Source organism: Nyctereutes procyonoides, unplaced genomic scaffold, assembly GCF_905146905.1.
Source record: "Nyctereutes procyonoides isolate TBG_1078 unplaced genomic scaffold, NYPRO_anot_genome, whole genome shotgun sequence".
NCBI classification, from domain to species: domain Eukaryota; kingdom Metazoa; phylum Chordata; class Mammalia; order Carnivora; family Canidae; genus Nyctereutes; species Nyctereutes procyonoides.
In genome coordinates this window covers 48,310,915-48,455,093 of record NW_026575042.1, presented here as the reverse complement: position 1 = coordinate 48,455,093, position 144,179 = coordinate 48,310,915, and the positions used below count along the sequence as shown (strand labels likewise).

Sequence of the window (144,179 nt, the reverse complement as noted above, 5' to 3'; positions counted from 1 at the left end):
AGGGGCAGAGGGAGAGGGAGAGCATTTTAAGCAAGGTCCAAGCTGAATGCAGAACCTGTCTCAGGGCTTGATCTCACGACCCTGAGGTCATGACATGAGCCAAAATCAAAGTTGGACACTTAACTGACTGAGCCACCCAGGCACCCCACTCTCTGGGACATTCTATTTTTTATAAAATGATTTTATTTATTTACTTTAAAGAGAGAGAGAGAGAGAGAGAATATGTGAGCAGAAGGGAGGGCAGGGGGAGAGGGAGTGAGAAAATCTAAAGCAGGCTCTGCTGAGTATGGAGCTTGATTGATGTGGGGCTCAATTCCAGGACTCCAAAATCATGACCTGAGATGCAATCAAGAGTCAGCCATTTAACTGAGTGAGCCACCCACCTGCCCCACTCTGGGACGTTTTTAATGTATGTTATGATACCAAGAACCTTTGAGAGATTGTTTAACATTGTTATCCCAGCATTCCTAAACTTATCTGACCATTCTACATTCTCCTTCTTCCTTCCTCTCCTTGCCTACTCTTTCTTCTTTTTCAATAGACCACCTATTATTACCACAACATTTTAGCTTCTGATGCATTCTTTGGGAAAACACTAGAAAAGTTAGAATTTATTTGGAAATAAAGTCATACTAGGAAAAAATATAGCATTGTCTAAATTGTATAGCCCTGATGGTTTGCTCTCTTGGAATTGCTTTTTGATGCTATATTCTCATAGAATTCTTATAAAATCTAACTTTACACTTGCTAAAAAAATATTTTTAGGATATTGTCCATCCCAATGCCTACCACCTTACTTGTGAAGTTCTGTATAAAAATGTTGTTAAGAAAATTTTCAGTTAATAGTTAATTACGAGAGAAATTTCACTTCTCCCGAAGAACTGATATTTTCTCTTCCTAAACAATGAGCATTATCGGCAACACCCTCTCCAATAACTAAAGCATCAATAAATGTATAATCTCAGTTAACAAGACATCAGAAGATAGTTTGGTGTAGAGTATGATTAATTCGACAGCTCAGTGACATTCATGGCATGCATGACTTCTCATTTTTCTCAGCTCTGCCACCATTAGTGTCAAACTTGTTATCAGGCCAACCTCAGTGATGATTGTTAGATGGTTGCAGTAGCATCAGGAGTCCAATCTTGAGGTAGTAACATCCAGAAGAATAAAATATGCCAATCTCTCAGTGTAGTCTTGTTAATTTCAAGGAAACGTCTCCCAGAGGCCTCCCAGGCACCCCCTACCATCTCATTGGCCAGAACCAGGCTAGGTACCCACCTCAAGCAACTACTAGCAGAGGGAGTGAGATTGCATGACTGGCTTAGATTTATCAGAATCTGTTCCTAATCCACATAGTTACCTGAATAAAAGAAAGTTTTGTTAATCAGGAAGAGAGAAGAATAGAATTTGAGTATGAACTGTAGTGTCTAGGGAGTCTCCTTTTCATTCTAAAATAGAAAGCTTATAATTAAACTTGTAAGGCACGCATGTGTCTTCATGGCCTTTCTACATGCATTCTATTTTTTTCTCTTACTCTCGATATCAATTTAAATTTCTTTTCTCCTGCTTATGTCTTTTTGTATACCATTTTTTGGCATTATTTCTGATGTTCACTTTGGATATTTTTCAAAATGATGTATAAAATATGAAAACTACAGCTAACATATCAGGTGCAAATTAAGGAATAGAAAGTGAGTAAGTGATTACTCTGGGTTTGGACATATAGGATTCAGTGACATTCTAGCAGAATAGTTAGAGCTTGTCAGTTCAGAGTGACTTTGGTCCAAGCCTTTAAAAACATGGCTATTGTAACTGACTTCCTAAGCATGGTGTAACACTGAATATTCTCATATAATTAATATTTATAATTTATAGACAAGCAATAGGGGTACTTATTGTCACAGGTAGAATTTAATTAGCCAAGACAAATAAATTAGATTTTATACTTTTATCAGTATAATGGAATTATAGAGGTTGGTTTGGAAATTTCAAGTCATTGAAAATACCATTTGACCTCTCAAGGAAATTAATTTTTCCAACTGTCATTTTGAAAAGTTGTAATTAGATTAAGCCATATCAGTATTATTGATTTATTTACTACAATAGGTGCCATATGGGGTACTTTCTTAGAATTTTGGAAAGTCCTTCAAATGCCTTTTTTCATGATGTACAACTGTATGCCAGGTGAAATGGAAGGTACCTTGGGACTGGGTACATGTTATTTGGACCGTAGGGAGAGAAAATTTACAGGGACTAATCATATAAACTTAATAAATAAAAGCATAAAATATGAAAAACACCTCACTTTATTCTTGTCACATGGGAGTCTAATTTATATTACATTTCTTTTTGTATGAGTCTTCTACAGAATGCACAGTTAAATATATTTTGAAAAAGTAGCCTGTGTGGTAATGGGAAATATTGCCGAGGAAAGACAGATGTTGGAAAGGCAATTTGAGAGGGAAATAAATAAATATTGGGAAGACTTATGCAATGTATAAGAGTGACAGTAGTGATCTGGAGAGAAATGATTCAGTCATATAATATACAGAATAAGTATTTCAAGAGGATTTGTAGGTAAAGAGACATAATTAGTCATAGAGTTATGCAAACCTGGGAACACCTTATAGACTTGGTTGCTTGAACTAAAACATACTGAATTAATACAATTACTCTAACAAAGTAAGAACATGTTGGAATCAACAAGAATCCTAGAGACACAGATGTAATAAAGAGGACGACAAAATTTGGCATTTTACAGCCAAAAAAGAGGGAAAGGAAATGAAAGTATGATTGTTACTAAGTCGCTCCTACGTGATGTGTAATGTCTGTTTTCTTGGTCTCCCAATGACATGATTCATAAAAGCTGAAATTTCTGGCTTGTATGTCAGGAGTGTGACAAAGACTGAATCCTGCTCTCAGATTAGTTTAGTTGAAACTTGGGAAGAGAGCCATGTATGTGTTCCTTTAGTTGGATTTTGTCCTGTAAGTGGGCATATCTCATGTTTGTATTTATTTCACTTTTTTGGAAGAAGATCCTCCTTTTTATCTTTCTCCATTGCAGAGGCCTAAAATTATCTTGGGCTCAGCTCTGTTACTCTTTCTACAGTACTTATATAAGGAGCACATTCCCCACGTCACCACAAAACCAGTGCTCCTTCAGAAAGGCTTGAAATGTTTGCCATTGGGGCAGCCCCTGCTCATGGATGACTTCCTGTGAACTCCTGGAGAACTTCTCTGGAGTTCCTCAGTGGACTTTTGGAATGCATAGCTTTTATCTTTGTAGTCATCTTCTCTGCCTGTTTCAGGTTGTGTGTGTGTGTGTGTGTGTGTGTGTGTTTGTGTGTGTGTGTGTGCATGCATGTGTTTTAAACACTCTCTTACTGATTCCAACTGCCTTCCAGAAAATTCACATCATTTTTGCCTGTCAGGGTAATTTCTACTGTTTTCTAACTAATATCTGTTTATTTTTGTTGAATTTTGAAGGGAAAGAGAAATATAAGCAATTAGTCAAGTCAGCCATTTTAAAATAGCACAGGTGTATATTCTTGACACTTCAAAGTACCATATGTTCAGTGTGTGCGTTGAGTCCATCCAATGAGCTGGTATTGTATATTTCTTAATAGATTATCAAAACTAAAATAAATGTAGTATTTGACACACATTTTTTCGTACTAAGGGGAGAAGATCCATTTAGCTCAGGAAAGCTTTTCCTGGAAATGACCTGAAATATACTAATTTTTGTGTAACCCAACTCATGTAATTCCTATTTTGGTTTTAGACATTAGCTTAAAAGTGGGCTCTGGTTTTATATTTAAATTTTTGTCATTATTGACTCATAGTATTGTGTCTGAATGTAGAAAGTATGATAAGTAAAAGGAAGATTGATGGAATATGAGCTGTACTTCCTGCTTGTTACTTTTTCACTCTCTTTTTAAAGCTGAAATATTAAAGTTTGGCTCATTGATGGCTTTTTATTGAAGTATAATTAATGTACAATGTTATATTAGTTTTGGGTGCACAACATATTGATTCAACAATACTGTACATTACTCAATGCTCACCATGGTAAGTGTAGTCACCATACAAAATTATTACGAATTATTAACTCTATTCCCTCTGTTGTATTTTTCATCTCCATAACTTATGTAATTTGTAATTGGAAATTATGAGTATTTATGAGTATTGCTAAATGCATATTCAAGCTAATAAAGAATTCTCAAATACACTTTGTAAAGAATCAATTTTCAAAGTGTTAGAGCAGACCAAGAATCATGGAGCAGATTTTGAGCATGGAATTAAAAGACCTGGGACAAATCTTGATACTGTCACTCTTCATGCTTTTTTTTTTTTAATTTAAATAACAAGATAGTTCTCTATGCCCTGCCCTCCTCCCAGCTTCCTCCCCTGGGAGGAATAATACCTTTTTCCCATTGTTGTTGAGAATAAAATGAGAAAATCCCTAGTATTTAGTAAGTGCTCAGAAAATACAATTTAAATCTATCAGCAATTGCCTAGCAATAATTACAATTATAGCCTCTGTTGCTGCCATCTATTCCAACATTTCCCCATTCTCTTCCAGCTTTGGTTCTCCCATGCTTTGGGATTACTATGATATGAAGTGCTTCTTCTGTCACTCTGGTTCTTGGATTTTGCCCTATTCATCTTTTTCTTGACTTACTGATAAATATTAGATCAACCTTAAAGCCATAATTTTATTTTTTTGTGTTCTTTTTTCAGCCTTTCCTGCCCAAGTCCCCAAAATTATATTTGTGGTTCTTTCACTTCTCCTCCAATGTCTGCGAAGGCCAAACAGCATATTGGATGACAGCCTTCCTGCATTTATTTCATTCCTTTAGATAGATCATCAAGTAACAGGTCAACTGTAGTCATTTAATTAGTAAAACAAATTTAAAACATAGGAAATGTAGAAATGTTACAACTCCTACTAAAAAAGACAATCATAAAATTGTGTATTTGAAAAGAAATAGATTGTTAGTATTTTCATGTTTTATATTTACTGTACCATGTAAATTTTTAAAATCATTTATGAACCAACTTTTCTTTAACTATTACTCTAAGATCTGTTTTGACTTTAATAATGCCAAATGTGCATAATAATAAGAAATGGGAGTAATAATAACATGGCAAATTTGAAGTTCAAATTCCATACACTGCACTCCTCCCTACAAGATGCACACACTTCCTAAAATCCTGTCTGTGCAAACTCTGTTTCCATCTCAACTCTCCCGTCTTTTGGACATACACATAAATGCATCAGGTGCAAAAATTCATGGTTCTTATATAATACTTAGGTTACACACACAAAAGTTGTGCTCTACTAATGTAAGGGTCAAAAAGTGATATCCAGTGTCAAGTTGGGTTATGAAACTCACACCATCACTCAATAAGGTGAAGAAAAATTTAGGTAAGACATTCTGTACAAGTATTTTTGATTTGATTTAAAATTCTTTCTCTTCCTATATTCCCTCAGTATTTCAGGGGAATGGAAAACAAAGGTTAATTTATTGACCTACTTAGGGGTGCCTGTGTGGTGCAATCAGTTAAGTGCCAACTATCTGTTTCAGCTCAGGCTCCATGCTCAGTGAAGAGTCTGCTTAAGACTTTCTCTCTCTCTCTGTCTCTCCACTTACCTCCCTCTCTCAAAAAAAAAAAAAAAGAAAAAAAGAAAAACAAAACAAAACAAAACAAAACAAAACAAAAAAACAAAAAAAACTCCCAAAAAAAACAAAAAACCCTGCAACTATTTAAAACTCCTAAACAAGAAGTAAAGTTATTACATTTCACCATAGAAGAGATAAAAAATGTTAAAAATGCCCATTCCCATTTGTATTTTACATATCCATTGGGGTAGAGAAACCCAGAATTTAAAGAAGCTTTAGAAGAACACAATTTGAGAGAGGAAAAGGAGGAATAATTTCTGTTTGTCATAGACCTATATGTCAAGTATTGTTCCAACTCCAAAATATCTGCAAGATTTACACATAGAGATATTCTGGTAGATTCCTGGAAAAAACTCTCTGATATTTGTTCTCTATTTAACTTGGATCCCTGTCTTGGATCTAGATAAGTAACTGCTACCAGTAAATTGGCAGTTCAGTGTGAGTTTCTAGAAAGCACTTAAGCTGATTGGTATGTTTACAAACTCTAGAGATTTCTATATGAGCAAAAAATTGCTTAAGCAACACAAACAGGCAAAATTTATCTTTAAAGTTGGTCTAATCATTGTCAGTGATTAAGAAATAGATGGACGAGGCTAAATGCAAGAAAACCAACAGCTGTAGAACATACGTGTTCTACTATGACTATATTCTCTAAGTTGTATTTGCACATAGATATCAAACGTTTTAAAACTAAAAACAATGGGGTGAGTAAAGTAGATATTTTATGTACCTTTTGGGTGGATATCTTTCCTAGGTTTGGTGAATTCCTTACTTTATGCATCCCACTTTCATAAGATAAAAGTCAGAAATTTGCTTTTCCAGATTCCCTTGCATCTAAGGTACAGGTGCATGACCTTGATTTTGCCAGTCACATGTTAACATAGGAGGTCTCTAATTGGTAGAGAGTGATGTGAAGAAGGCTGTACAATGGGAATTTCATTCTGATGACAAGCGTAGTAGAGTGTGGCAAGGAGAAGCCCAATTTCAGAAGTGGCAATGGTGGATGACCCGCTTCTAACAAGATGTTGGAAAAGTGAGGTATGGTGCCTGTGCCCAGACTGCAGGTCATAGTGTTTCCCAGAGGAGTTGTCCTATTTATTCCTGGTTTATAGCTTTTAAGCCTGATTCTTCAGAAGATTGTGAACTGCCTGACTTCCTTTATTTAATTCATTTTCTACTTAAACTGTCAGAATGGATTCTATAGTTTGCAACTTACAATTCTGATGAGTACAGTACATAAAATAATGGTTTTACTATTATTATTGCTTTATATTTGCATAGAAATTTTTGAAATTCTGAAATAGTATCTTTAAAACCTTGTTTTAAAAATGATCTATTTAAGTTCTCTCTCTTTTTTAAACATTTTATTTATTTTAGAGAGAGAGAGATTGACATTGCACACATGAGTTGGGGGATGGACAGGGGCGGGGAGAGAATTCCAAGCAGACACCCAACCCACAAAAAAAAAAAAAAAGACACCCAACCCAATGAGCCACCTAGGTGCTCCTCTTTCAATTCTCATATCAACGTTAATATTTGGGGTATGGAAGTATTCATAATTTTCATGCGACATATATGGAAGCTGTGAATTAGTGAGGCTAAGTGACTTGTCCTGTCACAGAGCTACTTGGTAGGGATAGGAGTAGAAACTAACATCATTTTTGTTTTGACTCTATTGACTTTACCATAATTTAGTTACACAAAGAAATGAGCTTTTCCCCTATGCTTGCTTAAGCACCTTGATTTCTTACATGGTTAATAGAAAATATTCCACCAGAGAGACATTTTGAAAGTAGAATTATTGGATATGTAAACATTATGTGTTATAAGTGGCATTTATCCAGCATCCATTCGCCTTTCTCCAAAGCAAATTTCCTCTAGGGTTTTACCTATTTCTGCCATATGTCTTGATCTGACTCCTTCTGGCTCCAGGGATGGGTGAAAGTTATACCTGCACATCACTTGACGTTAGTGATTAGTTGAGGGAGAAACAGATACATGATCCAATGAGATGCCTTCTGGATATTTCTACCTCCCCTCGGAGAGACATGCTATTTTCTTCTGGTTTTAAACATGCAAAGTTTTAGGCCCAGACTTCTGGAATCTGTGTTATCCTTATGTGGATAAAGCCAGCCCCTAGGAGAGAATTGCTAGGGATGGCTTCTGATGCTATTGTGTGAGCGCTTGAATTCATCTGTGCAGGCTCCCTACCAGGAGACTGATATAGTACTCAATCCCAGACCCCAGGATCATACCCCGAGCCAAGGGAGGAGGCTCAACCATTGAGCCACCCAGGCGTCCCTAATGCCTTTAGTCTCTAGTTATTCTAGAGGTCAAAACTGATAAAGCATGGCTCAAAGTTCCCTTATAAATCACATTTTTAGACTTTCTGGTGGCCAAAGACCCCCAGCTACCAGATATTCCTACCAGGCAGGATAATGCAGGTGCCTAGGTATTGCCTCTCAGGAACCAAAGGCAAAGGACAGACTCTTTGAGTAAGGTTAATTCTTCACCATACAGCCCCAAAGTATGATTTCTTTAGTTCTGATTATCCTAAACATTTGTTAGCTGATTCTAAATCCTCATGAGTTTGAAAGACATTACACATTTTGGAAGGTAATTACTGTCCTAGCAAACTAAGATGATTTTCCCCTTGGCTTTTCACCTGGTTTTCAGTGTGAAGCTGTGGATGTATTAGGCAATTCTTACTGCTCACTAAGACAATTACAGGGGATCCCTGGGTGGCTCAGTGGTTTAGTGCCTGCCTTTGGCCCAGGGCGTGGTCCTGGAGTCCCAGGATTGAGTCCCATGTTGGGCTCCCTGCATGGAGCCTGCTCCTCCCTCTGCCTGTGTCTCTGCCTCTCTCTCTCTCTCATGAATAAATTTTTTAAAAAATCTTTAAATTAAAAAAAAGACAATTACAATTATTGGCTTTGTCTTACAGCATTCTAGATTTGCATCAAATTTAGAGTTGGCTGGATTAATATTTAGAGGAGTACCATGAAATCCACAGGCAAAAGGGTCTCTATGGGTAAACAGTGCTTGGACTCTCCAAAATGGCACATAATGTTGATCTTATATTAGCATGCTCTTTGAAAGAGGAACAGTAAGTTCTCATCCTGCTGCAGTGTGAGTGAATTCTTCGTAAAGCTTACTTAGCAGCCACAGTTTGGACGTAAAGAATATTAATAACGCTTTGAGGTAATTTTGCAGCATAATAGAAAATCAACATTTTGGGATGCTCTGGTTTTTGAAAAAGCTTAGAGATTTATTTCTAAAAAGCGTGATGACAACATGCAGCTGCCATTATGTGCTCAAGACAAAGGGAAATCACTTGATTGGTGAGGACTTTGGAAACAGCACCTAAGCACACGTTTGGACAAATCCTGCCCAGATGGTTGTATGACACAATTCATGGTGTGTGTCTTGTCAGTAATATAGCAGTATGCCTCCAAGAGTGGGAAGCTCAGTTAGCAAACTCTTTGAGCTATGTCTTTGTGCTTAGGGAATATATTATGTACTCAGCCTCTTGTACTCCAGAAACCAATTGCAGCATAGCTGATGATTTCACAGATTTACATACGTCTCTCTTTTTCCTTAGAGAAATCGTTTCCTAAGAGTAGATGGTGAGGTTTTAAGAAATAAATTTATTCATTTATTTACTTATTTATTTATTCATTCATTCCTTGCTTCAGACCCTTTTGTTAAAGAAGAGCTTCATTATCATTGTGACATGTCATAGGCAGTGTCAGTATCAAATATTGCCAGCACGTCAACCTATCATATCCAAATTGAAGTAAACACGGCGTTACAGCCATGTGTGCAATGTGTGTAATGTGGAATTTAAATGGAATAATAACTATCTGATATTTTCTATGCATAGAGCAAATGCATAGAATTACAAAGGAAGCCCACTATATGGGAATACAGGCATCAAAAACCCAAATTTGTAATATAGGATATGCTTTCTATTAAAACAGTGAGTAACAAGACCTACATACGGTAGGTCTAATAGCCACCTTAATTTAAAAGTAACAAGGAGCATTAAACATTATTTGCGACAATTATGAAGTGACAAAGACTCAAATACTGTTATTGCTACTGTGGTAATAAATAAATAAGGAAATGCTAAATTTTTACTTAGAAGTTTGTAAAAATATGAGGTGTCTGGGTGGCTTGGTTGGTTAAGCATGGGACTCTTAGTTTTGGCTTAGGATCTTAGAGTTGTGAGATCAAGCCCCACACTGGGCTCTGCACTCAATGCAGAGTCAGCTTCAGATTCTTACTCCCTCTCCCTCTGCCCCTCCCCACTTGCCTTCTTTTTTTCTCTCTCTCTAAAGTAAATAAAATCTTAAAAAAAAAAAAAAAAAAGAAGTTTGTGAAAATTAGGATGTAGTGTGTGTGTGTGTGTGTGTGTTTTGGGGGTGGATGATGTTGGCCAAAAACTGAATTCTAGGTAAATGGATTTCAGAAATTTTCAGAAACACAAACTACTGTCTTTTAATAGGTGGCTCTCTAAATGGATTTTAAGAGAATGTCTTACACTTTGTAGCTCTTCCCACTTTGTCTCTCTTTGCTATTCTCATCAAAACTATTGAGCAGTAAAGAAAAAGAAAGAAAAAAATACCGAGGGCCCTTGAGGGAACTAAGGGAGATTATTTTGCACCTTACACACAGCCTGGGCGGTGGAGAGAGTCAAGGGATGAATAGGATGATTCCTTCAGAGAGGAAGAGAATAGGATGATGCCTTCAGAGAGGCAAGGCTTTCAGAAAATGATAGTAAAACAAATGGAATGCCTGCAGTCTGCAACAGAAAAGGAAGGAGAATTGGGGAAATTGGTCCCAGAAGATGAGCAGAGGGAAGGCCTACAGCACTTCCTGACAACAACTGAAGATTCTGGGATGATTCCTGGAATGCCAGCAATCATCAAATATATGAATTTTATCTATTATCGAAACATTGTGTATGTTTGTGAATGTGTGTTGTGTCTGTCAGTGTCTCAATATGTGTTTGATCTTCTTAAAAACACTTATTGTGGGTATTGTTACTCCTTGTAGGTATAAGGAGACTGAGGCACAGAAATGTTAAATGCTTGTAACATATATTGTAAATAACAGAGCCAGGCTTAGAATCTAGAGCTTATTTCTCAATACCTTCCCATGTAGATAGTTGAAGGGATTGGGCTGACTGGGCCTAGTTTTGGTATGTGGAGTGTTTCTGAGAAGTTTCCAGAATGTCCCATATTTTTCAGTCTGCTGGGTTTTCCATCCCCCCCCCCCAACTGGCATACAAGTGTCTTATGCTACAACATACTTAAAATCAGATACTTCAAGTATGAACTTTTTCTGAAGTCACTCGAATTTGTGGATTTCTCCCTGAGCTAGTATTTCACATGCTTCCAAAGTCTAAGTCTGTGCAGCATGAAGTGAGAACACTGCTCCAGCTATCCATGGGTTCCTCCAAATTACCTGCTCAGCCCCACTTAGAGTTGGATGTGTGAGCTAGCAGTGCATGAAGAAGTTCATTAGAAAACGGAATTGGATTTGATTAATTTTTTTCTAAACACTGATTGACTAAGACAGTCCATTTTGCTAACATTTACCTTGCAGTAAAGTTTAATTATGGATGATTTTGCCATAAGGCAAACCAGACTGACATAAAACAGAGAGTGAAAATTTACAGTGCTGTATAAATATCTTATTTCTAATTTTCTGCTAATTGCTTTTCTATTTTATTTATGGTTGTAGGGAAACATTTTTATAAATACACACAATTGTATTCCTGAAATGAAAAATTCAGAAAATTAATAAATACAAGAAATGCAGAATCAGTATCCAATATGACAACTTTTATATGTATTCATTAATTTTACTCTATTGGCTTGGCATTAATGGTCAAGTCAGTCAAAAAATTGATAAACCAGTATGCCGTCGGGTGTAGCTGTTTCAGAGTAGTGATTTTGCTTTTGCATGTCATTAGCTGTGTGGATGGTACAAAGCTTCTCCAACTGCAGGACACAAGCCTAATATATTTTGTCGTTAGAACTCGTGTTTTGTCCCCCCAAATGCTTCCATATTGGTTTGCTTCTTAAAGTGATTAAGGTATTATAGATATGCTTATGCTTTGGAATTAATCAGGCTCATTAAAGATTTTTTGCTATTAGTTAGAGAATAGTTTTTAGTGTGAAAAAGAGCTCAAAAATAATTTTTTTAAAAAGGTGATCGGATGGGGAAAGGAGATGTCGAGGAAGATATTTATAGTCCGGGGCAAAAGTCCAAATTTTAATTGTGTATCCAAGTTCATACTTGGTAATTGCTGTTCATGTTGCTTTTTGACACATACGACTTTGGATAGGTGTGTCAGTCAGACAAGCATCAAATGGGAAGTGCAAGCACATTAATCTCAGGTCCTAAAACAATTCTGTTTTACTGACCTACCTCGGGTAATGCAGGATGTAAAATAATGAGTAAGAATATATTAAATTGTAAATCTGCAGTTCTCAAGTTTAACTCAAATCTTGTCCTTACTTGATCACCAAGACCCCCAATAAAAATGATTTCCTGGTTTGTAGCAGCACAATAAGGCATTTGAGGAGAGTCAATAGGTTCAGTTCATCATTATAATTAGCATCTGGGCTTACAGCTGCAGCAATAAAAATTCTAGTTTAACAGAAGAAGGAACTAACTTGCTCAAAGGAGTAGGTGCATGCCTTTCACTTTTCTTTGGAAGATGAGTTTTTGTAGCTGCTAGCATCTTACTAGTACTTCAAGTGGAAACTGATGTTTTCAAACTTTGCTCAACTTTGTTTTATTGTACGCAAATATCAGTTTGCTCTAGAATCAATTTAAATAAATAATTGAGATCAAAATAAAGAGGAAAAAAAATTGCCTGCAAACTTTCTCCTGCCTTTGTTTCATCTGAAATAACTGTTGTACACATTTGGGTCTATATCTTCCCAGACATACACAGGAGTTTAGAATATTTCCGGATTTAAACATATACACCTGATACAAAAACTTCAATATGTACATTTCAGAAACAAATTCAGGAAGTTTCATCTTTTAGATTTTGATTCAACTTCCTGGTTTCCTTCTTATTCTTTCCTAATCTCTCATCATTTAAGCTTGCATCCAACAAAGATACAACTAAGCTAATGCTTATCAACTAGCTAATGGCAAAGGAAACATCTTTTTCTTTTGGAGAGTCAGACATGCTTCAATTTCCTCTTAACTTTCCTGAGTTCAAATCAATATATTTAAATATAGACATTGGATATTTACAGTAAGTCTAGAAATACATTAGAGGCTGGGAGCGATAACAAAGTATGATAATGGATCACTCTCTTTAATAGTGATGCTACTGTGCTAAGAAATACAAAACAAACAGGTTTGAGAAGACAGAAGGAGCAAACACTGGGAGTTAAAGATGCCTCTGAGAAGACGTCACGGCTGGAAGGAGGCTGCCAGCCTGAGAAATAGAAACTGTAGGAAGTAGAGGGAAACTATTCTAGGCAGAGAAAGCAGCACGAGCTAACCCATGGCATCGATAATAAGTTTGACATGATGTGCCTTTCTAAGCTGGAGGATGTCTAGAGGAAAAAGGCAGTTCTGAAGTTTTGATGAGAGAGGTTATAAACACAAAGTAAGTCCTTCTTAGTTTACAACATTTTGACCCAAACCTATGTTTTGCCCAACTGCATGATATCTCGATTGACTGTTTAAATATTTACTTAGTTGAGAGAGAGAGAAGGGAGAGGGGCAGAGGAAGAGGAGGAGAGTCTCAAGCAGATGCCACACTGAGCGTGGAGCCCGGTGTGGGGCTCAATCTCACAACCCTGAGAACATGACCTGAGCCAAAATCAAGAGTCAGATGCTTACCTGATTCAGCCACCCCAGTGTCCCTGATCTTGATTCATTGAAAGCCTTTGAGGGGCACCTGAATGGCTCAATGGTTGAGCGTCTGCCTTTGGCTCAGTGTGTGATTCCGGGTCCTGAGATCAAGTCCTATATCAGGCTCCCTGCAGAGAGCCTGCTTCTCCCTCTGCCTGTGTCTCTGCCTCTCTCTTTGTGTCTCTCATGAATAAATAAATAAAATCTTAACAAAAATTAAAAAAAGAAAGCCTTAGAAAATATCTTTTTCTCTATCATCTTTTTAGCTCTCTGCAAATTCTCAAGTACCTGCTGATAGCCCTCAGGTCTTGCAAATCAAATATGTCCCACCGTGCACTCATGTTCCCTCTTTTGAAGGCCCCACATTATAACCAGGACGTCTATTAATAAGCACAACTTAAGTTTAACTTGTAATAAGGGAGAGTATGGACCTGTCAGAGTCTTAGCATTTCTCAGAAGTTTAGCAGTTTCTCAGATCTTTGCAGAATTATGACATCTAGGCTTATGTAGTTTGAGGCCAGCCTTTAAAGACAGGAACTGAATGGCATTGCATGAAGTCTTGATAAGCAAACGTTTGTTGGAAAGTGGGCTGTTTGCTCAGGTGTACAAGCTCTTATCTTTAATAAATTTATCTGTAGGAATTTCCTAAAACAATTGGTGGAATTAATTTTTTGCTTTACAGTCTTATCTTTTTCTGGAAAAGTTTTCCTGGAACAAAGAACGATGTCATGTTGACATCGGTGGTCTTACAGACGTGTCTAAATCATGTGGACACAGATGGTCTCAGTTCTCACCTCCCTAAACCAGGTCCCACTAAGGTGTTTCCTGCTTGCTTCGCTGGTGACGCCCACCATTCCCCTTCTCTCACAGGGAGAAGGATGTGCTATTATTTCCACCTCCCCGTCCTTTAGATGCGGGCTCTCACCCTCAACTCCCATACTTTGAAATTGCTTCTCAAATACTCTTCCGGTATCTCTTTCATCTACACTCTTTCTTTCACACAAAGGTTAGAGTTTCATTTCTGAAATAAGTAACTTCTTACATTTCTGAAATAGGTAACTTCTCTCCTATAGATTTTAAAATAGTTTCACCATGCCCATGTATACACATCAAGTTGGTTTAATATACGGATACAATACATACAGATGCGATTCCAGCAATTTTCATTTGTCGATTATACTTCAGTAAACCTGGGGGAAGAAATTTCTACTTAAGAATAAGACCTGAACTTAATCACACTGACTTCCAGACCCATCCTGAGCTGATTGCAACCTCTTAATTCACTTCACACTAGTGTGTGTGTGTGTGTGTGTGTGTGTGTGTCATGATTTCCTTAACGCAGCATACAGCTTTCAGAGTTTGCTCCACTTTATATGTTCTTATCTCCTTTCTCTGCCCAGAAGCCAACATTTTGGTCTCCTTTTCCCCCCATATGATATTGTTCTCTCTTTGTTCACTTCCTCTTTCTCTCAGCCTTCCTTCTTGTCTCCTCATTCATCAGTTGTGTTGATTAGTGTCCTGGGATTATGTCCTTGGCTCACCACAGTTTGTACTTTCTTCTTATCAGATGATTTCAGCTGTTTTATTGCATCTGTATCATTGTATTTGGTGGCTCTCCAATTCATGTCTCTCTTCCTTAACTCTGCTCTGAGTTTCTAGATGCAGATTCATGTGTGTTGCACATGTCCGCTGGGATTCCTGCAGGTATCTCAGAATCAGCATGCTCAAACCAAACCTTCTATCCTCCTTATCACAGTATCATTACCCAGGGAACAAATCTGGGTAGTGTTTCTCTCACCTATCATGTCCCATCACCCACCTTGCCTAGCCAATTTTACTTAGAATTTTACTTAGACCTTTCCCATCATCTGCATCCCTCCATGTTTACCCTAAGTTAAGCCTTCCATTGCTTGCTTGAGATTATGTGACAACTTCTTACTTGCCCTCTCTGACATTATACCATTTCCAAATAAAACTGCATTGAGCCACCTGTGTTTCTAAGATGCAAAATTGCTATTTCTTAAAACCCTTCGATGATTCCTAGGAGCCTACAGAACAGAGCCAAAACTTCTGACCATGCAATATAAAATCTTTTTTTTTAATTTTTTAAAATTTATTTATGATAGTCACACAGAATGAGAGAGAGAGAGGCAGAGACATAGGCAGAGGGAGAAGCAGGCTCCATGCACCGGGTGCCCGATGTGGGATTCGATCCCGGGTCTCCAGGATCCGGCCCCGGGCCAAAGACAGGCGCTAAACCGCTGCGCCACCCAGGGATCCCCTAAAATCTTTTTTTTTTAAAGATTTTATTTATTTATTCATGAGAGACAGAGAGAGAGAGAGAGAGAGGCAGAGACACAGGCAGAGGGAGAAGCAGGCTCCCTACAGGGAGCCCAACATGGGACTCGATCCCGGGTCTCCAGGATCACTCCCTGGGCTGAAGGTGGCGCTAAACCACTGAGCCACCGGAGCTGCCCAATATAAAATCTATAAAACTTTAACCCTCAGGATCCCTGGGTGGCTCAGCGGTTTTAGTGCCTGCCTTCTACCTAGGGGGTGATCCTGGAGTCCTGGGATCAAGTCCCACATCAGGCTCCCTGCAGGGAGGCTGTTTTGCTTCTCTCTCTGTGTCTCTCATGAATAAATAAATAAAATTAAAAAACAAAAACAAAAAACTTTAACCCTCTGAATCTGTCCTATCTTATCTGTCTCATGTTTGCTTTTCACCAATTATGACTTTTTAAATTTTTTTGCCTTTGGGGTTGTATTTATGATGTCTCCTTTGCCTGGAATGTATGTATTCCTCACTTCTTCTGAATGATTCTCTTATTCTTCAAGACTCCACGGAGTGTCTTTCTTAGAGAGACTTCTTTTGTGATAAGGTAGCTTAGTTTCTGTATTCTCATAGCACCAGTGTCATATTATTGAACACACTGTAATGAAATTATTGTGTGTTACAGGCTGCCTCTGGGGGACTTTTTTAGAACTTTGGCCATGTCCTGGTTTTGTCTCTTTCAGTTAATCTTCACGAGCATACAACAAAATAGGTTCATTAATTATTATTATCACTTTACATATGAGAATTTGAAGTTTACAGAAATTTAGTAATTTTCCCAAGTTATGTTGCTAGCGAGTGACAGAGCCTGGACTTGAACCCAGATTTCCTTGACTTTTAACTACTGTGCTATACTGAGATGATGTTATAGTGAGATCAGTGTTAGTGCACTGTAAATGCTCAATACATGTTATTTATTATCACTGACAAAGAACATTTTAATTATTTATTTTGTATTTCTAGTACATAACCTATTATAGGGGCTCAGTAAATGTTTGTTTCCTTGAAATAATAGATGACTTTTGTCTTATCCTCTGAGTTGAATGAATAATTTCTTAGCCTGTACTCCAAAAGCACTCTTTTTAATGTCTACTGCACTAATTTGAATTGTAGTAATGTGAATTGTTTAAATATTTATTCCTCATTTGATCAAAAACTTGATGTCAGAGTATGTGCTTCAGATTATTTGTCCATATACATTCTGTGTGCTTTTTTTTTTTTTTTTTTAATTTAACAGAAGGCTTGAGCTCAGGATGATGAAATCAGGACCTGAGCTAAGACACCCAGGCACCCTTCTATGTGCTCTTTGCACAAAAAATCCCAGTAGAATTAGATATCAAAGTATAATTTACATACTTAAGTATGTACGATCCTAAGTGTGTGGTGAGTGATGATAAACACAGACACCCACACCATTTAGTTACAGAACACTTTCATTAATTCAGAGTTGCCTTATGCCCCTTTCTGGTCAATTTAATATACACTGTTCACTGTGGAACACTATTCTGATTTCTTTAATCATGAATTGATTCCTGTGAGTAGAACTTCTTATCAGTAGAACTTCATGTAAATAGAATCAAACAGTATATATTTTTGTGTGTCCTGCTTCTTTTGCTCACCTCAATGATTTTGAGGTTTATCCCTCTTTGTGTACATTCTGTACCTTTTCATTGCCAAATACCATCCCATTTTATAAATATAACACAAATTGTTTATCCATTCTTCTCTTGATGGAATGTTTTGGTTATTTCCGGTGTTGGGCTATTAGAAGTTGGGCTGCTATGAACATTCCAATACAATATTTCTTATGCACATGTGTATTTATTTCTCTTGGGTAAATGTGTAGAATTGAACAGTTGTGTCACTGAGTAGGTATATGTTTGACTTTATGAGAAACTGCCAGCCCAGTTTCCAATTTGATTGTATATTTTATCCTTTCACTACCAACTCTGAGAATTCCAGGACTCCTTATGTGTGCCAACATTTTATCCTTTTTTTTTTTTTTTTTTTTTAAGAAGGAGAGAGAGAAACTTAAGCAGGCTCCATGCTCAGTGCTGAGCTGGACGCTGGGCTTGATCTCATGACATGACCCTGAGATAATGAATGACCTGAGTCAAAATCAAGAGTCTGATGCTTAACCAACTGAATCATCCAAGTACTCTTTTACTCTTCCTCTTTTTAATTTTATTCACTCTGTTTCAGGTATCTCATTAGAGCTTTAATTTGAATTTCCTGATAATTAATGATGGTAAACATACTTTCATTAGCTTATGGTACATGTGGTATATTTAGCTTCATTTAAGTGTCTGCCAAAGTATTTTGTTCACTGTTTATTGAGTTGTTTCTATTATTATTATTATTATTATTATTATTATTAATTTAGTGTAATTGTTTTTTATATATTTTGGGTATATCTTTGGTCAATATATATATTGCAAATGTTTTCTCCCAAGATGTGGCTTTCTTTGTCTTTTTAACTTGTCTTCAGAGGAATAGCTTTTTTAAAAATTTTGATAAAGTCCAATATGTACTTTTTTCTATTATGATTATTGTTTTCTGAAAGCTTTGGAAGAAATCTTTGCTTACCTCAAGTTCACAATATTTTCCCACTTTTGCTTCTAAATGCTTTATACTTTTAGCTATTATGTTTAGATCTATGATCTATATTAAATTCCTATTTGTATATAGATTGAGATAAGTATCAAATATTATTTTTTTCTGTATGAATATCTAGTCTCAATAGCATTGGATAAAAAGACTTCCCTTTACCCACTGAACTACTTTGGCCTCTGTATTGAAGAATTCAATTGATTATATAAGATTGGCTCTATTTTGGACACTCTATTGTCTTCCATCGACATAATTTGTTTAATTTATGCTAATATTACAATGCTTTGATTTCTGTAGCTATACAGTAAATCTTGAAGGAGGTAATGATATTACCCCAATTGGTTATTTTTCAAGTTTCTTTGACTTTTAGGTTCCTCGCATGTCTATAGAAATTTAGAATCAGCTTGGAGCTTTAGAGAGCATTCTGGAATTTTGATTAATATTGCATAAGGGATGCCTGGGTTGCTCAGTGGTTGAGCATCTGCCTTTGGCTCAGGTCGTTATCCCAGAGTCCTGGGACCGAGTCCCACATCAGGTTGTCCTGTTGGGAGCCTACTTCTCCCTCTGCCTATGTCTCTACCTCTCTCTGTGTCTCTCATGAATAAATAAATAAAATCTTTAAAAAATTGCACTGAACCTATTTTTTCTGTTTTTTTTTAAACTATTATTTTTATTCCAGTTATTAACATATGATGTAATACTAATTTCAGGTGTACAATTTGGTGATTCACTTACATACAACATCTGGTGCTCATCCCAACAAGTGCCCTCTTTAATCGTCATCACCTATTTCACCCATCACCCCCCCCACCTCCCCTTTAGTAACATTGGTTTGTTCTCTATAGTTAAGACTATGTTTCTTGGTTTGCCGCCCTATCTTTTATTCCCCTTTGCTCCTTTTTTTTGTTTTTTAAATTCCACATGAGTTAAATCATATGGTGTCTTTCTCTGACTTACTTACTTCACTAAATATTATACTCTTTAGCTTCCTCCATGTCATTGCAAATGGCAAAATTGCATTCTTTTTATGGCTCAGTAATATTCCATTATATATACTTTTTCTTTATTCATCCATCTTTATCCATTAATAGCCAAATTAGGGACTATTTCCATAATTTGACTATTGTAGATAATGCTGTTATAAACATAGAGTGAATGTATCCCTCTGAATTAGTATTTTTGTATTCTTTGGGTAAATTCCTAGGAATGCAGTTGCTGAATTTAGGGTATTGCTGTTTTTAACTTTTTGAGGAAATTCCATACTGTTTTCCAGAGTGACTGCATCAGTTTGCATTCTCACTGACCATACAAGAGGGTTCCCCTTTCTCCACATTCTCACCAACACTTTTTTTTTGTTGTTTTATTGATTTTAGCAATTCTGACAGATGTAAGGTATTATCTCATTGTAGTTTTGATTTCTCTGATGATGATGAGTGATGTTGAGCATCTTTTCATGTGCTTGTTGGCCATCTGTGTGTCTTCTTTGGAAAACATCTATTCATGTCTTCTGCCCATTTTTTAATTGGATCATTTGGTTTTAGGGTATTGAGTTTTATAAGTTTTTTTTTTGAGTTTTATAAGTTTTTAAATATATTTTGGGTACTACCCCTTTATCAGATATGTCATTCAGAACCTGTCTGGCTCAGTAGGTAGAGCATGTGATTCTTGATCTTGCAGTCATGAGTTCAAGCCCCATGTTGGGCACAGAGATTAATTAAAAGAAAAAAAAAAAAAGACACCATGGGATCTCCAGTTAAATGATGTAATTTTAAATTTCATTTTCTAGTTTCTTTTTACACATACACACACACACACACACACACATATGCATAAAAGTAATTTTCTGTGTTGACCATGTACCATATGGCTTTGGTAAATTCACTAATGAGTTCAAGTAAATTGATTTCTTACAAATTCCTTAGAATTATCTGCACAACCTTGTCCTCTGCAAATAAAGATAGTTTTACTTTTTTCTTTCTAATCCATGTGACTATCCCTGCTTTTCCTGCTTTTTTGCATTAGCTAACACCTCTGTTACAATAACGGTGATGGGAGTAAACATTATTCCTAATCTTATGGGGAAAGTATGTCTTTTATCATTAAGTTGATGTTTGCGGCAGGGTTTCATAGACTCCCTTTATTAAATTGACAAAGTTTCCTTTAACTCTTTGTTTATTGACAGTTTTTATATCATAAATGGGAGTTAAATTTGTAAAATGCTTTTTTTGTACTTGTCGAGATGATTATATGATTTTTTGACCTTTATTCTGTTAACGTGGTGAATTGCATTGATTAATCTTTTAATATTACATCAGCATTTTATTCCTGAGGTTCTTTCATCCCAGATATATTTGTTATATTTTGCTGGATTTAAATTATTTAATGCTGTTTTTCAGTGTCCTCATCTATTAATTGAATCACCTTTGTAATTTCTAGTTTGTTTTTGCTTACTGATTTTTCTCCTGATTATGGATTTATTCTGCTTTGTTGCATGTTACAGAATTTCTATTGGATCCAGATATTGTGAATGCTGGATTTTGTTTCCTTCCTTAAAGTGTATTGAGTTTTATGTCACACCCTTAACATATTTGAGATCAGCTTTATTCTATTGAGGCTTTTCCAAGCTTTGTTACTGCAAGTTTAAAGTAGCTTTTGCTGAACTAGCCCTACTCTTCCACAGTTGTCTTTCTGGGGTCTCTTCTGAATGAATGTCCTGGGTGTTTAAGAAGGACTCTCCACACAGTTGGTCAGAACTCAGATGTCTCTCATCCTTATGCCATTCCTGGTGGTTTTTATGGTTACATAACTCTAGGTAGTTGTTTCCTCCCCAGCCTTTTTTTTTTTTTTTTTTGCCTAGTGTCATGTAATCTCACTGCATAGGTTTGTGATTTAGTATTGAACCAAAGACCTAAGGGGACTCTTACATTGATTTCTGGAGACTTTTCCCTGAAATGGATCTCTCCTTGCCTCTCAAATTCTGGGTGCTTTCACCTCTCTCATCTCTGATTTCTGTCTGCTAAACTCAATGGGAACACTGCTCTACTTCATTTTGGCCTAGAACATTTTGGTTCTAAAAATGCATTCAATAAACAATCTTCGTCAAGTATGGGGTTTCTCTCATCTGTTTACCTTCTCTCATTGGCCAAAGTCCTGTGATTCCCGTTGTTTAACACCTGAAAAAAAATATATTTTCACACCCCCTTTATCAGTTTTCTAGTTGTTATAGCAGGAAAGATAATCCAGAATCTATTAACTTCATTATGGCTGAGATAGGGGGTCTCATTAAAATTAGATTAAATCATAAAAAGTGGATGCCAATGGTATGAATTTATGGACTAAATAAAAATTTGCGGTGTGTCAGGGAATCAAAGCATTACTTATTAAATCATGTTTTAAGTATATATTGATTACTTCATTCTTATTATAGGGACTTATACAATAGTTATTTTTTCTCTGCTGTCATTTAATAAACACTTCAACTTCGACAATGTCTTTCTTTTGCTCTATTAAGCAAGTTATTATTTAGCAACAAAGCTGCTGAAGAATACTGCTCATTGATGAGTGGGTGGCTTTCTGCAGTTTTTGTTTGTGCTAAAGCTACTCCTCATTAATCATGAAATAAAAAACATAGCTTGTGCATTAAAAATACTATCAGAGAGAGTAGATTTGGGGGGGTATTGATGGACAGGATGCATCTTGCTAAACTCATCCAGCCCACTGAGCTGTGATGAGCATCTCCCTTCATCTGGATGAGTGAACACATGGTGTGTCTCATTTAAAAACCAAAACAGTTTTCAGAAATGTATGGTAGCATGAAGCCATAGTTTTAATAATGTCCTTTTGATGATAAGCATATCTATAATAAATGGCTTGAGTTGACTAAGGGAGGACCTTTGGGGAAGATTTTAAAATGCTGATGTTGCAATGATATCGGCCCTGGTCAGCAGCAGACGACAGCCAGGAAATCAAATATGTGGCAGAGAAAATGAACAACCTGTGATACCTACTCTGGACCTTGACCTTTATCAAATATTTTATGATTGAGGCCAAAAATCTTTTTGACTTCGGTGAGAAATACCGAACAATCAAAGTTTTGAAAATATAATGTATTAGGGTAGGTTTCATGGCCTGAGGTTGCTCGGAAATTAGAAGCCTTAGAGTGGAAGGTGTTGGTCTTACTCTATCGGCTTTGGAGGTTAAATGGTAGACATTATGGAAAGCCAGTTATGTGCTTTCAAAGCCTTCTGCATACCAGAAAAGAGAAATGGGATGTTAGAATCCCTATCACAGGTAAATCTTTGCTTTTCAGATGTGCCTGTGACCCCTTTCAGGTCTCCATTTTAACAGACTCTTTAGATAGATTATTCTGAACCACTTGAACTAAAGTGAGAGTGGAATAATACTTGAAACCTTTTGCCATATTCAGTGGTTTGGTGATAAACTGGTTCTCTGAGGTGGGGGAGAAGCTCTTATTTGTAGTGCTTATTGAGTTCAGTGGTGTAAATATTCCCACCATGGCCAAGTTGAAATGACCAGATTTTAACAACTGACTTGCAAGATAGCTGGATGTTCACAATTGGCATAGGCCCATATGGGCAGCTCTAGCACACCAATGGCTATATGATATTCTACAGTTCAGAAGAGGAGTTGTGATGGACTTAATTTAGAATTCTGGCCCCATTTTTTTGTGAAGTATGACTGAGAGAATAACCTTTCTGGCTGTATCCAATAATTTGTTATTTATTAATACCACAGAGTGTTTGACCTCTGAAGTAAATACTGATGAAAGTGGCTTATGTAGTAGTTTCTTAGGATGGAAATGTCTTTTTGTCAGAATCCTTGTGGAGTTTTGAAGTTCACTCAATTATTATCATTAAATATTTTGTTCATATCAGGTTCAACCAAAAGAATCTCTAATTTTTTTTAGAATCTCTAAATTTTTAACTCTAACTAATATTTTGTTCTTTTAATAATGAAAATACCATGAAGATTTTATTAAAAATATTTCAAGAGATATCATAAGAATATTTCTAATGCCTTTTTTTTGGTAGAAATAACAAGATCACCCTTTTTAATGTTATTGTGCCAAGCCTATCAAAATACATATACTACATTTTTATTCATACTTAACAAATGACTCTGATTGTATTTGAATTCAGATCTGTTGGTGGTAACAAGACAGCAGCTACAATAATTCAAAATAATACAGACAGCATCCATAGATTTCTTTAGCCTTCCACTTTTGTGTAATCTTAAAGCTTCCCTTCCCAATTACGCTGTTGGAAAATCACTGAAAAATGCAAATGGATAAGAGGTTGTCAAGCAGTTGTGTGAACTGGCAGGAATAATAATGTTGGCAGTTCTGTAATCACTGAGCATACAGAAGCTGACAGGACAAATACTTTCTTTCCACCAATTGACTAAATGCGTATTATTGCTGCATGCTTTGGAAAGCACAGGTGAAAACACACCATTCTCTGAGTTGGCCTTTTAAGCATTTTCAGACTCCTCATGGCTTACTGACTTAAGAAAAGAAAGAATACTCTTTGATATTGAATTAGTTATTCCATAATTAGCAGTGTGAAATGCAATATAAGGGCAGAGTTCTTTTTCAGCTAAGGAACAAACAATGGCCAAAATACCTTGCTGAAAATGGCCTTTTCAGAGTCAGTCTATCCTTATCTATTGATTGCACATCCTCCAAGGAACTGCCAGGACTGCTGCTCTCCCTGGAAAGTCCTCCTTGCCGAGTGAACCATGTGCAGGACCTGGAGGGCTCCATAATTGGCTCATTTATCAGATAGCCTGGGCCACTGGTGCAATGATTCTCAGGTATGATGGGAAAAAGGCAAGAAAGATCACTGAGGACCAGAAGAGATGATTCTGTTGTTTGTCCAGGCTCTCATTTTATCTGCCTCTGATTACTTTTTAAAATATTTGTATTAGTGTCCTAGGGTTTCAATAACAAAGGACTACGAGCTGTGTAGTTTAAAAGAACAGAAATGTCTTCTTTCACAGTTCTGGAGTCCAGAAGTCAAAGTGTTTCTCCCTCTGAAGTCTCTAGGGGAGAATCCTTCCTTGCCTCTTCCAGCTTCGGTTAGCTCCAGGTGTTTTTTGGCTTATGGCAACATAACTCCCAATTTCGGCTAATGCCTTCACATGGCATCTTCTATCTATATCTGTGTCTTCACAAGGTGTTCTTCTGTATGTATATGTCCAATTTTCCCTCTTATAAAGATACTTTTCATATTGGATTAGGGCTCATTCTAATGATCGTTATCTTAAATTTTATTATATCTGCAAAGACCATAGTTCCAAATAAAGTTACTGTCACAGGTACCATGAGTTTAGAACTTTAACATATATTTTTAGGGGTCATAATTCAATCCATTATAGGACTCAAGGAGACAAATTACTTCTTCTGACACTACCCAAGAAGGTTAAGTCAATTTTAGCAATAGCCTATGAGTGTCCCAAGTGTTTGTGACAAAAAATAAATTAACGGGGTGCGATTCAATTATTCATTCATGTAGCTTTATATTATTGTGGACCTACTATGTGCCAAATATGCACTGGACTTACCTAGACAGTGATAAATGAGACAATACGGTACCTGCCTTCATAGAGCTTGCAGTTTTGTGGGAAATTATATAAATACTTGAATAATCATGGTAGAGTTAAATTTCATGAAGGAAGAGCTTGGGGTGTAATGAGAGTATATGGTGAGAGGTTTGATATAGTGTGGGGAATCAGAGAAGGCCTACCTGAAAGGCAAGATAATTATGGCACTGAAGGTAATAATAATATAATGATGCTAGCATCTACTGAGGGCTCAGTATATCCCAGGCCCCATTGTAATTGTAATTGTAAACTCTATTTTCACAGCTACTCCACTTCACAGGTAAGAAAACTGAGGCAAAGAAAGGTTAGGTAAATAATTAAAGGCTGTACAAGATGTAGGATTTTTGCTGAGAGCTGATTAGGAATGAATGAGGTAAAGAGGTGGAAACAGAGCTCTGCATGGAAACAGGAAGGATGCCTGAGGCTCTGAGGCAGGATGATCTCCTCTATGGCTACAATGAGTTCAGCAAGGAGGGGAGAAAAGCAGTTGAGTATTATAGAACAGATGAAGATCTTTGTCTTTATTTTAAAAGCATCGTGAAGCTACTTATAGGTTTATATAGGACAATGTCTTAAAAAAAAAAAAACAACAGTATTTTAAAAGGGAAAAAAGAGTTGAGTTGTAATGTGAAGGATTGGAGGGAGACCAGAGTCTCTAGGAAGACTCTTATTGTTAAAATGTCTGTAGCCCAGCGTAACCTACAGATTTAATGCAATCCCTTTCAAAATATGAATAGAATTTTTCACAGAACCAGAACAAATAATACTAAAATTTGTGTGAACAACCAAAGACCCAAAGAGCCAAAGCTGTCTTGAAAAAGATGAACAAAGCTGTAGTAATCAAAACTGTATGGTATTGGGACAAAAATAGACACACAGATCAATGGAACAAAATACAGACCCCAGAAATAACCCCACAAATATGGTCAGTTAATCTTTGACAAAGCAGAAAGAATATCCAATGGGAAAATGACAGTCTCTTTAACAAATGGTGTTGGGAAAACTGGGAAACCAGATGCAAAAGAATGAAACTTGACCCTGTTCTTACACCAGACACAGAAATAAATTAAAAATGCATTAAGGACCTAAATGTGAGAGCTAAAATCCAAAAAGTCCTAGAAGAGAAAATAGGCAGTAGTTTCTCAGACATTAGCTGTAGCCACATTTTTCTAGATATGTCTCCTAAGGCAAGGCAAACAGAAGAAAAAAATAAACTATTTGGACTACATTGAAATAAAAAGCTTCTACAAAGCAAAGGAAACCACCAAAAAAAAACTAAAAGGCAACCTACTGAATGGGAGAAGATATTTGTAAATGACATATCCCATAAAGGGTTAGTATCCAAAATAAATAAGGAACTTATAAAACTTAATATAAAAACCCAACTGTTTCAGTTAAAAATGGGCAGAAGACATGAATAGACATTTTTCCAAAGAAGATATCCAGATGGCAAACATGTAAAAGATGTTCGACATCACTCATCATCAGGTAAAGGCAAATGAAAGCCTCACCTTACACCTATTAGAATGGCTAGAATAAAAAACACAAGGAACAAGTGTTGGCAGGGATGTGGAGAAAAAGGAACCCTTGTGCACCATTGATGGGATTGCAAACTAGTACAGCCACTGTGGAAAACAGTATGGAGTTTTTTCTCAAAAGATTAAAAATAGAATTACCATATCATCTACTAATTCTACTACTGGGTATTTACCCAAGAAATAAGAAAACACTGATTTGAAAAGATATGTGCACCCCTATGTTTATTGTAGCATTATTTGCAGTAGTCAAATTATGGAAGCAGCTGCAAGCATCTATCAGCAAATAAATGGTTAAAGAATTAGTGTTATATATATACAATGGAATATTACCATGCCATAAGAAAGAATTAAATCTTGCCATTTGCAACAACATGGATGTATCTAGAGAGTATAATGCTAAGTAAAATAAGTCAGTCAGAGAAAGGCAAATGCACAGAATGTGTAGAATTTAAGAATCAAAACAAATGAACAAAGAAAAAAGACAAAAATCAGACTCTTTTCTTTTTTTAAAGATTTTATTTATCTATTCATGAGAGACACAGAGAGAGAGAGAGGCAGAGACACAAGCAGAGGGAGAAGCAGGCTTCATGCAGGGAGCCCAATGTGGGATTTGATCCTGGGTTTCCAGGATCAGGCCCTGGACTGAAAGCAGCGCTAAACTGGTAAGCCACCTGGGCTGCCCCAGACTCTTGAATACAGAGAACAAACTGGTGGTTCCCAGAGGGGAGGTGGGTGGAGGATGGGTGAAATAGGTGAAGGAGGTTAAGAATGCACTTATCTTGATCAGCACGGGGTGATGTATTGAATTGTTGAATCACTATATTATATGACCAAAACTAACAAAACAATGTGTATTAACTATACTGGAATTAAAATGTAAAAAATAAGCTTCAGGAAGAACATAATGGTGACTTGGACTAAACTTGTGACAATGGAGTTGGGCAGATATGGATGCATTTGTGATTATTAGGAGATAGGATTAAGAGGACAAGTCCAACACCTACTGTATTGTCACAATTATCTGGGTAGGTAGTGGTGCCATTTACTACAATAAAGGAGTAGTAGATGAAGAGCAGGGTTTGTTTTTTGTTTTTGTAAGATTTATTTATTTGTTTGAGAGAGAGTGTTTGAGAGAGAGTACAGTGGGGAGGGGCAAATGGGGAGGAAGAGTAAAACCCAAGCAGATTCCAGGCTCAGTATGGAGTCACATGGAGTAAAGTTCCTTTTATTATTTTTTTAAAGATGTATTTATTCATTTTAAAGAGAGAAAGCACAAGCAGAGTGGAAGGAGGAAGGGAAGAGGAAGAGAGAAAGAATCCCAAGCAGACTACCCACTGAATGTGGAGCCCGATGCGGGGCTTGATCCCATGACCCTAAGATCATGACCTGAGCTGAAACCAAGAGTGGGATATTGAACTGGCTCTGTCACCCAGGCACCCCAGATAAAGAGCAGGTTTTATAGGAAAGATTGTGGCTTTGGTTTGGACACATTGAATTTAAGAGTCTATGTGTAGCCAAAAGGCTACACCAAATTAGCAATGGGAAATATAGTTCTGCAGTTGAGAAAGAGTGTCAGGATGGATCTATAATTTCTGAGGCCATTATAAGAGTGATAACATTTGAAACTATGGGAGTGATTTTCACCAGATGGAGTGAGAAGACTTTGAGGAAGATAAAGGTTTTGTACTGGGTTCCCAAAATCTTTAGTATTTGAAGAATAAGTACGAAAAGGGAAGCAAGTTTTGAAGAGAGGCTGAGAGGTAGGAGAAGGTAAATCAGAATAGGTGACATGATGTGACCGAAGCCCAGGGAAGAGAGAATTTCAAGGTGTAAATATATTTACAGAATATAATCCACAAACAAACAACATTCCCAAATAAGGTGGCAAATGAAAAGTGTTGAGTAGACTTAGTCGCATCAAAGTCATTGATGGCCTTATCAAAAATAATTTTTGTGGTGTGGAGAGGGCAATGAGTATATTGGAATGCACAGACTGGTGAAATAAAGAAGCTGAGAAGAAAGGATTTTGTACCATCTTAAAGAAGTTTGGTTGGGGGAGAAGATAGGCCAGTGGCTACAGGCGATGTAGACCTTGGGGTGTGTATGTTTTAAGTAGGGGATTCCAGCTTAGATCAAGCATAAATGCTCATAATAAAGGATTAGGTGGAGAGAGAGGGAGAGGGAGAGACAGAGAGAGAGTGTGTTATTTAGGGCACACAATAAAGAGGGGAAATTGATAGCCTAAGATTCCAGGAAGTTTGAAAGTGGTGAGATTTGTAACAGGCAGAGAGGAAAGGAGGGTCCAGAAGCTGATTTAGCTGCAGGAAGCTGAGGGAGTTTATATTTCATGGTTTCCAATTGTTTTGAGAGATAGGAGGTGAAGTGATTTCCCGCATGAGAGGAAGAGGGGCTTGGCAGTTTGAGGAGATGGAAATAGTCATTGCAGAGAGTGGGAAGACTGCTGTAGAAATCTAAGTGAGAAAGTCTACTGATTCAGAGATCTTCCTCATTTTGTTTTTTGGATGTGTTCCAAATGTCTGGGACAGAACCTAATACATAGTAAACAGTGTATTTGTTGAAAGAATGTTTTATGAATTTGAGGCTGTGAGTTGACTGTTGCCTAAAGGCTGAAGCACCAAGCCAGCATTCCCTCTTTGTCTATATTTGACTTTGAGGTCCCTTACACAAGTTTACACAAGTTGAAGATCGTTCTCGGCCTACTCGGAAGGAACTACTGGCTCTAATGATGTGAAGAAATGTGGCTTCTTCTGTTCTACAATTTATAGACACGAGAAAGCATTTATACATCTGCACCCTAGTTCCTTTAGAAAGTCAGTGCTTTTCTGCAAATGCTTCCTTCGTTCAGACACTTACTTTTTTCCTTTGAGAACCATTTGTCATGGACACTTCCATACTATGGAAGCTTTTGTCAAAGGATTATTATTTCTTTTGAAAAATGTGTCCACGGTAGAAAAAGATTTGTACTGAAATGGGTAGCGATATTTCATGTTTGGAATTATCACTGCCAACAGAAGTATAGGGGTCAAGCACAGGCTGCCCCAGATGGGCCACTTTGGCATGGATGTTATTTTGATTTAAAAGTCATCACAACCTAGCAGATGCAGGGAAAGCTTTCTTCTCAACTGCCTAAATTTACAATGGAGAGAAGAGCTTTTACCAGGAAGAGAGCTTTTAACAAACTCATATTTACCTAAGAACCTTGTCTACAGAATAAGGCAACCTGTGTTTTTCAGAACATCTCCTTTCACCTTCCTGCTAATGGCCTTCCATTGTATCCTCTGTCCTGACTCCTCTCCTTAGCTCCTAGAAGCCTCATTGTCTTTGGAACTTTGTCAGTGTGGATTCCCCTTACGTATGCTATTAAATTTGATTTTTCTCTTGCTAATCTGTCTCATATCAACTTGATTCTAAATCCAGATAGAAGGATCAAAGGGCAGAGGAAGATCCTCCTCCCCCACAGAAGGGATAATGACATGTCCCTTACCTGCTTTCCCTGTGTCAGCTCAGTGTCTATGATGTACCAGTTGGCTTGAGTCGGTTTTCACAACTTTTGCCACTTCTCATGGAAACTTCATAAGTAATTTGATAATATTCATTTTTATCAAGGCAGTTGACTAAGTTAAGTGGTTTCACTTTCAGTTCTGTAATAAATCTCTTGTATCACCACACAGCCTGGTGATATTATTTAGGCTTCTCTCTAAATGCTTATATTTTGTTTGGAGTTGGGGTTAGCACAATCTTTGGTCATTTTCATTCTTAATAACTATTTGATATCTTTGGGTTCAAAGAAAATCTACTCAAAATTACTCCAGGAGCATCTATGTGAATACATATGATGTCTTGATTAATTCCTGCATTCTTCCCATTCCTTTGTCCAGCCTCATTGTCTTCCTTCTTTCTAATAGTCATTGAGAGCCCTCCTTTGACACTATGTTTGTAAATGAAGGCACTTTATTTTCTAGATTGCCTTATTAGAAAAGGCATTTTTAAATATTTCATATTTTAAAAGGTGATGCTGGTTCGTTCCACCACAGAACCAGAAAAATTTCAAAAGTGTGTGACATACCATCAAAAATAAAATACTCTGAGTATGGCTGTCAAACAGATTCAATTATGAGAATCATGCCAGTAGGCTCATAATAGCTTTTATTTGGTAGTTTAGAAAAACACTGTTCATCATCTAGAATTACCAGCTTTTAGAAATTTCAATGCAGTTTGTTTTCCACGAGGAGTGACTTGTACATGAAATGCATTCCAGAATAGAGCCTAATACCCCTTGAATGGCTTGCATATAAGTGACTCATTATGGGCTAAGTGACAATTACTTCATTTTCATCATTGATCAATTCATTTCATCTTTGGTTAGGCAAATGAACCACCTGAGGTGCACCTGTTTGAATGCATGTCTTAGGTCTGCATGTAAAGTAACTACAGGAAAAACACAAACCTGTTTCTACATCCTACAGGGACATGAGCAGAGTGCACTGTACATGGTAAATGCTTGATAAACAGTTACTGAATATGTGGAAATTTGCTCAAATTCTCATCATTACTCATTTTAGGGGAAGTGCATGTCTCTTTTTTTTCTCAGATTTACTTTCATGCTATCAAACTGTCTGTGGGCATTGCAACAACTATTGCTAAAACATTCTTCCACTGAGTGTCTGTTGTGTATTTAGAGTGTATGTAGTATCAGATCAGGTCTTTCCACTAACTGCAAGAGATGTGGATCTTTAACTACAGAGAAAACAATTTTAAAATTCCAATGGCCTTTGTGCTTAAGACTGTATTTGGCATCAAACAATACTGTATTTACCAATAGATACAACAGTGCAGAGGTTTTAGATTGCTTAAAAACATTACCTTTTAAAATATTTTATTTATTTATTTGTGAGAGAGATTGAGAAACAGCACAGGAGCAGGAGGAGGGGCAGAGGAACAAGCAGACTTCCCACTGAGCATGGAGCCCCGCAGGAGGCTGGATCCCAGGACCCTGAGATATTGACCTAAGCCGAAGTCAGACACTTAACTTACTGAGCCACCCAAGTGCTCCTAAAGACATTACCTCTTAAAAGAGAACATCAAAAATAGTTATTGCAGCCACTCCATACAGGATGGGCCCCATCTAAAATTTGGTTCATTATCAAGATTGATGATGACACACACACACACACACACTGACACACAGTGAAAATGTATTCTTAGTAATGTCCCATGCAGGTCCAAAATGACAAGAGAGAGCAGAGAAAGGAGACTGGGCTGGGGTCTTCCTGGCAGTTAGGAGGTGGGGCTCGGCTGCGGCTTCCTGCATGGTTTGAACATACCTGCTGATGCCAAGGCAGGCAGCTGTGGGGCTTGCTTATCAGCTTCCCCAGATGGGGGTCAAGAGGGAAAAAAGAGAGGTGACACTAAAAAATGATGTTTGCTGTCAGGCAACCAAAATAGAATCAGATTCTTTATTGCAGAAGCTGCATAGGGAAGATCAGAATTTTGTGGGGGCAGTGTATGTAAACTCATCTTTGTAATTTTTTTTTTTTAATGATCTATTTCATGGCAGGTGAGGAATTTTTTTTTTTTTTTTTTTTTTAAGGCATCAAAGGTTGTGGTTGGTACTGGGCTATAACTTACTTCTTTAAGCTTTCTTTCCACTATTCTCCTTTTTTATTTTTTAATTTTTCTTATTTATGATAGTCACAGAGAGAGAGAGAGAGAGAGGCAGAGACACAGGCAGAGGGAGAAGCAGGCTCCATGCACCGGGAGCCCGACGTGGGATTCGATCCCGGGTCTCCAGGATCGCGCCCTGGGCCAAAGGCAGGCGCCAAACCACTGCGCCACCCAGGGATCCACACTATTCTCCTTCTTAACTAACCTTTTGCCACATGGAATTATGTGTCCACTCTCCAATCCTACATTTTTGCTCATGCTCTTCTCTTGTCCTGCAGTCCTCTTCCTACTTTATTTGGAGGTGTGAGTCTTACCTGTTCTTCAAGTCAAGTTTAAAGGCTTGATTGAATCTTTTTCCCCCCGGTTCTGCCTCTGGGAAATAATTGCTGCTGCCTCTAAAGTCTTGAAGAATATTTTGTTTCTTCTTTTTTTTTTTTTTTTTTAATTTTTTATTTATTTATGATAGTCACAGAGAGAGAGAGAGAGAGGCAGAGACACAGGCAGAGGGAGAAGCAGGCTCCATGCACCGGGAGCCCGATGTGGGACTCGATCCCGGGTCTCCAGGATCGCGCCCTGGGCCAAAGGCAGGCGCCAAACCGCTGCGCCACCCAGGGATCCCTGTTTCTTCTTATAGCACTTTTCATTGTCTAATTAGTCTCTGAAAGCACCTGGAGACCAGAATCTAAGAGACTGATTTATTTTTATATCTTCCACACTGTCTTTCTTGTAGAATGTCAGCGCCAAGAGGGTGGGAACTTTGTTTTGCATGCTGGTATTCCTTTACCCTTGGAACAGTGCCTGGCACAGGATATATACACACTATACAGTATTTAGTAAATGAAGATGACAAATATTTGTTGAATAAATGAAAGCTAAATTCATAAAGGCTATCTGATTCAAACTTGTATTAGATCCTTAAATTGTCCCTTTATGCGTTGCTTAAAAAAAGAGAAGTATTTTTATTGAGAGTGTAGGTTCAACTGGTTGACTTGGTAGTTGAATTAATTTAGAGGGAAAGTCAATATTGGACCAGGCATTTACAACTGGGCATCTCTGATGTGGTAGTGTAACATTTTCAGAAACTGAGACAGACTTTGATTGAAACAGGGAGTATTAATAAGCTATAGATAATTGTGAAGGCACTTGGCAAGCATAGACATTTTGCTTTTGCCCTCTCCCTGGTTTTCAGAGATCTATGCTAAATCTGTCCTTTTTATCACAGCTGTAGGCAAAATTAGCAGATGCTGAGAGGCTGGCTCTAGCCGATGCACACTTCCCTTGGCTGTACTTGTGGCTTCAGCATTTACGGGAGACCAACTTAGGATAGTCTGGAAGATAAGAAGTCTTATGATTCTCGTGAACATATAACAACATCAGGCAGGTCAATGTGAGTGAGGGAAGTCTAAAAAGGAAAGGGAAATCAGGAGGGTATATACCTCCCAAACAGTTTTTGCCTCTGTGCTTAAGGCCTTACTTTTCCCCAGGGTAGGACAAACCAAACACTGTCTGCAGAAGGTGATAGCATCCTAACTCAGATGTGGACTCCCAAATTAAGGGTGTCAAAATCCAACATGAAAAATCCCTAGCTAAGTCAGATTTCAACTGACAGTTGATTTTTTAAAAAATCCCTTTTCCCTTTCTGCTTCTTTGTGTCTTCACATTCAAGAACTTCCTGCCCTTTATTCTTAAATTACAGATGTCATAGTGGAAAGGGCAAAGAGGAAAAGAGAATACTTGATTCTAGAAGGGGATGATTGATAGAAACAGGATTGGTAAACTGGTTACTAAGGAGTCTGGGATATTTTCCCAGACTCTGCACCCGTCTGTGATTTATTCTGATGGAAGTGACATCGTATGGAATTCAGAACCCAGGCCTCACACAATCTTGCAGCTTCTGCCTTTGTCCTCACGGATGCTTCCCTGGAACTTGTATGTCAGAAGCGGATCTACTTTACCAGAAGGTGAAAGGCTATGAGGCAAAGAACCAGCCAAGACTCAGCATCAAGCACCAGACATGGGAGAGAAGCCATCCTCGACTTTTTATTTTCTGCTGAGCCACCAGCTGAATGTGTGAGTGAGCCCATGTGAAACCAGCAGAGGAGCTACCCAGCCAGCTCACAGATTCATGAAAAATAATAAATTATGCTGTTTTCAGCCACTGAGTTTTGGGGTGACGTGTTACATGGCTAAAGATAACTGATGCCACAGCCTGGTTTTGAATTTCACTTTTATTTAGTCTGACAAGTCTTAATTATTGCTTTCCAACCTCTTAGCTTTTTCAAAATAATGACATTTCATCATCTTTATCTGTTATGTATCACTGAAGTATTCCTTTGTTCACTCATTCACTCAGTATTGTGTCACTTGAGTATCATATATATGTTAGGAAGTAGTGAAATGAGACTTCAGAGGTACGCTGATACAGGACCTGTGCTTTTCAAGTCAATATGGGCTGACAATTAAAAGTGAAATAGAATGGATTTGTTGTCACACATAGTAATGGTAAGCATCAGGTATCTAAATATATGTGTATGAGTCATAAGTGTTTCTGTTTCTGTAGGTCTTTATTATTAAGTTTGAAAACCACTGAACCATATCATGGAGAGCATCATATGTTATCCTAAGAAATTGTTGTTGTTGTTGTTGTTGTTGTTTTTCCTATGCTTTGAAGTGTCATTGCAGAATTTTAGGCATGGTTGGATTTTGTCTTTAGGCCTGCAGTGCTGATGGCTGTGTGATGGATTTATTTGAAGGGGGAATGACATAGGTAGGGAGAGGAATTAGAAGTGTAGACTGAAGTAGAGATAAGCAGAGAGGCTCTTTTTAAAAAAATTTTAAAATAGACACATAATTTTATTTATTTTTTATTTAAATTCAATTTGCTAGCATGTAGTGCATCATTAGTTTCAGATGTAGTTTTCAATAATTCATCAAGGCTTTATGAGTTAGGAGAGAAAGGAGTAGACTTAAGTATTTGGGAATTTGAATCAGAAAAACTCTGGTGGAGGTGAAGGGAAGGAAAGAATCAAGGGAATGATTGATATTAGCATGTTCTGATGGATTTTATGCAGGAAGTAATGTTAAGAAAGGCATCAAGGATGACTCACAGATTTCTGTCTTGTATGCTTGGGGCATGGCACAGGTAGAGAAACAGGGATTCCTGGGTGGCTTAGTCCATTAAGTGTCTGACTCTTGGTTTTGGCTTAGGTCATAATCTCATGGGTTGTAAGATAGAGCTCTGTGTGGAGCTTTTCACTCAGTGGGGAGTCTGCTTGATAATATCTCCCTCTTCCCCTCTTCCCATGCATGTGTGCTCATGTTGTCTGTCTCTCTCAAATGAATGAATGAATGAATGAATGAATCTAAAAAAAAAAAAGGAGGTAGACACAGATGGGGCATTATTATATGTTGATTGAAACCAAGATGGTAGGGACACCTGGGTGGCTCAGTGGTTGAGCATCTGCCTTAGGCTCAGGGCATGATCCTGGGATCCTGGGATCAATTTCTGCATCGGGCTCCCCACGGGGATCCTGTTTCTCTCTCCCTCCACCTGTGTCTTTGCCTCTCTCTGTGTGTCTCTCATAAATAAATAAAATCTTAAAAAAAGAATAATAGTAATAAAAAAAGAAACCAAGATGGTAGGTATGTAAAGAGAACATAAAGAGAGAGAAATGCACCCAAAGAAAGAACTCTTAAATGTTGGGGAAACCCTTAAGTGGTCAAAGTAATAGGAGAACAGAATGATGGTAGAGGAGGAAGGCTAGAAACTACAGTGTGCCCAGTGAGCAAGGGAAAGGATATTTTCAAGGAGACTGAGTTTAATAGTCCAATGAAACAGAGAGATGTAGGAAAAAAAAAAAGATGAAAAGTAGGCTTCAGATTTGACAATTAGGAGATCACTTATAAGCCAGTCAGTGGGGTGGTGGGGCCAGTAGCCAAATGGCAGGGGGGTGAGCATTAGTAGAAAGAGGAAGGCTACTATATTAGGATATTTGAATGAGATTAAAAGGTGAGCTACTCTATGGCTGTGGGGTTCAAGGAGGTTTCTGGATTTTTGATTTGCTTGTGTGTGTGTGTGTGTGTGTGTGTGTGTGTGTAATAAGAGGGAGAGAGTGGGGAGAAGGAGCAGAGGGGGAGAGAGAATCTTCAGCAGGCTCCATCCCCAGCACTGAGCCTGGCATGGGGCTTGATTTCACAGCCCTGAGGTCATGACCTGAGATGAAATCAAGGGTCAGATGCTTAATTGACTGAGCCAATAGGTGCTTCTGATTTTCTTGTTTAAAGCCCTGGAAGAAGGAGGTAGTAGAGGAGGAGGAGAACATGAAAATAGAGGGCAAGAGGGGATGAAGTGGAGTGATAGCTATTACACCCTCCAAAGGCAATGGCCAAATCCTACCGCTTGTTACTTCCCCAACTTCCCTTGCAAGAGTTCCTTCTATCCACTGCTTCTGCTCAATCACTGTTCAGGCCTCCATGGTCTCTTGCCTAGATTAATGCCTCCTCACTGTTGACTGCACAAACCCCTAAGAATTAAAGAATTATAAGAGTTGTAGCAAATAGGGGAAAAATAGTGTATGAATTGTCCTTATAGAACTCTGCCCACTGTCATACAGGCTGAGGGCATCATGATGGCAAAGACCATTTAATTTTCCCTGGGAGGCATGGGAAACTTTACAGTGAATGTGGCATTAGAACGGATTCTTGAAGGATGAGTGGTATGGCTATTGCTGTTGTTGCTTTCCAGGATCAGGACATTTTAAGTAGAGGGATGGCATGTGCAAAAGGAACAGCAGAACCCATGGCTAAAAGGCAGGTGCGTGCTTTCTTGTACTTGGGCTGCCACAAGGAACATCGCAGGCAAAAATGACTGAGACTTCAGGAATCTATTCCTCTCAGGTTCAGAGGCTGGATGTCCAAGACCAGGTTGCCAGCATTGTCAGGTTCTGGTACACTGTCTCCTCCTGGCTTCCAGATGGCTGCTCTCACACGTAGGCTCATTTGGTGGTGAGAGAGAGAGAACCTTCTTTTCCTGTTAGGGCACTGACTCCAGCATGGAGGCACCTCCTTCATGACATTATCCAAATCCAATTATCTCCCAAGAGTTCCATCTCTAAAAGCTATCACATTGAGGGATAGGACTTCAACACATGAATCCTGGAGAGATACAATTTAGTCCACAGCACTCTGCTTCTGGCCTTCCAAAATCCAAGTACTTCCATGTCATTCTTTCATGCAAAATCCATTCATTCCATCCCCAAATCCCCAGAAGTACTAACTTATTCCAGTATCAACTCTAAAGCCTGAGGTTCAAAATCTCATTTAAATATCATCTAAAGCAGGCATGAGCGGAGACCCAAGTCATGGCATGATTCACCCTGAGGCTAAATTTCCCTCCAGTTGTGAACCCATGTAAAAAGTATTCAGAGACCTGTTTACCAATGCAGATGTGTTTGTGTGTGCTACCACCAAACAACTTCGTAGACATCAGCTGGGTGTCCTACAGTTCAATTCAGTTCTGACACTACCTACGCAGAGAGAGATAGCATCAGATCCCACAGGTTAAGGGCTCAGTCCTGCAAGACAGCCACCCCCACCCTTGCCCTTCCGATACCTCTTGTAAGCCCAGATTGTTTTCTGTACTAATGGCCAACTGGCTGTAAATCAGAGGTTCCCATGATTCCCTCCATTGATTTGATTAATTTGCTAGAACAGCTTACAGAATTCAGAAAAACTTTTTGCTTACTAGATTACCTGTTTATTATAAAAGAATGTGACTTCAGAACAGCCAGAGGGAAGAGATGCAGAGGGTAAAATATAGGGAGAGAGTATGGAACTTCTGTGATTTCTCAGGGCATGCTATCTTCCCAAATCTCCACACATTCACCAACCTGGAAGCTCTCCAAACCCTGTCCTTTTGGGTTTTATGGCTTCATTACATAGGCATAATTGATTAAATCATTGGCCTTTGGTGACTGATTCAACCTCCAGCCTGTCTCCCTTTCCTGGAAATCAGGAGGTGGGATTGAGAGTTCTAACCCTCTATTCTTGGTTGGTTCCCCTGGCAACCAGCTCCCCTGCCTAGGCAAGGTCCAAAGGCTCCGTCATTAACATAATAAGAGACACCTTTATCGCTCTCATCACAGATATCTCTAAGGCTTTTAGGAGCTGGGTGCCAGAAACTGGGATGAGAGCCACATGTGCCTTTCTTATTATAAATCACAATATCATACTGTGAAACCAGATAAGTTTTGTGCTTCCAAAATACAGTGGTGGGACAGGTGTAGGGTAAACATTTCCATTACAAAAGGGAGAAATCAGAGGGAAGAAGGGGATGATGGGTCCCAAAGGAGTCCAGTACCCAGCGAGGTAAATCCATCAGATCTCAAGCCTCAAGATTAATTCTGTTTGGTTCAATGCCTCACCTTTTGGATCCACTGCGGTGGCAGATCTGCCCTGTGGCTCTGCTTGGGGGCGGTTGCCACTCTTAAGGCTCCAGGTAGTCTGGCCCCCATGGCTCTGGATGATCCCACTCCTGTAGCTTTGGTTAGAAGTTTTCTCTGTCTCTCTTACTTTTAGTCTAATCTGACAATATCTCTGTGCATACAATCCTATCTCTTTATTGGGTGATAATCCAGCCTTTGGTGTTCTCTTCTGAACATACTTTCTCATTATTTGCAATAGGGGCAGGATGAGAGCTTTCCAAATCCTCAAGTTTTAGCTCCAATTTGTTGAATAATTCCTTCTTTATTTCATGCTTTCTACCTGCATTTTTGTACAAGCAATCAGAAGGGACCAACCTTAAACACTTGTTTAATCTCCTCAGCTAAATACCACTTTCATCACTTGCAAATTCTACCTTCCAAACAGCACTAGACCCTGAACAAAATTCAGCAAGGTCTTTGCCATTTTATGACTAGGATTGCTCTTCTTCTAGTTTCCCATAACATGTTCCTCATTTTTGTCTGGCATCTCAGCAGATATGGCCCCTAATGTACATACTTCTGTAATATTTTGTTAACAACTATAATATGTGTCATATATTATATAAGAGAGAGAGTGTTACAGATTGAGGTTTATTATAAGGAATTGGCTCAAGGTGCAATGGAGGCTAAGAAGTCCCAGGATCTGCAATCAGGAAGCTAGAAACCCAGGAGAGCCAGTGGTGCAGTTCTAGTCTGGGTCCAAAGGCCTGAGAACCAGGAGAGCTGATGATGTAATTTCAAGTCTGAGTCCAAATCTGAGTACAAGAGAAGACCAATGTCCTGACTTGGAGACATTCAGGCAGAGAGAGAGCAAATTCTCTCTTATTCTGCTCTATTGTTCCTTTCAGTCCTTCCATGGATGGGATGCAGCCCACCCACATTGAGAAGATCAATCTGCTTTAGTCCGTCTATTGATTCAAATGTGAATCTAATCCAGAAAACTCTCAGAAACACACCCAAAATAATGTTGGACCAAATGTCTGGGCACTCCATAGCCCAATCAAGCTGACACATAAATTTAACCATCACAGTATATATGGAGGTTTGTGGGGATTGAAGTCAGATGGGCAGGCCTGGAGCCATTTACTAAGAGCACACATGTTAAGCCTCCTCAGAATTGTTGTTCTCTCTTAGCTAATAAGGGAACATTTAAAGGTCTTTAGCAGCAAAGACACAAGATCACAACTGTGCTTTAGTTTGTTTTGTTTTGTTTTAATGAACATTAATGGTGGTGGTTGAAATTTCTTCAGAAATTTACCCTAAAGACCCAGAAGTCTGGTTAAGACAGAACAATAATGGGAGGTTCTCAAATCTAGAGTCGCATCCCAATTTCAGCACTTATTTTTGGTGTGAATTCGACAAGTTACCTAACCTCTTTCTAGGTCTCTGTTTTTGCATCAACAATATAGGAATTTCAGAGTCATTGTGTGGATTAAACGCTTCGATGCCTAAAGTACCTAGAGAAAAAGTATTCTTTCCGCAAATGTTGTGGCCTACCCTCTGGTTGGACACAGTCAGCCTAAGATATGCAGCCTAGATCAGGATATTTTTAGGTTTCCTCGATATAGGAACCATAGTATTAAAGAATACTATTTCTGTATTTGAAATTTCTTACTACTATTCATAAAAAGAGTGTTGATTGATAGAAGCAAGTGGATTGATTTTGTTTTATTATGAAAAATTTCAAACATGCACAAGAGAGAATAGTTAATGAACTTCGGTATACACATCATCCATTATTATCAAGATTTTGCACTTGTGCTTTATTGATGCCTTTCTATAAAGTAATTTAAAGACCTAGAGATTATGCACATCCTAGTGTGCATCCTGAAAAATATTAGGTAAATTGCTATATAACTAAAATGCATCATCCCACCTTATCACAGGTAGTAAATGTCCATGTGTTTCCAACCATAGTGATAGTTCTGTGTGCTTTTAGAACTATTCACATTTTAGGGGCTTCATTAATAAATGCATGAAAACTTGTGATAAAGAGTAGTTAGTTACTCCCAAATATATGTGTGATTTTGTCAGTCAAAAAAAAAAAAAAACAAAAACAAAAAAAAGCATGGTCTAGTGAGTTTGGCTTAGTATTTGAAATATAAAATTTAGTGTGAGTCAATCATCTTTACACAAAGGTTCATGACGTTGGTAACAGTTGAAATGTGGAAAATCAGTAGTAACACAAACATAGATGTTATTTTCACAAGGGATGGTTTCAGAGCATTATCAATAGGCTAGCTTTGCTTGTATTATCTGCACAAACGTTTTTTATCTGAATCAAAAATCCATTGACATTCAATTCAGTGATGTGTGTGCGCGCGCGTGTGAGAGAGAGAGACAGAGACAGAGAGACTGAGAGTGGGTGGGAGGAAAGGAGAGGAAGACAGAGGGAGGGTGTATATATTTTCTCTCTTTTTAAGTGAAGTTACTGGAGGGTGATGACTTTCTTCATGAATTAGATACACAATAACAAAGCCTTATTGTTGAAATTGTTTTCCTGCAAGTGTTACAAACTACTCAATTCAAAAATGTCTTTATCCTTGAAACTGACCTTATCCTAGTCATGGATTGTTGGCATTTAATATTCAAGCTTCCTAATTCTTTTCTGAAAGGCTGTCGCAAGAGAATTGCATGTGGAATATGTAATGATTTATTTCGTCTCACAGTCCCTCATAGCTGAGAACCAAAGAAAAAGGGAAGAAGACAAGCTGACTCTTTCATATTTATGGAAACAATTGCCTATGAATTAATTTAAAGCAATTAATAGGACAAAATTAAAAATAGTAGCTCAGTCCATTGAGCTTCTGACTCTTGGTTTCAGCTCAGGTCATGGTCTTGAGATTGTCAGGCTCCACGCCAGTGAGGAGTCTGCTTGGATTCCCTTTCTCCCTTTCCCTCTGCTCCTCCCCACCCCTCTCTAAGATAAATTAATAAATCTTAAAAAAAAAAAATAGTACTAGAAGTATCCGATTTTTAAAAATGTTTTTGCTATTTGTACTATCCATCCATATTTGAGACATCTGTATTTTTTTTAAGTGCTTCAAGGTAAGATACTTTAGCCTTGCACTGTTGCTGTGAAATTAGATTCACAGAGTGTGGGAACCTTAGAGTTCACTCAGCCTCTGTGGTAAATTTCAGTGAATTCATCTCGAGAAAATAATATTCACAAACACAGAAGTTGTGAGATAAAAGGGTAATGATGAGACAGGGCTTGTGCCACATTCTTTCCCATGTGAGTCTAATAAAGCAAAGCAAAAAGAAAAAAAAAATCAGCTCCATCAACACATTTAAATGTTTGAGTAATTTAGCCAGACAACTGGTTATCTTTAACAGGAAAGAAAAACAAGATTTAATTCAAATACTTTATTATTTAGTTCAAGTAGCCAAATTCCATCTTGTTCTCCCCTCGGTGTTTGTGTTTATGGTTAAAGTACGTGGCATAAAAGTCCAGTGTGCTCTCTGGTATTGGTCATAGGAGCAAGATGACTGAGAAACCAAGGTCAGCTGTATTTTCTTATTTCCGAGTACAAATTTGGTGCCTGGGATGTACTTTTGGAACTTCTGGGGGTTATATGTAAACCAGTTAACTGCAGCAGCAATCCATGGGAAGTTACAGGCTGCAGGAGCCAGGCCTGTCTTTAATATGGGTGCAAGATTTTGGCTTCAAAAAGACAAGAAGCCACCTGACATCACCATTAGGATGTTTAGTGGGTGCCTCAGACTCAACCAGTCCAAACAAAACCCATCTCCTTGGAATCTCCTAATGTCACAGCTTCTCCTACTTCAGTTGCTCGGGCTAACAAGCTTTGCTTTACTTAGAGTCAAGGGTGACTTTCTTCAAGATCAACAGAGAATCCTGTAGGCTCTACCTTGAGAATGTATTCAGAACCCAACCGCTTCATCGTCACCATCTGGGGCCCAGCCATGCAGTCTCTCACCTGCATTACCGTAGGAGCCACCTACCCCTCACCGGTGATCCAGTTTTCACTCTGGTCTCTCCGCAGTCTTATCTTATCACAGCAGCCTGGATGATGTGTTTCCATCTATAGATTTCCTACCTGAAACCCTCCCAAGCCTTCTCCCTCGGAGTAAAATCCCAAGTCTGTATTATGGCCTAAAAGGTTCTATTTGACCTGATTATGATCCTACCCCTCCTTATTTATCTCTACATTGATCACCTTGCTATTCCTGCAGCACACCATGTACTCATGCCCCAGGGCTTTGTGGATGTTAGTTTTGCTGCCTAGGACATTCTTCCCCCAAATATCCACAGAGCTAGCTCTTTCAGCTCCTTCAGATCTTTGCTCACATACCATCTTCTTAGCGACACCTTTCTTGGCCTCCTCATTTAAAGGCGTCATCACCACCACAGTTCATTCTTTTGTTTCCTAGCTCTCTCTCTCTCTCTCTCTCTCTCTCTCTCTTTTGGCCCCTGTAGCATTTATTATCCTAAAGCATGACTTGTTTAACTTATTTACTTTTTATTGTCTGTCTCAACTAGAATATTAGCCCCAGTGGCAGAGGGTAATATTTTTTTTTTTTAATTGCTATACCCTTTGTGTTTTGAAGAGTACCTGACACATGGTAAGTGATAAGTGTGTGTTGATTAAATGAACAAATGTACCCATGGGACTATTTAGTAATGTTTCATGTTATATGTTTCAAAATGCCATACTGTGCTTACAGCTCTTACTTTTCATGTTCAACACTACAGGTGAGGTCTCCTTCTATGTTAGTGCATTTCTCAATCTCATTTTGGAATTGTAGTATGTCTTAGATGCATATAGCTCAGATAGTAAGAGATCTTTAAATTATTGTAATTTTTAAAAATAAATACAATATAACCTTGATATTCTGTCCCTGATTCCTTGGCCATATTCCTTGACCATATTCCTTTAGGGCAGTGCAACAGATTTGCATTTTTTCAACTTTGCTAAGCTGGAGCTGTGTTTCCTGGGTTTCTCTTTCCTACACGGATACTATATACTGCAGCCTCCCAGAGACATTTTTCTTGAGATCTGGAAAGTAGGAGTTAGCAGGAGCCACATGCTTTTTTTAAATTTTTGGACAGTCAGTCCTGGCTCAGGTGATTTCTCAGCTCCCACAGCCTGCAGCCTAACTACTGGCTCCTGTGATTGCCTGTGGCATGAAGTGGGGCCACCTCTAGGCCTGCTCCAGCCTGATGTTCTACTGTAGCTTTTCTTACTCCTGGGTTTAGCTCCATGATGCTAAGTACCTGCTTCTCCTGTAGGACATTCTAATCGTCCACATGAGAGATTTGGTGGTGATGAGAGACTTGTGCAGATTCCCATTTTCCCTTGTGGCTTCAGTTTCACCCTCTGAGGTTCCGGTTCATTCTTCCTTCCCCAACATGACTTCTGTCTTTCCTTCCTGAATGCCTGCCCTGTGGATTTCAGGCTCCAGCACCAGACACAGAAACAGCTACACAAAGACTACACAATCAGGTCCCACAGGTGCATAAGGCCGAACCCCAAATAAATGTATTTATTTCCTACATAAATACCCATAAAATCTTCTAGAGGTTCTGCTTCTCTGATGAGTTGTCGACAGATGAGAGTGGAAATGGAGAAACAATTTTGCCAGGCCATAGGATTTGCACATTTTTTTCCACATTAATAGATTAAAAGTTTGATCTGTCTTGTATGAAAGATTGGAAGCATTTTCCCCCGGGGTCTGTAAATTGTGAATGGATTTCATTTGTTTGCACCTTAATGCTACTGAGCAGATAGTATAATGTGTGTGTGTGTGTGTGTGTGTGTGTGTGTGTGTGTGTGTGTGTTTTCTGCTGGGAGGGAGCCTCTGGAGGGAACTGGGGAAGGGAAGTAAGAGTGCTATGAGAACAAATGATGTCTAGTCCTCATCTGCACAGCTGGCCTCAGTTAACAGGACCACTGTGAATCAATTTACATTTTAAATACTCCTTTTGTAATGCCAGAAATCAAAAACATAATTTCCACAAAATAAAAGCTTAGATTGTTGGGTTTTTTTGACTGTCACTGAAGGTTTGTTGTTCATGAACAAAAGCAATTTTCCTCAATGTGTGCATTCTTACCCTTGGCAGATGTTGGACAGATGTTTTTACTATAGACACATGGGGAATTTCAGGAGAAACACCCTCCTAATTACTCAAAGCAGCCCCAAACTGTGTTTCATAACTTAGTGATAGAATCAAAAAAATGTCTCATGCCTTAAACTACTCATATTAAGATAACAAAAGCTTTGTTTCTTTTATCACATCTGCATTCTCAGTGTAAGTTCCTTAGACCTCTGTCTTGAGAGTGACCTGGTAAGATGTTTCAATCATCTCTTGCCTCTTTATTATTACTGATTGGAGTGGGTTCTGGAAGATACTGTCCTCATTTGATTCCCTACTTTTCCTCTAATATAAGGGGTTTCTTCAAGCAGTAGCTCCTAAAGATATCAATAACAAGGGAACCTGGGCAGCTCAGTGGGTTAAGCATCTGCCTTCTGCTCAGGTTATGATCCCCGGGTCCCAGGATCAAGCCCCATGTGGAATCCTGCATTGGGCTCTCTGCTCAGTGGGGAGTTGGCTTCTTGGCTTCTCCCTCTGCTCTCTCTCTCTCTCTCTCTCTCTCTCTCTCCCCCTCTCCCTCTCTCTCTCTCTTTCTCTCTCTGTCTCAAATAAATAAATAAAATCTTAAAAAGATGTCAGGACACCTGGGTAGCTCAGTGGTTAAGCGTCTGCCTTTGGCCCCCAGAGTCCTGGGATCAAGGCTACATTGGGCTCCCTGCCTGGAGCCTGCTTCTCCCTCTGCCTATGTCTCTACCTCTCTCTCTCTCTCTCTCTCTCTCTGTCTCTCATGAATAAATAAGTAAAGTCTTAAAAAAACCAAAAAGATGTCAATAACAAGAACTTATTTTTACAAAGTGAAGCAGTTTTCTCCTTTGGAAGAATGTGTATGTGTGTGTGTGTGGGGGGGTGTTGTGCTTAACAGAAGCAGGATCTGCTTGCCTTTAGCACCGAGTTACCAAGCTTCCCAACAGAAACGTGACTATGACTGACCCATAGAGCATCCCAGATGTAAGGTCCATCTACCCGGGTCTTTAACAGAATCAACATGGCTTTAAGTTCGGCTACTAAAAAGAGCAACTTCTTGTGTGATTTATATTTTGTTTTGCAAAAACTGGACAAGTTTAAATAACCAACGAAGCCTGGAGTTAATCATGATCTCTTTCCTGAAAGCTGAACGCTCTAGAGCACAGAATGCATCTCTGTCAGTCTCTGAGGAGCCCTGCTTCTTTTCTCGCTGCTGGCAGCTGAGCAAGAGGTGAAGCTGCTCAGCAACGAGATACTTCACTAATACAGTCCTGTTTGTGTTCCAAAGTTGTCAATGGTGACCTCTCAGGCCTCTCTCCAGGTAATCTCTGAATACACGGGAGCTTCCTCAGGTGAGGATTAGGGATGCATTCAAGCCCTGGAACGGCTTTATTGGTAATGTGCAAAATAAAAGTATGAACAGATTTGTTGAAGGCCTGCCCTGCTCTGATCCCTGATCATCAAGTTCTTAGAAAAGGTTTTTTCACATCTTAGAGGGATTGATTGATTGATTGATTTATATCTTTGAAACAGCATTGAAGCTCACTAGAGTTGAGAAATACTCCTTTTCAGAGCACTTTTATTCTAGGGTTCTTCGCTTTATCCTTCTCTTCACCTAAGTGTTCTGTGAGTAGAGGCACATTCAGCATGGTCATTCCTGGTCGGCTCTAGAACACTTTCTGCCTCTGTACCCACCCACCTTAGATTCAGGTTTTCTACTCTTGAGCTGAAAATAAGTCATGTCCCAGCTTTGATTTGATGTCCTTGTTTTTCACCCTTCAAGCCTCACAGGGTCTCCATTCTGGAAGACTGAATCAGGTTTATGACGAGTTATAGTGTAAAGTATGGCATGTGCCTTTCCTATGTAGCTTTGGGGGTCCAGAATAGGCCTTGACACAGTAGGAACCTCAGATGCTAATCTGATGACAACCAGCTCATTCTCAGTGTCCTCCTCCCTCTACCAAACGGCATCTCCCACGCACACAGACATACCCACAAATGCAGAGTTCCACACCTGTCTTCCCCTGCCTAACTGCTCATCAGTGCCTGAGAGACACAGATCCAAGCAGGGGTCTCTGGATCTCCTTCCATGAGTAGTGGTCAAGAGCAGTGATCTCAGAGTCTGGCTGTGTAGGGTTCCAGACCTGGCTCTTCATTCACTAGTTGTAGAGTCTCAAACAACTATTTAATCTCTCCATGTCTCTAGTTCCTCATCTGTAAAACAGGGCATAAGCTTGTATATTTACCTCATACGGTCAGCATTTATTGAATTTGATACATGCTCATTTTCTTGAATAGTGCTTGGCCAATAATAAGTACTATGTAAGTGTTGGCTATTATTTTCCGACATACTTGAAATACAGCAGGTATTTCCAAGGTATTTCTTTTCTTTTAAAAGGACAATTCAGGTTTATTGATCTTTTTTTTTTTTTTAAGTTGAAAGAATGTCCAGACTCTTAAAATCTTTCTTTCTGTTTTCCTTTCCCTGTTCCTTTTCCTTCAGTCTATTCTCTGTGCCCATGTAGGGGAGGTAAAGCACAACAGGGGTCCAGTTGCTGACTCTCAGCATGCAGGGTTCCTTGCGTAGCACTGTGGGATCTTTTACCATTCTAAAGACATGTCTCCTGATCATCTTGATGTTTACAACATGATGTAGATGACTTGCTTCATCTAACCACAATAACGACACAGAAGGACTAACTACTTACCATGGAGTAGAAGGCCCTGTGATAGATGGTTATACCTACCACTGTCTCTTTACAATCTCTTTAATCTTATCTTGTAGAAATATGGTCATAAATACCACATGAAGCCATGAGGACTGAAAGTAGTTTCCTCTGGGAAAGAGAGATTGGAGGTGGGAATGGGTAGAGTGAGGGAATTCATTTGTCTTGTTGATATACACTTCGTAGAAGGATTTGATTTTTAGCTATTTCTTCTGGGATTTATAATCATTATCAAAAACATGCTTATATTTTTATTTGATTATTTTGTAGTTTTCTATATTATCTCATGGTTGCTGTTTCTGGGAGGTGAGGATTGAGCACTCTTACAGCCCTCCTTCCATCATCCCAGTATATTTGGTTAGCCCACTGCTGCATTCAGATGTATACTAACTGTAAATATTATCCACGGCTGAGCCATACAGCTTATTTTTCTTTCATTTTCTTTTGTTGTATGCTGTTGAGTATCCTGAGGTTAATAGCTATAATTTTTATGTACTTTTTTATGAATCAATCATTTATTTATTTATAGCTTCTTGCTATCATTAAACCTGACAGGCAATCTGCCAGATTTTATTTTGTTAGCAATATCTTTTCCTCCATCTTCCTACTCTAACCCAGTTGTTATCCCTGGGCTGTTCTTGCCGTCCCCAGGAGATGGGATGTGATTCCCTCTGTTTCCCTCCTTTGTTAGATTTCTTGTTTCTTAAATCTCATGCCTTCTTTTTTTGGTCAAGTGGAACACATCCTCATGAGAAAGAGGACAGAGAAGATACCTTTTTTTTGAGACTTTCTATGTGTGCATGTCTATTATCATTTAGCCTCACAACAACCTGAAGATAATTTTTATTATACTCATTTTATTGATAAGAAAGCTGAGGTTTAAAGAGGCTTATTTATCTATTTATTTATTTAAAAATATCTGCCCAAGTTTGTGAAGCTGTTATGAAATAGAACTGAAGGAGAAATTGGCATTATATATATATATATATATATATATATATATATATATATATGTATATATATGTATATACATATATATAAATAATGTATGTGTGTATATAAAATACTAAATTGCTTAGAATTTAGAACAGAATAGAATTGATTAAATGATTTTGGTTTTACAGAAATGAACTTTAGGTAATTAATCTGAGACACAGTATAAATTTTTCTTTTCTGCATTTAATCTCTTTTTCTAGTTTTGCCTAGCAAATTAATTTACCACTCCTTTTTAAAAAAGTTTTTATTTTAATCACACAGTATGCATCACGACAAGTGTATACCTTCATCCCCATCACCTATTTCAAACATCCGCCCCCCACTTTCCCTCCAGGAACCATCAATTTGTTCTCTATAGTTAAGAGTCTGTCTCTTCGTTTGACTCCCTCCTTCCCTCCCTCTCTTTTTTTCTTTTTTTCTTTTATTCATTTGTTTTGTTTCTTAATTTCCACATATGAGTGGCATTTGTCTTTCTCTGACTTATTTTGCTTAGCTTTATACTTTCTTTTTTTTTTTAATGATTTTATTTATTCATGAGAGAGAGAGAGGCAGAGACACACAGGCAGAGGGAGAAGCAGGCTCCATGCACGGGAGCCCGACGCGGGTTTCGATCCTAGGTCTCCAGGATCGCGCCCTGGGCCAAAGGCAGGCGCCAAACCGCTGAGCCACCAGGGCTGCCCAGCTTTATACTTTCCAGATGTATCCATGTAGTTGCAAATGACAAGATTTCATCCTTTTTTATGCCTGAATAATATTCCATTATATCTATATACCACATCTTCTTTATCCATTCATCTATTGATGGACACTTAGGCTGCTTGCATAATTTGGCTATGGTAAATAATGCTGCTATAAACATAAGGATGTATGTATCTCTTTGAATTAGCATTTTTGTATTCTTTTTACCACTCCTTTTAAATGATATCCATATGGGATCCCTGGGTGGCGCAGCGGTTTAGCGCCTGCCTTTGGCCCAGGGCGCGATCCTGGAGACCCGGGATCGAATCCCACCTCGGGCTCCCGGTGCATGGAGCCTGCTTCTCCCTCTGCCTATGTCTCTGCCTCTCTCTCTCTCTCTCTCTCTGTGTGACTATCATAAATAAATAAAAATTAAAAAAAATAAAAAGATATCCATAGATAAAAATGTCATTTTCTGTAATTAGGATGTCAGCCTGAATTTTAAAAGATAATAATCAATGGAGACATTTTATGGATATAGCAAACTGAGTTTGACAATAATATACCATATAAATGTTGGTTTAGATACTTAAGATTTTCTTCATGGGCCTAATGCAGATAGTAATAGGACTATTAGTATTTATAAGAGCTGAGTAATTAGACAACATAGAGATACTGACTACAATTCTTATTGGAGAAACAGTTATTCACTCCCAATTCTTTATAGATTTTTTTTTTTTGACTGTTGAAGTTTATGCAATGACCTAAATGACCACTAGTTGACTCCTTTAATCTTAATGTGTTAAAAATCACTTCATATAAAAATAGGGGCCTACTAACAAAATGTTAGACTAGTATCTAATTCTGCATAACCACTATAGACTAAATGTGTCCCTTCAAAATTCATATGTTGAAGCCTTAACTCCCAATATGATGATATTTGGAGTTGAGACCTTTGGGAGGTAATTAAGTTTAGATGAGGTCATGAGGGTAGAGTCTCCATGTTGGGATATCTTTATAAGAAGAATAGAGACCAGAGTGCTCTCTTTTTGCCATTTGTGAACACTGAGAGAAGGTGGCCACATGCAAGGCAGGAAGAGGGTTCTCCTAGGAACTGAATTGGCTGGCACACAGATCTTGGACTTTCCAGTTTCGACAATGTGAGAAATATAGTTTTGTTATTTAAACCCCACCCAGGGGATCCCTGGGTGGCGCAGCGGTTTAGCGCCTGCCTTTGGCCCAGGGCGCGATCCTGGAGACCCGGGATCGAATCCCACATCGGGCTCCTGGTGCATGGAGCCTGCTTCTCCCTCTGCCTATGTCTCTGCCTCTCTCTCTCTGTGTGACTATCATAAATAAAAAAAAAAAAAATTTAAAAAAAAAAATAAAAATAAAAATAAACCCCACCCAGTCTAAGGTATTTTGTTATAGCAGTCCAAGTATACTAATATAATACTCTTATTTATTAAAATAGGGATACTTTAAAAACTAGGGTATAATAATATAACAAGCAATATTTTATATTTTAAAAGAATAATTTATATCCTAATTTAAGATATGTTATTTGGAGGGTTGTATAGTGTTTTCTCAAAATCAGAACTTGTTAGGTGGTGGGGTTAGTAGCTGACCATTGAGTAATGAGGAAACTTGGACCTGGGGAGGCCACCCTCTGCAGGAATCTAGTCCACTTCTGGCTCTGGCTTGGACCAGGGAACCCTAGATCACTTACGTGCATGGGATAAAGGCCAGGGAGCTGGCTTGCTAGATGACTAGCTTTGCAGGGTCCCAAACATGTATATACATGAGGCTGGGAACACAGATCTAGACTGGGGCCTGCACTGTCTAGGGTAGACAGTAGCTAACTTAGTTGAGAGGTAGAAAGAGTGCACTATAGCCAAATATTGGAGAAAGGTACATCCTTTTGGAACTCAGCACAGGACAAACTGTCAAGTATCCCTCTAGCACCTTCTACTGACAAGGCTTACTGTCTTGCTGGGTGACAGAGAAGAAACATTTACAGGGCCCAATTATGTTATAACAGAGCATGCAAAACAGAGTGAATTTACAGTTGAGCTGTAATACATTAATAACTAGTACCATGCCTTGATCAGAAACATACTTACAAAGAAATCATTAAATTAGCATGACTTTTCCAATGGGTCTGGCACTATGTGCCCTAGAGAGATCAAGTACATTAATCCCTAAAAGGGTGGTAAATATGACAGGCTCCACTGTTAGTGTCTCATATCAAAAAAAGAAATTTAAAATCCAGTCCTCAAAATAGCTTAAAGAATGGCTGGAGAAGCAAGAATATAACACAAGAAACAATTGGAAACAAACAATATCCCATTCAGTGTTAGTGTTATATAATCCTTTTTTGCCGAGAAACTATAGAGGTGACAGATTTTTTTTTTCACTGTTTTCATGATCTTATGTTACCCTAATTCTCCATAGACGCACTCAGACTGCTTTCTCCTTAAGTATTATTAAATCCCATGATAAAGTATATTTTCTACAAGCTTTAAAAACCATAAATACACATTACTTTAAAATTATAGAAAATGATTATAAAATATTCCACAGGTACACCAATTCTAAATTTCTCAAAGCCTAAAGATCATTACTTTGTAGATTAGCCAGATTTTTTTTTGTTTAATAAATATTCTTATCTCATCACAATGATTTCTTATTTGCAGCCAACTTGCTACTTGTTTTTCTTGCTATTGCTTCTCTTAAGAAATGCATCTTGGTAATGAAAAGGTGTTGGAAATCCAATAGACGTGGTTTGAATCTCAGTTCTGTCATTTATTAGCTTTGTAGACTTGACCAACTTGCCTATCAGTTCCTTCACCTTTGAAAGGGAAATAAATGAATAAATATGTATATGTAACCATATTGTCATAAAGATTACATCATTATGTAATTTACATGTATACAAACATATATTTATGGAATTTGGCATATTGATGGCATACTTATAAACATTAGTTACCTTTTCAAGTTTTAGCAAGTACAGGAAGAGAGAGAACAAAAGGTGATCAGTTTATTTTCTGCTTTGACAGTATCTGTGCTGATAAGAAGTGAATGGAGGAAATTTTGAAACTCATGGATAAATCTAGTTTGGCTGTGATCTATCAGTGGACAACAGCTTGATGCCCCGTATCTTCCACATATTGACAGAGACACAGAATTGGCCCTACCAATCTGAAAGTCTTAAGAAACCAAGCTGTGAGTTTGGGGTGATGGCAAGTCCGTTTATTCATCTCTTTCCTTCTCCTAGGACCATGCCTGCTTTGGTGCCCTCAGGGAATGAGATAATGTTAGAGTTAGATATTCTGTGTAGACTGGGTTTCTGGATAGTAACATCCCAAGAGCACACAACATGCTTATATATGCTGGATTCATCTGACTTATTCATGGTGATCTGAGGCCAACTGGAATAAATAGCTCATGCAGCTGAGATGGTATCCTGGTAAGTTCCCCATCACCAGATGCTCTACTTTCTGCTCTCCCACCTGAAGATAAATGAACCCATCAATATCTTGATTAAATGGAACTTAATATTCTGTCCAATTCACAATGCTAACTTCATAAGTCACCTACTCTACCATTCTTTGCCCTGTACTCCCCTGACTATATCACATACGTTAAACCAGGGAATAAGTGTCAACAAATTCCTGGAAAAAAAGCAGAGCTCCTTGATGAAAACAGAACTTAGTTGTCTAACTTTCATTTTCTGGAATAATTTAGAAGCTATAGATAATAAGAAAAACATAGTTAAGAAGGAATCAAGATGCAAGATATATAAGGAGCTAGAAATGGAGCAAACATCTGTAGTGTACAACTTCAGATGTCAAGCCCAGGTCAATTATTTCATGAAACTGGAAGAAGTTAGTGGAGGGTCACAAAACCATTTTGAAAAATGATGGAAAAAAGTGACTGAAGACCCACTTTTGAAACAATGAAGAAGTTGGATTCTACAAACTATGGAACAGAATCTTCACCACAATCTTGGTAGAGATGCTGCAATGGATTACCAGATGGTGGTTTGTGAGCTGTTAGAAAGGAAGCAAAGGGGATCCCTGGGTGGCTCAGTGGTTTAGCGCCTGCCTTTGGCCCAGGGTGCAATCCTGGAGTCCCGGGATCAAGTCCCGTGTCAGTCATCAAGCTCCTGGCATGGAGCCTGCTTCTCCCTCTGCCTGTGTCTCTGCCTGCCTCTCTCTCTCTCTCTCTCTCTCTCTCTCTCTCTCATAAATAAATAAATAAATAAATAAATAAATAAATAAATAAATAAATAAATCTTTGAAAAAAAAAGAAAGGAAGCAAAGCTCTCTGGACATCAGTATAAATTCCTTATGATCAAGTTATGTCGGATTAATCATGTTTCCCTTACTGATGAGAATTTTGAACTGGATAGGACAATAAAATGCATTAGAAATAGTATATGTTAATTTCAGAAAGATATTTATCAAAGTATCTCTTTATATGCTTTGGGCAATTCATTAATTTGTTCAAGATACAGTTATCAAACCTATATTGAATTGCAGCTATTATACTAGAACTATAGAAGATAGAAGAATACAGCCTAGGTGATGGTAAAGCTGAGTGGATTGAAAGCTTTCTAAACTCTGTACTTCCAAAGTTTGTATTATGGGGCGAAGGAAGGCTAGCTGTAGTAGCCAGTAAGATTGTAAGAGTCCTGGCTGCCCTACATTTTTATGAAGATTGTTAACTACCCAGAGTTGCTTGAGTTTAAGTGACATGTTTGAAAACAGAATCAAGGCTGAGAGGTATCTTGAGAGGCGAAAGTAATAGGACAAAATGGACAAGGCAAAATTAATTGGAAATGACACAATCTCTTGCACTTAGTTTAAAAAATCAATCACACAGGTAAAAGAGGGCCTTCATTAAGATAGATGCTCATATGAAAATATCTTAGCCATTACATTTCCCTAGAAGGGTACTATGATTTATTAAGTGTGACCTCTCTACCAAAAAGTTAACAGAATTTGAGCTGTCAGAGGCTTGGAGTCAGAATAAGAGTCCAGAATCAGGACTCAACCTCATACTTGTCAAACTCTTTTTCATCATGTTGTACTCAGTCTTGGGTTCTGCATTTTAAAAGGGACATTATATATTTACCAGCATGCCAGGTTGAAGGCAAACAGTATACTGTATGTTTTGGCAATTTTGTCATAGACAATCAGTTGAAATAATTGAAGGATATTGGCAGAGAGAAAAGAAGTCTCCCAAAGGAGACATAATAATTATCTTCAAATGTTGAAAGGCTACGATGTGAAAGAGGTATGTAACTGTTTGTGTGTTTTTGGCCTTCAGAGCCAAAACCCAAAGGTACTAAGAAGTCTTTCTTGCTGTATGGGGTATTGAGATTTTAAATAATGGAGAGAGGGAGTAGAAAGGGTTTACTTGAAGGAAAATCACTGTAATAAAGAGCAAAAGGGTAAAGACTGTTTTGCGAGTAGAGTAAAGCCTTTAAGATCAGACACATCTGAATTCAAATCCTGGCCTTGAACTAACTGTGTGACCTTGGGAAAGTTGCCTAACCTCTCGAAGGTCAGTGTTAACTGTGAGTTTGGAACAATAACAGTATTTAATTCAGAAGGTTGGTATGAGAGTAATATGATGCGTGTGCACAGAGATGTGCTTGTAATGGGATCAACTACTATTAGCTTGTCTTCTTCTGTAATGCAATGGAAAGAAAGCTAGGATTAGTATTTGGAGGTTAAGTTAAGTCAGTTTTTGGCTTTCCAAAAGAGAAGCCTGTGATCTCTTTGGAACTGATAGGCTTTCCTTCACTGTGGTGTTCAGACAGGGTTTGGAAGGAGTTTTACATTATTATGTAAAGCATTATTCTAGAATGACCATTAGTTCCCAGCTTTTATAAGTATGAGGATCTATATTTATCATCAAATATTTTCCATAATTTTTCACTGGATAGTGTTTGTATTTTTATTATCCATCTGTTGAAATAAGCACAACAAAAACTCATATAGAAAATATGAATGATCGCTACAACATACTAAGTTCTTACTGCATGCTAAGCATTTTATAATAATTCTATAATAAACTTTATTACAATAAACTCTTTAAAATAAACTCTTTGAGGCAGATGAGCAATCTGAAGCATGTAGGACTTCAAAACATTGGACTAAGGCCACAGGATTTGTGGAGGACTGTATAATTTTAAAATATTAAAGACTACAAGGTTCATACAAATAGTGAATGTATCAAACCATTATTTAACTTATCAGTTAGATATCAAAAAGATGGAAACTTTGGTTTAATAGAAGATATGATAAACTCATGGACATATATGGAGTCAGTGAAAAAAAGAAAACTGGGGAAAAATTGCTAAGTTGTGTTTAAAACTGGTTAGTTCCCTGAAAGCAATGAAAACATGATCTCTGAAGTTATCTTCTCTCTTGGACAGAAGTGACTTTCATCATTATTGAATAGTCACTGTTAGTTTCTCCAGGGACTAGGCTATGATACCAAATTTGATGTATAGGATATTTGCTAAAAATGCTTCTGGGATCAACTGCTATGGTAGAGAGGAGAAGGAAGATCGAACAGAGGAGAAGTTGGGTTGTGAGTCCATCTAAAGGAAGGCTTGGATGGTCTAGCTATTTCTTGAGCTGGGGAGCAGGAGCTGGACCCTTATATCCTTTTATATACCTGAGTTTACCAGTCATGGGAAATTGGTTATTCTTGTAAGGAGGCATGATCTTGGACAAGCTGGTTTTCTTCAAGTTGCTCCCTAAGAGAACTAACAACTAAGAGTTGTTTTCCTATAGTATTCTCAGCAGCTGAGGGTATAAGACCTTTATTTCTGAAGAGAGATCTGGACAATATATCATAGCATCCACCATAAATAGAAATTATTTGCATCTCATCAGTTTTCTACACATTGAAATCTAACTTTGAAGTGTTGTTAAACGTCTGGGCCCTAATTGGTAGTAAATAGTAAGTTCAACAAACACACTTATACTTTCCAGATCCTAGAGAGTTACAATGAGCTTACTAGATCATCATTAGCATGAGAATCCAAGGATATACCTCCATCTTTTGCTTCATTTAAAAATTTTCTTAACAATTGCTGGGAATATATAACTTCAAAGAAAGGTCTTAGTTAAGACAACATCATGAAGTAGCTAAGAATTTAACATCTTCAAATGAACTCTCAATGAATAAAATACTAGCATAAATGAACTCAACGTGTGGTATTGCTTCAAACTATGGACATTTCTTGGAGAAATATGAATGTGTAATGCTCTTCCCAGGGATTTTCAATACACAGACTGCAAATGAAAGCATTAGCTAATTTTAAGGCAATTGCTACCTTACATATTCCGAAATGCCTTATTTCCCCAGAGGAAGAACAAACACATCGTGGATATTTACTTTTTTAAATTCAAGTATAATTAACATACGGTGTTATATTAGTTTCCAGTAAACAATGTAGTGATTCAACAATTCTATACATTTCTCAGTGCTCATTGAGTTAAGTGTACTCTTAATCCCCTTCGTCTATGTCACCTACCCCACCCTACCTTACCTCCCTTCTGGTAACCAACAGTTCTCTGTATTTAAGAGTCCATTTTGTTTGTTTGTTTATCTCTTATTTCTTTATTCATTTGTTTTGATTCTTAAATTATACATATAAAGGAAATCATGTGGTATTTGTCTTTCTCTGGCCAATTTATTTCACTTAGCATTGTACTCTCTAGATCCATCCATGTTGTTGCAAACGTCAAGATTTCATTCTTTTTTTTGTGGCCAAGTAGTATTGTACATATAATATAAATACCATTTCTTATTTATGCATTCATCTGGTTCATTCATACTTAGTTAAGTATCCATCCACATATCCATCCTTCCATACCTTGGCTATTATAAACAATGCTGCAATAAACATGGGGATGCATATATTGTTTTGTTTCCTTTGGGTAAATACCCTAGTGGAATTACTGAATCATATGATAATTCTGCTTTGAACTTTTTTGAGGAACCTCTGTATATTTTTTTGTGCAGTGGCAGTACCAATTTGCATTCCCATGAACAGTACGTGAGGGCTTCTTTTTCTTACATCCTCACCAACACCTGTTGTTTCTTGTGTTTTATAGCTTAGCAATTCTGACAGGTGTGAAGTGATATCTCATTGCAGTTTTAGTTTGCATTTTTCTGATTTATGATGAGTGATGTCGAGCACCTTTTTGTGTGTCTGTTGCTATTTGGATGTCTTCTTTGGAAAAATGTCATTCAAGTCCTCTGCCCATTTTTTAATTGGGTAATTTGGGGTCTTTTGGTTTTTTTGTTTTGTTTTGTTGGTGTTGAGTTGTATAAGTTCTTTATATAGTATAGATATTAACTCTTTATTGGATATATCATTTGCAAATATCTTCTCCTACTCAGTAGATTGTCTTTTTGTTTTATTGATATGGCTTTCTTTGCCATGCAAAAGCTTTTCATTTTGGTGTAGTCCCACTAGTTTAATTTTGCTTTTGTTTCCCTTGCCAGAGGAGACATATCTAGAAAAATGTTTCTATGGCTGATGTCAAAGAAATCATTACCTATGTTTTCTTCTAGTAATTTTATGGTTTCAGATCTCATGTTTAGGTCTTTAATCCATTTTGTGTTTTTTTTTTTTTTGTTTTGTTTTTTGTGTGTGTGTGTGTGTGTGTGTGTGTGTGTGTGTGTGTGTGTATAGTGTAAGAAAGCGGTCTGGTTTCATTCTTCTGTATGGAGCTGTCCAGTTTTCCCAGCACCATTTGTTGAAGAGACTTTTCCCCATTGTATATTCTGGCAAAGCCTTATTCCTAAAAATACTTTTTTTTTTCCTTCCTCACTAGTGTTTGAGATTCTTTAAATGGGAACAAAACCTTGCATTTCATCAGTAATGTTAATGCTCAAATTTAAATGACCTTCTAAGCAGAAACATTATGTAGTGGACATTATTATTACTGATCATGATTTTTAGAAATTCTCTCCTTGCAAACATACTTTGAAGTAAGATGTGATTTGATTGGTCAGTGAAATGTGAATGCAATTATTTCCAGGCAGAAGCATTTACTAGCTGGTGCATGAGTTTCTCTGTTCTTTTCCCCCCTTACAGTAGTCATAGAAGCATGCATTGATGTAGAAGTGCTAACATTTTGAAGGGGCCTAGAATGCAGAGCCTCCACATGGAGGCTGGCCACCCTGGAGAATTGCCCAAATCCTGCAGTCATTAATTTTATTATTGATCTTGTGAAGGTTAATACCTTTTTGTCTCAGCCTTCTCTTTTCCTTCTTCCCTCCCTCCCTCCCTCCCTCCCTCCCTCCCTCCCTCCCTCCCTTCTTTCCTTCCTTCCTTCCTTCCTTCCTTCCTTCCTTCCTTCCTTCCTTCCTTCCTTCCTTCCTTCCTTTTTGGTTTGTAAAAGTTTTATTATGATGGAGTTGTGTGTTTATTTTATTTTATTTTATTTTATTTATTCATGATAGAGAGAGAGAGAGAGAGAGAGAGAGAGAGAGAGAGAGGCACAGGGAGCCCGACGTGGGACTCGATCCCAGGACCCCAGGATCAGTCCCTGGGCTGAAGTTGGCGCTAAACCACTGAGCCACCCCGGCTGCCTGGAGTTGTATAGTTTTTTTTTGTTTTTCCAATTTATTTGTGCTTAGGGTAATAATTTTTCATGAGTCTTCTGCTTGATTACTGTCATTACTTTTGAAACATTCTCAATTATTTGCTCTTCAAATATTACTTATGCTCTATTCACTGTTTCTCATTGTGTTATAAAAATTAGATATATAGGATCTTTTTATTGTGTCCATGTGACGTTTATGATTTTTTTGTATTTCGCTTTTTCTTTTTTTTTTTTACTTTCTGTGCTTCAGCCTTTCTTGTCTTTCTTGACATAGATATCTTTTTTAAAATGTGTCAATCTGCTGTTAAGCACATCTGTTGAGTTTTTATTTTAAATACTAAGTTTAGTTTTACAGTTTCCTTTTATAGATTTCAGATCTCTGGGTAAATTGCCCATCTCACCCTGTTATCTTGAACATATTAATTCCCGTAAATTTAAAGTCATGGTTTTCTACTGCAATAGTTGGCATCAGCCATAGGACTAGTTCTATTGTCTATCTTTTTTCTTGGACATGTTTCTTGGTATGCCAAGAATTTTTTTTTATGAACTACAGTCATTGTACATGAAAAATTCCAGTGGTTCCAGATGATGGCATCTACCTCCAGAGACTATCTTCCTCATTTTCTGACATACAACTAGATAGACTGCTGGCAGACTGTCTCAATCTAGGTGACTTCAGGCTATATTTCAGTCACTGGAAAGCTTGAATTCTATTTCCTAGCATATAAAACAATCATCCCTCTCCTCAGAGTTTCCTTGCTGAGACCCTGGGGTATTTACCAAAGCCTCTCCATTAGGGATATTCTTTACTTCAATTTTTGTCTCCCCAGCATGGAAGCCAGACTACCGAAATCTTTGCTTTATTTTTAATTTTTGGTTAATTTTGAATCTCTTATCCTAGATGAATCAACAAATTTGTTATGAATCAACAAATACCTGGAGGAAAAAATAGCCCACTTCTCTTTTTACCACTTTCAGAAAGAACACTCCCTTATACCTCAAATCCTGGTCACCATCACAAATCTATATTTCTTTTTTTTTTTTTAAAGATTTTATTTATTTATTCATGAGAGAACAGAGAGAGAGAGAGGCATAGGCAGAGGGAGAAGCAGGCTCCATGCAGGAAGCCCGACGTGGGACTCGATCCCGGGACTCTAGGATCATGCCCTGGGCTGAAGGCGGGCACTTAACTGCTGAGCCACCCAGGCGTCCCCAAATCTATATTTTTGTTTTGATTTCCTCAACCCTATGGAATTGCTGAAGGTTCTGCTGGACTTTTAGCTCATTAGCATTTGCCTCATACTCTCACTCTACCAAGTTTAGAAGTGGCTCATGCCCCTAGATTGTCACAACATGCAGAATGGTGGGCCCATGTCAATGAACTTTCTATCTCTGAAGATTGTGGGCCAAATTCTGGCATTTCAGAAGCTCTACAGCATCTTTCAACGGGTTGTGTTTGTGGATAGATATGTGGCCATCACATCTATTTTCTAATTTTTCTCAGTGGGGTGTTCATCGGCTATAAGTTCCTCCATGATAGCCAAAAGCCGAAGTCCCTGGTTACTTATGGGAGGTATTTTACCACAAATTGGAAACAAAAGAGAAAGTTGATGGCTACCCAAAAACTGCATAAAGGAAAGAAAGATTTATGATAGCAAACTCCAGTCAAATCTCCTATCTGTTGGTAATAGCTGTTATCTTTGATGCTACTACATTGTCCCATATTAGCTACTTAATTGATGAGTTGATCCTACCAACTAGTTAGATGTTTTTGATTTAGATACTCATCTGCCTAAATAAATGGCCCAAACACAAAAATCTAACCTCCCTTACAGCTTCATAATACATTAACTAATTTATGGTCATTTAAAAGACTTAGTTTATTCATATGCCATATGCTAACAAATTAAAAGCCTTGTTAATCAACTAATGAAGCAGTAAAGTCAAAAGAAAAATCTTGGAAGATTTTTGGCTCTTAACTCTTAACACTTCATTCTTATAAGAGGAAGTTGTCTCTAAGTGACAATGCCATGAGGGTGTTTATTTTTATTTTTTTCATGAAAGCAACTGTTTTCAAATAAGTGGGCAGAGAGGAGCTACATTTTAAAAAGACAAGATTGCTTCCTTTTTTGCAATTTTGTGATGCAGTTATAATGCTTTTCCTCAAACATCTGTCACATAATCTAGATTCAGAATTGCTTCATGCATTCAACACTTTGGAAACATATTTCACTAAGTAATCTGTTACTCTTTAGTGACTTAAGGCATAAAATCACCTAGCCGATGGGATGATTAATAAAGCTAAAAACATGGACATAGTATTTGTGAAAATGTGAAATCCCTCGTAAGTTTTATCACTGTTCTGGATCTAAACTCTCAGGAGTGCCTCAATTTTCCTTACCTAGCCTTTGCTGGCAGTTGTGTCTTACTGGAATACATGTATATTTTCTTGATACCATAACTTGTTGAATTTTCCTGTATTTGTCATTTAATATTTATAGAAGTAGAAATATGCTACTGAAGCGACTCTTATAACAGGAGATAAAAACCAGCTGTTGGTGTCTTAAGCTTAATAAGATGTCTACCCCTCACCCTCTGTGAAAGTCAAAGTTGTACATTTGTTTTGTCAGGTAATAGAATAATAGAATAGAATAATACTATTTATACTATAATACTATTTATACTAATAATATTATTTCCCGTAGTCCCCTATCCCAAAAGATTTGCTCCTGCTTCAGCTTTTTCCAACATAGAGAAAGTATTTCTTCTACCAATTTCTCTCACACTTACTGAGTATGTACATGACCTTTCTAAAATTTTAAAATCTTTATTTTAATTTATTGACTGAGCATGTAAAACTTTTAGGTCAAAAATTTATTGTAACTGCTGCACACCTATTAAAATGGTCAATGTTCAGAACACTCAGAATACCAAATGCTGGCGAGGATGTGGAGCAGCAGAAGCTCTCATGCATTGTTGGCAGGAATGCAGAATGGTACGGCTACTTTGGAAGACATAGCTTCCTATACAACTAAATACACTGATATCAACACTTCCTTACATTTACCCAAAAGAGTTTAAAAATTAAGTCCATATCTAAACCTGTTCACAGATGCTTATAGCAGCTTTATTCATAAGTACCAAAACTTGGAAGCAATTAATATCTTTCAGTAGGTGAACGGATTAATAAACCCTAGTACAACCAGAAAAATAGGATATTATTCAGTGCTAAAACGAAATGAGCTATCAAGCCACAGAAAGACGTGGAGGAAACTTAAATGCATATTACTAAGTGAAAGAAGCCAACCCGAAAAGGCAACATAGTGTATGATTCCAACTATATGCCATTCTGGAAAAGGCAAAACCATGTAGACAGTAGAAAGATCAGTGATTGACAGAGTACTGGGGAAATGGAAGGCAATGAATAGGCACAGCACAGAGGATTTCAGGGCAGTGAAAATACTCTGGATGATATTGTAATGATGGATATACATCATTATACACTTGTTCTATTCCATATAATGTGCAGAACCAAGAGTAAACCCTAAGGTAAACTGTAGGCTTTGGGTGATTATATGTGTCAATGTAGGTTCATCCTTATTTTGTCTTTTTTTTTTTTTTTTTTAAGTACCATTCCAGTGAGAGATACTAACAATGGCAGAAACTATGCATAAGTGCTGGCAGGGTGTATCTGGGAAATCTCTGTCCTTTCCTCTTGATTTTGTTGTAAACCTAAAACTGCTATTTTTTTAATAAGATTTTATTTATTTATTCATGAGAAAACAGAGAGACAGAGACACAGGCAGAGGGAGAAGCAGGCTCTGTGTGGGGAGCCTGATGCGGGACTCGATCCCGGGACTCCAGGATCACGTCCTGGGCTGAAGGCGGTGCTAAGCCACTGAGCCACCTGGGTTACCCTAAAGTTGCTCTTTTATTTCTTATTTATTTTGTATCTTTTTAAAATATTTTATTGATTTATTTGAGAGAGAGAGTGAGCAACAGAGAGAAAGCATAAGCGGGGGTGGAGGAGAGGGCAGGGGTCAAGGGAGAAATAAACTCCCTGCTGAGCAGGGAGCCCAATGTGGGACTGGATCCCAAGCCCCTGAGATCATGACCTGAGCTAAAGGCAGGCGCTTCACTGACTGAGTCACCCAGGTGCCCCAAAACTGCTTTTTTAAAAAAGTATTAAAGTGCATTGTCCTAGGCTTCTATGTGGTATGCTGCTGTTTCCATCATTGTAATCTTGCCTTGAACCATTTTCAATTAATATTTTTAACACTCTAAATTTAGTTTTCATTTCTAGCAGCAGGGGAGATAAGATAGGATTTTTCAAAAATTTCTCCTATAAGACACCTAGAAATATGAGAGAAAAAAACGTAATGAATATCCTTATCAAAATGTAGCTAAAATCATAGGAATGTAATGGGAAATCCCCAAAAACCTAAATGAAGAGGAAAGTGTAAACCAGAGTGATAAGCAATGAAATGAAGTTGCGGGTATCTTTGCAGGTTTTATTAAGTATAGCAATGAGTAAGCTTTTTAAGCCCATGAGGGAGCTAGAAACAAGGCAAAGGGTCCACCCAAGACAGGGTTAGAAAACAGATTCCAGGCAGGGGCACCTTGGGGGTCGCAGTGAGTTGAACAATTGACTCTTATTTTCAGCTCAGGTCATGACCTCAAGGCCCTGATATTGAGCCCTATGTAATCCTATGTAGGCTCTGTGCTCATCAAGGGTGTCCTTCTAGATTAAACTAAATACAATTTAAATTAATAAATTAAATAAAGAGTCCCACGTTGGGCTCTGCATGGGAAGCTTGCTTCTCCCTCCCTGTGTCTCTGCCTCTCTCTTGTGTCTCATGAATAAATAAATAAAATCTTTAAAAAAAATACATAAAACCATAGGTTCACAAAGTTCAACAGGTCTTGAACTGAATAATAATAATAATAATAAATTAAAACCTAGATACATACTGAACACAGCAGATCATGAAAGACAGAGAAAAATTTTAACACAATAATTCAAATGGTTATTTATCTTGCTTTAAAATCAACAAACAATTGCCATCACTAAATGGTAAGAACCAAACAGGTGCGTGATTTTTCTCAAACTGGATCAATCCTGTCTATCTGAACTTTTTTTTTCTGCCATGCACAATAAGTACATCTTACTTAGTGTACAGACTTTTGTATGTCACATGCATTCCAAACTCAGTCTTCTCATTGGTCTTCTTCCAGAGTAGCTTGTTCTCTGCCGTCATCACTTAAAGTCCTACCCGTGGTCTCGCCTCCACTTTGAGACCACCCTGATCATGCCAGCCGACATCTGTGTATATGTCACAATCACATAGTGGCTAGCATTGTTTCTGTTTATGGGTGTGTATCTCCATCCTCAGTTCAAGTGTTATGTCTTAAAAGGATACATGTAATGGCAACGGTTTAAAGCTGTAGTTCTCTAACTCTTGGATCTAACAGATTCATAACATTTTGGGGGAAATAAAATATTCTCAGCTCTTCTTTTTGCTGAACATACATTAAAAGCCATCATCTACTATCTATGTCATTTCATAAGAGAGAGGACACTTTAAAAATCAAAATCTACTGAGTATATAATTTCATGTAAAAGTTAATGGATTTACCTTAAAATGAAGCTCACCTATATTGTTCTCATTTTTTTCTCTCTTTACTAAAAATAGCAAACGAAATCCTGATCAATGGCAGCCTCAGCTGCTTCTAGACCTGCATTTAGAAATCAGTGCTCTACTGTTAGGTTGTTTCTCCTTCATCATGCTGCCAGATTTATGGCAGAGAAAAGATAAATAAATACTTGAATGATCAGATTAAGTAATAAGATCTGAATTTTCTCACATTTTCTTATTCTTATCATGGATCTCATTTCCCTTCTTCACCCTTCATCCTCTGTCAGGTCATTGAAGGTTTTTTTGAACATAGAATCTACCAATACAAACAAAATTTTGTATTTCAGAATTTTTAACTGAAAGCTTTCTGTGACTCTTTGTTGCAGAATCAGTTATTTGCAACTCTAACCCATGTAGTTAAAGGGGAATGTCAACATCTACTTCCAGCTTTCTTTTATTGTCTCTTATGTTGACCTTTATTTCTTAGGTTTTTTTTTCTTTTTTTTTTTTTGTTGCAACTACAAATGTATTTACTATTTTCTAGCACTCTCTTTTTTCTAAGTTGGCCTGGTTTTTACTTTTGTGCTTTTCTCAGCTATATATAGATGCTTACATAACTTTAATCACTATTTCACCCATAGTTCTTATTTACAAAACATTTTTGATTGTGCACTTAGAATTCATTATTTTCATAATGTTGATTTTCTATTGTTAAAGCAATGCAATTATTTAGAGAACATTTTAAACAGATTTTTAAACAAAATAAAATCACTCACAAGTCTTACTCCCAAATATAACCATTGTTAGCATTTTAATATATTCAATCATGTTCTCTTATGTTTTTTTTTTTTACTAGGTCTTAATACCCTCCTCTCTCAATAGAAAAAAAGATTATAAGTATGATAACTAACAAATGAATATCAGAAGTCCTATGGGAAAAAATACAAAGAGAGAATGCATTTGTCTGTATCTATCACTATTGGTCTGTTACCATGATTAGAAAATAAGATGCATCAAATCATGCTATTTGAATTTTGAGGATGAAAAAAAAAATAAAAACCTATTGCCTAAGGTCCTTGACAATCAAAAGGACTATTACCTTGATCTATTCAACTCTGCTTTTGAGCATAGCAAAAGAAATGCTTTGGGTTTAACAAGTATCCTAGCAGTGTCCCCATCGTGAATTCTGTTAATAAGTGCTATACCAGGATATCACCAATTATTGATTTCAGAGATTGCAGTAAGCTTGACAAGACAATTTGCCTGCCTCTTCTTAGAACAAAATTTTCTGCATCCCAGAGGCGTTCTATGGGGTCATGCAACCCACCTACCCAGTTCCCTTTAACACTCATGCACGTCTATCTCAGCAGCCTCTAATGATAGGGCCAGTTGTCAGCACCGGAAGTCTCAAAGCCAGGCCTTCCATAAAGTGGCTTTCTTGGTTTTGGTTTTGATTTTTCCCAGAAATCAGACTCAGAGAATGACTTACATCAGAATGGAAGCCAAATAGTCATGTAGACGAAGGGCAGAGGTCTTTCCTTAGTGTTGTAATACTAGACTACACATAGAGACAAACAATGACAAAAAGCTATGTAGCTTAAAAAGAAATGTCTTTGTTTTTCTAGATCTAATGACTTCCTTATAGTAGGCTCACTCTGTTCTGCATAAAGTACACCTCTTTTTTTTTTGTCTTGCATTTCTATGCTTTGTATATGCTTTTTGTTGTTGTTGTTGAGCTATTTTCAGTTTGTTTTTTATTCCTTGTAAGTTATGACTGAGTGACAATCCCTACATAAAGGGACAAGAGAGTCTATCTGGATAGTAGAAAGATGAATGGAGGTTTAAGAAAAAATCTCAAGGAATTGACAGAGGAGTTGAGTAGGGGAGACCCAAAAAAGAAGCAGAACGCAATGGAAGGAAACCCTCTCTGCACAAAAAAGCTATCTCTGGACTGATAAATTCAATAAGGAAATACCTACAAGTGTTTTTTGTTTGTTTTTAATTTTTTTTAAGATTTTATTTTTAAAATTTTATTTATTTTATTAAAAAAGCAACTTGGCTAGCTAAATATGTGTGTCACAACTGGTACTGAGTATTGCAGAGAATATTGGAGAGAGGGTCAATGAGATAGAAGTTTGATTCTAACAAAGCCATACTATATGAAAGCAACAAATTCAAGCTATAAATATGAAAATCATAATTGACTAACACATTTTAAAACTATGGCATATCCTTTGGTTGCTCTAGATAGATCACCTCTCCATAAAGAATGGAGAAAAGCAGTAGCGAAATATAAAATACAAAGTGAAAGCTTTATTAGGCGGTATTCACAAAACAAAACAAAAACTGAATACAAGAAAATAATTTAATAAAGGGAATGTTTTACCAAGGTGTGGGCAGAGTAAGAAAAGGTTGGATGGAGCAGGTCCCCAGGGTTAGCAAGCATAGGGAACCATTTCTACCCAAGTCTGGGCCAAGTCCAGGGAACACCTAAGGGAGTCCCGTGCAGGTGCTGTGCTAAGTCTGAACAACCCAGAAGGAATGAAGGCAGGGAAATAAATACTCCAGTGTCATTTTGCTCCTGTTGTCCAATTTCCTGCAGGTGCTTCCATTGGCTGAACTGAACTGGAAGCCACAAGGTTCTCTAGACTCCTGATGTAGTCCATAAATATTAGCTTCACAGCACACACTATGAGGGCACACAAGGTGAAGGAGAGTGAAGGGTGGGCTTAGAGGGTAAACAAGAAAATGACCTCAGTGCAGAACTTAAGAAAAATTTACTGTAGATGAAGGGAGAAACGACATCGTCCTGAAGCAAAAGTGAAGTGCAAACAACTGAAAAACATTTACTATATGAACTAACAGAGCATTTAAAAAATAGGTTTGGTATTTTCAGTAGGATATGAGAGGAAACAATCTCTATGAAACAGAAGCAGAAAGCTTATAAGAAAGAAAAAATTAAGATCCGAGTAGAGCTCAATAAAATAATGTGTTTTTAAAATTAGATATAGAAGCAGAAGAAATAACAAGAAAAATCGATATGTTAGAAAGTCAAACAAGTTTTAGTCAGTATAGAAAACATTAAACATAGAAATCATGTATTGACATTATATTAATGAGATATAGCCAATAAAATTTAAATTCAAAGCCAAGCTTAAAAGTAAAATGAGAAATCCCTGGTGTCAGATAATAAGAGAAAATTTGAACAGTGAGTGATACTGAACATATCCTATGGAACATTTGGATTTAATATACATCTAAATGACTGGATTTTAACAACTTCACCAGCCATGGGCCTGCTGTCTCAGAGATAGAGCTGAGCTTCCTAAATAAAGAGAATGCCCTACATGAGTTATCTTGTCCACTTCAAAGGGCCAGAGACGCTGCCCACTGGCCTTGGGACATAGCAGAGGGCATCTAATGTCCATGGGTCACTGGAAGAATAGGTGTAACCTGAAGGAAATAGAAAACATAAACTTGAGGATGTGATGTCTGAATTTGCATATTGACTCAGTGCACCAAGGGAAGCACAGAGTCAGGATATTTACCTAGAAACTGGAAGGACACCCTCACAACTTAGGTCACTCAGTCCTCCAATAGGCAAATAAATTCCACTGACAATGAGCTCATTTGTACAAATTTCAGCATACACAAAGGAAGTAAATTGCCAAAATCAGCTACAAAACCAGGAAAATTCATACCTCATTAATCCTTTTAGACAAATCTAAAAGAGTTATTATAAAAGTTTTAAAATATTCAGAGATGAAAGTAATACAACCACTATTCAAGAATGAACATAATAAGGGAAAAAGAAGAGTCAGATATGAAGAAAGAAATATAAATTATAGAATTAAACAATGTAGCTATTAACATTAAAAACTCGAATGTTTAAGCAGTTAAGTTGGCCGGTGCTGAAAAGAAGGCTGATAGACTGATACATGAATATGAAGAAATCACTGGGACTAAAGCCAAACCAGATAAAGGAATGGAAATGTGAAAGTTGAGATAGAAAGAATGGGATATTCCAATTTATTTCTACTGCAGTTCTAGGACAGATTCCATAAAATAAGGGCAAAGCATTACCTGCAGAGATGATATTGGAGAATTTTCCAGAATTGAAGAAAGCATGCATATTCAGATTAAAAATACCTGCCAAACCCTAAGTTGAAGAATTTAAAAACAAATCCACATATAGAATAACATCTCATCCAACTACAGAACATCAAAAATGATGATAAAATAATGATACCTTAAAGAATACAGATCACTGTCAAGTAATGATCATTCGATTGTCAGTAGACTTCTCAGAAACAATGATACATGCCACACCCGAATGGAGTAGTATCTCCTACTTGCTGAGGAAAAATCGTATTACCTCTCCCACTCAACCTGAACTATCATTTAAAAGTAAGGATAAAATAAACACATTTTCAGATATACACTCAGTAAGAGACTTTATATGTACAGAAAATGTCATTTCAGAAGGACATATTTTACCAGCAAGGAAATTAAATCTACAAGGAAGGAGTACAGACATAGCATTTTAAGGTCCTCATCTCCTCTTGGCAAAAATATGATGTATATGGATACAAGCTTTGTTATAACAACGTATGTGCATGTGACAACTTATAGATATTCTTTAAAATGCTTCTCATTTCACACTGAGAGTGTGTTTTCCACCTCTGGGACATTTGGCAATGACTGGAGATATTCTTAGTCATCATAACTCAGGGAGGGGGTATGCTACTGTCATCTAGTGGGTAGTCAGTCATGCTGCTAACAAGTATCTTACAAGGCACAGAGCAGGACTGACGACCAAGAATTATCCAGCCCCAAAGGTCACTTGTGCCGCAGTTGAAAAGTCCTAATCCGGGCAGCCTGGGTGGCTCAGTGGTTTAGCGTGACCCCGGGTTCCTGAGAGCAAGTCCTGCATTGGGCTCCCTGCATGGAGCCCGCTTCTCCCTTTTCCTGTGTCTCTGCCTCTCTCTCTCTCTCTCTCTCTCTCTCTCTCTCTCTCGAATAAATAAATAAATATATCTTAAAAAAAAAAAAAGAAGAAAAGTCCTGATCCAAATAAATAAATTAGAAGGTATAACTTTGAAACCAGGAAAGGAAAAAGTTAAATAAGGATGTGATCATAACCCCAAAGAACTCCAAAGAAATAAAGTACTTAACACAATAGAGGAAAAAAGATGATAGAAATGTCATCATCACCAATATAAGCAAAGTAAGCTTACTGAAAAATATTCTCAACTCGATTAAAAAGAAATAAAATCCAGCTATTTACAAACTCGCATTTAGAAGTTGATGGCAATAGGAAGTCTTAAAATAGAAGAATGGAAATGATCCTAACCAGGAGAAAGATAAGATAGCCCATAGTATTACCATTGGAGTAAATAGAATTCAGTTAAGAGCATCATTATGCATCATTACTTGATGATATAATAATTGTGATCCCATATGCACGTAACAGTGTAAACCCAGTGTATAAAGGGTCTTTATCAAACAGTTTTTATAAGAACTGATAAATTCTGCAGATAAAATAAGAGGTGATTAAGAGGTACAAACTTCCAGTTATAAAATAAATAATTCATGGAAGTGAAAGTGCACCATAGGGAATACCGCTAATAATATTGTAATAACTTTGTATAGTGACAGATGGCAACTACACATATTATGGTGAGCAATTCTTTATGTGTATAATTGTCAAGTCACTATGGTGCATACCATCACTATGTTTCAACACTGTATTGAAACTAATATATCATAAAAAAAGAAAAGAAAAGTAAAGCTGGGGGTAATTTGTATAATATGCTTAAAAAGCTTGATCATATATAAAGAGAAAGCAATGAAAATTAAGCTGTCTTCTTTCATGCTGGCACAACAGCAACATGAAACACTATACACAAAGATTCATGGCTCCGGGCTCATAGGAAAGACCTGCTTTGCAAGTAATAAGATTTTCCATTTTTGATAGAGCATAAGAATATTGCCTAGAGCCAAAACTTAAACCTAGGATTTATTTTTAAATTCTCAGTGCAGTAATTTTTCCACTCTACTCTATGGTAGAAATGAGAAAGATGCACAAATATATCATGACTTTATATACCTCTGTAAAATTCTGTGTTTCTGTAGGGAAAAGGATGAAAAGTTTCAGCTCCTTTTTCTGAGACTTAAATAATGAATGTAAAATACAAATGCTGTACTCTGCATAATTAAACTTCCCCTCCTTTGTCTAACTTTCCTCAAAAACTGTAATCCCTCTCTGCTTAAATATAAATTAAATTAAAGAAACGTTGGGGAAAAAGGAATACTTACAACATTACAAAAAAAGTTGATTGTGGTCAGGGAAATTTCCTATGGAATCCTAAGTAGATCGTTTAATTATTTCCTGAGGGAACTAGGAAGTTCCAGAAACTATCCTTAAGTTTTTCACAATGTCATCTGTCCTCAGCTAATGGGAATAAATCAAGTCATGCTGAAGTTCTAGCAGAGTTAAGTATAAATTTTACATGATTTTTATGGATGGGTGCAAGACTGCATGTTGATATGGTCACAAACATTTTATGACTTTATGTCTGCATCACTGTGAGCTATTGAAAAGCTATGTGAAATGAAATTACTAAACTGTAAGTTTCTATGTGAAGTGATAAACGTAGAATAAGTTTGAGATGAAAATTATGTAAAACTTTCATGAAAGAAGAAAAGCACTTTGAAAAATCATTTTCCAAATAGCATATGTATAATGGCTAAACTCAGGGGAATTGGCAGTTGCAGATGTTTGAGGAGGGAGGTAATACCAAATACATGAAAAAGTTAAAGAAAATATAATAATGTGCATTGTTCTTCCTTTATCATTTGTGTGATGGTTTAAAGCACACTGTTCGTGTCTGGACTTGAAGGACAGAAAAACATATTGAATATTTTTGCTGATAGATACATCAATACCCCCTCCTCCAACTGAATCACAGCGTTAAAATACTGTATTTTATGAATGGGGCGGGGCTGGGGGGAGATCTTCTGGTAGCAAAGATATGATGTTGTGATAGTTGTATCCAACTGAAAGAAAAATTCTTTCATCTGTATTAGAAACTATAACCCTCAAACACACAAAAGAGTGAGAACAAAGGAAAAAATATTAAGAAACTATACAGAAATAATATTTCAGATATCTTCCCAAGTGATGTAGTATTTTAAAAATATTAACTCTATGTTCACATGATTTCAATATCTGTTGGTTCATCCTTAGTTTTAAGAATTCTTATGAATTTGTATTTATTTTCACATTACCAGAAACCCTCATTTTACATATTATGCTATTAAATTATTCTGCCTTCTACTTAAATTTCTCTAATAAAATGGCAATTCATATATGTATTTCTTTTTTTTCGAGTTTTTTTTTTAAGATTTTTATTTATTTATTCTTGAGAGAGAGAGAGAGAGTCAGTCACAGACACAGGCAGAGGGAGAAGCAGGCTCCATTCTGGGAGCCCGACGTGGGACTCGATCCCGGGTCTCCAGGATCATACCCCAGGCCGAAGGCAGGTGCTAAACCACTGAGCCACCCCGGGATCCCCATATATGTATTTCTCAATCATTGAAATTCTCAAGGGATATATGCCAATACTTGGATGATACTCTCAAATCTTAAAAACATAAGTATAACCAACTTGCTTTTTTACTAACACTTTGTTTTTTCCCTGGCATATCCTAACACTGAAAATTAACTACATTTATTTAGCATCTTTCTCTTACTTGATGGCTATTTTTCAGAAATAATCTAAATTTATGTCATTTAGGGTAATATAAAGGCTATGAAATGACAAGGCATAACATTGTGTTGCGATTGCTCACTGGCTAGGTAAACAGTTTGCCAACAAAAACCAGAGTTGCAGTGTGCAAATAAAATCTATGAGTTGGCAAAACTATAAATTCCTACATGCCCTGTACTTCTTAGTCCTTGTGGAAACTGTGAATGTTGAATCTTCAAAAATCAAAAGTCATGTGCGTGTGTGTCTGTTGTGTCTGTCTCAAGGGTTGACAATTTCTTTGTAAATGTCCAAATAGTAAATATTTTAGGCTTATTCATATAAACAGAAATTTATGTACAGTGCAATCTGTATAAATACATATACTATATATACCTACACAAATGGACATTTATCTACCAATTTCCAAGTATTTCAAAATGCTATTTTCTTGTGTCATACATAGCATATTAAATTAAACTTTGTATTCTGAGATAATTGTAGATTCACGTGCAGTGTAAAAAAATAATACAGAGGGAGCCCCCTATCTTGTACCCAGTTTTACTCAACAGTAACGTCTTGCAAACTAATGTGCAATACCACAACTAGAATACTGATTGATGTAACCGAGCTCCTGAATATTTCTATCTCAGAAAAAGCCTTTATTTGCACTTTTATAGCCATACACCCTTTCTTCCCACCCACAATCCTTCTTAATCTTTGGCAACTCTCAGTCTTTTCTCTGTTTCTAGAATGTTGTTATCTCAAGAATGTTATAATAATGGAAGCCTATGCCGTGTAAACTTTTGGGACTGTTTTCTTATTCAGCATAATTTTCTGAAGATTTAGGTTGTTGCATGTACCAATAGTTCGTTCCTTTTCATCGCTGAGACGTGTTCCCTGGTATGAATATATGGCAGTTTGTTTCATCACCCACTGAGGGACATACATCTGAGTTGTCTCCATTTTAGGGCTATAAATACCAATGTATAGGTTTTGGTATGAACATAAATTTTAATTTCTCTATGATAACTAACCACGAATGCAGTTACTGGGTTATATGTTAGTTGCAAGTTTAGTTTTTTAAAGAAACTATCGAAATGTTCTCAGAGTGACTGTATCATTTTACATTCCTACCAGCAATGTATGAGTGATCCAGTTTCTCAGTGTGTGGTTGTATCTCATTGGCTTAATGATGTTGAACATCTTTTATGTGCTGTATATCTTCAAGTAAAATGACTCTTCATTGCTTTTCCCATTTCTGACTGGTTGGTTTCTATTTTTAACACGAGTTTGGAGAGCTATTTTATATGATGAGGACACCAATTCTTTCTTATATAGATTGTAAATATTTTTTCTCAGTTGGTAGTAGCTCCTTTTCTCACTTTTTTATAAGAAATTTTCAGAGGGCAATTTTTAAAAAATTTTATGAAGTCCAATTCACCAACTTTTCCTTTCATTTTATTATCTGCTAATGATGATTCTTTTGGCTGTCAAGTCCAAGATACTTTGCTTAACTATCGATCTGGAAGATTTTCCTTTATTATTTTTTTTTCTTAAAGGTTTATAGTTTTACCTTTTGCAGTTAACTCTGTGACCCATTTTGAGTTAATTTTTATATAAAGGTGTCAGAATTACTTTGGGTTCATTTTGTTTGTTTGTTATTTGGCCCTGCATATCTCATTGCTACAAGACCTTTGTTGAAATAGTTCTTCCTTCACCAAATTGCCTTTGCACCATTGTCAAAAATCAGTTGGGTGTAATTATTCTATTTCTGGATTCTCTATTCTAGTCCAGTGACCTGGGTATCTATCCTCATGTCAATACACACCATTTTGGTTACTATCGCCATATAGTAAGATTCACAAAATGAATTGGAAAGTATTCCCTCCTCTTCTGTCTTCAGGAAGAGTTTGTGTAGAATTGGAGTCAGTTCTTTAAACATAAACAGTCAATAGAATTATCCAGTGAAAGCATATGGCTTTTGAGATTTCTGTAAGATGTGTTTAAATTGCAAATTCAATTTCCTCAATAGCTACAGGGCTTTTCAAATTATCTACTTCATATTGAGAAGTTGTGGTAGTTTGGATTTTTCAAGGAATTGGCCCATTTTATCTAAGTCATCGATTTCATGTGTGTAAAATTGTCTGTATATCCCCTTTTCATCCTTTTGATGTCTGCAGGATCTCTGTTACTTTTATTTCTGATCAGAAATATTGGTATTTTCTATTTCATTCTTGATATAAGAATGTTTTAGTTTTGTAGTTCTACAGGGAAGTTGGGTATGAATCAGAGCAAAATATATAGAAAACTAAACTAATAAAAAATAAGATAATTAAAACCTCCAGAGAAAAGAAGAATTATACACAAAATAAAATGTCTCATAATATACTACATGGCTCAGTTGTGAGTATTTATAGTCATCGTTTTATCAGTGAATACTGATTTCACCTAAATTATATTTAAAAGGTAAAGGAGGGCAGTGTGTTTAAAGGGATGATATTTGGGGGCAATGAGAATTCAATGGAATTAAATCCTCGTTCTTATTAGTAGCAAATCAATATGTAATATCTAAAATGGAGAAAGATAACCAGAAGCAGTTATAAGAAATTTTGAAGGTAAATATAAAAACAGCTAAGAGATTTAAATGTGTTTCACTCTTAAAAAAGTTGAAATTAGCAGAGGTAATGATAGAGTGGAATATACAACTGTGGTTTGGTTGTTATTGTTATAAGCCTGTATGATTCTAATTAAAATTAAGTGCTTGAAAACTGTATAGATTTTAAATCACATTTTAAGTATGCTCTCCTACTATGGGAGTTGGTAACTAATAAACCTTTAAGTGGCCCTCGGTGTGTGCTGTTTGTAGTTGGAAGGATTTCTGAATTGTGAACCACTTTTCAATAGTTACAAGTTGAACAATGATATTTATTTTAAAATCCCATAATATTCTGTAAACTGGTGGAAAGTCTTTATAAACTTTTTAAAGACTTTCAACTAAAATCTTCAAGGTTTCTCTGCTCCAGTTTCTTTGGAGAGAGAGAGAGAGAGAGAGAGAATATTATAAAAATACTTTTAATAAACTACATCAATGAAAAGTTGTCACAGAACAAACTTGTAAATATTTTAAAGTTTTCCTTGTCCTGCCTATACAGTTCTCTTTTCTCGTGACTGAATATCCTCATAAATGCCTTCCTGGCTTTTCTGTGACATTCCTTTCTGTCAAAATCTGAAAAGAAAGGAGATGATCTGACTCAATCATACCTTACCATACACTTAAGTCTTTGCTTCTGTTAGTGAGTTAAGCTCTTGTGCTTAACTTAAAGCCAAAATCTCAGTGGCTTGACACTGAGTTTCTTTCTCAGTCCCACACCTTTATCATTTATGTTCCCAGATGCTTATAGGCCTTGAATGGCAAGTTTAAAAAACAAAACAAAACAAAACAAAAAATCTCTCATATAGGAAAGGGATGTTTTATGGAATTTTGTGACTTGAATAACCACAGGATCCCCAAACTACAGACACATACTGAAAGGAAGACTGGGTCTCAATGTCTAGTTGGTTTTTAAATGCATATACCTAATATCCAGCCGTGGCTGCTGTCCCAGTTCAGAAATTTGGACATGCGTAGTCAAGGATTACCCAGAGTCTGCCTGGGACATGCCATTTCATTCCACAGGCCAATGATTTGTTGCTATTTCAGATGGATATTCTTTAAATATTTGTTTAATACTTACTAATGGGGACAGGAAGGGCCTAACTTTTAAACTAATGAACTGTCTACCTATTTATTTGTGTTTAAACTATGCAATATATTTTAGCTACTGAACATTATATGGTGTTTTATTTGGAATTATCTTTTATAATTTTTCTGTTACTCCTAGCTTATAGAATGTTACCGACTCTCAATAACTAAGAGAAATAATGCATATAATTACAGCCTTGTTCAAAATAAATTTGAATGTTCTTTTTGGTTGCTTTAATGGTGGGGAAAAAATGTTCCCTACTTCTCTCTAGTCATTATTCTCTGCTTTTTCTTCTTCTTCTTCTTTTTAACAATTTATTAAGTTTATGGTGTACAGCAGTGTTGATTTGATTCATTTATATATTGCAATATCATTACCATCTAGTGTTAGCTAACACCTCCATCAGGTCACATAAGTATCATTTCTTTTTTGTGGTGAGAACAGTTAAGATCTAGTCTCTTAGCAACTTCATAATACAGTATTGTTGATTATAATCACTAGGCTGTGCATGGATCTCCAGGAATGAGTCATCTACCGGTTGCAAGTTGTATCCTTAAACATCTCCTCACTTCTCTATTGAAAGTTCCTGAACTAGTTGCCTTTATAGAAGGCACATTGAATGTTTAAAACTGAGATGATAAATCCTGCTGCCTCCTGGTCATTGCTCTGTGCACGTGTGATTTTTAGCTGTAAACTTCTGCTGACAATGACTACTCACCGTTGGCTGGTCTTCAACTGGCTGGTCTCATCACAGCCAGCAGTTGTGATGTGTGCACAGCAAACTTGCGGTGTGGATTTCAGAACCGTCAAGCAAGGTAGGGCGGTCAGTGAGGAGTGTTTTGAAACCTGTGTCCACTTGAGGGCACTGTCGACTTCGGTGGGAGTATAACCAAATTACATTGTCAGTTATATAAGGAATTCTATGAGGAAAGCCCAGTAAATTGGCACCAATGCCTGACTTACTGCAATGGCACTTTAGCACTCTTTACTGGTGTGGTCTTAGGGTATAGCTTCCTGGCTGGTGGCTCAAGTGTGCTTTTCCATCTAACTTTACCGATGCTGTGACTAGTGGTATCCCTTACCCCTCTCTCTAAATACCATCTTCTCTAAGCTTTATTTTTCATAATCTTGGATATTTTTGCCATTTAGTATATCTTTCATGAGTATATGAAGATGATGATGACAATGTTTCAGACTATACCTTCATGTAAAATGGGCCTAAGTGGAATTGTCTTTCCAGCATTTATTGACGCTTCTATTATTTTCAATATAGTATCACCCCTTCAGAATAAGCAAAACTCAACATATCTTAAGGTTAAATTACATAACCTATAAACCCAAAGCAGTTGAAAAAGGTTACACTTATATGGCATCTTGCAGTTTATAAAGAATTATCCATTGTGGAAACAACCTGACCCTATTAATAGTGGCAGAAAGAAAGAAAGAAAGAAAAAGAATGGAGGGCTCTGACTATGGGCACTGGGTGGCTTTCTTCTCAGTGTCTAAAATAAAATATACTTGGACAAACAAAAATGAATTTATTCTCTTATTCTCTTATCCAGTTCACACTGGAAGTTTGTGTTCTTTCTAGGGTTGGATGTACTTTGATTCTGTGGTACGTGTGTGTGTGTGTGTGTGTGTCTGTGTGTGTGTGAATTAATCACCTTAACTTTAAGTTAAAGATCCATCTTATTCTAGGGGTGCCTGAGTGGCTCAGATGGTCAGGCATCTGGCTTTTGATTCCAGCTCAGGTCATGATCTCACTGAGATTGAGCCCTGTCAGGCTCCATGCTTAGCAGGAAAACTGCTGGAGATTCTCTCTCCAGCTCCCCTTGCCCCTCCCCCTGTTCATGCTCTCTCTTTATCTCTCTAAAATAAATAAGTCTTAAAAAAAAAAAAAAAAGATCCATTTTATTCTCATTCTGTTTTGTGTCACGTTTTAGTATTTCCTGTCATTAACTGAACATAAGTGGTACCAGACCCATAATTATTTCTAATTCCCAAGCTGTTCCCTTGACCACATGGAATGGGGGCAGGATGAGATAGGGAGATATAAGGTACAGATATAAGTTTACAGTTTACCTCCAATCCATTTGACATATTTAAAAATATTTAAGTACATGTTATCAAATTCATAACATTTTTATGAACATGGGATTGTTTTATATCATTTTTTATTTCTTTAGTCATTATATCTTTTTGAACACTTAAAAGACTAGCTAATTAGAAATATTTAATTTTGAAAGATTAAAGATGTTTCAGGCTCATATCATGTCACATGATATTGAAATGTTTCAATATATTTATTCCCATGGAGGAACACTGGGATAATACAACACAATTCATAGGACACAATTCATATTTGGACTATATTAAGATTTCACATGAATTAAGTATAATTGATTATACTTTATGACTTAGTATTCCTGGCAGGAATTGATTGCTAACCTTTTTTTACCTGAAGAAAGTTTTTTTTTTTTTTCTGAGTGTTAATATATTTTAAAAAATGAGAAAATGTTAAATAAAACCTGCAAAGAAGCAAAATATTTTCACCTTTTCCAAAGTGTTACAAATCTAATTTATTTACTGGGTATACAAAATTAAGATAAAAATACACTAAGAACTGAATAATTAAAATACTAAATATTGCCAGAAATGCAAAAAGTAAGAGGAACTCTTTCAAACATGTGCAAACATATTAAAGGGAGTTTGAGTATTCGAAAAAATTTTAGGCAAAGGAGTTTTAGTAAGATAAAGAAAGGTAAAGTGGCTTTGGGAAAAAATGGTCTATTTCTGTGACTGTAACCTTAAAGTTTCTAAGTCTATTATGAAATTTATTCTCACATATGTAAATACTGCACATAATTATTCAGAAACATATTTTTACCCTCCAATACATTTCCAAGTATTTATAGTCTAATGTATGCATATGTTTATGTATGTGCATATATCCTCTTTACATACATAGATATCTGTTATCTCTTGTCATGAAAACACTGCATAACAAACAACCACAAACCTTAAAGGCATTAAACAATGCACATTTATTTATCCATGTGAGTGTGCTCAAGTGTTGGTGACTGGGCTTGCTTGCTCTCCAGTAGTCAGCCAGAGTGAGGAAGTAGTTCTGCTGATTATGGCTGGCTCACTCATATTGGGGAAGAACTCAGGTTGACTGATACAGTCGGCGTTGGCTGGAATGACTGGGATGATATGGTCCTTCTTCATTTGCCTTCCAACTGCCAGCAGACTATCCAGGCCAGTGCAAGAGCAACGGCAGACAATTATTTGCTCTTTTTTTTTCAAGCCCTAAATGTACCATCATGACTAACATCCTACTGAGAAAAGCAAAATTACATAGCTGAGTTCAAAATCAAGGAGGAAGGAAATACATTCCATCTATTTTTGAGAAAAGACATGCAAAGTCATATGGCAAAGAATGTAAATGGAGAGGTAAAGAATTGGAGGCATTAAATCAGTCTACTGAAACTTTTATATTTGGATTTTTAAATAAGACTCACCTTAATAGAATTAGAAGTTTTTATAACTATAGCTCATACAATGACTATCTGTAGTGGAAAAAAAAAAAAAAAAGCCTTGAAATTTCCCTAAGGTTAAGTAAAGATAAGTTTTGCTTTGACAGATATTTTAATATTAAAATTTTCTTTTAATTATAAATAAGTAAATGCAATTAATGAAGGTGGAATTGAATGTGTCCTATAAGGATTTGAAGGTAAATGGCAAGAAGTCGAGGGAAAATATTGAACACGATGTGTGTGATGGCTTTCTGGAATTCTGTGACATTAGTGTTCCTTTTTCACTAGTAATATATCTTGAATTTTTCTTCTTCCCTCAAGTAGACATCATAGAAACACTTAATGGCACTTAAGCTGCATCAGGCCAAAGAAAACAAATGAACAAGCTAAAACAAATGGATTTCACTTCCAAATTCAAAGCATGAGACTGGGAAAAGAATTCAAGGGTTTGGAAACTAGTCCTGGCAGTGAGCCATTTAAAAGGTTTTTGCCTGGGGCTTTTAGGCCCGTGTAAGATATACCAGAGTAGGAGGGGGAAGAAAGTATAGATCAAAGCTGTATGATCTAAATCATGAAATTGCAGAGATGGAATATAATGAAGTGAAGCTGGTATCCAATTAGACATACAGGCTTAGTTTCTCAGAACAAAGGAGTTTGAGTCTCACCCCTCTAATGCTTGTTATTGTTAAATATTTGTAGGCTTCACAGGCAATGCTACAATTATCCCTCCCAGTTATTAAATCCACTCTGCATTAGTAATACTTTTGGAAACCTTGTGTGCGGAAGTTGCTTCCCCTTGGAAAAACATACTTTTCCTCCTTAATGCCAGCTTAAGAGAGAATAAAGATAAGTAGAAAAAAAGAACTGAAAGATGAAATATGCAGAATTTACCTGGAATATGACTTCATTGTAAAGAAGGGTGTTCTGGGAAACAAGAGAAAAAATGAATTACTATTTAAAAAAAAAGGAGAAAACTCATAAATCTCCTATAAATTGTAAACATGTGGAATATCTGAAAAATACTTGACTGCTGAATATTTTGTACCCAAACCATAACCAGGATGGTTATAATTAGACAGTTTCTAATTAATTGGTCTGAATCATTTATTCTTGGGATTCTTCCTAGATCCATGCAGTTATTTTTAAAAAAGAGAGCAAGTTTAAGGGACCAATGGATAACAGAGATAACATAAATCTGAATTTGTTAGCACACACTTTTTAAAATCCACAGCTCCTGTGGTTTCAAAACTACCTTCAACAACTGGTTAGGCGGTTCCATTCCACTATCAGTGGTCCTTAACATTTTTGAGATAAAGATCTCTTGAGAGACTAATCTAAACTCTTTGCTTAGAACATTCAGAGACCAGCTATTTTAGATACACTTTGTAGAAAGGAACTAATGATTTTTAGTTCTATTGAAAAATAGTATAACTCTGTTGAGTTTAAAGACATAAAAGCATGCACAATGTTGCCAATTATAAATGAAATGACCAAATGGAGAATGTTTACAATAATAATAATAATAATAATAATAATAATAATGATAGATTGCTATAATGCTTTATAGTTAAAGCATTTCATGCATGTTATGTGAGTTGATCTTCAAAATAGCACTGTTAGTATTATTTTTATCATCATCATTATTTTAGGATTGAAGCTACTGAAACCTCACTACAGTTTCTTCAAAATAGCTTTACACGGCAGAGGTGGAATGTGAATTGAGGATCTCTCTTTTTAGGGACTATTTCTTACACTACTCCTTTCTGTGTAGTGCACTCCATATTCCTCATCTGTTAAATGTGCTTAATGATGGGCCCTACCTCACAAAAAAAGTGCTGAGAGTGCATTGGTTTTTAAAACCATGAAAATTCCCCAGTCAGTCTAGAATCAACAAGTATTTATCCTTGTGACTTCTATATAAATATCGGTTTAAAGCTGGCCAGTAATTGTTTAAAATCAGATGGGTTTAAAAAAATTAAATAAATAAAATAAAATAAAATCAGATGGCTTTAATAAAAGATTCAGTTGAATTTAACCACATTAAGTACATTTTATGAAACTAGTAGTCTATTTAGTTTTTGAGCCCTAGTGAATTGGAATTTCTCTTCTCTGAAGCCCTGGATACAACCAATAGGAATGTGTGCTAAATGCCTGAGGGAGTTGTGTTCTAAAAAAATTCCTTTATATGGTGGTGCCTCAACCCAGGCTCAGTGTCTTCGAAGGATTACAAGGGGCACATCAACAAATAAACAGGCTTGATTTGGGAGGAGCCTCCTACCTGAGCCCTATAAGGCTTCTTTTCTTTCCTGGTATCTAAACAGACTGTGTGACCTCTTTAGAATTCTATCTCAAGTTATCTCACTGGTTCTTCATCTTTGATGTACACCTGTGCACTCAAGGATTTTCTACGTGCTTATACCTAATATAGAAAGAGAGCAAGGAAGTGAAAGAATCCTGTCAGGGTTGATAACTTTTGCATTTTGTCCAGAACTATAATTATAATCCTAATTGTTTTGTCTTAGTACTAGTATTAAAGGGAATGAACATTCATCACTAGTTTGTGTGTGTGTGTGTGTGTGTGTGTGTGTGTGTGTGTTTTCTTTTTTCCACTATGTTTCCATTTATTCCTTCGGTAGCTAAAAATCACTCTTGAATGGTTTCTTCAAGAAGAATTCATAGGCATTTATACTCTGAGGTTTTGCATGCTTAAAGTCATTTTTTTTAAATTCTTACATGAAAGTTTGGGTAGTGGTAAAATTACTGAGTCATACTCTCTTATCTTCATGGTAGGCATTACTCTACTGTCTTCTAGTGTTCCTATGGAGCTTTTGGAAACTAGCCTGATGATTTACCATTTATAAATATCTTAATATTTACACTTATACATGTAAAGGGCTCTTTCATTACCTTTAAGATCCAATAATTTTATTATTCTGTAATAAAATTGGCCATTCTATACCCATTTTTTTCCCCTAGGATAAGCTGTGTTCTTTCTGTCTCTGGATTTAGCATTATTCCTTTTATTTTCTGGAAAGCTTTCTCATGTTATATTGTTAGTCGTTACATTTCATTATTTTGATTCTCACCTTTAGGGAAACCATCTATGTATATATTTGATTTCAGAGTGATCTTATTTTTTTTTTCTTTTGTCCTGTAGCCCTGTTTGACTCGTTATTTTGGATTTTTTAAAACTATTTCCATTTCATTTTGCTATCTGTTCTCAATATTATGCTCCACGTTCTTTGCCATATTTTGTCCAATGTAATTATGCCAGAGTAGCCTCCATTTCTGTAATGGTTTTACTTTTTAGTCTCCTCCTTTCCTAAGTTCTTTTGGTTCATGTTTCACTCGTTTGTTGTATGGGTTCATGTTCTATAATCTTTTATTTGAGCACTTGCTTTATATAACTAACCACTTCATTTAAATTTTAAGACACTATTTTTTGTCATCTGCTCTGTGGCAAGATTAGTTTGGTGAGTGTCTCTTGCATTTGCTCTTCCTATTTCTTTTCTCCTTCATAGGATATTCTATTAGATGAGAACCAATGCTAATTAGCTTTTGGCCTTGTGTTATCTTCCAGTGAGATTTTCATCCTCAACCAGTTATTTATAGGAGGTTCATTTATAGGACTGGACAGTTTATAGTGGGATTGGGTTGTTCTTTTCACTACCCAGCATAAATGAAAACAGCTGTGGGTCTGCCTACATTTATGTCACTACCTTTTGCTCTACCCCACTGACTAAATGCTTCCTAAAAATGTGGCATGTCTGTGGAATTCTTGGTTAAGCCTGACCCTGATTTTTTGATGCCATGTTTTAGTTCATGGAAGTCCACAGTTAGCTCACACAGACTGATGTTTCAGTTGAGAGATATTTGATGTGTGATACTCAACCTTGGAAATTCTTCCAAGTTAGTATGAGCTCTACAGCCAGAGGTATCCATCCTTCCCTGTTTACTTTCTATCGTTTTGCCTTCTCTGAATTTTGGAAGTCCTTACTCATATTATTGTTCTGATTCACAGACGCACCTCCTGTTGTTTATTAAAAGTCAACCCTTACAATGTGTCTTATTCTCTTTATTTTCTTTGCCTTTTTATTAGGGCATAAAAATGTGATTTTTTAGAAACAATTTTACAGACATTATCCAAAAGCATTAGGAAACCTTCATAAATTTGAATTAATTTTTCAGGGTAAATAACTCTTCCATTCCTGAAAACATGACTTTTGTGATAGGAAATGTCACAAGGAATATTTATAAAATACAAGCTCCCATATGATAACCCAGATTCATTCATTCACTTAATAAAGAATTGTATCTAGAAAACTTTTGAAAGATGAATGGATAAAGAAGATGTGTTATGTATATATACAATGAATATTACTCAGCCATTAGAAACGACGAATACCCACCATTTGCTTCGACGTGGATGGAACTGGAGGGTATTATGCTGACTGAAGTAAGTTAACAGATTATTAATTTGAAACAAGTTAAAAATCTAATGTTACCTCAACTTAAATAGTTGATAGCGGGAGAGACTTTTCAGTAATTAACTATGCTGGACTTACTTCCATGGTGCACACAAAGATTCTTAGTTAGTGAAGGGGAATATAAGGGAAGGGAGAAAAAATGTGTGGGAGATATCAGAAAGGGAGACAGAACATAAAGACTCCTAACTCTGGGAAATGAACTAGGGGTGGTGGAAGGGGAGGAGGGCGGGGGGTGGGGGTGAATGGGTGACGGGCATGGAGGGGGACACTTGAAGGGATGAGCACTGGGTGTTATTCTGTATGTTGGTAAATTGAACACCAATAAAAATTAATTTATAACAAAAAAAAAAAACAAAGGGCTTTATTCTCATGTAAAACTTCCCACAGATTTTTCATGTTGGTAGCATGATAAATACTCAGTTTCTGCAACGAGGATAACAAAATGGATTTTTCCTGAGCGTTATCAGAGATGTGTCCATGAATAAAAACCTATTAAAAGAGTATTTGAAGTAGAAGTATGTAAAGAGAAAAATGGAAAAGTTTTTAGAGATGAACATGTTTTCAGAGGAAGGATTTGTCTGCCTCACAAGTAAATGGAGATACATATGAGGGTGAACCTGCATGAGCGTTAGACTACCTTCTAGGTTCCTGTGGTTCAGAGTTCTTGTTTGGCTCAGATTTCTGCCCTTCCTCATGAGAAGTATGGATCTAAATAAATGCTTATTATACATTCAAAGGAGGTCATGAATCTGAAATATATTGTGTGCTGTAACATTGAAAGATATGGTAATTACACTTGAAATCATTGTTTAGTTTCATCATCCTATAGTCAGGAACAACAATTTTACCATACCAGTCTGGTGATAACCAATCTGATATTAAAGGGGCTACAAAATATATTTGCTGAAGTTAAACTAAATGATTAGGTTTGTAAAAAAAAAAAAAAAAAGAAAGAAAATCAAAGACATGTTTTTAGAAGAATCATAGACTGATAGGATTTTCAAAATAAATCTTTCTTTCTTTTAGTTTGTACCCAGCATTCTGTCCTCTTCATGGATATATAACAATTTTTTCATGGTTTCTTTCTCTGTTCTTCATAATTTTTATGGCCTATGAAATTTGCTAGTCTATATTTTTCCAGATTCAATATGTCACTTTTGTTTTAGAATGTTTACTATATAACTTTTCTCCAATTGTCAGAAATATCTTTATTCTAAATATATATATATTTTTAGGCTACACAGTGGCTCCATAATGCTTTTGATCATAGAGGGATTGAAAGGGGCTAAAAGAATGTTTGTATTTAATAACAACAAGAAAGGTCCTAACTATTTATACGTAAAGTCTATATATTCCCAGAACACTTTATCTTTCCTGTCTTTTGAAGTTCATGTTTCCTGACCTTACTGTGATAAGATTTTATTTTCTATTTTTACTCCTTCTTTGTAATCTGCCCTACTTTACCATGTCTTGTCTGTGTGCTCCTGGGGGCCCTCTAGCCAGCCACTGCTATCACCTACAAGATGAGAGGTGAGAGTACCTGTCATTTATTTATACCCTGCAGTGCTTGGTATAGAGCTAATTCAAAAAAAGAGTATTTTATAGACATATACGTGCTTTTGATCACTTGATCTTAGCTTTTCTAGTGATAGAAAACCCTTAATGGGTTCATGTTTTCTTCTATTCCACCCCCACTCACAGCTTTACTATACATAGGATTGCCTCTTCTCTTTTATCCTATAATTATTTTTCTGTTGTCTACTCAACTCCTTTAGGCAATTTATCTCATCATAGCCTCATATAATTTTATTCCATAAGATCGTAGGCTACCAAAATTTTATTTTAACAATCATTTTGGATATGCTGTTGCTTCTTTTTTCTGGTATTATTATCTTTCTTTTTGTCTGCACTATCGTGGTGTAAGGGTAAAAATGAGTTTACAAATCCATATTCTTCTGAGAACTCTAACCCCTTCAGGTTCCTCACATGTACTCAAATGGATTAACTTGAATGATCTGTGCATCTTTTTTCTACTTTTCTCCTTTATTTCCACTAACGCTTGTGATAGATCTTCTTTTTTCTTAACTCCAAAGGAGCAGCTTTGCTTACCGTGCCCACTAAAGATTCTGCTGCTATTCCAGGTCCATATTATTGATTACTGAAGCTCCACATCAAGGATACTGCTGTGTGTACCAAGAGCACTCTACTGCATCCCTGATGAGGCGTTCGTGCAGTTTCCTATTGCTACAACAATTGGCCCTATCTTCCATTGCTGGAGAAACTAGACCCATTATAGGAAATGACTTGTACTTGCAGTTTGGTTTTTACCCTTTTAGGCCTTACATTCTTTTTGATTGCAATTTGGTATGGCTTAAAAACAAAACTGATTAAGAAGCATTATACTATGCTCAGCCCTACCCTGATAATTGCCCTATGACCAGTCTAGTTCCATGTCAAAATGTAAATGCACTCAAGACTGACTGATGGCTTAAACATAATCTTTCTTTTAGAAAACTAGTAATGAAGCAACATGAAGTTATAAAAGAAAAAAAAAAAACTAGAAATTTACCATGTAGTTCTAAACACAGATGATAAAACATTTTCCTCAATTATTTTCTTTATGTGCTTCCTCTTCATTTAGAATATAGGAAGAGAGTCAAAGCACTTACCTCCTTTGAGGGTTATCTGTGTTTAACATAGAGCTATGAAAATAGGGAATAAGTTATCTATGGCAATGATAAAATTAATTATTAGATGCAGAAGCTTATTTGAAAAACATTAGCATGGACAAAGCATTTTCACAAATTCAGTAACTTTGTCTATTAGTTTGGCATAATCATGGCTAATAGATTGACATAAATGCCTTCATATACATGAGAGAAAGTTTAACTTTCCTCCACTGATTGCAACATAGAGGAAAAAAGAAAGGGATCTCAAATACCAGTGAGAAAATGCTGATCAAGTGTCCATAATACTAGAAGCTGGGGATCATACATCTAAATCCAAAGAAAGGTTATGTAAGCTTCTCTTGCCTATGTTTCTTTAGGAATTTGATAGATCATTATCTGCCTTAAGTTTCAACAGTCAGGCCTGGACAAGTCAGAATAAAGAGAAAAAATAGTTTTCAGAGATTTTTTTCTTCCTAAGCCCTCTAAAGGTCATGGGCACACTCAATACCCATGGAGACTGAGGGGCTTTTTTTGTTTGTTTGTTTGTTTGTTTTTGTTTAAGGTTTTATTTATTTGAGAGAGAGAGTGCGAGCATGAGCAGGGGGCATGGACAAAAGGAGAGGGAGAAGAAGACTCCCCGCTGAGCAGAGAGCCCAATGTAAGGCTTCATCCCCTGACCTGAGCCAAAGGCAAACATTTTACTGACTGAGCCACACAGGCACCCTGAGGATGCTCTTTAAGTAATGGCTTATGTCAGTGACTGTCACTGTAAAAACTCTTCCTGATGGCATTGAGGGCAATTGTAGCTATGGAAATATATAGCCTTCTAGACTTTTTAATTACATAATTACAGAATGTTAAATTCCTATGCCTTTTGAGACTTCTGGTTAAATGTTTACTAAGGTATGGGCATTAGGATGCTAGTTCATGGGAAAATTATCAGTCATCTGCTGATGAGTAAGTTTGAGAAATTCCCTGTTAAAGAAAGTTAAATAGATTTCCTTATCATGGGACTTTTCAGGGTTTTTATTAACTAGTGAAAATATGAATGACAGAGAGATTTTGAGTCTTTGGGACAGCTGCATCTAACAGAAACCCAATTAAATTGGTTTAACTAAAGAGAGGTATTTTATTTTTTAATGAAAAGTCCAGGAGGAGGTAGCTCAAGGCTGATTCAGTGCTTTACTAAGTCTTCATGATCTGAGCTCCTTCCGTCTTTCTGCTCAGCTAATGTTATTGGGTGATTTTTCCACCTAATGTTCTCAGGCACATTTACGGGCACTGTGTGACAATTACTTTACTAGGGGTCTCTCCCAATAGGTTTTTGCTTAAATTTCATGGTCAGAACTAGGTTAAATGTTCTCGGGAAGTCTGAAGTCTGTGAAAGTGAGATTTTTTAAAGCAGAAACTTTGTCTTTCTGAACCAAATCAGGATTCCTCTGGTGAGGAAGTTGGGAAAAATGATATTGGGAACCTGATAACAATCTTTGTCATGTAGCATTTTCATTGACCTCATTCCAACTCATTTTAAAAAAATAGATTATCCTCTAGGGCATATAGGATATACTGTTTCTATTCCAACTATTTAGATATACAATTTTATTTTTAAAAATTTTTGAAGATTTTTTGTTTGAGAGAGAAAGAGAAAGAGCGAGCATGAACAGGGGGAAGGCAGAGGAAGAGAGAGAAGCAGGCTTCCCACTGAGCAGGGAGCCCAGCATGGGGCTTGATCCCTATAACTTGAGCCAAAGGCAGACACTTAACCACCTGAGCCACCCAGGCACCCCTAGATACACAATTTTAAACTGAAACTCATATATATATATATATGATATATATATATTAAAAAATAAGTTCACATGCTTCATGCATTCATGCTTCTATTAGTTTCTTTAACAGATTTAAGTCTTTTTTTTTTTAATAAAGTTATGGAGAATTTAAAGTAAATGTCCAAGAAAATAGCCAGTAGGTTAAAGATAATTTGTCTTGAAAAGTTTGGAAGCATTTTTTTTTTTAGCTCTTACACCGTTAGTCACTTTAGGCCTCTTTATTCTGTTTTACAATTCAGAGTCTAAAAAATTATCTTAGCATTTATCTTCATTTGCAGATTGAAAGGTTTAGTTATTGAGATCATCATAAAAGGAGCAATTTTAAAACTTCGAGCAGACATTTTTAATGTGGACCATCTGTCTCTGATATCAATTTTATCTGATTACTTTATTACATATGCATGCTACAAGTGACAGATAGTTTTAATATCTCCATGATTAATAGAATATTTTTCTTAGGTTCTCCTACAGAGAAGAATATCATAATGAAATATTGATAAAGTTCCAAGAACAGCAAAATTGTCATGATACTTAGGGAAGTCTTTAAAACTAAGATTGTATTTTCTCTGATGAAGCAGGTTGGGTATTTTACAGCTGAAGAATCAAATACTCTATTGATTTTGTTATTGAAAAATCATCTCATGAGATTTCTGTGTTCAAAAAGAAAAAAAGTCTTTCCAGTGACCTTGGTTTTCATGTACTTCATTCATATTTGACTAAGATTAAATTTATGAGTGAGACCAAATTTGAAAATTAGTAACTTAGACATTCATATTAAGAGTCACAGTTCACACAAAATTGGGGAAAAAAAGAATTAAAATCTGGAGAACATTCAGTAGAAACAAGTGATGTGTACTCAGGGAAGAAAAAACTTGATAAAAAATATAAGATGAGTCATTTATAAATTGGTGTAATCGGTAATGGAAAAGATCTTAAATATAGAGATCTAGAAATATAATACCTATGTATTATATGGCATTACTCACTCTCTGATCTTGCCCTGGATTCCTATATGCATTGTTTTTCCCCATTGACATTGATTTGATCACGTCACTGGCTTTGGTTAATGGAATATGAATAGACATAATATTGAATGTGCTTCTGTGGATAGCCCATGTCCCTCTTTGAGCATCTGCTTTCTGTTAGGGGAACAGCGTGACCCAGATGGTGGCAGTCCTTTAGCTTGGGACCAAGAATGTGAAGATACATAGAGCTAAGTCAAGCCCGGCAGAGCTGCAGCCAACCTGCAGCCTTCATGTCAAGTGAGCAGGAAATAAATGCTTCCTCGTGTGAGCCACTGAGATTTGGGAAATATTGGCTATAGCACTGTAAACCAACTAGGAAACCAGTCAGCAAGATGGGGCTGGAATACCGTAATGTGTGGATGTATGCTTAATGTCAAAAAAACATTAGTTAATCCTGCTGTTTGCCTCTGGTATCTTTTCTTCATTTTTTATATAACTTTGTCTTCACCCTCACAGGAAAAATACTGAGGGATGTGTACTTAGGAACTGAAATAACAACAGTTCTGGAATTACACATTTATATGTTAGAAAAACTATTTATTGAAATACAACTATTGCCAGGCTTTGCCTCACACGTGGGAGAAGGCAGCAACAAACAAAAATGGTGAGTCCCTCCTCTCTGGGAGCTTAAATTCTAGTCATGGAGACAAACAATAAACAAATCAACTCGTCAGTGATCAGTTTGAAGGAAAACAAGGCAGGGCAAGAACAAGGAGTGACTGGGGGCAGGTGTTGTTCTAGGTACGACTATCAAGAAGGACTCACTGAGGATAGAGCGTTTACACCAGGTACCCGATGCTATAGAAAAACCTGGGCTTTGCTGTTAGGCAGACCTGAGGTTGACCTGTAGCTCCTGCACTAAATAACTGAGTCACTGACCTTACCTACGTCATCCTGGTTTTTTCTGATCTTAGTTCCTTTGACGGTAAAATAATAATTACAACATAAATGTCATAGGCATATTGGAGGGTCAAGAGTTGAACACTTAAAGGGATCAGCACTATATTTAGCATAGGAAATTCTTAATAATTGGCAGTTAGTATTACAAGCATTAAAACCGAGGGATGGCCTAGGGCCCCTGGGGTCAGGTATTATTCTTACTGTGAAGTGGGATTGGGAGTGGCTATAGTGATGCAAGGTCCACAAGAGGGATTTATACAGGTCTTCCAAAGAATTTTTATGGGATGAGGGGGGCAGGCAATCAGTAAATTAAAGCGCTTTTACTGCTTAGAGTGGTGAACAGAACAAGGCAGTCAAGGCGGTGGGCAAGTGAGTCATACAGCTGCAGGTTATGTAACCCCTGAGGGAGCTCAAGAACCGCCAGTAAGAGGAAGGAAGCACAACTGGAGTCTAGCTGAATAAGCAAGCGTCTGCTTCCACTGGCTTTTGCTCCCTTCATTGGCTAACTCTGTGGCTCCATTGACAAACGTCCTCCTCTAGCAGAGGGCATCATTTTTTCTAATTTCTCGAACTCTTCTTTTTTATTTACTTGTTTAAATTCAATTTGCCCACATATAGGATAACACCCAGGGCTCAGCTAATCACGTGCCTTCCTTAATGCCCATCACTCAGTTACCCCAACCCCCACCCACCTCCCCTTCTGCACTCTTCTAAAGACACAGAGTGATAGACTGAAAATGGCAACTAGTTGGAATCAAAAGACTGAAGTTGGTAAATGTTTTCTAGGGGCACCTGGGTGGCTCAGGTCCGTTAAGCATCCAACTCTTGGTTTCGGCTCAGGTCATGATCTCATAGGTCCTGGAATCCAGCCCTGTGTTGAGCTCCACACTCAGGGGGGAGTATGCTTGAAGGTTCTCTCCCTCTGCCCTTTCTCTCAAAAGTTTTCTCTCTCTCTCTCAAATTAATAAATCTTAAAAAACAAAAAGAAAATATTTTCTAAAAAGGCACTCAGTTAATACCCATAAACATCATTGCCTCTGTGTGAATTAAACCAAAATAACAACTCTCCCTATTAATCTGTCTTCCAGACATCTCTTATACTTCCAGCTACTTGATGGATATTCACATTTGGGAAAAACATTTCATTTGTTTTAAATTGAATTAATTTATCTTCCAAAACGTGATCCTTATTCTGAGCCTTCTCAGAAAAATCTAGAATTATTTTTAATCAGTGTCTTTCCCTTTCTTCCATGGCCACTATCCTCATCTTACTCTACCTGCAGTATGCCGTGTTATGGGAGCCCCTCCTTAGCCTCTGATATCATGGGGCTATGGCATTACTTATCTCTCTTGGGAAGAATATGGTATTAATAAATTGTGACTAATAACCAAGTTGCAAAAAGACCCCTGTGCCCTTTTCCCATTCATTTCCCACAAGATAAATTATACATACTGTAACAAGGAGAGAAGACAAATTACACATATTGCAAATTCCTGTGAGAAATCCCTCTTTGTCTAGCCAATTATGTATATTTGCTACTTGAAGTTTATTTTAGAGAATAGAAGAAAATCTTGTATTTTGGCACCCAAGTGAATTTAAGGATGTTGTGATTTGGTGTCAGCATTGAACATGCCTCAAATGAATTAAGAATTATAATTGGATGTCACTTGGGGTCTTGGTTTCTGCCCCAGGGAAGGTAATAAAACAAGTTAGAACGTATTACCACATTCAAGTCATTGCTAGGTAATTGCTTGCAAGCCTGTCTGTGGGATGTAAGCAAAGCTGTTTTATGTGTTTGCCCAACGACCAAATAAGCGAGGTGAGGTTAAGTGTCCAGGGACTTGGAAGAAATGTCACCTTTGCCAGAGGACTGTAAAGACTGCATGTACTATCTGCTTACTGCTTAGGATTTTCTTGACTTGATAATAAAGGAGTAGAAAAAAACCTTTTTATATGATCTCTTGTCTTAATGTCCTAAAACTTTTGTCCCACTGTAATGGAACTAAAATAAGCAATGGTCAGACAAATGCCAGCCTCTAATTTTTGAAAGTCTGAGGCATTAAAAGAATCATCACCTATTAGTTAAATGCCTGTGTGGCCATGGAGAAGCACTCTATGTAGAAGCAGAGTCACAAAAGCGCTATTCTCAATCCTGAACTGCCTACCCAGACAGCTGAATCTCTCTCTCTCTCTTTTTTTTTTTTTTTTTAAGATTTTTTTATTTATTCATGGGAGACACAGGGAGAGAGAATGAGAGAGAGAGAGGCAGAGACACAGGTGGAGGGAGAAGCAGGCTCCATACAGGGAGCCCGACGCGGGACTTGATCCCGGATCTCCAGGATCATGCCCTGGGCTGAAGGCAGCACTAAACTGCCGAGCCACCCCAGCTGCCCCCAGATAGCTGAATCTTAACACACAGAATTTGAAAATGTTTGATAGTATTATGTATTACTAATTGGCATTCCTTTTTTTCTATCTTCCAGATATGATAGATGCTGAAAGAGGTATATTAAAATCTCCCCTCCCAAAGGTATTTCATGATATTCTCTTGATAGATATTACTAATAGTATATTTTATAGGAGTGTAGTTGCCACGTTATTGGATGCATAGGCCCATGCTTGCTGTATTTCTTTCATGATTATGCTTTGTATTCTAACATATTGTCTCTCTGTCCTAGTTTCTTATCCTTATATTTCACCTGGACTGGTATTTGCCATTTCTGATTTTTTATTCGAATTTCTTAGCATCTTTTTGATCATCCCTGTATTTTCTAACTCTATCACAGGGCTCTATCATATCATTAAGTATGGTTGTTGTACATAACAGATAACTTTTTTTTTTCTAAAACCAAATTTGACATCTTGTCTTTCTGTAAGAGACTTGAATTAATTTGTGTTTAGTGTATAAAGTAATATACTTGATGTTATTCCTTTATTCTTTCTTAGTAATGCTATTTATTTGTTTTTCCTTTATACTTTTCCTTCCACTAATGTGAGGGCTTTTTTTTTTTTTAATTATGCAATACTTCACAAAGTGTGCACCACCCTTGTGAAGGGGTCATGCTAATCTTTGCATTATTCCAGTTTTGATAAATAAGCTGCAAGAGGCTGCATGGATCAAGTGTGTTAGTTCCCAAAACTAAATCTTGACCTCTCTTTCCAGAGAGGATTCTGGAAAGATCGCTCTTTCCTGATCTTCTCCTCAAGCCAGATCTTGGGAGTCAACTGTCATTCCTGCTTTTTCCTCATATTCACTTCCACTCTTTCAATAGGTCCTGTTCTCTGTGTTTGAAATTCCCATCCATTCCTCTGCACTAACATGGCTACCACCCCAGTCCAAGCAGCTCTCACTTTTTCCCCTAGATACCTGCAGTAATTTCTATTGATTTCCCTATTCCCAATAAAGAAGAATATGTAACATTTGCAAAGTTCTTATGAGAAATTCCTTTTCGGATTTGTCTTATTTCTCACCAATACATTTTCCATAAAACCTTTAAAATAATATAAAACCTGATCATATTGCCTACCTTGTTCAAAGTTCTTCAATACCTTCCTTGTGGGAAGAAATGTCAAATGCTATGTGGGACAAAATGTCAAATCCTTAGAATGACTTGGTATGGATTTACATGATCTCACCCGCAGCCTTGTTCTTTAACCTCATGTCATATATACATATTCTTTTTGCTCAAAATGCTCCAGACACACTGGCCTTCCCTCTGCTTCTTCTTCCTTTATTTATTTTTTTTTAAGATTAATTTATTTGAGAGAGAGAGAGAGAGAAAGCAAGGTGGGAGGAAACAGGGAGAGGAAGAGGGAGAAAGAATCTTAAGCAGATTACACGCTGAGTGTGGAGCCAGATACAGAGCTCGATCCCATGACCCTGAAATCACTACCCTGAGATCATGACGGGAACAAAACCAAGAGTTGGACATTTCACCAATTGGGCCATCCAGATGCCCTTCCCTCTGCTTCCTAAAGGCACAAATCCCATTCATACTTCTGGAACCTTTAGTGCCCTGTTGCATCTGCCAGGGATAATCTCTCCCCCTGACATTTGCATCACTTTATACTTCCCGTTGGTCAAATCTCTTCATAAACATTCCTATCTCAAAAGGATTTTAACTTGTTATTCAGTCAACAGTAGGGTCTTGTTCTCCATCATGCTTACTTATTACAATTTATAATTCAGTCTGTCTTTTGGTGCTTGCTTATACATTATCTTTTGTCTGTTGTTTTTCTCATGAATCTATATATGCCATGGTAACAGAGACCCCTCTGTCTGGTTCAGTGATGTACCCAGAATCCAGTATCCCAGTACTCACCAGAGTTTCAGGCACCTCATCAGATAGTGTCCAGTAAATATTTGTTGAATGAACAGATGATTGAATACATCTACAGTCAGTAAAATCCCAGTTATACCATAAGAATACAGTTAGGCCCCACAATTAACAAGATATGCAATATAAGAATTCTGATTAATTTGTGTTTAACTCAAGCAAATGCAGTTAGGAAATCCTTTCTTAGAAACACAAACATATTTCTTTGGCATCAGTGCTTCCTAGGCATCCAAACTCTGCAAGTTTTAGTAGGTTCTGAATTTGGGAGTCTCTCTTTTCTACTTCTACTTATCAATACTTATTATATACAATAACAGTGACTTAAACTACTGAAAGTGTCTTGTAACATGTTTTAATCCTATTAAAATGATAAATTTAATGAATACAGCTGATTCTTATCTGTGTGTGTGTGTATATATATATATATATATTACCATATCAATAGCCTAAACTTTTTTTTTCTAATAGAAAATGCTCTATATGTTTAAGAATTTGGTTTTTTTCTTAATTTTTTGTTGCTTTTTAGAAAATGTATTTATAAACTGGTACATTCTGGAATGCCTTTCTTTAGAAACAGGACTCTAAAAAAAAAAAAAAAAAACAACATTCAATTCTGTACGATGATTAATGGATGAGGGTAAGAACCATAGTCTTGCCAGAAAAAAAGAAAAAAGAAAAAGCCTGACAACTAAAATTTAGGATTGTGTCTGAAATCCCATTCAGGAGGAAACAGTAAAATATAAAGTTTAAAAAGCAGACACCAAAGAATGAGGTCAAGGTCAAAGTAAAGCATTCAATGAGACTTTAAAAGAAGAACTTTAAAAAAAAAAAAAAGTACAATATCCTATGATGTAGTTTAAACTAAAGAAAAATGAAATGTCTCAATAAGACATTAAGTAGAACTTATCATTTTCCCGTTGTATGCTTCTCACTGATGGCACTTTGCAGATAGATACCCAGCTACTTTCATTAATGACTTTTTTTTTTAACCATATTTATTCTACCATTTAAAGAGAATAAATTGGGCAGCCCTGGTGGCTCAGCGGTTTAGCGCCGCCTTCAGCCCAGGGCGTGATCCTGGAGACCCAGGATCGAGTCCCACGTCAGGCTCCCTGCATGGAGCCTGCTTCTCCCTCTGCCTTTGTCTCTGCCTCTCTCTGTGTGTCTCTCTCATGAATAAATAAATTAAATATTTAATTAAAAAAATAAAAAATAAAGAGAATAATTTTTTTCCCTTTATTGAAAAAGCAAATTTGTGACTGCAACATTTACCATTGGGAAAGAGTATCTTAAAAGAAGAATTTTGATTCTTTTTGTTTGTTTGTTTGTTTTTACTTTTTTAGAAGAAAAAGAATATTGTCTAAATACCTTAGCTTTAGAAGCAGTTGACTTCACACCCAATAGATAGAATAGAAGAAAGAAGGTGAAATACAGAACAAGATGAGGGATGACAGGAACTTTTGGCTAGCTAACCCGTGCCCAATGCTCCCCTATTGCCTGCCAACAAAACAGGAGATGGAAAAATTAAATACTCAATATCCCAGTAACCCACGTAACTAGAAGGTGGATGTATGTTATAATTGTCTTTAGCTAATAAAACATAAGTGGAAATCCACTGGGGGAATTCAGGGAAAAATATAATATTTTTTTTTTCTGACAAAAATACTCGTCTCACCATTGGCAGTACCCTGACCCCCCTTTTCTGCCAGGAATTTGAATGTATAGTCTGATGTTATGGAAGCCCTCTTGCAGTGGAAAAGCTTAGTGCTGCCCTCATGCTGTCGAACACTAAATCAATGTCAGCAGCTACTGAACTCCAGGCTTCTTGTTAGGTGAAAATAAATTTTATTTCTTAAACCAGTTTTTTATTTTTATTTTTTACATGGAATCAAAGGCATCTGTGTCTTTACTTGAGAAAAAAGACTGAAACAAGACCTTTAATAGATAGTGGATGTCAGCATTCTGATGCAGAATTCAACTATACAAGTACTGGTCTGGTCCCTTACCATTCAGCAAATTCCTAAAGTTTTAGTGTAGTTATAAATTTTAATATTTTCACATGTATAAATACTACAAGCCTACAAATAAGAAAACTTGAAAAAAGCTCATTACTTTTCTTTTTTTTAAAGGATTTATTTATTTATTTTAGAAAGACAGAGAGTGTGTGCGAGCATGGAAGAGGGACAGAGGGAGAGGGAGAGAATCCCAAGCAGACTTGCTGCTGGGCCCAACTAGGGCTCCACCCCAGGACCCTGATCCGAAATCAAGAGCTGGTCCCTTAACCAAATGAACCACCTAGGCACCCCTACTTTTATTCCTTCTACACTTTTTCGATTTTGTATTTTGAATAAGTACATTTATATATTTTATATTATAAATAACATATATTTTGAATAACATTTTAAAATTTTACTTAATTATGAACTTGATTAATGCATACTTTTATTATTGAGCTAAATTAATAGTTTAATTAATTTCAGGCAGTATTTGGCACCTTTATTCAGAAAGACTAAATCAATAAACTGAAATTAAAAGTCTGTTGATCGGGGCACCTGGGTGGCTCAGTTGGTCAAGCGGCTGTGCTCAGCTTAGGTCATGATCCCAGGGTCCTGGATGGAGCCCCAGCATTTGGCTCACTGTTCAGTGGGGAGTCTGCTTCTCCCTCTTCTTCTATCCCTCCCCCTACTCCTGCTCTTTCTCTTTCTCACTCACTTTCTCTCAAATAAATATTTTTTTTTAAAAAAAAGGTCTGTTGATCAGAAGTCCTAGAAATAAATAAGTATATGTGAAGTTGAAATAGAATTTTCACATGCGGCTTGTTGTAAATTAGTATCATTTACACTTTTTTTTTTAAAGATTGTATTTATTTATTCATGAGAGACACAGAGAGAGAAGCAGAGACACAGGCAGAGGGAGAATCAGGCTCCATGCAGGAAACCTGATGTAGGACTTGAGCCCGAGACTCCAGGATCATGCCCTGGGCTGAAGGCAGGTGCTAAACCGCTGAGCCACCCAGGGATCCCCTCATTTACACTTCTAAAGTTATTAGAGCTTAAATTGCACAATGACTTTTAAGAGGCCTCATAAAAGGACTGGTAATCAACTGGGATAAAAAGGAAATAAGGGGGGCCCTGGGTGGCTCAGTGGTTGAGCATCTGCCGTGGGCTCTCCTGGGATCGAATCCCACATGAGCCTCCCTGCATGGAGCCTGCTTCTCCCTCTGCCTGTGTCTCTGCCTTGCTTTCTGTGTCTAGCATGAATAAGTAAATAAAATCTTTTAAAAAATGAAAAGAAAATAAGACATGGTTCCTAAACTTAAGAAGCTTACAATCTAACGTAAAGTTTTTCCATCCTGGCTGCAAACGACTACTCCCCACCACATAGTTTCCATAATCCTAGCATCCCTAGGATTATGGTTTCATTGGGGTGGAGCTCTTCATCAGCACAGTATATTCCCCTGTGATTCTAATGTGCAATCAAAGTTGAAAACCAGCTATCTAGTAGGTAATCATTCATATTAATTTCCAACTAAAGGTGAGCAAAAAAGCTTTTTTCCAAGGAGGGTTAATTTATGAAGTAGAGTAGACTAGAATGTGCTTGATGAACATAATCAACATGGGAGGTGGCGGTCATCCTTAACTCTCAGGACTTCAAAAATGGCAATCAATCATCATGAGTGGAGTGTCTGTAATGCTCTTGCTCATGATTTTTTCTGGGTAAACAATGGGTAGCCTCTTAATTATATTTCATTTATTTGAGATTGTTTCCTATATTACATTGTGTACTTGAGACAGGAATATGAAGGCACAGACTAAGAGGTTTTCTATATTTAGCCTTCCTTGTGAAGTTAGAAATTAATAATAGATGTACAGTGATGATGATAATAAGGTATGTTATACCTTAAGTATAGACATGTTAATATTTTGGTTATTTTATATGAAGAGTACTGTCCATGTAACAAATATTGGTTGAGCGCCTGCTTCATGATCATTATCTTTCTAGACACTGGGAGCACAGAGAACAACCCAGAAGAGATCCTTTCTTGGAGGCCTATAGTCTAATGGGGTAATTCTATTTTGTCAGAATGTCTTGCTTAAAGATATATAATTTCTCCAAGAAGCATATTTTTATAAAAAGTTCTTGTGCACTTCTTTTTTTAATGAGTAGTGTTTTACAATGTTTTTTTTTTTCAATTTCAAAACAACGCAGATTTGTTTTTGAGGCAGAGTTGGCCATACTTACTAGTTGTTAAAAATAAATAAGTAAAATACAAAGCAAAAAGAGGAAAAATTTAGATTAAAAAATTGCATAATCCCAGAATTAATTGTGGATAATATTTTGGCATATTTTCCAGGCATTTTTCTAGAATACACATAAACACACATTTTAGAAGATGAAATCATATCTTTAGAAAATAGATTAAAACATTTATAATTTAGAGGCACCTGGGTGGCTCATGCGGTTGAGCATCTGCCTTTGGCTCAGGTTGTGATCCCAGGGTCCTGCAATGGGCTCCTTGCTCAGCAGGGAACCTGCTTCTCCTTCTCCTGCTGCCATGCCCCCTGCTTATGCTCTTTGGCATTCTCTCTTTCTCTGTCAAATAAATAAATAAAATCTTTTAAAAAAGACATTTGCAATTTAAAATACGTAGTAATCACATTCATATATTTTGGTATAAACAAAGTATATTTAGCTGTTTTAAAAAGAACTTCTAAAATCATATCCCTGTCAGAAGAAACAGAAATTGACCCAGTTAGATTCAAAATGTGGATTCATCTTAAGAATTCATGTAACAATAAGGGGACTGGAAATATTTCCAACATACAGGATGAGATGGCACTATTGTTTAGGAATTGGACAACTTTTCAGGTTCCAGACTAATTTTATATATTAGGTAACTGTGACTCTCGCTCAGCTTTGGATGTTCTTCTTTAGGGTCTCCTCTTACTGCTCCACCAATGTGACTCAGCTTCATTCACTCTGTTTCCCCACTGGGTATCTTCCTATGTCCTTTGTCACTGTCAACTCAACTATGCTTCCACCTAAACACTTTTACTTATTTTAACACCTTTCATGCAACCTGACTTGCTCTGCAGTTACTAGTATCATCCTATTCCTCAGACACACACACACACGTGTGCATAAATCCTGACGAAGCATTCCAACACAAGAGATTTGATTACATGTTCATTTGAGCACATTTACATGTTTTCAAGCTTCCCCGTGATTTGACTCCACTCGAGTTTTCAGCCAGGGGAAGCTAGGACTTTCTACTTCAATTTCAGCCAATGGAAAAGTAGTACAATACACATTTGGCCAATGAGCTTTCTCTGCCATGCTACCCTCATCATCAGAGGTGGGTGGATTCTGCAACATATAGTTTCTAAGTCTTGGTCTTTATTTCTGTCGTGTATTTTGACCTTTAATGGCTGACAAGATGTATGAAAATGATAATGGTGGATCTTTTACAAAAACTAAAGCAAAAAAAAAAAAAAGAAGAAGAAGAAGAAGAAAGTATGCTGGTGGATGAAATGAAAGTGTGGAGACTGTTTGAGATGCCTTGGAGGAAATGGTCAAGGCATCCGAAGGGACAGATAATGTGGTGTGGGAGGGGCGAGTTGTGGAAGCCTTTTCATTTTGGCAACTACCGTTTTGTAGCAGCAGCTCCAAGAAATGGCTGGAGGCAAGCCATGATGTCAGGTGACTGCTAGTGTTTGATGTAAGTGACAGTCCTCACATAGGCTGTATCATTGGGCTTCGAGCTACAGAATACTTCTGTCTGGAGGGTACGTGAAGACGTGCAGGGCCACAGATAGTGTTAAGGGAATTCAGTTTCCAGAGCCTCCCGGGGATACACGTCCCTGAAACAGATATGCTTGAATCATGTCAAGATGTTAAGTCAGTTCTCCTTTCTCTCACAATTGTCCTCCTCCTTTACTCCCACCCACACAGAAGCTTTTGTTTTTTCTTAAAAAAAAAAAGATTTTATTCTTGCTACTTGAGAGGAAGAGTGCAGGAGTGGGATGAGGGGCAGAGGGAGGAGGAGCAGACTCCCCACTGAACGTGAAGCCCCACTCGGGGCCTGATCTCAGGACCCAGAGGTCATGACCTGTCCTGAAGTCCAATGCTGAACTGACTGAGCCACCCAGATGCCCCCTGAAACTTTTGCTGGGATGTAAAAGCCTCCACATCCAGTTAATAGGAAAACTTAAAAGAACGTTATCTTCAAGTCTTTTAAAACCAAGACACCATTGTATAAGGCTTAGCTTTCCTTTTTTTAAAATCCAGTTATTTTTGTAAGCAGAATTCCAGGATGGCCCCAAGATTCCCACCCTCTGATGCACAGCATTCTGTATAACCCTCCCTCCTGGAGAATGAGTAGGACCTGTGGGTATTATGGGGTAGCCACGCCTAAGATTACATTACAGTGTATAAGACTATTTAACAGAGCAAAGGAAGAGATTCTTCTGGGAGGGCTTGTGAAGGCAACATGAAACGAGGAGCCAAGAGTGGTCCCTGGCTAAAGCCAGCAGCCAAGTTTTAAAGCTGCATGAACTGAATCCTGCCCAAAACCGCCCCCCCCCCCAAAAAAAAAACCCAAACCAAAAAACAATACCCAAACACCAGGGATCCCTGGGTGGCTCAGCAGTTTTGCGCCTGCCTTTGGCCCAGGGCGTGATCCTGGAGTCCCGGGATCAAATCCCACATCAGGCTCCCTGTATGGAGCCTGCTTCTCCCTCTGCCTGTGTCTCTGCCTCTCTCTCTCTTTCTATCTCTCTCTCTGTGTCTCTCATGAATAAATAAATGAAATATTTAAAAAAAAACCACAACCAAACACCTTGGAAGAGAATCATATAGTTCAGAGAATAATGTGGCCCAGCTGACATCTAATGGGATTATAGCATTATGAGACCCTGAGCAGAGACGTAAGCCATGTCGGACTCCTGACCCAAGGAAAACTGTGAGATGATAAATGCACGTGGCTTTAAGCTGCTTCATTTGTGGCAATTTGTTACACAGCACAGAAAACTAATGCAATCTCTCGAAAAGTATTTACTGAGCACATACCATATTTCAGATGCTGAGAGATCATCTCTTTCATGACACCTGCCAAAAATTTCTACCTTCATAAGATTTACCTTGTGGTGGGTAGAGTAATTGTAAATACATTTATATGTAAAACCTCTAGCACATTAGACTGTGATCGCCCTTAGAGAAAAAAAAATGAAATAGGGAAATAATTTATGGGAGGGACAAGGCTGGATAGAGGGAAGTTTTGAAAGGTTAGCATCATATAGAAGGTGTAGGGTCTTGTGAGAAGGAAGGTCACTGGCAGTGTTGAGGAGAGAGATTTCTCCAGGCAGAGAGAAGACCAGGGCTCTCAGAGTTGGATGCTGGGAGGTGGGAGGTGGGGGCACACGTGACATATGGTGCAGGGAGGCACAACCAAAGAGCTGGGCGATGAGGTCAGGGAGGAAAAAGGAGACCAGATCCTGCAGAACTTCAGAGGTTGTGGTAAGCTCTTTTGGTTTTATTCCAGGTGACATGGAGAGCCAAAGTATTTTTAAGCAGAGGAGTGATGATGATTTGCCTTTCCTTTTAACAGACTTTGTTGCTGTTGAAATACCATGTGGTATAGTGTGGTGTCGATGAGAATGATGTGGGATAAATCAACAGGAGGCAAGATTGGAAGCAGAGACACCAGCAGTTAAGAGATGGTTATAATAAGCCAGCAAGAAGGGATAGTGCCTAGATCAGGTCAGTGGCAGTGCAATGAAGGTATTAAATTAGAATCTTTTCTTTTCGACAAAATTGAGACCAGATATTATTGATAGAGAATCGAAATCTCCTTCCATTCCTTCTACTGATTTTTGTAAAGAAGCTTTCTCAGAAGTGATATCTCAAAAAAAAAAAAAAAAAAGAATGTGTAGGATAGAACTGATGTTAAAACCCCCTTCTAGCAATAAGTAATATGTATCCATGGATACATGAACTAATTAAAACCTCAGCTATCTCATTAAGAGATATATTTTTGTATTTAACATTTTAGCAACACTTTAATGTGTTTTCATAATTTGTATGTTAATAATAGTAATAAAATTCAGTACAAAAAAGTGTCTTTGACATATAAAGTCTTACAGATACAGTAATAAAAATTGATTTTTAATTCAGGGGCACCTGGGTGGCTCAGTGGGTTAAGCATCTGCCTTCAGCTCAGATCATGATCCCGGGGGTCCCAGGATCAAGCCCCGTGTTGGGCTTCTTGCTCAGCGGGGAATCTGCTGCTCCCTCTCCCTCTGTCCTTCCCCACTCTGTCTCTCATGCTCTCTCTCCAATAAATAAATAAATAAAAGCTTTAAAATTTATTTCAGTTTACATACACTTATAGAAAGATTATTTGCAATTCTTTGGTTTGACTTCCATCTAGTTGCCCGTGGAAAATAAAAATGGTCTAGCTATCCTTATAGGCAAATGTAAAGGTAATTTAATATCGTTTATTGTTGATAAATCATCCTCAGCTACACAAGTGCAACTCTTGTGAATACCACTTTAATTAGAAATCAAAGAGAGGGAAGAAAATGGGCATTTGACCCTATAGGAAATATCACTTTGTTATTGCAAGAATATGTTGCATTCATGCCATCTGGCATAGGGATTTGATGAGTTAATTAATCTGGCCTTCTCTTACTTAAGCACTTTGTCTACACAAATCCACCCTCCTCTCCAAAGCAATGTCTGACTCAGACATCGGTAACAGCCCACCCTACAAGCCTTCATGACATTGAGAGGCAGTCTCTGTCTGGAGTGCTAGGCCATAAGACATGCAAAAGCAGTTCTCTACGCCGTGAACAGTGTTGGTACTGAGAACAGATGTTAAGAGCTCTGTGTCATTCTGTGTGAATGTTCAGTGCCAGATCCTGAGCAACAGAGGACCATAGGTGTTTTTTTTAATGTATTTATATATTATACTTTCATGATATGCAGGGTCCTTCTTGCTCAAGTCTAAGGATTCTACTTCATTTAAAGGACACATCATTTTTATTTTAAAACCTTAATATTTACAAATGCAAAAAAATATTTTCAACTGTTTACATTTATTATAAAAATCATACACTTCAACTTAAAATGGAATATAGAATACAAAGTCTGGCAAAATTGTATTAGGGTTACCAGAGCAAAAAAAAAAATTGAAAATATCTGGTGCTAATTCAATAGCTTTCCCACTTTTTATACTAAATGTACCTGTGTCTCTAATTCAAATGTATGAAATGGAATTTATTTGGTCCATTTAGTTTCCTTTATACCTCTTTGAGCTTTTTTCTGTCAGGATGGCTCGTGACCTATGGTTTCACCTATTATTTGACCACCTCTGGTCTAATCAGCTGTGTCTGGGATTTGAGTCGCATGTCTGGGACCTCTCCCAACAATAATGGTCAGAGATTGAGTTCCAAGAGTATATGTATTAATATAAGCTATGAATTTCAAGTGTGTTTTATACTACTGTCATCTTTAATTGGGCAGGGACAAATCCTAGGAACACATATTAGAAAACAAACAATTGCTATCCTAGAAAAGGACCAGAAAGAGATTAGTATTTGATAGATACCACTATTGGATGGTGTGATATCAACTCAGAGGAATAAAGTTGAACCCCAAATGATCAACTTTTAAACACTCTCAAGAATAAGAGTATTTCAACTAATTTTTCAGCAGAACTCTTTTTGAGAGGCGCAAAACAATCCACAGTGAAGTGTATATGGTCTCTGTGGAGTCAGAATGCCTGGGTTCTCAGCCTTGCTTCACCACCAACTACCTATCTGCCCCTGGACAAGTTACTTAGTCTGTATCTCAAATTCCACATCCATATACCAGCAATAATAATAGTAACTTCTTGATAGGACTGTGAGCATTAAGTGAGATAATCATTGTTAGTTACTTTGAATAGTGTCTGATACATAGTAAAAACTTGAGAAATGCTAGCTAGTACTATGAGTAAAAAGCTTACTGGAGCCATTAAATATTTTGAATGTAACATATAAGATAGTGTAATTCTCAGTTAGTCTGCATTAATGGAGGGATGGAGAAGCGTTGGTAATACGCACAACCAGAAATTGAATAAAAGATGCATTAGCTCATCTTTCCATGATTTCTGGAAATTTTCATCAATTTTTTAAAAAATACTTTTCTCTTTTGTACTGTTTCACTTTTTTATGAGCATTTCTTTTATGACAAACACAGAAAGCAATAAACATCAAAAAGCAATTCATTACTAAAACTGAAATGCTTCTCTCATTTGCCAATACTACCACTAACTCTTTCATACTCCCATGAATCCTCTGAAATTATATACATTTAAAAATGAATGGTAGATTCATTCCTATTCCATGATCACTTAATATGCATATGGACGCCCTTTTGAGGAGGAAAACAGTGAAAGATCTGTAAAATACAACCAGGCGATTCTAGAATTTAAATTCAAAGTGAAAAGACGAGCATGCTGTGGTAAAGTAATACTAAAACCAACAAGAGTTCCTTTATTAGCAATAATTTCCAAGAGCTCCTTGGTAGAATGATTATGCAGTAGTCTTGTTTTATGATCTAAAGAGGGGAATGAGGATATTTCAGTCCTGCTAAGTTGTTATTTTAATTTTAGAAAAGCAAAAATCCCTCATATTTCCAAACCACAGAGAATATCAGACATGTGTGTGCATATAGACACACTTTTAAAAGCCATGCCACAAATTACTTTCAACTGTAAAACTCAAGAAACAACCACTGGATCTAAAAAAAAAAAAAAATCCATATGAGTAAGAAGGAAAATTAGATTTGGAAATCCCAGCTGGAATTTTAGCAACTTGAGAGTCACTGTATTCCTTTTTGGGCACTGGACTTATAAATATAGATGCTGAATACATTCTTTCTATGGAAAAAAAGGTTTTTTCATCAAATTATTATATTTCAGATAGACATCACATTCTAGTTTTCAGTTAGAAGTCCTTTTTAAGGTAGATGAATAATTATTCTCATTTAGTAAATGTGCAGAAAGACATGAGAGAGAATTGAAATGTCCTGATGTAACATGACACATTTTATTAAAATGCTGTGTCAGAATTTAGAATAATTAGATATGGCCCTGATCTTTGAACAAAAGAGAATTTACTTCTTACTAGTGGTATAAGTTTCTTAAAATGTGCATGATGCCAAAGCTCCAAGGCTGTGGTTTCACAACAGAATGGAAACAGAGGCCCACAATGTATCAGAGTAGCTGAATCCTAATAGAGAAGTGGAACGCAGGCTGCCTGGGCTCAAAATCCTGACTGTACCCCATTCCAGATAAGCGAGGTCTTGAAACTCTCCAGTATGAATGAACACAGCTAACTGGATGCTGTATGACCAGAGGTCTACAGAAGAGGTTGGCAAACTATGGCTGTGGGTCATACCTGGCCCATTGTCTGTTTTTGTAAATGAAGTTTTATTGGAACATAGCCATTGCCATCCATTTCCATGTTGTCTATGGCTGCTTTTGTGTTATAATGACAGAGCTGAGCAGTTATACCAGAGGGTGTATGGCTTGTAAAGCCTAAAATGGTTACTATCTGGCATGTGCAGAAAAAGTCTGATCCCCGCCCCGTCGCCAACCAAGGGAGGTTGTACTTCCTGTGCCTTGAGCTTTAGATCAAAGTATAGTCCTAACACAGGGCTGGATAGAGGCTGGAACAAGGAACCAAGCAAGCCAATAGTGTTCTCAGCTTCTTAATCACAACATAAATATTTCAGGAAGGGATATCGTATTTTTACTTAACATCTCATGCGGGATGAGCTTACTATATTGCGATGTGTTAGCATTTAGTATAACACGGAAGAGGTGAGATGACTGGTGAAGTCATTGCGTGTGTATGTGTGTGTGAGTGTGTACATGCTATTTACATGTGGAGGGGAGCAGTCTGTAGGGGGATCTGTATGTTGTGGAGCTGTTGAGAGGAATGCTTAGAAAGAGAAGGAGCAAGGGAGATTGGGTTGTTGGAGATAGACTTTTCCTCTTCTACAGTATTGCTTCATGTTGACCCAATCCACTAAGTTTTAAACATTGTTCGGTTTTGGAGGCAACTCCCCATCCTCTTCATATGCCAACTGAAATTTTCTGTGTAGCATAAGAGAGAAGCAAAGATTCAGAAATTAGTCCTCCTAATTAATTCGGTCAATGGTCAGTTTATACTGATAAAATAGGAGTATTTCTTACAAATTTTATTTTAAAAAGAATGATAAAAACATGCTCAGAGGAAAAAAACCACGGTTCTAAAAACAAGTGTGTTTACTAAAAATTTTAAAAATACTGTCTGCAAAATTCTAGGAACACAAATTATAAAAGCCTCCTTTTAAAAAATTCTGAATGTTTTCTCATTTCAAATAAATAATCAAGATCTTATAAAGTGAGAAGGTTTTGGCATTTTAAGCATATTAAAGGTGAACAAAAAAAAAAAATCAACATCTACAGAGATGTAAGCCTACCTCCATATTGAAAGGAAGAGCTGCCAAGCATTGTTTTCTTTTGATTTGCAGAAAAATTAAATTGGAAGTAGTTTGGGAGACTAATTTCAGTCTAACTGTTTAAATTTATTTAACCTTTTGTCTGCTAGCAAAACATACACATATGCTAAATCCATAGAGTTGCTTTTGCCACCAGAATTATCAACAGGAAGGTTTGACTTTTCAGCACTGTTTTTTTTTTTTTTTTTACATTTTGTATGTTAATGTGCCCTTTAATTCTTTCCAATTTTCATTGACAGAGGAATACATTTGTTTTAGAAAGAGACTTAGCCTAACTTGAAATCCCTCTAAAATAATTTCCCCAAATTAGCTAATTTAGGAAGAGATGTGAAGGGTACTATTACATCAACTTCCAAGATGATTGCTTTAGTAAAAAGCAAATTAAAGGTGATCAAGTGTAAGTTTATTGCCTTTTTTAAAACTTATGTTTGTTCCATTTTGTATATAACAAAGGATGAAAATTCTGCTTTAGGATTTAAATCATCTCTAGTTGAATGTTTTTCATTATAAACAGGGAAAAGAAGTAATTGTAAGAACATTTACCTGCAGCAGTAACTTCAGACAGTCTCAACCATCAGTAATATCCCTGAAAACTAAGAATAAATAGTGATGCAAGCTATAATAGCAAAGTGCATTGCCTGCAATAGCTACAATGAGGTGAGTATCCAGAAATTACAAAAGAAATCCTAAAAACAGGTAATCAATAGGAAAAGGAAATAAAATCAATAGATTTTTTTTTCAGTGAGCAGAGATTTAGAGAAGCCAACACACTGAACGAGAACCCAAATAACAATGGAACATTTCAGATGATATCCATCCTTACCAATAATCAAAAAAAATGTGAATTAAAACCTCAAGATACTATTTCATACCCCTCAAATGGTTTGTAATGTTTTATTTATTGCAGTGAGAAAGTGACTCATGCTTGTGGTGAGGATATACATGTAGTTACTTTGGAAAGGATCTGGGCAATTTCTAATGAAGATGAAAATGTACAAACTAGATGGCCACCCCGAGTATAAACTAGAGACCCCTTGGGCATATGCGCCAGAGATTTGTCTTAGCGTGTACATGGCAGCCTTATATGAATATATGAGCAAATTATTGGAAACAAGCAGATGTCCAACAGCAGGGAATAGGAAATTACATGATGAAATATTTACACTTTTGTGTACTACATAGCAGTGTGAAATGAATGAATTAGATCTATAGAGATCAAATCAAGAGCTCTCCAAAACAATATTGAGTTTGAAAAGTAAATTGCATAAAGATATATGCCTGTCTGAGTACAGAACAGGGAACAGAATTTTGAAGGACTAAATTTAAGTAAATACATAAAAAATAATATTTACTAGTAGTAACCATTTTATTTTTATTTTATTTTATTTTTATTTTTATTTTATTTTTTTTTGTAGTCATTTTATTTTAACAATCCTGAAGTAAATATGACAAGTTTTAACTTTTTAAATGCTGGGTGGTAGATACTCAAATATCTATTAATGTTATTTTTTTGTAATTATATATATTAGAAATAATTTCCAAAGGAAAATGCAACATACTCTGAAAGGATAATTTAAAATGTTAAAATGTTTTTTCGAGGAAAAATGCAAGTCTCCACTTGGGTCCTATTTATTTTTACCATTAATAAATTTAAGAAGCTTGTTTATATGGTTAAGATTTCTTGTTATACAGCAAGAGCACATCATTGTGCAGTATTGTGTCTATTACTTAGGCTATTTGATAAAAATAGATATTACAAGGTTCCATCTCATAGCCAGGGAATCACAGTCATCATGGAACAACCTGGAAATCTGTATCATTAACAGGGTCTTTGACCAATTTTGAAATTAAACCAAGTTCAGGGAACACTATTTGATTAAAAAGGGTTGAGAAGGCAAAAACTAACTAGTTGAAAGACTCTAAGTAGGCAGTAGTACAGGAGAAATGTCTGCCTGAACCTTGAATAGGAAACTAAAACTTTGTGGAGTCTACACGGTAAACAGACATCCAGTCTGGGCACAATTAGTGTTGTAGCAAACAAGCCTATGTCCCTGCATGGTACCTGAGGAAGTCTTTGAATTAGAGCAGAGTACTGTAAATCGTGCTCCTAATGGTGACCCTGAGTAATTCAGAGGAAATTCTCTTAAAGGAAAGAAAAAGCTAATATATTTCATAAGGAATTCCATAGAATTGTTTTAAAACATTTGTACATAGGGAGCCTGGGTGGCTCAGCGGTTGAGTGCCTGTCTTTGGCTTGGGGTGTGATCCTGGAGTCCCAGGGTCAAGTCCCACATCAGGCTCCCTGCATGGAGTCTGCTCCTCCCTCTCTCTGTGTCTCTGCCTCTTTCTCTGTGTCTCTCATGAATAAAAAAATAAAATCTTAAAAAAAATCAAACATTTGTACATAAAAGTCCTTCTATTGCCCTCAGAGTAGTTGTATTCTGGATGTCTTCGAGAATCCACAAAAGGCCATAAATGACTAGAGACAGTTTTTCTGAAAACTCAGACTGTGCTTCCGTGAGGATCTGGCCCCTGAGTTGTGAAATAGACCATGGAGAACATCCACTTTGGGGCAGTGAATGGACTCAGATTTAGCATATAATAATATTAATAAGGTGGAGAACAGAAATTTGATTGCAATGTGCAAAACACTATGATAGGTGTTCTCTTTATTGTTTTTCTATTCAAAGAGCTTGTTCTTTGTTTCTGCCACCTAGAGGGCTCCTGTGATAAATATAGATGTCATACCACTCCCATCTCACACAGCCTCCTTGACAACACACTTGCACAGCTACTCAGAACAATGTAGAAAAATGAAGACATAAATAAATAAAACAAACACCCCCAAATCCAACATCCAAGCTAAATGTCTAAAATATCTCTGTCTTGCCATTATAACACAACTGGCTGGCATGCATCAGCACATGATACTAATTCCTACCTCGCCACTAATTGAGCCCAGCATAATCCAGAGTGGAGACAGACACGTTGGGAAAAATTTATGTGCACAGATCTCTGTTCATTCTGAGAACTTGAGACTTTGAATTAGATTTCCATCACAAGGTAACAAGTTGCTTGTTTCCATTGCTCTTCATGTTAGAATTAATATATAATCCATTAAGTGTGTGTATATCTTTTTTTTTCACTCCTGCTATGAATTAAAAATAAAAATAATTTTGAATCACAAGCGTGTGGAAGTCCTGAAGTACAATTATGTACTTATTAGTTAAGAAAGCAATAGCTCAGGCCGAGAAAATTGAGGCTGGAAGCATGGTCCAAGTTAATTTAAGGGAAACACTTCCTCTAAGTCTGAATTTTATAGGTTCTTCTTTTCAGCCAGGCCTTTTTTATTTTCTTCCAATGGGTTGCTTTATTATTCTGAATATATTTTTATCTTTATCTCTAAGCTGGCATTGATTTGATGACCATCTTGGATATTCTTCATTCAAGCCCAAACGTGCTTCAATATAGTTGATGTATAGACCAATTTGAGAAGCTTCCTCTTGACCATGTCATGGATCTGGTTTTCAGCCACTCACTCATATAACTAACTCATAGCACTAATGCCCTTTCAACTAGATAAGACATACTCATATCAACAGGGTAAGCCAAATGACAATTTTTAAAGATGTATTTATTTATTTTTGAGAGAGAGAGAGAGAGGGGATGAGCACGAGTGGAGGGAGGGGCAGAAGGAGAAGTAGACTCCCCACTGAGCAGGGATCCTGACAGGGGGGCTTGATCCCAGAACTCTGGGATCATGACCTGAGGTGAAGGAAGACTCTTAACTGACTGAGACATCCAGGTGCCCATCCAAATGACAAACATTTTATTAATCCTATTCATGGTATCTGAATTCTAAAATCAAGCTTAATTCACTATCATTAACTAGACCGGGGAATAAAAACATGAGTGTGATTTCTCTTTATTAGACCTACTTGCCTAGAGCTATCTGGTTTACCAGACCATTTCTAGCTGACAGAGAAAAGCAGCCCCTGACCGTCAGGAGTTGGCCTGGCACTATCAGCAAGGCCTTGGTGTTGCTATGACTTGGCCCGGTACTCACATCTAGGTCTTGGCATTTTCTCATTGGAGACAGCAGTTCCAGAGAATATCAACATCAGGCAGGCCATTCTGTGATGATGCTGGGTGAAAACCAAACAAAACAAAGGACTGCTCTGTGATCATGTCTAAACACAGGCAAAGTGTGAATTCTGTCCTAACTACAAAAATGAACGAACATTCTCTTCTTCTGGCTAATAGGAATGGTTGCTGCTTTTTTATTAATCACAACGTTTAGCCTCACTCTAGTTTGCCTTCTTGGGAGGTAAATTTTTTTAGTGGTGTCCTATTATTGATATCTGATTGTAAAATTGTTTCCACTTTTTGATAAAACCCAATCAGTAGCAAATCTCCACTATCTTGGAATATCCCCCAGGTTACCCAACCAAAGATCAACTCCTATAATAAATTCTCTAAACACTGTTTTTCTGAGATGCCCACAGTTTCTCCTTTGCTGCAACAATACACTCAACTTGTCTCTTCCTGTGGTCTTTGGCTGGAGGACATTGGCACAATTCTAAGAGTCTCCAGTTTAGTGAACCAGAACATTTACTCACTATGCCTGATTTCTTTCTTGCCCTCCTGATTTTATCTACACCTGATTCTAGCACTGCCTTAGCCATAGATCATCTCTTAAATCTTTCAACTGCTTTGATTTCTCTCCAAACTTGACTCCACTTGTATCCAACTCCAACTGACTCTTTTATTATGACCCTAGACTATCAGCTTAATTTCCCTGTTTGTTTTTCTATATATGTCAGACATCTAGAAAAGTTTCAATGTGGGTTAAATAAAGATTATTTCTATGAGTAGTTAAGATAGACTAGGCAACTTCTAACCTCTTTTCCAATTCTTAGCCTGGATATGTCTCTGAGCCTCACTTAATTGTACCCACAAATATACATAATCTCATGGCCAAACTAATGAAAATAAAGGAGGCCAAATTGCATTTACTTTTTTAAGTGGTGAAGAGGGAGAAACTTCTGCTAATTTCATTTGGAGCTCATGTAGCTAGCTATGTGGAAAGAGCATGATTTTATCTAAGTAAAAACTCTCTACTCACCGTGATTAGGTTTCATCCATCCCTTTTGACTGGCTCATACTTACAGATTTTCATTAATTTGCTACTTTTACCTTAAATTTTGGTGTTCTGGAAGGTATTACTGCAAAAGAAAGGGAATACATGTAATGCATGCATGTATGATAAAAGTTTTGCTCACAGTAATATATAAGCTGTCATCTGCAGATTGCTAAATTAAGAAAAAATGGTTGTAAAGATATAGGAGATGTGTCTTCTTGTCCCAGCTCTATCACTGAGTTGATTAAATGGCTCTAATTTTTAGTTTTCTCATTTTTCAAATGAGATAATCTGGCAAGATTTCTAAATTGCTCTAATTTTACTTAGCAAATATTCTATAAACATAAATTCGGCTATTCTTAGCCATGTACAACTGTCCAAAAATTGCATAACTAACTGCTAGGAAAATTAGGGTTAGTTAATGGCATATATCCCTTTCAATTTACTTGTATATGACTCAATATTTGGTAAGTGTTCTTTTGGTAATTCCTCTCCCCAAGGTTGAGAGCTGCAGATAAATATGCATTCAGCAAACAGTGGACTAGGACATTTTAAGGATTTGCTTAAAGTCCAAATGATAGAATAGTGTTTATAATTAGGTATCTTGTTTCCTAATCTGTTTATTTTTTCCCATCTATATTTAGATACTTTGTTGTCCTTAAAATGTGCATTATAAATGTGGTATGTGTGTGTGTGTGTGTGTGTGTGTGTGTGTGGGGGTCCTTCCCATTATAAATTCCTGTGGAAAATAGAAATATGCTTCTGGGAAATCAACTATAGTGAAAATACAAAATCAGATCCTGAGAAACAATCTAGTCTGCCAATTTTAGTTTATAGGAGGAGAGTGAAGGAATTGCTTAGAGGGCTGGGACAGCTTAGTTGCTTTGCAAAGCTCTTAAGAAAGGTCAGATAGGCCTCTCCAATGATTTAGGATTAAGTGGAGACACAAAGAATCCCCATAGAATTTTTCTCACTTCAATTAGGATATAAATTACAGAAGTTGAGTCACAGCAAAAATATCGTCATGCGTTCCATGCCCTTTTCTCTAGGATCCCCTGAAGGTCTGACCAAGACTGAAGAAAATTAAATTAGTTAGTGAAAATTAAAACAGAGCAAAACAACAAAAAACTTAGGGCATCTTGATAAGTATCCTTGTTTTCAATAAGAAATACTACCCAGTTCCTATTGTTTAAATATTTTAAAAGTAAGAATATTAAACGAGACTCCTGGGAAATTAAGCAGATCAGCTGAATGAGATACTGTACATTCTGTAGTTCTCCTGCTTTCCTCTAAAACTAATTGTTAAATTTTCTATAGCAGCATCTTTTTAGTGATGTATGCAGGAAGCAGAAACAGTAAGAGAGGTGAAAGTAAAGGAGCAGAAAAAGAGAAAATATAACAACCAATTTAAAAATGAAACATGGAACATCAGGATAATAAGAGAATTCTGCTGCATCTCAGTTTGACAACTTAGATGAAAATGGGTCAAGTCATGGGTTGCCTGGGTGGCATAGTCAGTTAAGCATACTAGTCTTGGTTTTGACTCAGGTTATGATCTCAGGGTTCATGAGATCAAGCCCCATGTTGGGCTTCACATGGGCGTAGAGCCTGCTTAATATTCTCTCTCCCTCTTCTTCTCCCTTTGCCCCTCCTACTTGTGTTCTATTTCTCTTTCTCTAAAATAAATAAATAAATCTTAGAGAAAAAAAAAAAGAAAAATAAAATGGATCAAGTCCTCAAAAATGCAAACTACCACAACTCATTCAATATAAAATAGATCATTTGGATAATTCTATAGCTAATAGGGAAATTGATTCGATTTTAAAACTTCTCATAAAAAAATATCCAGGCCCAAGAGATTTTTGGAGAGAATTGTACTAAATGTTTCATGAATAATTAATATCAGTTCTACTCAATCTCTTCAACAAAACAGAATAAGATGGAGCACTTTTCAAATCATTTTATGAAGCTAATATTATCCTGATACCAAGACCAGATGAAGACAACACAAAGATAGAAAATTATAGGCTGAATATTCTCATGAATGTAAATGCAAAAATCCTTTACAAAATGTTAGCAAATAAGATACAGCAATATGCAAAAGAGAATTATACACCATGACTGGGTGGAGTGAATTCTAGAGATGCAAGGTTGCTTCAATATTTGAAACTTAGTTAATGTAATCTATCATATGAACATGCTAAGGAAGAAAAGAAAGTGCATGATTATATCAATCAGTGTAGAAAATGCATATGGCAAAATTCAGCATTCATTCAGGGTAAAAACTTGGAAACATAGGAATAGATAGGAAAGATAGGCTCGACTCGATAAAGAGCATCTATAAAAAAATCCTACAGCTAATTTATTTTTATATTTATGTATTTTTATTTATATATTTATATTTAATGATAAAAATTCAGTCCTTTCTCCTTAAGATCAGGAACAAAATAATAATGCCCATTCTCACTGCTCTTCTTCAAAAGTACTAGAGGTTCTAGCCGGAGTAATTCAGCAATAAATTGGGAAAAAAAATCATGTAGATCAGAAATGAAGAAATAAAAATTATTCCTATTTGCAGATGACATAATTTTGTCTATGTAGAAAATTCTAAGAAATCTACAAAAAAAACCTCTTAGAACTAATAATTAGTTCAATAATGGCATAGACCACATGATCCATAAATAAAAATCAATCACATTTTTATATACTAGCAATGATCACATGGAAACTGAAGCTGAATATACAATACCATTTACAAAAAAATGATAATATTTAGGTGTATATCTAATAAAACATGTACAAGACTTATATGATGGAAATACACAATGCTGGTGAAAGAAACCAAAGATTAAAGAAATGGAGAGGCATGCCATGTTCACAGATTAGAAGACTCAGTGTAGTAAAAGGTCAATTTTTACTTGATACACAGTATCAGATTGATACAGTTTTAGCACAATTTCTATCAAAATTCAGGAAATTTCTTTGGATATATAAAAAGGTTATTATAAAACTCATATGAAAAGGTGAAGTAACTAGAATAGCTAAAACAATTTTTGAAAAAGATGAATAAAGTAAAAAGGATTAATCTAATGAATATCAATGCATACTATACAGCAACAATAGTCAAGCCTGTATGGTGGTAATAGAAGTATAGAAATATAGATCAACAGAACAGTGCAGAGAATCCATAAAACCCACAAAAATATGCTCAGGTAATGTTTGACAAAGGTGCAAATACAATTCAATGAAGGAGACAGCTTTTTCAACAGATAATACTGGAACAATGGGCATACATAGGCCAAAAAATAAACCTTGATATAAATCATGTACTTTCTCTACAAAAAAAATAACTCAAAATGGGTCATGGACTTAAATGTAAAATGTAAAACTATAAAACTTTTAAGAAACGGGGAGAAAAATATTTAGGGTCAGAGCTCGTCAAAGAGTTCTTAGACTTGACAACAGAAACATGACCCCTTAAAGGAAAAAAAAATGATAAATTAGACTTCATCAGCACATTGATTTTTCAAATTGCTTTATGAAAGATACTATGAATGGAATGAAAGGTAAGCTATCTACTCGGAGAACATATTTGCAAACCACATATTTGACAAAGGATTAGTATCTGGAATATATAAAGAACTCTTAAAACTCAACAGTAAAAAAAAAGCAAACAATTCAGTTAGAGCATGAGCAAAAGATACAAAGAGACATTTCATGGAAGAAAATAAACAGATGGCAAAAACCACGTGAAAAGTTGTCCAAATTCATTAGCAATTAGAGAAATGAGAAGTAAAATCACATACCGATCAGAATGGCTGAAATAAAAAAAGTGACTCACCAAATGCTATTGAGGATGCAGAGAAACCAGATCACTTATTACACTGATGATGGGAATGTAAAATGATACATCCACTCTGGAGAGCTCTCCAGCAGTTTCTTACAAATTAAACCTGCAAATGTCATAAAACTCAGCAATCACACTCCTGGGCGTTTATCTCAAAGAAATTAAGACTTATGTTTAAAGTCTTATGTACAAAATCCTTTATGTACAAAATCCTATACGTAAATGTTTATAATAGCTTTATTTGGAATAGTCCAACCTGGATACAACCCAGTGTGGCCTGGGGCACCTGGATGGCTCGGTCAGTTGGCCATGGGCTCTTGGATTTGATTTAGGTTATAATCAGGGTCATCAGATCCAGCTCTGTGTCAGGGTTCATGTCAGAGATTCTCTCCCTCTTTCCTACCCCCCCACCCCAAATCGTGCACACACTCTCTCTCTCTCTGAAATAAATTAATTAATTGGAAAAAAAAAAACCTGTAGCCTATCCATATCATGGAATACTACTCAGAGATATAAAATGAATAAACTATTGCTATATGCAACAATCTAGATGAACCCCAGAGAATCATGCTAAGGGAAAACAAAAATATCTGAAGGTTACAGACTGGATGATTCCATTTATATGATTTATATGATTTTTGAAGTAAGAATTAGAAATGGAGAAGAGATTAGTGACTGTCAGGTGTTAAGAATAGCACAGTTAGAGTGGGAAGGAATTGGGCTTGGCTATGGAGGGTAATATGAGGGGTCCTTGTGATGGAAATAGAGGAGGAAGGAACAGTGTTTTTCTTAACTGCAAAAATGTCAGCTTCTTGTTTATAATCTTTAACAATAATTTGATAAGATGTTATCTTTGAGAGAAAACTGGATAAAGAATATATGAGATATCTCTGTATTACTTTGTACCCTGCAAGTAAACCTTCCATTTCTCAAAATAAAATGCTTAATTAAAAATGAACAAAACAAATTTAGTAATTTTGGTGAGTTTCTCCTTATCTTCAACAGAAACAACTAGTTTACATATTTCAAAAGTTAAGAATGTTAAACAACACTCCTAGAAAATCAAGCAAAGCATCATCTGAATCAGATATTGTGTGTTCTATAGTTTTTCTGCTTTCCTCTGAAATTGTTTGTTAAATTGTCTATAACAACATCTTTTTAGAGTTGTGCATAGGGAATAGAAACAAGTTTCAGTTCTTTCCAATAGCCTTTAATTCACCTAATTACAATAATTTAAAAAAATCATTTTTCCTCCAAACATCAGACTCCCATATTAAAGAGAGTAAAATTCCTTTTATTTTACTTTAATTACAGAATAAACATGCTTTTTATAGTAAAGTTAGAAAGTAGTAAAAAGCATAAAGAAGAAGAATTTCTTTAAATACCCATAACCTTGTTTAGTATTTTGTCTTATTTTCTTCCTACCATGAATTTTTTATGTAGTTAAAATCATGCTGTGCATAAAATTTTCTAGCTTTGTTTTTTATTCAGAATTATATAATAAATATTTTAATATTTGTGTAATATTATCATATGCTTTTCTTACAGTTTACTTAGCCATTTTCCTAATTTAACACAATTGATGTTTAAATTTTTTTCATCATTATAAATAATTCAGTTGAAATACTTCTCTACATAAATAACTCGTTAAGGTTATTTCTTTATTTTCTTTCCAGATTTTAGCAGTGAAATTAATGGGTCAAAGTATATGACAGTTTTAAGGTTCTTGGGCTACATTACTGTTCGCCTTAGTCAAATTCCTCTTTACAATACCAAAAAGTTGTTGATAGCATTTATGGAAAGATTTTTTTTTTAATATTTTCTCAAGAAACAGGAAAATTATCAGGGATGATCACATCTTCTATTCTTTGATTACCTCAGGATCTGTGTACCCTATTTTTTGTTCAGAATAAGAGATTTTTTTCATTAAAAAGAGAAAAAAAATCACCTTTGGAGATTGTACTGGGTGGAGACTATGTGAACAGATACACACCATCCACTTAAACTTTTTTGTAGTGTACTTTTCTGCCCTGCAGAGGCTGGGAAACTAAAAAGTATGATTTATTTCCAAGATTCTCTTGCATCTTTGGTTGTGGATGCAAAATATATTTCATTAATTCAATGCTTTAGGGCCGAATTTAGAAGGTGAAAATGAAATGGAGGCCATCTTCCTATTGCTAGCCTGCATGGTCGTGGAGATGTTGCATTATTTCTTCAGCAGCCTTCTAGTGCTGTGTCCCTCCCTTCCTGTTTGCTGAAAGGACTTTGTGGCAGCAAGAGCTTCTTGATGATTATCCTGCAGCCACACAGTATGTTTTGAAGTCTATAGTGTTAGCTGTAGCCTCCTGGTTACCAAAGTTGAATGTATGTTCGACCGTAAAGAAAGCCTCAAAATTACAGAGGACTGCAATCATTCAGTCTGTTCTCAGAGTAAAGCAGAATTAAGTTACAAATCAGTATCAAAGAGACAACTTGAAATCTTCAATTGCATTAAACTAAGTAACATACTAGTAAATATTCCATGGCTCAAGAAGTTATAAGGAATGTTAGTTATTTTATTTCTTAAAAGTACTGTATGTATCCTATACTGAAGTTCATTCTCCAGCAGTCTCTTTTTCTGAAGAATTCATTTTGAATGGGGAGACAGTTTAAGTCAGACATATTGTACCTATTAAACTAAGGTGTGTAACAAGTTAAACATTGAATTTCTTGCTTACTGAAAAGGAGCTGAATAAAATTTTGACTCCTTGAAGTAGTTTCAGATTGGAAAAAAAATATTTTGAATTAAATTATTCTGAGGACATGGAATCAAAATTTATGGAATGTAGCTAAAGTGATGCTCAGAGAAAACTTTAAAAGAAATAAAAGTATGAGAGAATAAGAATGACTGAATATTAATGGTCTAAGCTTCCCTCACACATCCCTAGAAAAAGAACAGAGAATCAAGCCCAAAGAAAGTCAAAAGAAAGAATGAGGTGCAGAAACCAATAAAACAGAAAACAAATATACCATAAAAACAATCAACAAAGCCAAACCTTCATAAACCTTTAATAAGATTGATTAAGAAAAAGAAAAAGGGAGTGCCTTGGTGGTTTAGTCAGTTAAGCATCCGACTCTTGATTTCAGCTCAGGTCATGATCTCAGGGTGTTGAGATGGAGCCCTGCATTGGGTTCTGTGCTGGGTAGTGGAGCCTGCTTTAGATTTTCTCTCTCCCCCTCTGTGCTTTTCCTGCCCCCTTGTGCCTGTGCATGCTCTTTCTCTCAAAAAAAAAAAAAAAAAAAAAAAAAAAAAAGAGAGAGAGAGAGAAAAGGAAAGGAAAAAGAAACCAATAGCAATATCAGAAAAAGGGGGAACAAAACTGAACCCTCTACAGATTTTAAAAGAAAGGAAGAAGAAATTATAGATACTATTACAAGAATAAATTTGACAATTGTATAAAATGAACGAATTTTTTGAAAATCAAATCTTATCAAAACTGCCAAAAAACACTTAAATGTTAATAGTCATATTTAGTTAAAAAAATTGGAGCTACTATTTAAAAAACAAACCCATAATGAAAATGCCAGGCGCTAGATGTCTTAACTGGTAAATTTGTCCAGATGTTGAAGAAAGAAATACTGGAAGCCTGTCCAAATTCTTCCAGAAAATGCAAACAGAAAAAAATATTTCCCAACTCATTTTGTTAGGCTGGACAAATCTTGATACTGAAATCTGACAAAGATTTTACAAGAAAAAGAATTATAGAACAACCTCTCTCATTAGTATTAGTGCAAAAGTTCTAAATAAAGTACTAGCGTCGGGAGACAGTTCTCCATGAGTCTTTCATGTTCGTGCACACCATATGACAGAAATACTAGGAAGTTTTGTTCTGAATCACCTTTTTGGGAATTCTTGTATAACAAATAGCCTTGGAAGATAGATGTGGTGTCTTTCTTGAGCAAAGGGCATATTTCCTTACAGCTTGAGAAGATAGAAATACTCTGTCTCTCTAAGTTTTATTTAAAAAAGATCCTGGTCCCCCTTGCATTTGAGCCTTTCAGATGGAAGGAATAAAGTAGGCAAACAGAGCATAATTGGAAAAAAGATGAAATTGTAGCTACTAGAATGGAGCAAAATCAATTTTGGCCAGTGGTGGAAGAACAATCCTGGGGCAAGAATATCTTAGGTTCTGGGAAGAAGGGGATAGGAAGGGACAATAGTGGTCTTTTTACTTTTCAAAGATTCCCCTGGTTTTCTTCCCTTAAAGGAAAAATGCCCTCTCCTAAACTTTGCAAACATTCTAAATTTAACTGGCAGCTGGGCCCGCCATCTCCTGCCCAGATAACTTGATCACAAGTCCATCAAAAACCATAAGGGATAGTCAACTTCTGTACCTCTTCTGCGCTGAACTTGTCAAGACATTCACATGTCTTCCCAATTCCCTCTCCCAGCCATTGCTCAGTCATCTTGTGGGTCAGACACGCCTACCTGATTTGTGGGGGGACAGACAGGCTAGTATGGACCAACTACCTTGGCAGTTTTCAAAAACAAGGACTAGGGATCCCTGGGTGGCTCAGGGGTTTAGCGCCACCTTCAGCCCAGGGCGTGATCTTGGAGTCCCAGGATTGAGTCCCATGTCAGGCTCCCTGCATGGAGCCTGCTTCTCCCTCTGCCTGTGTCTCTGCCTCTCTCTCTCTCTCTCTGTGTGTGTGTCTCTCATGAATAAATAAATAAAATCTTTAAAAAAAAATAACAAAAAAATAAACAAGGACTAAGTCGTTCAAAGTGAAGTGGGAATCCTAAGGTGATAGTGATATCTCACCGTGATAGTGAACAACACTTTATGTCCAGAGGTACAAGATGCACCCCCACCCCCGACACCTATACTTACATGAAAACCAGGCCTTAATTTGTCTCCTTTCCCAAAACATGATGAGTTATGCTCTAGGAATGGTCATAAGATACCTTCAGATGTGGAGAAACACACTACTAGATCATCGTATATCCCTCATTTGATTGTAGAGACCTCTCTGATAAGGCTAGCCTTAGCTAATTGGGGGAGCCTCTGGACGCATACGTGAGTCAAATTTACATGCACCCTTCAGGACAGTGACCCCATGGTGACAATCAAATATTTAAAATATGTGGTATAAAATTTGTCTCTGACCTTATCTAAAATAATTAATGTTACTCCCCCGGCCCCAGAATCTCAACTCTCTAGCCCGGGGCTTTATGGATGATTGAATTGCCCTAAGCGTTCTCTCCTTATAGGCCAAGGCAGAGTCTGCGTAATAGCTAATGCATCCTGTTGTACATGGATTGATGCCTCTGGTCAAGGGAAAGGTTAGGTCGGATATTTTAGGAGAAAGCCATCTGGATTTCTAGGATAGATCCTGATGGTTTATGAAATTTGTTCACCTGGCTGGGTCTGGGAGTCTGAGGAATACGACTGAGGTGAATACTTACAGTTGGCCTCATTGTGTTTAAAGTCCTGTTTGCAGTATACTTAATTAAATGCTAAATTAGATAAATTGAGCAGATTTGGTACCAGCCTCTGTCATTGAGATTAATCAGGGTGGTGTACTCATGACCAAATTCATCATTGTATGAACATAGTTGGGCAGGAATTCTCTAAGGACCTCTTGCATTTCTGCACATCTCATGCATGAAGCACCAGCTGCCTTTTTTTGTTTGTTGTTTGACTCTGTTACAAACTGGGTTGTATCCTCCAAATTTCATGTGTTATAGCACTAACCCCCAATGTAACTACATTTGCAAATGAGGCCTTTAAGGAGATAGTTAAGATGAAAGGAAATTAGAAGAGAGGGACTCTAATCTGATATAACTGGTGTCCTTACAAGAAGAGGAAGAGATGCCAGAGATTTCTCTCTTTTCCTGAATACATATAGTAAGGGTCACATGAGGACACAGCCATCTGCAAGCCAAACAGAGAGGTCTCACCAGACACGAATCCTGCTGGCATCTTGATCTTGGATTTCTAGCCTCCAGAACTAGGAGAAAATAAATTTCTGTTGTTTAAGCCACTCAAACTGTGGGTTTTTTTTGTTATGGCAACCTTAGAAGACTAACACAAACAGTGTTTTCTGGAAGACAGCAAACAGACTGTACAGCAAACAGCCTCTAAAGATAGAGATAATATCTCTTCAGAGCAAAGGGCAACTCGCTTACTTCCCATTATAAAAGATTTGGGTTCTCTAAATTCAGAGCTCCCCTTTTGTGATGCGACCCACCGCTTGTGTAGGTTTTTACGTATTGTTTGACCTTCTTTGAATTGCCCTGGGAGAACTGGGACTCAGGGCGCTGACATGAAGGATGATACTCTGACTATTGCTATTGCCATGGATGAATAACTGTTTGTTTTCTGTGACCCAGTCATCTTTTATCTTTTACCAGCACCCATGAAACTATGGCAGGCTCACATGTTAAAGATTAGTAGGTTTAGTAAGGTAAATTCTCAGAGCCTTCACAGTTCCTGGGTAATTAGCAAGTTCAATCCAGCAATATATTAAAGAGGGAATGCATTACAACCAAGTGGGGTATATTACATGAATGTAAGGATAATTTACCGTTTAGTATTCAACTAATGTACTTCATCATACTAAAGGAGAAAAAATCCATAGTAACATTGTGCCAGATACATAAAAACGTTTGAAGAAACTCAACATTGGTTCATCATTAAAACACACACACACAAACATGCATGCCCACAAATCTCTTCATAAACTATAAATAGAAGAAACCTCCTTAATTTGAGAATGAGTGTGAAAACCTTAAAGGAAAAATTATACTTAATGGTGTGATGTTGAAAAGTTTTTCTCTAAGAACGTAATAAGAGGAATCTGTCAGCCATCATCAATTTTATTATGTCGCATTGTATGAAGATACTGACAGATGCAATCAAGCAAAAAAAAAAAAAAAGGGAAAGAAGGAAGGAGACAAGGCACAGGATTGGAATTAATAAAGCTGTCATTATTTCCGAAGACAAGATAATATTGGCAGGAAACCTGACAGAGGTCAAATTACTAGAATTAATAAATGAATTTGGCAAGATTACTGGGAACAAAGTCAATATACAAAAATATTGTATTTCTATATATTAACAATAAACAAACAGGAAATACAAAAATGTTAAATGATGACCTGGCAATTGCATTAGAATAATATATCTGGGAGCCTCACTGAAGAAAACAAAAAATTTAATGTGCTACTAAAATCTCACCAGAATGCCTAAAATTAATAAGATATATTCTCAAGTGTTGGAAAGGCTATGGGAAAGCCGGAACCCCCAAACACTTCCAGACGGAGTATAAATGTGTACAATTCCTTTGGAAGACTATTGGCAGTGTCTCCCTAAAGCACAGCAATCCCATCCCTAAGTACAATACATGCAATAGAAATGCACACATATGTTTACAAAGGAAACGCATAAGCATCTCATGGCAGCACTGTTTGCAGTTTCCCCAAGGTGGAAATTACCCAGATACTCCTCCATCGTCAAATAAATAAATTGCAGTACATTCACATAGACTAGGGGTTGACAAATTTTCTATAAAGAGTAGGAGAGTAAATATTTCAGCTTTTGTAGGCAGTATAGCCCCTGTCCCAACACCGCAACTCCGCCATTGTAGCATGGAAATGGGCATGGATAATACATAAAAGAGAGGAATATGCTATAGTCCAATAAAACTCTATTAATTGGTGCTGAAATTTTCCTTTCATAAAGTGTTCGCATATCTTGAAAGAGGGTTTCTCTTTTGATTTTTTTCAGTCATTAAAAAATGTAAAAACATTTCCATCTTCTAAGTCATACACACATAGGTGGCTCACAGATTTGACATGCCCACAGATTTGGCTCATGGGCTGCGTTATACAATGTCTTGGTGGGGAAAAATGCTGTATAGAAATGGGAATGAAGAAAACAGCAAGGAATGGCAACAATATTGAAGAATCTTATAAATAGTGCATCCTGTATGATTTTACTTACGTAGAGTTCAAAAATCGGTAAAACTAATTTACGATGTTAGAAGTTAGATTACTGGTTACATTTGTCAGAGGTGATTCAAAGTTAGCACGAGGGGGGCTTTGAGGATCCTGGTGATGGATCTTGGCATGGGTGCCAATTATATGGGTGTGATCACTTTGCAAAAATTTATTGAGCTGTGCCTTATGATTTGGGTAATACGGTTCATTGTACTTTCATAAAAATTCAAAAATGCTTATGATTTTTAATTTCCCACTGTCATTAGTTTTTTTTTTTTTTTTTTTACTCCAGGGAAATGTTTTCCTTTTTTAATGGATAAAAGCCCTGACAGCCCTATGATTTTCTAGTCTCTCTTGAGTAATAGATGGTCCTGTGCAAATTATAGCTTTGACTTAGAAATTATGATATATTAATCACATATCCATCTTTGCTCAAACATACACTTTCTCTCTTCTCTGCTCCCAGCTATAGTCTATAGAGAATCACTACTTGGTTTCAGACTCTAGAATTTCTAGTTTCATTCTTGTATTTACTCCCCCACTTGCCAGTAATTCTTAGCAGCCATTTGGGTTGGTGCACAGAGAGAACGAAAACAGAAAGTTCTGGTTTGACTGGTATTATTGGAGTATGTTTTTTGGCTTTATGGATGTGTCAGAAAAACTGGCCTTTCTATCATATGTGCCTCTCATGGGGTTTTGAAAACTTTCCTACTAAGATTCTCCAACTACAACTCAGCTGATCTTGATATATTCTATTTCTCTGGTGGTTACTTCACCTTTAGTCTTTGGTTTTCTATTGTTTATGCCATGTAGACTTTCTCAGCTGGAGCCCTATGGCACACCTAGGTAGTTTTCTTGGGAAGAAGCCAAAATAGCTCCATGTTGGCTCTCTCCCTGGGCTGGCCTACATATGGTCCACAGTCAACGCTGGTGTATACTTTGTTCAAATCCATCCTGGAAGCATAGGCAAACCCAAAATAGAACTTCCCCTTCCCTCTGCACTTTGCTTGGCAGTCCATCTGCTCACACTCTTGCTTGGCAAAAGTCAGATGTCAGTCCACTGTCCTTCCCAAATTCTTAAAGAATGGTCAAACTCATGGAGGGTCCTGTTATCACCCCAATCTCCAGACTTGAAGAAAGGAGAGCTCTACCCATCCCTAATCCAGTGTGTACTGACTGTATGTGTGTGTGTATATGGGTGGGGGGAGGGGGGAACAGTGAGAAACTCATACATGGTATCAGTTCTCTCCCAAAAATCTCTTTACAGATCTTCACAACTAACCACTTTTTGACCTTGTTTATATCTCCTTGAGAGTGTGAAGAATTTTTAGAGTTATGCAACATGTTCCTAGATATTTCCTTTGAAAATCTACATTTTTGGGTTATCTCATAACTCGTTTGGCACCACATTTGAATTTAACTTGAAATTACATTAAACTTTATATTATAAAAGTAAAGCAAAGCCCAGAGAGGGAAATCATTCCTATATTTAGAAAGTTCTTGAGATAATTCAGTTCTCAAAATGATTACGAGAAATATACCAAATTAAATTTCTAAGAATATTTGATAATTCCTGACTCACCTCAAGAAAATTATTATTTTTAACTTCCTAATCTGTGCATAAAAATTAGCATACTATTTTTGCTAAAATTGCATTTTTTTTTTTTTTTGCTAGTGAGCAGTTTTCATGTATCTAAGAACTCTTGGTTGAAAAACAAAATAGCTGGACCCATCTGATTCTGCTGATTTGGTGCTGTAGATAGCCACAGACCTTTACAGTGAATCTGACTAAAAATACTGAATAAAAAAAAAATTAAACCCACATTTTTAGATTTATTAAATTCTAAGAGCATCACTGAAATTCTCCTAGTAAGTAAGTCCATCCAAATGCACAGTGGGACTTTATTAACTATCTTAGGCTTTTAAAATTCTACTTAGAAAAGCAGACTTTAGATCTAGAATTCTGGGTTAATTCGTATCCACAAATCAATTCAGAAAGTAAATAAATTACTTAAACTGAGTGTTTTGGCCTTTCATAAGGATATTTCCTGATCCCAGAGGCTAAGCAAGTAACCTAAAGACTAAGGCCAGGTCATGGGAGGCCAGGGGTAGGTACCAGATTTCCCAGTGTCTCACGTGTTTTCTTTTGCTTGTCACCTGTTTGCCGTACTTGAGACTCCAACAATAGATTGGGAAACTTTTCCTTCCTCTCAGAACTCTGTAGATATTATTCTACTGTCTTCTGGTGTGAGTGTTGCTGTGAATAAATCTGCTGCCAGTTGGATTCCCTTTTGGACTGCCTCCTCTCCAAAACCTTTGTTGATACTGTGATATTTCTGTCTATACATCTGAATAATTATTTATCCTAGAAGTTCACTAGCTTCACCAAGATATGCTCCAGTGTTGATGATTTCATATCAGTGTTTTCTAGAGATGCTCTTTTCATCTCCAAAGTTAGCCTTTCTTTTATTTTTGGAAAATATGTTCTATTACATCATTATATACATTTTCTGTACTGCTGTCATTTGACCTTCTCATCTTCATATCCATTAAATACTCCTAAGTACTATTGTTGTTATCCATTACATCATGTTTGTTATCTTTCTTAAATGGGACTTTATCACCGTTATTTTCTTCTGCTGGTGGTGATTATCTTGAACTTTTCATCCACACTTCTAGTTAGGCTGTAACCGTTCCCATGTCATTTCTTGTTTCTAGTTTATATATTAGTTTTGTAGTAGAATAGTGTTTTGTCCTTATTTGACTGACTTAGCTCTGCATTATTCATCACATTCTGTTGGTGCAATGTCTCATTTTGTTTCATTGATTTCATTTTCTTTTTAAATTTTTTTTTCTATATAAAAAAACAAATGTGGAATATTTTCTTCTTTTTTCCATTTTGGATTGTTTCTCTCTATGTAATTGAGTTTCTTTCCTCTATTTTTCCTCACTTGAATTTTTACATAGTTATCATGCTATTTCTCTTTACCTTAGCATATTTAACAGGGTTGACTCTATCCAAACCTTCTGTTTGCTCAAGTTTAGAATGGATAACTTTTCTAGACTCCCTTTACTCATCTGGGATCTATTGGTATTCCCCTCAGAGCACCTGGCATTGTATGTTTCTACAACTTGTCTGTTACATGAGAGATGGGAGAGTAGGATTTAACTACAGATATGGGCAACTGTAGTTAGAAGACCATATATATATATATATATATATATTTTATTCATGAGAGACACACAGAGAGAGAGAGGCAGAGACACAGGCAGAGGGAGAAGCAGGCTCCCTATCGGAGCCTGATGTGAGACTCGATCCCAGGTCTCTGGGATCATGACCCATGCCAAAGGCAGAGCTTAACCACTGAGCCACTGAGCATCCTGCTCTGATATTTTTGATAATTATGTTAAAAATCCTGTATTAACATTTAATCTAATGTTTAAGTGCCTCTCTATTTCTGAAGGAGCATACAACCAGAGAAGCATAAACACTAAGGGATATATTTAGGATTTGGCCTTATGTAGCTGGTTAAGCAGTATCTGAGGCTGTTTTCTTCACATCTGGTGTGACAGTTTAGGGTCTTCAGAGTAAACACCTGGGAAGGGAAGATAAATATAAAGTGAGGGAGATCAACAGCAAACTAGAACTCAAAAGCATGAGTTAAAATTCCTCGGGAACAGACTGGGGCCCATCTCAATTCTTGTTGCCTTTAGTGTCCGTGGCGTGGCTATTTTGCAGAAGTCAAGCCATTCCTTACAAAACTAAACACACACAATGGTCCTGGAGTCAGAGAAACAGAAGGAGAATGGAGGGGCAAATAGAACAATTGTAGGCTCAGCTATACTCCACACCAGTGATATGAGTCAGCAAATCAGCACCATATTTGACCCACAGAATGGCTGCTGCTTTTCTTCTTCCTTCTCTTTTTTTTTTTTTAATTTTTATGTATTTATGATAGGCACACAGTGAGAGAGAGAGAGGCAGAGACACAGGCAGAGGGAGAAGCAGGCTCCATGCACCGGGAGCCCGACGTGGGATTCGATCCCGGGTCTCCAGGATCGCTCCCCGGGCCAAAGGCAGGCGCCAAACCGCTGCGCCACCCAGGGATCCCTCTTCTTCCTTCTCAATCTCCCAAGAATCTGTCTCATGGACCATCCTAACTAGAAACACAAGGAAGGGAATTCTGGGAAATGTAGCTCAGCCTAGCTAAGTGGACAAAATGCAAAGATACCTTTGGATTTTTTATTGTTATCCTCAAAGTCTTACCTTGAAGCCTTTATTTTTGACAGACACAATCAGACCCAAGTTTTATTTCCTATTTTATGCACTTCTGCCCCAAAGTCAATCAAGAAAGTGACAAAATCTAAGCAATCATGATGTAAATTAAAGTCTGATTTGCATTTTCATGAGCAAATAAAGAGAATAGCTCTGATGATTTATTAAACTCTGTATTTTGATTGGATGATCAAATTCACACAAATGCACTCCAATGACAATTATTTTATTCAGGGCTATCTATGAAGTTGGCATTACTATAACTGTCCTTTCCATATGCAAAGAGAAACAAAAAAGGAGGGTTTTAGCCAAACTTACCTTCACTGAACTTTTTTTTTTCTTTTCTCAAAAGCTTTGTATAATCCTGAACTGAAGAGTCCTCATCAAAGAGCTTCCCTGAAATTACCTTAGTTACCAAAAGCAGTTTTACTCAATGAAAAGCCTTGAAATGACTCAGCTCCATTAGACAGTTATTTCAAAAGCCACAATTAACATCCAACTGTGAAAAACACAATAGTGACTTAAAACAAAATTTAACTGGTGTTGTAAAAACAAGAGCAAAAACCTCATAATGGAAAAAAAAAAAAAAAAAGAATTGCTGCCAAATGGCCAAAGTTTAAAGAAATCCATGTACCTAATTTAGCCTATGGCTGAAGAACATTGCTACTTCTGTCAAGAACCAAGAACTTGCTTGATGGCAAATCTGCAAATTAAAAATCCAAACACCGAACTTAAGCATCTTGAATCACCCAATGTTTTCTTTGTTGCCAGATTTAGCCATTATGAGTTGTTAGCTGAATATGTATGGAAAATAAAACAATTTAAGAACCTAACTCTAGCTTCAATCTTGGTTCTGTGACTATGAGGCTTGTATGTATACTGTTTGTGTACTTTTTAACTTTGTGCTATTAAACTCTTCTCTATTGATTTAAAATGGTCTCTATTCTATTCTCTACATTTTGTGGAGAATGCACAGCCAAGCCACTTCAGAATTGCCCAGTAGAATATATGACGTTTCCCAAGGGAAGGCCTGGACCTGTGTGTTGTGTGTGTGTGTGTGTGTGTGTGTGTGTTTTATATGTAAAATGAGGATAATAATGCCTGTATCTGATTATCCCACACAATTTTCTTCTCTTCTTCAAAGTGTTATTTTTTAAACTGTCTTGTAATCATGAAAAGTGAATCATCATGGCCAAGCTTGGACTGACAGTGATTTTGAACCTTTGTGTAACATACCAACAAAGCTCTTTAAAATTTAAGTAGTTACCTCTTTTCTGAGAAGCGAAGATTTGAATTTACATCTTCAGAGTCTCAATTGAACTATTTAATTAGAATCCTCAGAAATATCTGGAACACATGAAATCACTGATTTCCTACCAGTCAACCCATACATTAAAAGGAAATGAGACTTACTTTGCAGTCTAGTAGGTGAATATAGGACACGTAAGTACTTATCAAATATGATAATTATAGATTATTTTGTCTATTCTTTCCTTTTGCTTGAGGTGATTTGTTATAGTTGTTACCTTTTAGATTGTCATCCTAAAATAGCCCACATTGAGGTATCTCTGTGGATTTGTTCCAGTGACTGTGAATATCAAGTTTTTAATTTATGTAATGGAATGATGGATAAAAAATTCCCGAGAAAGGCAACTGACATATCTTAAAACATAATTCTCAAAAGGTTAGAAATCATGGCTCTTATAAAGGCACAAAATCAACATATGTCAGAAATTTTATTTAAATCATTAAATGGTATTTAATTCATCAATTGATGAGGAAACCAATAATACATTAAAACTGTCTCAACTGGCTCTCCAGGAAGCAAACAAACAAAGAAAAACCCTAATTTGTAGTGTCTGGTGTAGGAAACAAAGGCAGAAGAAAAAATATTAAATTTCCTTACTACCTATAGTCCATTGACAATTCCTTGAAACAGGCAGAGTGACATTCCTCTCAACTCAACAGCCTTGATGTTAATACTTTGCTAAGGGCAAAAGGCAATTTTAGCCCAAAGCACAGGACCCTGTAAATCTACTTTAATATATAAAAATTCCTTTAGAAATTTCCTTTATCTGTAAACCCTCCAAGATATGTGTTGGCAATCATCCCCCAAGCATATGGCCCACCGATATCCATCTGAAGGGTCTCATGACTAAGGTTTTATTAAGCAGTAATAAATGACCTTTTCCCAACAATAGCTAACTCCCTCAAGGTCCGGGAAGACTTGCTCCCAAAATTCCTTAGAGACTTATGCAATCCCTAACCACCTCCCAACTTGAAAGTATATAATGGGCCACTCTTCATGACCCTGAGTGCCGCTCTTTCTGACAATGGGTCCTGTCCCTATGCTTTAATAAAATCACCTTTTTTGAACCAAAGATGTCTCAAGAATTCTTTCTTGGCCACTGGCTTCGAACCCTAACGTCTTTTCCTACATCAGTGTGTTCTAGTTTTTGTAGTACAAGTACTCCTGTGTTTGCTGATTTAAAACTACGAATGTGCAATCAATGAGCTTTCAAAATTCCCATAAACTTAACAATCGGTTCTCATGAGCCAATCTGAACTGGCTCCAGCATACCAGTGTTAAAGGTAGATGTGTAATTTAATGAAGGAATGTTAAGATAAAGTATGAAGATTATGCAACAGGTTAATGTCTCAAGGAGTGATAAACTTTTAGAGTTATTTTCCACCAGACGGAAATTATTTGCATCTCTGCTGAACAAAACCTATAACTTAACCTCTGCCCTTGTAGAGTTGTAAAATAGCCCAATCAGTAAAGTCAGCTCAGCAGTTCACTAGAACACCTAATAATTTCTTTTGTCTTTTCCAGGTTATGAATAATATTTCCTGATAGAATAGACTGTTAAATCTATAATGAATTAATGTACCTCTGACTCATTTTAGAAGTGTAAGTTCCTTTACTATGCTGTGAGGTACTTGAAGATAGGAAATAGTTTTTAGTCCTTGTTTCTGTAGCCCTCAGCAAGTATCTGGGGCCCTGTAAGTTTTCAATAAATGTTTGGTAAATTGATGGGTATAATTTTGTATGGGAAAAGTAGATGCTAATTTCTCAAAATGAACAATCTTTTCCTCCTTCCTTTATGAATTCCTGCCAAGAAATAGAACTGAGCCCAGTTATGGGTAATAGATGTTCTCTGGTGTCAAGGGAAGCTTTAAAGGCAATGAAACATTTTAAAGGCGAAACCCAAACATTTTAAAGGTGAAAAACATGGACAAGTGGTGAAAATGGGAGACCATAAAATGATGTAACAATTTAAGCAGTTCTTTGAATTTTTACTTTGATTCATCATGAGAAGATGCTTAAAATAGAAATTATAATTCTAATTATAATTCTTAATGGGATGAGGCAGTTGAGGATTAAATTCACAAAAGAAGACAATTTCTTGGCCCAGAGTTGAAACACAATGGACACCAAACTTATTATAACTAAAACTAAATAATCAAAAAATAAAGCAATAGCTGATAATAACTTGTTTCATTAAGTGATTACCAATAAGTCTAATCTAAAAAATAATAGGAGAGTGAAAACATTAGCACAGTAGTTGATACTGGGTCTACCCGTTATTTACCAAAAATTTATTTAATGCATACTATATGCCAGATATCATTTTAGTGTTAGAGACATAATAGTGAATAAAAAAGATAAGGTTTCTCTTTTTGTAGAATTTACTTGCTAGTGTGAGCATTTATAAAAGTTTCAGAAGATGAGGACAATCCAGAAGACTCTGAGGAGAAGGTGAAAGAGTCCTACTAAGTAGGGGAATCAAGAGGGTGGTGTCTGACAGGCCAGGTCAAGAAGTATTTCAAGGAAGAAGATGTGATCAACCAGCTAAATCTAATGCAGTCACTCGGTCGAAAAAGAAATAACTGAAAATCGAGAAGCTGTAGTTAACAATATGGAGGTCTTCTTTGAATTGACAAGAGGACTTTTGGTGGAGTACTGATTAAGGCCTTATTAGATGGTTTAGGAAAGAATGGGAGAAATGGAGACAGTAAGTTTGGACAACTCTTTTCGGAGTTTTGCTTTGAGCAAAACAGAAAACAAAAAGTTATCAGAGTGTGATGTCAGGACAAAGGAGTTTCTTTGTGTTTGTTTTTTAATGAAATAAAACAGGGCTATTGCACATTATGATTGTTGAGGAGAATGGCCCTCTGGAGAAGGAAAGGTGTTGATGCAGGAAAGAAAGAAGCAAAGGCCTAGAAAAAGAAGGAGGGGATGCCATGTAGTGCACCACTGGTTATGGATGTATTTACTGAAGCCTGCAGTCTTCAGGCTTTAAAAGATATTATAACTATAGAGTTATTAGTGTACATAATGTAACACCATGCAATGCATTTATATTTTTTGACAATAGTAAGCCATGTGTTATTGTGAAACCTAAAGTTTGAACTCTTTTAATATTTTTATTGTCAAATAGAATAGAGACAAGTACACAAGATAAAAATGCAGAGCCAAATGATTTATTACCATTTAGGTCAAGAGATAGAACGCTGAAGGCAACCAGAAGTAACCACTGTGCCCCTTCCCAACCATATTCCCTCTTCTCCCCCAAAGTCACCACCTTCCTGACTTTAATGGTAACCATTTCCTTGCATTTCTTTATAGTTCAAGCACACAGTACGAATCACTAAACACTGTAATTTAGTTTTCACCTGCTTTAAAGATTTTTAAATCAATGGAATCATATATATGGTTTTATATATGGTTTCTCTCACTTTGTGTTTTTGGGATTCATCCATGCTGTTTCCATAGATTGTTTATGACCCTTGCTTTCTCGTGCTTTGTTGGATTTCATAAGTATTATCTCCTTTCTATTGCTAAAGGGTATTTAATCTTTTTTTCTTTTTATGAATAGTCCTGCTATGAACAGTCTTGCATTTATGTCCTGAAAAGTGTTTGACTTTGAACTGGGTATGTGCTTAGGGATAAATTGCTGGGTTATAGGGTTTATGTGTCTTTAGCTTTGGTAAAAAATGCCTGAGCATTGTCTAAAATGGTTGTACCAAGTGACATGCTCATCAGCATCCGTGTGAGAGTTCCTATTGTGCTCTATTCTCTCCAAACTGAGAGAACATGGGAGCCCTTTTAGTTTTTTCTTTTCTGGTGGATGAGAACTAGTATTGTGATTTCAAATCGCATTTTTCTGATGATAAATGAAGTTGCTCATCTTCCCATATGTTAATTTTCCCACTTGATGAAAGGCATTTTCTCTTGATAGTGTTTTATATGAAAAGAACTTTGTAATTTTAATGTGGTCATGTTTATCAGTCTTTTTCTTTATAAGTAATTACTTTTATATCCTAAAAAGTTTTTTCCAACCCAGATACTATCAAAGATATTCTTTATGTCACCCTTTGAAGCTTCATTATTTCATCTGTCACACTCCAATCTTCAATGCCTCTGGGTTTATAAATTGTATGAATATAGTGCGCATGTAGTGTAAAGTACTAGTCAAATTTCTTTTTTTCTATGTGTATATTCAATTAATTATCATCTATTGGATACAATACATGTATCTTTACTACTCTGCAGTGACATTTTTGTCATACACTAAGTCTTCATTACAGATGTACATGTATTTCTGGATGTCATATTGGATTCTGATTACCCGTTTATCAAATCTTTCACAAAAAGTATGATTTTGGGGTACCTGGGTGGCTCAGTTGGTTAAGTCTTCAACTCTTGATTTCAGCTCAAGTCATGATCTTAGAGTTGTGAGATTGAGCCCCAAGTTGAGCTCTGCATTGAGCATGGACCCTGCTCAGAGTTCTCTTTCTCTCTCAATCTGCCCCTCCCCTGGCTTGTGTGCATTCCCCCCCCCCCCCCCGCTCCAGAAGAATCCCAAAAACAAAACACCATGATTTCTTATTACTATAGCTTTAAAACCAGTTTTGACATTCAGAATAGGAATACTTTTCACCAAATTTTCTATTTTAAGAATGACTCAACTATTCTTTATAGCATATTTATGTATTTAAATATCTTGACTATTTTTTAGTCAAGATGTCTTTAATTCTTTGTTGTCATGTCTGCTCACTAACTCAAAATATCTTAGCATATATATCCATGCTTGCTTTTCTAGGTTATCAACAGAAGGATTGATCCTATTCCACCAATACAAAATGTGCAGGGATCTATGTATATATATATATATATATGGGTTTTTATATATATGTGTGTATTTATATGTATATACATGAATATATATGACAGATTTATATCATATAAATATATATCATGCATATGACTTAACTTTTTATGCTCAGAATACTTCAGACATCATTAGTAAGAGTTATAGTTTTTTAATGTCAACTTATTGTTTTTACTTAGAAAAATCTCAAGGTCTCATATTTTCTTTTTTCTTGTGTCAGCTTCCTCATATTTCCCTGTCCATTAAAAAAAAGTTTTTTTTTTTTTAAAGAGAAAAAAATTGTCTGATTACTGGCTGATCTTAAGGGACAGGATCTAGTGTTGACAATATTTCTGTAGAAATGAAGAAAGAGAAAGATAAGTACAATGTCTGCATGCCCCTCTTTCAATTTAAGGTTGGGTTGTTGGGTGCTTTCTACCTTGATTTAGAAGACCATGACGAGGGCATAAAGGGCTCTTTTGTGAACTTAGCTATGAATTGTTGAATTCTAGTAGGTTTTGTTCTCCTTCACAGAGACATATGCACATGCATACATCCTATGGAAAAAAAATATGAGTTTGGTGGTTTGACTTCAGTATTTACTCTGTGATCTCTATTTCAGCACTCTCATGCTCACTTCCCTCCTTCAGTCCAATGCATCCTGTAAGCCCCAGTGCCCACCTGAGTACCTAATCCATGCTATTCAGCTCTTCCCCTTACCCTGGCACCTCACTGGTACCAAGGCATCCAGCCATGATAATAACATCCTGGAAACACTTGTACTTTATATCAGCTACAAGTCTCAGCCTTTGGCCTTTGACTCTGACTCTGACTACAATTACATGGGTAACAATAAAATAAATAAAAAAGAAGTAGCACCTACGTGCCTCTATAAAACCCTTTCCTTTTGAAATTTCCTGCCTCCATCTTTCTGAGTTGATAAAGCAATACTGAGTACAGTAAAATTATATCTAAAATATGAACAAGGAGGCACTGAGTGTATTGAAGATGAGATCCTCCTTAAGTAAATGAATATATTTTGTGTTTTATAGTTTAGCTGGTTTGGCATCTCTCTGCTTTTCTGGGTTTTGGTTATTTGAGATTACTAGGTAGTTGGTCTCTTGACTAGTGGAATATTAACATGTTAGACTTTGAATCTATCTTGTAGGGCTTTGGAAACAATCTGATTTATAAACTAATTAAACAAAACAGGGATTAACAGATATTTCTAATTATGTTTTGAGAAATAATTTAAACTCAAAATATATTTAAAATATCAATTTCTTGGCAGTGTTTTGTATCAGTGTTTTGAAGTGATTTACATGTCATTATAAAGCCTACTCCTAACAATCATTTTCTTTTTAAAGTTTTTTTAAAGTTGTATTTTATTTTGAGAGAGAAAAAGTGCACGCATGTGCAAGAATGAACAGGAGTGGGAGAGGGGCAGAGAGAGAGAATCCCAAGCAGGTTGAATTGAACCAGATGCAGGCTGATCTCATGAGATCATAATCTGAGCTGAAATCAAGAGTTGGGTGCTTACCCACCTGAGCTACTCATGCATCCCCTAATAATCATTTTAAAACACAATTTAGTCTTTAAAAAAATTACTGGAAGTAAATAGAATATAATAATTTGGGGAATATGCATGTCAAAATTAGAGTGATAGATATTTTCTTTTCTATTTTCTATTTTCTCTAATAAAGAGTAAAAGCTCTGAGTTTCTCTGAATTTAACACATCTCATACCTGGCTCGGGAGTGCATTTTTCCTCTTGCAAATTTTAGCTAGATTATCCTGTAGATTCCCAAGGATGAGTTTAGAGCAAAATACCATCTCCTTGGTATTTCTACATGAGAGACTTTGAAAATGGTTAGACATCATCAGAGTTTTCATATATAGGTTTTGGGAAATTAGGAATACTATATACCAAAAGAAACACTGGCTTATATAAAAGAAGTCTTTGTAATATCTTCTAATGACCTAGTTTGATGTAAGGACCATTTACTTTACATCATCTTCTGACTAAACTTTGGTTTATTATATCTGATGTTATTTGTTTCTAGAATCATGATAGTTGGGTATTCTCCTTTCAGGGTTTGAAAAGAAAGCAGTTATTATAATGTTATGGCTGAGATCCAGTAGCTGTTTTAATTCAGGAAAGAACTGGTGCTTGGAAAGGAAAACATCTATGCTTACTTTCTTCAAGCCTACATAGATCTTAGTATGCTGTGATATGAAGGAAGCCCATTTTGTTGAAATAAAGTATCTCAGATTCAGAAAGGCCCATTTAAAAATCACAATTTCATCACTTACTAGCTTGGTTGCATTAGGCGTTTTCGTTGCTCTCTAGAAATCTTGATTTTTCACATTGTAATGTGAGTTATTACAACTCATGTCATGGGAAAACCATACAGATTATGGTACCATAAAATATCTTAAATAGCATGCCATTCACAAGTGAATTTAGTTAATAAGTTTAAGAATGACCTGTGCTGCTAGCAGTGACTCTAAAGAATAAATGTCTTATTGGCTCTTAAAAGGTACTAGTCACACACAATTGAGGGTTAGGTTATTCCTGTTTGTGGTAACAGCAATAAACTTCACCCAGCATTCCACCTACTTCCATATATTTCCTGGTGCCCTTACAGTTAGAGTCTTGTGATTGATTATGGCCAAGGAAATGTTCGTTGGGTGACCTGTGAGACTTCCAGGGATGAACCAGTGAAAAGAAACTGAAAGATTCAAGACTTTCCAGCTCTTCTTGGCCATGCCATAATAACTAAGATTCCTGGGTTTTAGATGATGTGGAGTCCCCGAGTCCCTGCCTGACAATGTGGAATTGAGTACCCCACTGAACTGCAATGAACATGTCATGTGAGCAGGAAATCAACCTCTGTTTTGTTAAATACATTAGGATTTAGGGCTTAATTTATTATGCTGGCATAAAGTAGCCCATTGTGAGCAATACCCTGGTTTCAAGTGGCCACATTTTTAAATATATTTTCCCTTATGAGTTGTGAAATTTAATGAATGGATTTTTGTTAAAAATTAGATCACATACACTGAGATTTCCAGATTAACAAAATTATGGAAGTTATTAAATATTTTCCTGTAGGCTTTCATGTAACATTCACATACTCAAAAATCAGTGAAAATGAAGGGCAAGATCAGGAAAACCTGTAAAAACATCCTTGAGTGCATTAAGGAGCATCTGTGACCACATGAACACTGACAAAATAGGTTGGTTGCTAAAATTTATGGTTATGTTTTGAGTTTGCTTAGCATTTTGTAAAGTACCCAATTCACTACTTCTCTTCAGATACAATTCTGGATCCGAGTGATGCTGAACTCCGTGGAGACAATCTAAGAATAGCATACAGGATTGTTAGTGGACTTGAACTTCAATTTTTAAGTAGTTAAAATTCTCTTCCTGAAAGCAAAAAGAACCCCCTAAATCTATTGTTTTTATAAAAAGATAAAATTTCCATTAATACCTAAAGAAGGCTTCAAAGCAACCCAGAAACATTAATTAACTGAACATCAGAACATGCCTATGAAGTAGGAAAGAACTATGTGTCCCCTTTTTAGGACAAGAAAAGGCAGTGGGTAGTAACTAGTTCACCTGAAGATAATTAATTTAGTAGTAAGATGAATAGGCTTTTGATTTCTAGAAATTAGACCCCATGGGGTCTTAGAGCAGAACATGAGTGCTAACTGTACCAGAGAAACCTGATCTCATGTCCCAATCCTGCCAATGTGATCTTGGATATATTCACTTCTGTGTAATAGAATAATTATATCTTAAAAGGTAGCATAAGACTTAAATGACAATGTTGGCAAAGCACTTCATATAGTGACTGACCCATTGCAGGCATACTGGAAATGGAATATCTCATCTTTATTTATTTACCTTTTATTCTAGTAAGAGAGCTAATGAGTTCACTTTTTGAGGGTGCAAAAAAAATCAAAACTAGGGATCCCTGGGTGGCGCAGCGGTTCGGCACCTGCCTTTGGCCCAGGGCGCAATCCTGGAGACCCGGGATCAAATCCCATATCGGGCTCCCGGTCCATGGAGCCTGCTTCTCCCTCTGCCTGTGTCTCTGCCTCTCTCTCTCTCTCTCTCTCTCTCTGTCTCTCAATCTGTGTTTGACTATCATAAATAAAAAAAAAATCAAAACTGGTATTATTTTAGCCAGCAGGGAACTCTCAGTTGATACTGCTCTGAATGTACATGGGAACTATTTATTTAACATACTGCACTATCTTAGGGTCCACCAGATTTTACCATTCTTCTCCTATCTGATTCAGAGTCTCAGAACCAAAAGGAATCACTTTCAATTTATGGAAGATTAAGACTCCCAATTTGAAAGCAGCAATGAATCTGCAAAAATGCTTAAGAACTGTCACCACAAATGGTTTATTTTATAATTCTACCCTTGATTTAAAACTTACATTATGGACTCAGGGTCCCCATCTGAAGAATCCTCAAAAAAGTCCAATCCCTTATTTACTAAATTGCTATTCCAGAGGTACAAGCTAAATAACTCCTGGTTGTGGAGTTACATTTTCAGGACTGGTTGGTTTAGGCACAGAGCTGGGACATGGAAGGAAAAAACACTTTTTTTGTGTGACAGAAATTATCTACTTGAATTAAGAATAGATTAGGAAAAATAATCTAGTGCTATTTTGTTTCAAGCTTTAGGAAACCTTTCAGGCTATACAAACTGTAATTGTATTGTAATTTTTATTTCAAGGGAGAATAATTTTTTTAATTTTGGAAATTAAAAAAATTAGTTGAAGTATAATTGACACACAATCTTACATTAATTTCAGGTGTACAACATAGTGATTTGACAAGAGAATTTTTTTTTTTTAATTTCTTGTTTGTATGGGCTTTTCCTGCTCCTTTCTTTTGTCTATTTCCCCCTGACTATTCTTACAAAAATTGATTTTAGTTTTGTTTCCTTTAGTCTCTATGACAGTAGTCAGATTTAGAAGCTCTTTAACATAAAACCCCACGTTACAGAGAGAGATCACAAGGTTGTGTAATCTATAAAGAAGAGTTGTAATTTATGTCTCTTTTCTCCTTTGTGGCCTCCTATCTAATCATACACCCTCTTTGGTTGACTTCAACTCTTTCTTCCAATATACACAGTAATTCTCTAATATAGCCTTTTACTTTCTCTGTAAATAGAAAGCAAAGCTCTTGCCAAATAATACAGACTACACTGTGGTTGTGAGATCTGTGGAGATCAAGAGAACCCAAGGTCATCTATTCACCTATTTTGCACACAATGAAATTGAGACACAGACCATAATGATATCCAAAGACCAGAAGCCAATGTGAGGCAAAGCTGAGATTTGAACTATCTTTACTTTTGGGAAAAGAAACAAAAAAGCATCCACTCTTCATTTTTATTAGTAGAACTGTATATTGTTGGAAAGATTTGGTTGGTTGGGGTGACATAAGCAATATAGTGGCATAGAAACCCTTTGTCTTCTCCATCCTCTACCAGAGACATCAATTTGAACAAGTATCTGTGCATAAAAATACCTTCATAAGAGCCAAGGATTCCAGGTAAAGGATTACAGCACCTAGGTGAAGCACAGAAATAGGAAAGGACGTGTTAAGGGTAGAAAAAAATACATTCACACTACCCCCATTACCCAAGCCTGGACGGAGAGAAGCAGACACCTTTGCCATAGAGGACAGTAAAATGTGCCAGGTTTCATGATGGACTCCAAATCCAGCCAGCCCTAGCAACAGGCCTATTCCTACAGCCCTAGGTGACTCCTTGTGGTCTCTCATGAATGCAGGATCCTGCCTCCAATAACACCGCTGGTGTCCACCAGCTCTTGTGGGGTCAGGCAACTCCAGTGGCCCTAGATGGCATCCTTGGCACCAGTCCTTTATCTCACCTGAACCTATCAACTCCAGCCACCCCAGGTGGCTCCTAATGCCCTAGCAGCTCCCATGTACCCCAGCCCCTGGTCCATTCTGGTGCCTGTCAGCTCTAGCAGTACCGGGCAATGTTTGTGGCACCAAGTTGCTGGTAGACCCCTATGAATCTGGGTCCTAGAGTCATTCTGTTGCCTCTGGATCCTGTGGCAACAGGCTACTAGTAGGCTCCTGTGAACCCAGACCTGCATTTCAATCTGGCACCTGCCAATTCTAGCAAGCCCAGGTGTCTCCCGTGGCCCCAGGCCACATTGTTAGTACCATGTTCCTGGGGAAGGAGGCCCTGTGTCTATGCCTTTGGCTCACCCCCAGAACTTCTGGCTCTAGCAACCCCAGGCAGCTGCCACAAGTCCAGGTGGCTTCTTTGTTTCTGGACTCTCAGAGAACCTAGGCTCCTGGCCTATACAGTTTCATCAACCTGGAGAGCTTAATGCCCATATGTGGCTTCCATAGCTTCCATAGCTTTGTTTCTGGACTCTCAGAGAACCTAGGCTCCTGGCCTATACAGTTTCATCAACCTGGAGAGCTTAATGCCCATATGTGCTTCCATGGAAGCAGCTTCCATGATTTCAGGCTCCTAGAGGACTCCTGGGAACCCTACCTCCCAATTCACTCCAGTATCTTCTAGCTCTAACAGACCCAGGCAGATCCAGTGACCCCAAGATCCCAGGCTACCTCACTACCAGCTGGATCCTATGGCACCAGGTACCTGCATGACCCTGTGAACCCAGGTTCTTAGCTCACCCTAGCACTGGATCTCTCCTCTGATCCTGGGTGGCTTCTATGGTCTCAGGATCCCAATCAATGCCCATGAATATAGGTCCCAGGAGGGCTGTTGTGAACCTGGGATTCTGGTGGGGTCCAGCACCAGGTTGGCTACTGCCATTCCCAGGCTTTTGACCCATGCCAACACCAGGCTATCTAAGAACTCCACTGTACATACATGTGTGGACACCATGAGATGCCCTCCCAGAATCTCTGGATAGGCTGACTGGTGAAGAGTTTTGTTTGTGAAGGCAATTGTTAAAGACTGGAAGAGGAGCATCCATCCTCAAATGAGCACACACAAATGTAAGGCCACAAAAATCATGAATAATTAAGGAAACATGACACCACAAAAGAACACTAAGAAAATTCCAATGACTGACCCCCCAAAATGAAGATCTCTAAACTGTTGGACAAAAAGAAAGAATGAAAAACCCTATGCGAATTATGCAATACCATTAAAATTAACAATCTACATATTATTGAAGTCCCAGAAGGAGAGGAAACAGAGAAGAAAAGAAAGCTTATTTAAAGAAATAATGGCTGAGAATTTCCCAAATCTGGGGAGAGATTTTAGATACTTCTAGATAAGTTCAAGAGGCTAATATGTCATCCTCAAATTTCAACCCCCCAAAATCTTCAAGATGCATTTTAATAAAACTGTCTAAAATCAAAGACAAAAAGAAAATTTAAAAAGCATCAAGTGAAATAAAATTTCTTATATGTAAGGGAAACTATAAAACTACCAAGAGACAGCTCAGCAGAAACCTTACAGGCCAGGAGAGAATAGGATGATATATTAAAAGTGCTGAAACAAAAAAACTGCCAGTCAAAAAACTTTACCCAAAAAAAGTTGTCACTCAGGAGTGGAAAGATAAGGACTTTGACAAATAAATAAAAGCTGAGGGAGGGCATCATTACAAGACTTGCTCTATAAGAAATACTGAAACTTCATCAAATAGAAGAATAAAAAATGCTAACTAATGATCAGAAAGCATGAAAATATAAAATATGCTGGTAAGACAAATATGTCATCAAATTCAAAATATTCCAATACTGAGGGCAGTGCCCTTTGTTTCAACAGCAGAACTGAAAATGTAAGTAAGATCCAGAGCATCATAACTTAACCAAAATGTCCGGGATAATATTTTTTCTAAATGACTTATACCAAAAACAAGGAAAATCTCCACTTGAGTTAGAAAAGATAATCAGCAAAGGTAAGACCAACATGACACAGATGTTGGAATTATTCAACTAAGATTTTAAAGCAGTCATCATTAAAATACTTCAATGAGCTATTATGGACACAATTGAAACCAATGAAAGACTAGAAAATCTCAGCAAAGAAATAAAAGATATAAAGAAGAACCAGATATAAGTTTTAGAACTGAAAAATACAATGATGAAATAAAAGGCTCAATGGATGGTCTAAAAAAAAATGCAATAATATAGTGTGTGTTAATCACTGAACTCTAGTATAAAAGTTTAAAGGAACGGGATGAGCACTGCATGTTATACAATATGTTGGGAAATCGAACTCCAATAAAATATACAAAAATAAATAAAAGTTTAAAGGAGAAAAGTATTAAAAATAAGTAGAGCTATAATAATTTGTTAATGGACACAAAGTATAAAAAGGGAAGTTATAACATAAAAAGCATAAGTGATGGGGGAAGGATAAAGGGATAAGGTTTTTGTATGCAAAGTTAAGACATCTGTATATAGTGTTTTATGTAAGCCTCATGGTAACCACAAAGCAAAAACCTACGGAAGATACATGAAGTGTAAAGAGAAAGGAATCTAAGTATACAGAAAGTCATCAAATCACAAAGGAAGAGAGCAAGAAGAACAAAGGAACAAAGGAATTACAGCACAGCCAGATAAAAATGAACAAAATGGCAATAGTAAATCCATAACTGTCAATAATTACCTCACATGTAAATGGGCTAAATTCTCTAATCAAAAGGCACAGAGTAGCTAAATGGATTAAAACCAAAACCCAACTCTACACTGCCTATAAAAGACTCACAGGACACTCATAGACTGAAAGTGAAAGGATGGAAAAAGATATTCTGTGCAAATGGAAAAGAAAAGAGAACAGGGGTAGCTATGTTTATAATCAGATGAAATAAACTTAAAGTCAGAGTATTAATAAGAGACAAGATTATTATATAATGATAAAGAGATCAACTCATCAAAAGATTATAACAATTATGAATATATATCCACCCAACATTGGAGTATCTAAATATATTAAGCAAGTACTAATAGGTTTGAAGGGAAATATAGACAAGAATACAATAATACTAGGGCACTTCAATGGATATTATATCCACACAGAGAGTAATAAGGAAACACTGAACTTGAACTATACCTTAGAACAAATGGACCTAACAGACCTATCATTTCATCCAACAGCTATAGAATACACACACGTATTCTTCTCAAGCACACAGGGAACGTTCTGCAGAATAGATCATATGTTAAGTCACAAAACAAGCCTTAGCAAATGTAACGAGATTGAAATCATACCAGGTATATTTCCTGAATATGATGGTATGAAACTAAAAATCAGTAACAGGAGAAAACTAGAAAATTCACTAGTAAATGGAAATGAAAC

General features: G+C 36.8%; 1 pseudogene; it reads right to left on the bottom strand.

Annotated features, from left to right (window-relative positions):
• Positions 1-93,562: 93,562 nt before the first annotated feature.
• On the bottom strand, positions 93,563-93,662 carry LOC129507446 (U6 spliceosomal RNA; annotated as a pseudogene).
• Positions 93,663-144,179: the final 50,517 nt, after the last annotated feature.